This window comes from Larus michahellis, chromosome 2, assembly GCF_964199755.1.
Source record: "Larus michahellis chromosome 2, bLarMic1.1, whole genome shotgun sequence".
Taxonomy (NCBI): Eukaryota; Metazoa; Chordata; class Aves; order Charadriiformes; family Laridae; genus Larus; species Larus michahellis.
This window is the reverse complement of record NC_133897.1, coordinates 138,100,268-138,244,446: the sequence shown is the minus strand read 5'-3', so window position 1 is coordinate 138,244,446 and position 144,179 is coordinate 138,100,268. Positions and strand designations below refer to the sequence as shown.

General features: G+C 43.3%; 1 protein-coding gene across 6 annotated transcripts; it reads left to right on the top strand.

The window, feature by feature from the left end:
- Window positions 1–25,955: 25,955 nt before the first annotated feature.
- On the top strand, window positions 25,956–143,139 carry PAG1 (phosphoprotein membrane anchor with glycosphingolipid microdomains 1). 6 transcript variants are annotated; one of them, XM_074577337.1, is made up of 10 exons: window positions 25,956–26,197; window positions 54,172–54,231; window positions 68,191–68,271; window positions 96,191–96,255; window positions 119,467–119,678; window positions 122,160–122,211; window positions 122,752–122,848; window positions 126,579–127,177; window positions 131,713–131,772; window positions 133,683–143,139. In XM_074577337.1, exons 5-10 carry the CDS (start codon window positions 119,554–119,556, stop codon window positions 134,031–134,033), a joined length of 1,284 nt encoding a protein of 427 aa, XP_074433438.1. In that variant the 5' UTR covers window positions 25,956–26,197; window positions 54,172–54,231; window positions 68,191–68,271; window positions 96,191–96,255; window positions 119,467–119,553; the 3' UTR covers window positions 134,034–143,139. The 6 variants fall into 6 exon arrangements, with proteins under 6 accessions (XP_074433438.1, XP_074433436.1, XP_074433437.1 ...); XM_074577335.1 differs by lacking the exon at window positions 68,191–68,271; XM_074577339.1 differs by lacking the exons at window positions 25,956–26,197; window positions 54,172–54,231 and adding an exon at window positions 63,409–63,669.
- The last annotated feature ends 1,040 nt before the right edge of the window (window positions 143,140–144,179 follow it).

Sequence of the window (144,179 nt, the reverse complement as noted above, 5' to 3'; positions counted from 1 at the left end):
GCTTCTCTTGTCCTCTGAGGATCTTTTCCCAAGTTTCATATCCTTCATTTGCATCCATATTTGCATAACTGAGAAGAAAATTTTCAATTTACTGCCCCATATTGTTAAATTCAGTGGGGCAAAGGGACGGCAGTGAGGAGGCTGTGTAGACGCAGTGTGTTAGTTTGCCATGTCGGGGGGCTAAAAACTAACAGACAAACTGCACCGAGTGCAATGTGCACCATGGGAGCAGGGACACCAGAGTATGATCCCCAAAATCTGACATGCCTGCCCTGCGTTACTGTAGCGCCAGTTTGGACGCGAGGGCTGGTTACTGTCAGGAGTAGGGACTCTTGCAGGCTATTAGCTAATTAGCTAATAATCTGGCTGCAGGGACTGAGGTAGGACATGGTAGCTGGAAGGAGACTCTGCTGGCAGTCAGGCTCATGCTGGCGTAGTGTGGAATGACTACAAGAAAAGCAAGTGGGAAAAACACCTGTCCCGGTGGTCATCTCTCCCCATCAGAAAAGACTGACTACGTCTGAAGGCATAATTAAAAAACATCACATAACCAGCGAAGCCCTGAGGCTTGTCAGTATGAAGTGAAGTATCATTAATTGATACAAGTTGATTGTTAAGGAGTGAGTCATTTGTCGTGGCTTGCACAGTGCTTTGGATGAAGAAAATCCTTAAAGACGGAATAAAGCCATTTGCTGTAGTTGTGGAGGAGTCTCTGGAAGAAGCCGCACATATGCTTTCTAGCTCTGCTTGATGCCTGCCAGAGCAAGGCTTTAATCATTCATTTTCTGGTACTAGTAGGGATCTGAAATGAGCAACCATCACAGTTGGTAACTGATGCCAGTTCCGGCTCTGGGAAGGATGCAAAGAGCTCTAGTAGCAGAATCAGGGGTGCGTTTATTGAAGCCCTCTGAAATTGATAGTGACATAGGCCTTACTGGAGGGCAGCATCGACAGCAATCCTGCAGAGAAACAGAGGGAATGGCACTGCCCGGGTGCAGAGAGCTGGGGGCGACAGCCCAGCCAGCCGGGCAGTGTTGCACTGATGGGGTGCTGTCCCCCAGTGCCCAGAGAGGACCAGCGTGGCCAGTCATGGGGAGGGGCTCAGATGCAACCCAGGGATCACCAGACACATCTGTATTGAGCAGGCGTGGGGGAAGCAAGGAAGTCACGCCAGGTAGAGGGCTGAGCACAGGCCCACCTCAGCTCAGGTATGAGCCTTGTACTGCTCAGAGACCCAGGGGAAGGCTGCCCTGGCTGCGAGTGCACAGGTTACATTCCTCATGTCAGCGCTTGAGTCGATGGTTAGTAGAGAAGTTAAGCAGCTGCGTCATAACCCGGTCTTGGCACGTGCAGGATTACACCAACGCATTGCCTCCTGCTGGGAGCAGGAAAGGTGTAATTTTATATCTATACTTTATTGCGTGCTGTCCTACCAGCTGTAACTCTCTCTCTTTGCTTCGCAAAGAGCAGCCTTCACAACAGTCATCTTGGTTCTTCTTGCGCTGTGGTTGTTTTAAAAATTATTTTATCGAATTAAACAAACGGGAAATATTTCTTGATTGCTCGTGTAGAGCATGGCTGAAAGGCAAGAATATATCCTGGTCTTTGTCATCTGTAATAGAGAGTGAATGAATGGTCTTGAGGCTAATGCCTTGTCCTCAGCTGCTGTACCAATTCAACAAAACTTGTTCAGAAAATACTCCCCACAGGATGAGCCTGAAATGAACATCAAGAATTGGGTTTTCCCACAAATGGTTTTAAAACAGGGCAGAAGATTCTGTCACCGGGTTTTGAACCGTCTGCCTCAGCTCCTATCTTCAGGACAGCACTTGCCTGCAGCCCTGTTTTGTGGCAGGAATCAGTACGGGAGTTGGGAGTGAAGAGTGAAGTGACATGGGGTGACATGGGAACACCTTCTGCAACAAGGGATGCAATAATCCAAAATAATCCCACTCCTCACTGCAGAGAGAGGAGACTTGCTAAGTACTTGCCAAGTAAGGAGGAATGTAGGATAGAGACTACTTTGGAAAATCATTCATTGCAGTCTGGCCGAAAACATCAAGGTTTTGAAGCAGTGAACTCACTGGGCAGCCAGCCTTAGTCATAGGTGTTTGTTCACACAGGACAAAATACTGCCCCAGCACCTCATCCTGCTCTTCACCCTGAAAGGCAAGTCTGATACTGAGGGCAGTCATTTTTTTTCATGCACTTCTGCTTCAGCTTCCTCGTCTGACAACCAGACGTGCATCCTGGAGGACTCTACTAACCAGCAATCTTTTATCATTTCAGCCATACACCTGGCATTTTTTGCAGGTGAGTCTTTCAGGTCTGCAATCCAGCCGCTTCGCTGGTTTGCGTTTGCGAGGCGCAGCCTGTCTCAGGTGGTGGGGGGTCTGTCTAGTCAGTCACCGCTTTCTGCTGGAAGCAGGCAATTTTACTTTGAAGACTGCTCCAAACACACAAAAAATGTTGAACTAGTGTAAAACTGGACGTTTTAAAATTTCTATCGGTACACTGGATAGAGGCAACTGGCAATGTAAGTTTTGTTACTGACTTAAGGAAGAGCAGGAGCAGGTATTTGCATGGGAGTCTGCTCTGTTATTGCCAGGTTGTCCCCGTGACAAACTTGCATGCATTTATGATTAATCTGGAACTTGCGGTTGCCCCTCTTTAGCTGCTAAGGAAGTTTCCAGAGCCATGTTTTCCCAGAAACTATTCTTTCTGCAACAGCTGTCTCTTTTTCTGTCTGTGAGGGATTGCTTTCAGTTTCCCATCAGTGTTATCTGGTTCTGAGTAAAGAGAATGGGGAAGAGCAGAATGATTGAGGATATGGCGTCCCAAACCATTTTCTCTGTGGCGAGGCTGTTGTAAGCAGTTCCTTCTTCTCCCTCTCAGTCTTAGCCATGCCATCCCCTCAGCAGTGTCACCACAGGTCTGTCTGGGTGGACCAGGCGGACAGATGGACCGGGGAAATGATCAGAATTAAAAATAGCCTTTTCCTAGTGAGACCGTTTCTGCCGCACCAGCTCACACTGTCCTGCCTGCCAGCATGACTGAGGCTGCCTTTGCAGTCAGTGCACACCCACACGTGCCTGCCCTGCTGCCACCAGCAGTTGTGACACCCCTCTCCCTGGTCTCTGCCCTGCATCCTCACCCCTTCCCTTCCCCCGTGTCAGGGGAGTGAGGGTGGGCACTGGGCTGAGCCAGCCCTGCTTTCCCATTCTCACAAAGAGGGATGGATGGGAAGTAGTGGTAAAGGCCAGGAGTGAAATGGAGGTTATGCTGATATTTGGTTTAGACCCCTCAGGTAAGAAAAGCATTCAAAGAACCGTAGAATCACAGAACAGTTCGGGTTGGAAGTGACCTTAAAGATCATCTAGTTCCCACCCCCCTGCCATGGGCAGGGACACCTCCCACTAGACCAGGCTGCTCAAAGCCCCATCCAGCCTGGCCTTGAACACTTCCAGGGGATGGGACATCCACAATTTCTCTGTGCAACCTGTTCCAGTGCCTCACCACCCTCACTGTAAAGAATTTCTTCCTAATATCTCATCTAAATCTACCCTCTTCCAGTTTGAAGCCATTCTCCTTGTCCTGTCTCTACATGCCCGTGTAAAAAGTTCCTCTCCAGCTTTCTTGTAGGCCCCCTTTAGGTACTGGAAGGCTGCTATAAGGTCTCCCCAGAGCCTTCTCTTCTCCAGGCTGAACAACCCCAACTCTCTCAGCCTGTGTTCACAGGAGAGGTGCTCCAGCCCTCTGATCTTTTTCGTGGCCCTCCTCTGGCTTTCTGGTCTGTGAGCGCATATTGCAGTTCTTCGGCAGTTTAGGGCGGAAGGTGTGAGTGATAGGTTTCCTCTCCCCTCGCTCACAGACTCTCCCTGTCTGTACCCACAAGCCTGACACAGGAAAAAGAATTGCTTTTTGGGTGAGGCAGGCATTGCGCAGAATAACTGGGACTGTGCAATAAATGAGAGATTTCCATCACAGATCTGTTCTGCGTAACATGCATAACATACTAAAGTGTTTCTCAGATTTGTGCTTTGCTGGTTGTAGGAAATCAGAGATAACACACCAGGGTTCAGTATATTCACTTGATCTTGTGTGGGTGAGGTCAAGCTTCCATTACTGGTCAGGAACAATTACCGCTGCAAAGATAAAACTCATTTCCATCTACGGAGCTCTCTGTTGTTGTAAGTTAAGATCGTGGTTTGGACTTAAATTGAGCACACCAGCAAGAAACACGCGTTGATATAAATCGGTCCTTATAAGCCAAATACAAATTATTACAACAATCATTAAAGTGACCGAGAGTAAGAAAATATTACAGCTATGAAACTGCATGTTGTAATTACTAGTGTTATCTCAGTGTTTTCTATTCAAAGTTCTTTGTTCTGTATACTATTAATGAATATTGATTTGGAGAACAGAAAAAGAACTTCTCAGTATTAGAAGCAGTTTATCTGTATTTAAACCAAGACAGTTCCTTTTTTTCTCTGCCTTGGCTGTATCTTTGGACCCCCATCTAACAGCAGCTGTGATTTATTTTTAGCTTTTTTTCTTTGCATATTTAAAAGGGTGTTTCCGTATGGTGTGAAGCATAAGCTAGTGTGGCAATTAACTGGCAAAGAGACTGAGCTTTACAATTCCAAGTAAGTCAGAAATTAATTTCTGCTGTGAATCAAAGACATCTACACAAAGTGAATAGTACGCCTCTACCGTACGCATATACTGTAGATCTGTCCATTCTAGGGACTCAGTGGAGTATACAAACCGAATTCAAAAGAAGACATCTAGCAGTGAGTCTAAATGCATATAACACCACAGTACTAGCTGAGTGTTGTAGGGTTGTCTTTTTCATTCATGTTATATAAATTGCATATTGCAGAGATCAGCAATATCCTTTCAGAAGCACTACCCTGTACATCTAATGGAGCATGATCCAAAGGCTACATTTGCATCTAAATACAATGATCCATGCAGAAAATATCTGGCTTTTATTTATAAATTACAGTGAGCTTTTCTTTTCCTACTCAGAATGGTTCTCTTTAAAGAAAAGGAAGCTCCATCTTCCAAGAGATGATGAACAACTGGTTTCATATTGTTTGGATAAGGTACAGTGATCTTGCCAGTTCAGACATGTTACACATAAGGAGTTATAAAACTGTGACTATATAAATGATTTTGCTCTGCCGTTTTTAGCTAGGGAAGCAGCCTTCAGTAAATAAATGATGTGGGTACAGAGCAAACTCTTTTTACACCGCATCTTAATTAAGAATTAATTAACAAGTCCTCATAAAGAAATAATTAATTTCCAGATCTTCTTGGCTTTTCTGTTTTCTTATTCAAAACAAATCTCTGGGGTTTCTGCCCTAAAAGACACAAAAAGCCCTCACAACTAGATAGCATCCTGCGTTCTTCTTTGTGGACATTAGAATCTTAACAATATAAATCAGTGTATTTTTTTTCATATGTATAAAAACCCTTGGGCTTCTCTGTCCAGTACAGTTCTCTTTTGGGTAGTTAGTTTCTGACCTCAGTGCTCTCATCAGCAGGGATGGGGAGGAAGGGCTTTGCTTCCCTATTCTGTTTTGCTCATTTATGGTGGTTTACAAGGCAGGTGCTTTAAATTAGTCGAGCATCTTCTCAAGGCAGACTAAGATGACCCGAGGTCTCCTTCAAGCCTTTCCAAAGAGGGCACCCCTTTACACAGCCAATTAATAACACAGCAGTGAAGCCTGCAGACACCCAGCCAGACACGGAAACCTGCCCTCTCAACGCGTGGTGCTCTTTCCACTCGAGTTCCCTGCGCCCTCCGCTGTCACTTCTGCTTGGCCCCTCTCCAGGCGGGATTAGATGCACCCAGCGGGGACAGGCTGTACCCAGCCAGAGCCCCTCTGCTGCTGTCTAGCTCAGAAAAGAAGGGACAGAAAAGCCAGCTGCCTGCAGTGCTTAAAAATGAGGAACACGTTTGGGAAACACCTCAGAAAATACTGGGTTTTTAAGCAATTGCCTAGCGTCATAGCAAATCTCTGGCATGTGGGATAGACCCTAACTCCTCTTCGTCACCCGCAACCACTCCTTCTCCTGTTCCTTCAGAGTATGTCTGCATTGCAGTCGCTGTTGGCAGAAACACCGCCAGGCTGGGTTAACCTCGCTCAGCTCCTGCTAACTGCTGCTGTAGCAGCAAAAAGCCCTCTTACAAATTCTGTTTCAGCAGATTTTTGCATGCCTTTGAGTTTTGAACTATCCGCAATACAATTAGTCAGAACTTTTAAAAGTCAAGGTCTGACTGAGCACCCAGGAATTCAGAGGTTCAGTCATTTATTTAGGTGCAGGTATTTTGGCATCCACTTTAAAAAAAAAAAAAAAAAAAAAAAAAGGGAAAGAAAAAACCAATACAATGTTGTGAATTTCTGGTTTTGATAAGGTAATAATTATAATTGGTAATTAAAGATTTCCTTTCTGCTTATCTCTGCTCAAATACATTTTTCTATACAAAACAAAGCTCACCAATCTTTGTCCTCTCAGTACTCAACAGTTTCTAGTATCCACTTTCAAGGATAAAGCTGAATTTGTACACAGCACTCTCCAAGGACTCTTTCTGTCGTTACCGCTGTGTTTATCCCAGGCTCTCCAGAGACCCCTTCCCTATTTTACTCCCAGAACTGCATCTCTGATAGTGTCAGGAATGGGAGAAACTCAAGGTAGGGAATTGGGATTTTCTACCCCAAAGCAAGGACAAGTTTTGATCAAGCTTAGACAACTCAGGACCAAAGCCTCTGTGCTCTGGCTACAATACGAGACACTTCCCTTACCACAGCAGAGGGATCCCTACACATTTCTCCAAGTTCTGCGGAGGATCAGGTTCCTACATACATACATCTCTGGCAGATTTATTGCATGCTGAAATTCCTGCACCAACACCCCACAATGCTGGGGCTGTGTTATGGGACACACAACCCAACCTCCATTCACAGTGCATCAGTGCCCTGACTCGCGTGCCTTAGCCTTTAATGCATTTGGTGTCTTCCTGACATTCATGCAGATATAAGGCATGAGTGTGTTGATCCTAAAGGCATGAATCTTCAGGCTGCCATGAGCCGAGGCTGCTCTGCATTTAGTATTCCGTTTGTTTGAATAGCTTCTCCTCCTCCCATCTTTCTCACTACATGTGGTCTTGAGAGAAGTCCTTCGGGCAAGCAACCAACCTGTGTAACAGCTGAAAAGGGCCACTGCTTTCTTCATCTTTTTGTGAAAACACGCAGCATTCAGGGCCAGACAAGGATGTGGAGGAGGAGGTTGCTACCACATTGCAGGATTAGGAGTACAGCATGTGACATGGGACAGGGGCTGGCAGGAGGACAAGGAGGAGAGGAATTCCACCTAGTTCCCTCGGTGAAGCCAAGTCAAGAGCACATGCATCTTCGTACCAAGGTGGGTGCTGCATACCAGCTACTTCAAGCATTCACATCATCAAATAATTATGGCCTGACATTAAAAATGTGTCTTCATAACATGGGTGTCTGGTAGCAACTTGTGTTGCATGGTGTAACTCACTCCTTCTGCTCCTTGATTCAGATGGCCAGAGCAGCACAGACTGGAGTTTTTTGGAGAGCAAAGGAAGCCAAATTCCTCTGCTCTTCTACCAACCAGCGCCTCCCACACAATGTCTGTGGCACTGGTACTAATGCTGCTGTTGCTATGTACCGATGGGCTTGCTAGGGAAATGAAATCTCTGGACTTTTGGGAAAGCTTTCATTGTTCATTCATAGGTGATTAATTGTTTACATGGCCATCAAATTGCCCTCAGAGGGTTCAATGGGAAAATAAGTCCCGATGATAAAGTACACTGTCAGAATTGTCCTCATGTAGTTTTAATTACTTTGGGTGTTAGGCATAAACTCTACACCAGCAGATAATTATTCCACATATATTTTATTGCGGGTCTAGATATACATATAAAATTAATTGATTCAAAATGGAATACACTGTTTTGACAGCCAGCTTTTGTTAAGGCGTGTGCTTCTATCATTAAAGGAGGGAATATAGCTGAAGTAATTTATGAATGACAGCTGGAACGTAGTATTGAATAGCAATGTGCAGAGCAAGCTAGATATTGAAAATTAAAAATATATTTTTAATCATCTCTTTGCATATAGGTGGTGGCACTATCAGGAGCTATTCTTTCATCCTTGTAGGCACAAACTTAATATGTGAGAAATTAATTAATATGTTGCTACACAATTTCATCTGTGGGAGAACCATGCCTTTGCTAATATAGTAAGAAAAGCCTATCTTTCAGTGTTTTTATCCACAGCTTAGTCTGGGAAGGTGAAAATGACACTAGTTCTCTGTGAGCTATGCTCTCCTAAAAAAAAGAAGAGGTGCCAAAATATGTGTCCTGTGTCCTTGTCAGAGTAGACACGTCCTGCCCATTCAAAATTTTACCAGCCACTACAGCATGGCTTCTCCTTGGTGAGGTGTAGGTTGGACCCAAGCTACTTCTGTCTTTGTTGGGTTTGTTGTCTTTCAGCCTCGAAATGAAAATTTGAAGGTAGCATCTTCCAGATGTCACCCTGGACATAAGAGTGACCATGTTGGGACAGATCAAAGATTTGTCTAACCCAGCTTCTTCTCTCCATTAGGGACAAAGAGCAAATGCCAAAGGAAGGGCATGAGAGGACAAGCATGTAATGATATTTCTCTGAAAGTCTCTCCCAGCTTCCAGCGTGTTGTGGCTTGGGGACTTCCTTAGCTGGAGGTGGCATTTAATAGCCTATTAAAGGCACTCAATGGTAGGTACTTAATAGGTAGCATGTACTTAATAGCCCTCAATAGATTATTCTTCCATTAATTTATCCCAGTTGCTTTTTTAACCCATGAACATTTTTAGCATTTCACATACCCTGTGGCAAAGCATTTCATAGCTTAAACAGTACCCTGTATGAGAAATATTTCCTTTTGTTAGTTTTGAATTTGCTGCCTGCTACTTGCATTTGTTGCTGCTTCTTATACTGAAACAAAGAATGATCATTCCCTGTTCACTTTCTCTGTCACTCATGACTCTGTAGACTCCATTATGTTTCCCCTCAGTTCTTTCTTTTTTCTTTTTATCCTCTCTTTCTCCCTCTGTACATCATTTTTAGTTCTACTTTATACATATTGAGATAGGGAGACCAGAACTGCATACAGCATTCAAAATGTGGATTAATATTCTGCATAATAATAATTTCTGATTTGTTCTTTATTCCTTTCCCTAGTAATTCCTAACATTAGACTTGCTTTTTTGACCACTGCTGTGTATTCAGCTGACATTTTTTGAGAATTATTTATTTTAAAAACTTATTCCTGCGTGGTTCAACTCATTCAGGACCCATCATTGCGTATATAGAGTTGTTTTTTCCCACGTTCATCACTCTACATTTACCTGCATTGAATTTCATCTTCCGTTTCATTGCCCAGCTTATTCATTCTGTATCTATTCAGAGCTGGCCTTTTCCTTTCCTACCTGAGGATCATCACACAACGATACCCTGCATTTCATCACTCAGATCAGTTATGAATATCTTGAACAGCACAAGCTCTCACAGAGATCTCTTCTGGGCTCTGTCTCCTCAGTGACCTCTCCCTTCTGTGAAAACAAACCATTTATTCCCACCCTTTGCTTCTTATCTTTAAAATAGTCATTTATCCAGGGAAAACCAACTTTTTTCACCCCATAATAGCTTTGCTTTTTTAGGAGCTTTTGCTGAAAAGCTTTCAAATAGCTTTTGAAAGTCTAAGCAGAATATATCAACATGAGTTGTCCACATGCTTGTTGACTTATTCTCATTCTCTAGTACATTTTGGAGACACGATTTGCCTTGCCCAGAGAAGTGTTCACTCTGCTTAACGTATTAAACCTTTTGATGCAGCCACTGATTCTGTTCTTTAGAAAAGCTACCATAAATTCATTTTGTTGACCTCTTGTATAATCTCCTCCACAAGCCCAGCAGTGCCATCAGCATGAACTCCCTATCTGTGATTTTCCTTTGGGTCTCTTGCATGAGCAATGAAATATTTGTCAAAGCTGACAGTTAAGCATTGACCTGGACACCTGGATATCTCACTGAATGAATGGTCATTTCTCAGACTGATTTTTCCAGGTTTACTGCAGATTTGCGCAAGAATCTGTGCAAAGACTGCAGCCACTTCACCCTCTTCAGTTTTCTCTACGGCTCTAATAGACATACATCTTCTCCGACCTCTATCATCAGAGTGCTACTGGCATACCCTACTGCGTTCAGTCTGGGTCTGATTTATATAATTTCCTTCTTAACCTGTGTGTGGGTGTGCTAGCGGCGACGTGCTGGAGTGATTTCTGTTGTGGGCAGTGGCAGCTGAGGGCTTTGAACACACCTCACGCAAGTGACAGTGTCTCAAGGAGCCCAGGCCCAAGCTGGGTTCACAGCGTTCTTCTGCTCCCATCTCTGCGAGAAGATTTTGGGACAGCAGCTTAGTTACTCCTGGCTCACTGGATCCTATCACAATTCTACAAAAAAGCAAGAATTGCTTTTCGGCTGCAAAAAGCAAGAAGGAGGTTAGGTCCCTGGAAAGGCCCATCCTGTGAGAAAGAGTACCAGGAGCTGTGGATAACGGTATTATGTTTGCTAGGCTTACCTCCATTTTCATTAATAGATCAAATATTATACCCCCTTCATCTCCATAACTGTAGATCTTACCAGAAGGAGGTGGTTTGTTTCTTCAGTCCTTTAAAAATAACCTTCTCCACAACTCTACTAGAAAGTTTGGTATGTTATAATGGTAGTGTCTACACATCTACATTACCATTTCAGTTCAGAAGTGGATCTTCTACCGCACTCAGCCAGCTGGTTTGGTTATCATCCTGGAGCGGTCTTAGAGGGCATGAGGTGAACTCCTTTCAGTCGCAACTAAAACAGAAGACACCTACTGTGCTCCAACCACAAATGGGCATGCAAACCACAGGAGCAGACTAGACTGCCTGAAAGATGCAAACTTCTGGTTCCACTACATAATCGTATGGCAAACCCTGTAAAAATGCAGCTTCCTCGTACGGTATGGACACTGGGTCTCCAGCGCACAGGTCACTCTTACTGACTGATACAACAGTCCGTAGCATATGGAGAAGTCAGCTGCAAAACACTAAAATCTGCTGTGCTCAAATGACTGAGAGGAGAGAGGGAAGCAGATTAAAAGGAGCCCTTATCTCCAGAGCGCTGAGAGAAAAACCACAAGCACCGTGTTCCCCAGTACGAGATCATCGGCCATCACCCCCACCTGCCACCACCCCTGATGAAACCGCCTGTGCAGACTGCTTCTCTTACTTCGCTGGAGGTGTTTGTTTGTGGTTACACCCACCTGTGCCTCTGCTATGAGAATCACACCAAAAGCATTAAAAGGAAGGAAGACAGAAGCGACACTGCTACTTCTAGACTAGGGATTCTAGTAACAGAGACCAGACAGCAGTGCTGCAATTAAATTTGACTGAACGTATCTCAAGATGAGGCATCTTACAAGAATTAGTCCAGAAAACTCAACAGTAAATTTATTTAGCTGACAATCAGTTCCATTTATATGGTGAAATTATTGGTATATTCCTCTTCAGTAATCCATTTTTAGATTACTATCACTTTGAATTCTTTTGTACCTAAATTCATAAGAGCAAGTCAGAACATTAAGCCTTTCTTATACAGTTAGGCTATTGATTTGCATATAACCACAGCCATCCAGTTCCCTTGCTGCTTATTCTCAATTTTAAATGTTTGCAAAATTGTAGCCTGTTTTACTGCATTTTGAAGTAGCCGCAGCTGTGTAATTCAGCGACACAACATGTTAGCAAAGGGCACCTCTAAAATAACCAAGTAAATTTTAAAAACATGCGCATCTTTCAAGCTTTTCCCGTTCCTCTCAGAAATCCCATGTGCCAGAGCCCCAAGTGGAAGGAGGCTCACTGGCGTCAGTAAAACCACCTTGATTTGCACCAGCTGTGAAGCTGCTCCGTCGGCACCCATCCTGAACTGCTCCCGGCCGGCTACTGGTTTCACATGCAACCGTCCGCTGCCAGCACACAGTCGCGTGGCGGTTGGTGTGGCAATACAGCTTTCTCCGACCCAATGCAAGCCTGCAGCGGTTGCTCAGTACACATTCACAATGCAGATGAGGTGTGGCAAAAGTGAATTACCAGTGACGCCGTGGAGGGGCTTATGTTCGCAGGCAGCGATCTGATGAAACTGTTAAGAAAAACAGGAAGCTCTGGTGAGCAGGCAGCTGTTACGGTAAAAAAGACTTTTTAAAAACACACAGCCAAGGTAAAGATCAGCGAGATCCACTTCCTGGTGGCAAAGGCAAATCGTAGGCGTTGGCAGCCACCGGAGCGTTTGGTAACTGGGCAGAAATACGGAGAAAATCTCATATGTGAAGTAGACTTTCTTAGTGAATTGCTGCTGTGTGCAGATAGGCATTGTTTCCTGCTTGATACTTTGAATAGAGATGGGTGAAAGAGCAACAGCAATAACATTTACACAAACTCAGCCACAAGTTCAGAGCCCCATAAGAAGACTCCTACATTCTAACCTAAAGCCAGTAACGCTGTGTAACTGGTTGGATGCTTCGGCCAGCTGATGGTGTGACTGTACATGTAAAATCCCTCCCATAACACACAAAACCCCTTTGTCTGATGCTATTCATTCTGGTAACCATTCCCGGTCAACCAGACAGATGTCAATCAAACTAATGCCTCTCAACACAAAGCCAATCTATGGTTGCAGGGTTTGAGCCAATTTAATTTAATTTATTAGAGTTGAAAGGAACCTTTGCCTCTGTGACAATGGGTGAGACAGTTTGTAATGATTCTCATTTAATTGATGAATGTAGACTTGGCACTTGACAATTAACCAGATGCATTAAGACACTAGGGGTGAAATCCCGAGAGGATTTCACAAGCATCTACATGCTTCTAAGGTTTGCTTTCCTATAGCAAGCTCATCTGCAGCCTCTCTCAGCTGGGCAAAGCTGGAGCCGTTCAGCAGTGTCTCACAGAAGACGATATCCTCCACTCAGAGAAATAATCTTGCTGTGCAGGAGAAGGACCCAAGTCCCATCTCTGCTTCCACTGTGAGACTGTGCTCAAAATATACAGCCTAATGGCAATTCTGTAACCCTACGTAGCCCTACACTACATAGACCTTTTGCAATTTATGCACCTATGCACAAATGAGGAGCATTTTAAGTATGCATTAGCCACAAAAAGCCTACAGTAAATTAAACATCCTACTAATCAAAGCAGAAATGTTACTCTCTAGAAACACTTTTCTTTCCTATATATTTTCCTAGCACTGGAACTTAACTTGTTTCTATACTTTGTCCTTTATGGTTGCCTGATTCACCAACCCACTTTGATTAGCTTTTCAGTGTTAATTAATACACATTTTCAACCCTTCTAATCACATATTGCTCAAGGGTGATTATTCTAGAGTCACAGACTTTAAGTCCAGGGTGCATCATTGCAGGCTCCAGGATTTTACCCTTTTACCCCGGGAGCACAGTGCTGAATGCCTCTCGGCTGACCGAATGAGACCTTTTTTTATAGAAGGAAATCTAATCCTGATTTAAAGATTTAACGTGAGAGAGAAGCTAACCACATCCTGTCACAAGCTGTTTCACTGGTCAAGATCTACATTTTATTTTTAGCTTGAACTTACCCAGCTCCAGCTTCCATCCACTGAATCTTTGTTAAGACTTTGTTTTCTGAACCGTGTTATTTATAGGCTGTGACAGATAACTTCAGAATCCCCTTGTTTACAAGCTAATTAGATTTTTTTTTAAAAAAAAATATAGATATTTCTATCTCCTTCACCAAAAGAGAAGCCCTGTTGAACAGCTTTGGTCCTCTTGCTCACACTTCTACTTCTCAGCAGTCTCCTCATCTGCACAGAACCTGCTCGTCGCCAGCGCAGTCGCCTCCTCATCAGAAAAAAACCTTTGGGGCCGTTGAACCATTGCTGCCTTCACCACTGCCCGCTCTGCCGATGGCCCCAGCAGCACCAGCACCAGCACTGGTTGCTGCTGCCCTTCCCCGGTAACCTTTCTGATGTCTAGCCTTCGAAGCCTGGATGTTATCCGAGTGATGGCTCTGTCACTGTCATGTTTCTTCTGTCCATCTCCTGCTTCTTCAAGCCCCCTGTTGGTCCTCTGAAGCCACGTGTCCCACCAGGAGCTCGTGTTCACCCATCACCTAGGAGGCCACCTAAATTCTTTGCACAATCCCTGATCTCCCCCCATCAGTCCCCATTTTAGTCAACCTATAGTTATTTGGATGTCTCTATTTTTATTTTTAGCTATTGACACATAATTTGCCTTTTTTTTTTCCTCACATTAGTCCAAGGGTTTATAATTCAATGGGAACTGTTCTGAGAGCACCTCCATGCCATACGTGCAAGCCTAGTTAGTGTGTTTGTCCCTGCTCTGTCCCCTGGTGTCTGCTCTGTCCAGAAGGGTTTTAATATTGTTTTTAAAAAGAGTTTACAAGTTACATTATGTAATGTAATGTTTATATTCGTTCTGATGTATTTCAGGTTTGCTCTCCCTCCTTCCCTCCTTTTCCCTACCCATCTCTCTCCCTGCAGCCTACGCTTTCTGCCTGCCAGCTATAAAGAGATTTCAGAATTTTAAAAATAGCTGTTTAAAAGCAACAAACCAAGGCTGAAATGAAATACAGCAGGGAAGAATGGCTCTGGGGAAACTCAGTAAGTTAGAATTCGCCAGGGCTTTCCTGCAGGATATTAACGGTGACTTTGTATAGTTGCATAGACCTAGATCTATACATTTCATTAGCTGACCCATCACTCTGAGAGGTCTGCCCTTTATCTGAGTATAGCTAATTGCAGATTTACTTTGGGAAGAGGAATTCCAGATACAAATTAATTTAAACTAAGTTTTATTACATATTCTTCTGTTTCCACGAATTCTTGCTCTCCCGAGAGTTTACAGGCTAAATCTGGATTTAGATGCCTCTGTTCAAACAAACAAACTGAACAGGTTTTGCCCCATGGTATTTAATGAAAAAGAAAATGTCATGAGGCCTTTCCCTTTAGAAGTAATCAGTTGAGAAAAGATTAGTGAAGATACATTTATGTTCAGACTGTCCCCTGCAGTGAGGTTAGGGGGTGTAGTCGTCGTATACATCAGGATTAACTCAGTTTCTGCTGTAGCACTGCAGTTCTCTTCAAAATGTATAGCCACTGACCTACTTTTCAGGTGGCTTGGTGAAAGTCACTCTGAATCCTTCTGGCGTTTCAGCACCATAAAATTGTGATGTTTTAGTGGGGCATAGCATCTTCCTGAAACGGCAAAAAATACAAAGGTGAGTCACAAAATGAAATTTGGAACCTTAATGTTAGGAAAACAATGATGGTTTTCATAACAAGCACACCCAGGAAGCGAGCTGACATGGAAGGTCCCTCCTAAAATGCCCTACGGGAGTTGGTCTCACAGGGCAGTCTCTGCGTCCCCAGAGATGTCATAATCTTTGATGACCACCTTCTTCTGCTCTTCTCATTTTTGTAAGAAAGTTACTGGAAGACTCTGGGGTGTTTTGTCCCCCATATTTATTTTCTTTCTTCCTTCATGCAAAATAGCAGCTTTGCTAAAACCAGGCTTATATGTATGTAGAATTACACCAGCTACATGCTGCACAGCACAGCCTGTCTCAGCGGAGGATACAAATTCTTGAGGTTGGAGTTAACACCAGCTTCCTCCATAGCCCTTGCTCCCTGCTAAGGCAGTTTCTCAGGAAGGCAGTGTTGGAATATTTACCAGCCCGAGAGGGAGGTGGTGAAAGCCCAGGACAGGCGTGTTTGGCACCTTCCAATGCTGTTCGCATTCATGCTCCTCAAGCTGTGCCCATGGTAGATGGAAGCTGTCAAATGAGGTGCTACAGAGCACCAGGCCAGGAGACATGGCACCAGGTCATAGAATCATAGAATGGCTCAGGTTGGAAGGGACCTCAAAGATCACCTAGTTCCAACCCCCCTGCCATGGGCAGGGACACCTCCCACTAGACCAGGCTGCTCAAAGCCCCATCCAACCTGGCCTTGAACACTTCCAAGGATGGGCCATCCACAACTTCCCTGGGCAACCTGTTCCAGTGCCTCACCACCCTCCCCTCACAGTAAAGAATTTCTTACTGATATCCAATCTAAATCTACCCTTGTTCAGTTTGAAACTGTTACCCCTCTTCCTATCATTATAATCCCTCATAAAAAGTCCCTCCCCATCTTTCCCATAGGCCCCCTTTATGTACTGGAAGGCTGCTATAGGTCTCCCCAGAGTCTTCTCTTCTCCAGGCTGAACAACTCCAAGTCTCTCAGCCTGTCCTCATAGCATAGGTGCTCCAGCCCTCTGATCATCTTCATGGCCCTCCTCTGGACCACCTCCAACAGGTCCATGTCCTTCCTGTGCTTAGGACTCCAGAGCTGGACACAGTACTCCAGGTGGGGTCTCACGAGAGCAGAGTAGAGGGGAAGAATCACCTCCCTTGATACACATGGACTTTTCACCCTAAAACAAAGACAAAGGAATACCCGACTCTGATGCCAACAGAGACGGGTAAGCTTATATGGAGCAAATCCTTAATCGCTCTCTCAAACACAAGAGAGACTTCTCATAAATTAAACCCAACCAGATTATTATCTTAAGCTCTTTAAGGATTTGCTTCTGATTTTATAATATCAGCCTCAGTAAAAAGTGGAGCAACACTTTCTGTAGCTGCGTTAGGAACTCCAGAAGTATGTTATTTTATAGCAGAAGCTGGGACTGACATTGTAACTGCTGTACCACTAGCACTAGAATGGTAAAATGATCTGCATCGCTTTAGTCCTTTTGAGGACTTGGTGAGGTTATTAGAGAGCATGTTTCTGCTTCCCTGCGCTGGCTGTACAAGGGCTGCCCCAGAAAAGAGGGCAGGAACATAACACCCAGGAAGTTCAAAACACACATTGATTTGTCTTGCCCAGTAATTACATTAATATCTCTGTGGTATGGTTACACAGTATAGCCAGTGGGGAAGGAAAGAAGAAGGACTTGGTGAAAGAAAAAAGGACACGAGTCAGCAAATTAGCTGTTACACTGTAGCTTGAAGGACATGTAGGGTATTGCATATTGTTTCTTCATCAGCTCTTTCAGATGTGGTCACCAGTTCAAGGAACTGAGAACAATATTCAAAGTAATCTGCATTTCTATAGATAATGCTGGGTGATAATTGATATAAATGCTACGATAAGTCAAAAAGTGATGGCACCAGCAAAGCACTGAATGAGGGAGCTGGGTGTTTCGGCACTGCTGTGGTACACTGGACAGTGTAACACACAGTCGGTGCATCCCTGTTGCTGTGTCCCCGTTGCTGTGGTGAGGACCACCAACTGTGTGAAGGAGGGAAGGATTTCTGCCCCTGTGGCACCATCCCCCCCACCCCCGCCCCATCATTCCCAGGCCCTGTCCAGGCTAATGCTGCGTGGGAATTCATCTGCCGGCGTAGGAAAGCTGTTTGTTAGGCGGAGAAGATAGAGGGGGACAACCATGGCAGATGCCAATCAGATCACCTGGTTTTATGAGCAGGTGCCCTACCATATAAGTTAGAGATGGGGAGATCAGCTTTTACTGGGGTTGAAACACCCACCTGACACCCCATGGAAGTATCCCAAAGGACAACTCACCATGGAGCGTGCAAGGTCGCAAAGGCAGGAATGGGCTGTGCAGCCAACAGCTTGACCGACCTGGGAGAAAAAGGTGTCTGAAGATGGCAAAAAAGGGTTTGCATCCCAGGATTGTTCCAGTCAGCATGGGACAACTGACCTGCCTTTTACAGGTAGGTCACTTAGAAGTGAACTAGTGCTTCCAACCAAGCTATGAATTTGGCTTATTTTCTTTTATACTTGCCTTGTTACAAATAAAATAAAAAAATAAAGTAGCAGACATTCTGGAGAGTGAATGTTGCATAGTAATATAGGGTAGTATCTGCCAGTAGTTTAAAGAGACTTCAGAAAATCAAGGATTAAATGTCTTTCCTAACATTAACACTGTACTAAATCAAAAGCTTTACTCTCCCTGAATTTGAAATAGATTTAGCTATATAACTGAGAAGATAGATAGCCTTTGAAACAGAAAGGCCTTTTTATCAAAAAGGAAATAGTTCCAGAGTATGCCTGGGGCATTTTTCCTTCCACGAGATTTGAAAAGGTGGGAAAAGAAAGTGGAAAAATCTTTCATCTAACTTATTTTAAAACACATATATTACATTTTTGCATTTCAAATAATGACTTGTTTAAATTTTATTCTGTCTGTAATTTTTCTCTATGTAATGGATTTTGTTTGCTTCTTATTTTAAATACATCCCTGTCTTTGGGCACCTGAAGTATGCGTTTAGCTCCAAATTAATTTCTGCAGTTTTAATTAATTATGATGCCTGTATTAAAACTGAACTTCAAGGTTATTTTTAAAATCCTTTTTTCTATTTTGTAAGACACCAACAGAGAAGGGAGATATACATAGCCATAGAAATCATTCTTGAGGTTCAGAATGTATTTATTAATTAATTAAAAGAGAAGTCTTCCAGGCTTCTCTTCTCATTGCCTGACAACTCAAAGCCATCTGGAGAAGCCTGAAAGAAAAAAAAAAAAAAACTGTTACAGAAGAAAAAGGTAAAAGGCTGCATGGGAGCTGGACTGCTTGGTGCCACAGCCCACCTCCCCTGGGCTGCTGCTGCTGCTGCTGCTTTCAGAGGAGCTGATGCCCCTCTGGTCTCTTCCCCTACCTGTAGCCCTTGTGATGGCATTTCTTGTAAGGTGGACAAGCCTGTCCCCCACACTTGGCATTTAGCATGTGGTGCAACCCTAAACCTTTAATTTGACCTCCAGCTTCCTGGTAAGGGAGGTGGGAAAGGTCAACCGCTTTAGGCTGTAATCCTTCAAACCTCTTCCTAAATGCAGTCAGCTGTGAAAAAGTCATACATTGGTGAAGCATTTGTCATTCAAATCGAGCATTTGCCCAGACTCCTTCCACCCCCCAGGGCTGGACCCCTCCCTGTGCCGGAGCTCCTCGCCCAGACCATGAACCAGGGAGACAGACTTTACACTTTCCCATTTGAGGTGGGAATGGGCTGCAGTGCCTCCTCCACTCATTTCCGATCTCACAGCAGGACAATTTTCACCTTGAGAAATGTAATTCACCTCCTGCACCACCACAGCTCTCCCTCTGGACTCTGACTTCAGCCTTTCTCCTTCCTGCTCTCCGTATTTTTCTGGTGTCTTTGGGAGTAATAATTAATCACTCTCAGCCTAAAGGCAAAGACGTTTTTCTAGCCTTTATAAGAATCAACCTTTTACCGCAGCATGTGACAGAGTGGCAAAAGTACTGATTTTCCTTTCAATAATTTGTCTGTTGGGGGGTTTTTTTTGGCAAAAAACTGCTTTTGAGCATTAATGGCCACAATATGTTCAGGTTCGTTACACTTGGCAGGTGGGCTATTAATTGAAATGAGCATTAGTGAATTCGGAAAATGTTTTTTACCCAGTTGCTCAGGCAGGTTTTGATTCGTTTCCAAACACTTGCTCTGTGGTCTGGCTAGGCGTTGGTAATGGGTTCCTCTATGGTAATGGCTTGGATTTCTTGATGGTTTTTTTTTTTATGTGTGTGTGTTTTTAAGAATCACTTCAGCTTCTCTAGACACGATGCAGCAGCATCTCTGTTCATATTTAGCAATCGGAAATCGATCCTTTATTCACCAAAGCCAACAGTGTGCCCTGAACTTTGCTGCAGCAAACTGAAATTGCGTGGTTATCACATTTTTAATAAAAAGAGTGGGAGTTCAGTTAGACTAAGTAATTTGTAGATTCAAGCATGATGTCTGTGACTGTCATTAGAAGCCAGTCTGCATCCTAGTAATTACATTCAGATGGGTTTGGTTCAAACTCATTTACTATACTGTTTCTCCTAGAAAATGAACACTATGATCCTACATGTTCTTGAATGGCAGTTTAAAAATATTGATGGAGGATTATATATCACGGCAGCCTTAAAGATTTTATTTAAGGTAGTTATGCAAAAAAAGAAAAAGAAAGGACTTTGTAACTCTGAATGGAGATTGTCATTACTTTTAATACTGGCAACCAATTTTCTGACTGAATAATTCATACCCAGATTTCTAATACTTGTGGAAAAAAAATGATTTTGCTGTGATTTTCTGAACCAAAATATTTTCTCAATCAGTTACGGCCATTAGTTTTAATTTACTATTTTTGTTCTCTTTCCCAACCATCATCTCCAATCAGTGCTGCAGACGAATCATTAGTACCATTTCTCCAGTTTCCTATCAGTATGCTGGAAGACTGATAGATGAAAGTCAGTTTAAGGGTGCAAGTGTTTTCCTTTGTCCCCCATTCAGGCCACTCCCAAAGCTAAAAACAAGTAAAGTGGTAAAAATAACCTTATTTTTCAGTAACAAATTAGGATATAAAGAACAACCAAGTGCTCCTGAGGAGCAATACTGCAGCACTGTCAGCTAAAATGCTGCCATGGACACCTGCTCACTCCCTCTAAAAATAAATTGCTGGATTGTGTCACCAGAATTGATGAGCCTAAAAAAACCTAATGTCTCATGACAATAGGATTCCTGGGTGGAAAGCTGTGCGTGGAAAAGCGCCGGGCAGATGGGCCGCAGACCTGTAGCTGTGCTGCTGGAGAGTGATCACAGCCCAGTCAGGGCATTCCAACGCTGGCAAATGGAGTCAGAAGCCACAGACGGGCTCCCGGAGCCCACCTCGTGATGGAGAAGACTAGTCATTTGCTAAAGGTTGATCGCAGGTCCAGGTGCTGCTCAGCAGGTACAGCAGCTCCTGTAGTCTTCTCTTCCTCCTTGGTGAGAAGCATGGAAGCATGGAAGTGGGCTTCCCCAGTGGTGGCGTCACAAGGAATGACTTAGTCCTTTTAATAAATTGCACTCCTTTGGAGGAAGCCTAGGCCCAATGCTTCTGTCAGAAGATAGCTTACTTGCCCGCAAGGCCTCAGCATTAACCAGGAAGCAGAACGAACAATGACCGTCTCAGATAAACCGGCCACGCTAGAAGCCGTTTCTTTGACAGAACTATTTTACGCGCCTCAACCATAATGCGATTTGTCATTGATTTCAGAGATGCGGCATGTAGCCATCCAGGCTTTCACAGGATTTGTTTGGCCTGTAAGAAATTTCTATTAGATTATTTAATCTGTCCCCTTGCCGGTGGCAGCTTCTTACTGATGTGCTCCTTGAATGGAAGCAATGCTTTCCTACCAGCCCCCACGCCTCCTTTAAAGTCCCCTTCCTATCCCTAATGGCTTGATTTCCAGAGGTGATGGTACCCTCAGGTCCTTTTGCTCCTTAAAGAAGTAGGACTGCTCAGACCTTTTAAAAACCAGGCCAACAATGTACTTATACAGGGGTAATTGTTATCTTTGTGGGCAGCTCTGGGCAATTCCATAACACACTCTGCTAAGTGAGGCCAAAGTCCACACTAGATGGAGTGGCTGGGCGAGAGGCTAGGAGTGAGGCAGGCCTGGCATGAAGAAAGAAACACACTTCAGCCCATTCGACTTATTTTTTTTTCAGTGCGTGGAGAGAGGGAACTGAGCGAGGAGGAGCCTCTCCCCTGTGGCAGGGCGGGTAGAGCACATTAAACCAGACAAGGTGGCATGGGTGAGGGACGCTGGAAGGGCTCGTTTAAACCCACGGTACTTCTCTGCATTAATCTCCCATGGGAAATTTACACCTGTGTAGTTTAAAGTTGCATTCTATTTATATTAGGTTTGCTTATACTATACACAAATGATAATTAGGGGATATACCTCTATGTATCTTCAAAAGATACTTCAGTTTCCTCAAACCACAGAACCCTGCAGGCTGAGAACTCAGATTTTCCCCCCAATTACTTACTAAAACTTCTTTAATGAGTATTTCTACATGAATAGGAGATATGGAACTAGGACCATGCTATATATTACATAAAATAGGAATGAATTTAGGGATTGCAGCAAACTGCAGAGCTGCCTGCTCCCGCAGAGTTTGCGCATTCCTGGGTTAACACCTGTAAATTGACTTCTAAAGCTGCATCTTTGGGCACCTAAGCCTATCTAATGGCTTGCTCTTGCCATAAGGGGGAAGTCTTGTTCCTTCTCCTCTTTTTCTTTCTCCTCTAACCCAGACCTCTCACCAGCCAAACACCCTGCATCCTCCCTTGTGGTGCCTCTGCAGCTTATTTGACTTGCCTGTGAGCTGATTCAACTCACTGACCCAGCAGAAAGCCAGGCACCTGCTTCTTTCTGGGTCGCGTTTCTGCTTGGCTAGTGAAGAGCCCTGGTGAGCGAAGGGCTTCATTCATTCACAGGTAGCAGAGCTGATAAAAGACAAACAATGGGACGGCGCAGCTAGAAACAGGACCTCCTCATTTTGGTGAAGATGAACGGTTGGCTTCGTGCATCCTACGAAACTGAAACCTGAGGTGTCTAAATCTGAGCACCTAAATCCGCTTTAGGCATCTGAAAATGCAGTTTGGTAAAACCACCTGTTTTGCACAAGCGCAGCTGAGGCCAGCACAGTGCATCTGGAGCGTAACACCTCCAGCAGCTCCGACCAGCCCCACCGCTCCTCCCCACACCGGGCGGCCAGGCTGTTTGTGTGCCTTCACCGGGAGTTGGGCTGGCAACTGCCCCAGCTGGAAAATAACTCCTGTATGCAGCTCACTTACAAAGAATTGGGCTGAACAAGGGACAGAGTGAACATGTTCATGTCCAGCTGCTCACTCAAAACATTACAAGCCAAGGGCTGTGACCTCCAGCAGCTCGTACGCCTTTTGCTTCAGCTCTGGCTGTGTTAGCCTGCTGCCCTAACTACTACCAACAGCAGCCGTTTGGGCAGAAGGTTAAATCAGGTGCTTGATTTTTCCTGGTTCTTGACTGGGAAAAAAAAAAGCAACGGAAGTGCCTGAGATGGAGGGTGGGTCTCTACTATGTATGCACATTATTCGTATAGTATTTACACAAGATTATAACCATGAAGTTGCATAACATAGGCTGCTATGTAGGCTTGCAAGGTTTCAGCTGTCCTTCCCCTCCTGGTCCCTGATGCTGTTTTTCACATTCCTTTGTTGCCTTTTGGCTCGTGCTGAACTGTAGGGCCCTTGTGGCAGGGACCACGTCATTTATGTACCGGCGCAATGCCTCAGATAATGGAGCTCTAGCAGCGGCGGGGGCCTTTGGGAGCGCCTGTCACAGAAATTACAGGAGGGAATAGTTTCACTCTTGTGGAGTGCAGAATTAATCATGTCTAAGAGTGCTTGATTTTTGCTGGCCTTTTTGAAGGAGTTCATCTTCGCCTCTTGCCTACCCTGTTCGTTTCCCTCCATCTCTGCCAGCTGCCCATTGCCTTTACGGCCCTCACATACCCCTCCGTTTTGACTCCATGGCTGATCTTTCCCTTTTGCCAAGAGATCCCAGGCTGCCTCCTTCCCTGCACTCTCTGCATCTCTCCTTTCCCTCCCGATCTTTGCCTGTGTGCTGAACGAGGGCTGCAAATACAGGTTAGTTAATGAGCAAACCCCCACTTCCCTAGGTTTGAGAGACACATGTAATAATTGTTTTCTTCCTAAATACAGAGGGAGATAAATGAAACCAAATGGTATTTGGAGCTGGAGGGCAAAGGGGAAAGAGGAGATGGGAGAGAAGAAAGGAAAAGGCAAAAGAGAGCCGCCCCTCTCCTTTGGAGCTGTCTTTGGCTTTGTTTACATTTCAACAGGAATATAGGTTAAGATGAGAATATAAATTGTTACGGTAATACCCTTTTTATACCATACACAGTGACTCTTGCTCAAAAGCAAGTATACAGTCTTGATTTAGCTTATGTTTTTTGGAAGGTTTTTCAACTAATTAAATCCAATTAAACTAAGTATCTGGAGGACCAGGAATGTCTACAGTAGGTTTAAAGAGATGGGAAGTTCCTGTGGGTTTCGGTGTACTGCCATGCTTTATGCATCCCTTGTGAAGACTCGAAAACTGCATTTTGCTGATGACATCAACCTGTGCCAAAAGATACAGCTGAAGGGAAGTAGCTGCTAGAATATCGGTTCCCAGTCTTTTTGGACCTACACACTACTGTTAACCTTCAAAATTTCCTACAATCACAATGTGATTTTACATTTTAAACTGAAAACACTACGGAGGCTCTGATGGCCTACCATGGCTTTATAGGACATCTACAGTCCCTGAGCAGAGCTAGGGAACCACTGGTCTGGAATCAGGGAGGATGGAGGTAGAACAAAAGTGCTGATTAAAGACTCCACATGTACAAACCTTCATTGATTACACGAACAAGAAGCCAACACAATCAGAGGGGAAAGAGTTAAAGTCTTTCAGATAGTTGGGTTCATCGCAGAGTCACCAGGTGGGATGTGGATGCAGACGTTTGTTTGTGGTTTCACAAAGCCTGCTTGTTACTCGTGGAGGGATTTGATGTGAAGTCTCCTCAAGAAGGACGAGCAAAGGAAACCAGAGAACAAAGTCTGAGAAAAACATCATTAGGTCAGCTACAATGTGCCAGTATAGTGGCGTGTTTGGAACAGAGAAGAAAAGCAACACCAGATTGGTAAAATGACAACTATCAGCTGGATACTGTAGCTGGCAGGCTACATAGAATAACATGAATAACATGCATTTTGTTGCAAGGGCCACGTGGATAAACTCAGATGGGCTGGACTCTGCTAGACATGGACTATGTCGTCCACTGAGGACAGAAGTTGTTGGACAAAGAGCTTAAAGAAGGCTCAGAAGAAAGAAAAAAAAAAAAAAGGCAAACAAATCATCAGAGGAACCCAACAGCTGGCAATACTGAAAGATGATATGAAGAAAAGATCAGCTCTGAGGATGGATGGATGTGCATGGAGATAATAAACTGAGCTATAATCTTGCCAAAGATTAGGTGAAGATGAAAATGCTGATGGTACTGCTGTTATTTGGATTATTAAAACAAACAAACACACAAACAAACAGAACCCCAACACTTTCCTGCATAGGTAAATGCTTGTGTGGTAAACACCAAATGCAGATTCAGGCACAAACCTTGAGCCAGCCACGCGTCACATCAGTGTTACTCCAGAATGGACTATGAGGTTTGAACTTGTTCTCAGGAAGTAAGAACCTCACTGGGTGTTAGGTCAGTTCTTACATCTGGGTGGAAACTTATAGTAATTGTGCAATTTCCCTAAAAAATCCCCAGAGATCTAAGTTAGGCATTTTGCCTTTGCAGCCTTTCCTGCCTTTTACAGTGCTTTTCACTCCAAGTCCTTGCACTTCCCTGCATCATGTAAAATACGGTTCTAATTCTTCCACTTAAAGACCTTGATACAACATTAAAAAGCCACCAATAACTATGCAGATGTCCCTTTTGTCATAATACCTGTCTTTACTAGTCATGCTCGCTTAAGGGGGGGGGATATCAGGACGCCTGGATTTATCTTTTTTCCCCCCTCCTCTTCCACGTTCGCCACCGCAGCATCCTCCAGCTGAGCATCCCGCTGCTCGGGGGCGGCCCAGACTCCCCCCGCCTCCCGCTCCCGGGGCCACCGGCAGCGCGACAAGGTGGGCAGCCCGGCTCCGGCTGCCATGTCCGTGTGTCCGTCCCCCCCCTCCGCCTCCGCGGAGCGAGGGGATGCGGCGGCAGCCGTGCCCGCGCAGCCTCCGCAGAGGCGCGCTGCGGTGCGCGGGTGCGGGGGGGGTCGCACAGAGGGCGGCGTGATTGCGCTGCTTTGCACTGCCCGCCCGCCGCATCGGTCGCCTCTCGGCGCCGGGCGCGGAGACATGCGCGCTGCTGCGCGGCCGCGCTGCGTCCCTCTCCGCCGCCTCCCCCCGACCCTCCTGCCGGGCGGAGGAGGCGGAGGGAGGGAAGAAGAAGGAGGAGGAGGAGGAGGAGGAGGAGGAGGAGGAGGAGGAGGAGGAGGAGGAGGGAGGGGAGAGAGACGCGCCGCAACTTGCCGCGGCTCCTCCCTCCCCTCCCCTCGCCGCGCCGCTGCCCGGCCCCTGCGGGCTGCGCTCCGCGGGCAGCGCTCCGCGGGAAGCGGCATCCCCGGGCGCGCCTCTCCGCGGGGCACGGCGGCTCCCGGTGAGTTGGGGGCGGTACGCGAAGTTGGCGTGTCTGTGGTGGGGTTTTTTTTGGGGGGGCGGAGGGTCGGTGTGCTGTCGCTGCGCGGCTGCGGGAGGCTGGCGGCGGGGCCGCCGCAGGGCTGCGGGGCTGGGCACCGCCGGGCTGCCCCCTGTCCGGCCGCGGCGGCCATTTGGTTATTTGGGCGATAATTTGGGCAGGAGCGGTGACAGGTGTAGGGCAGGGTCCGGGCAGGATCCGTCCCCCGGTTGGGATCATTGTGCGGATCGGGGCTGATGCGGGGGGAGGGGGGCATCGTGCCGGCACTCCGCGGCCGCGGGGATCTCCGCTGCTGCCACTCGGCCCCTTAACTATATTTTCATTCAAATCCTATTACATGGTGCCGGACTCCAGTTTGTTTCGCAGTGGCATCTGCTCTTGGTCTTGGAAACTCTTTAAGAGAAAGGGGGTGGCCGGGGGAGGGCAGGGGCTGCTTTTCAAAGCCTTGCGAAGGGAGCTGCGAGCACCAGTTTCTCCTAGCACATCATTTGCCGCCTGTGCTGCTTGGGGCATTTATTTCCCTTAGTGCTTCCAAGAGGGGACAGAAAAAAAAACTGGCAAACGGTCATAGCAGAAAGTTGTGTGGCTCGAATGTTACATACGCTAATGGACCCAATTATCTAAATAAACAAAGGTAGTGATTTATAGGTGTCTGAACTATAATGCTTTGAATGATAGCGCTCTTTAACCTTTGGTTCTAATCTGTCCCTCAGAGATTTGGTTTTAAGGAGAGTAATATATCATCCGTGGTGCTGAATACTTGAGTTGATTACATTTGTAAAAGGAATGGCCTTTGAAATAATACTGTGCCATTAAGCAACAAATGCAGAAAAAGAGTGAGAGAGGGAAAGAGCAAAGATAAAATTTTGGCAGAAAATATTTTTCCCCTTCCTAGCAGACATGCTCGATTAACTTTTATCCAGAGTTCTTATTTTACTAAATTAAACTTCAAAAAAATAAGCGCGCTGTGTGAAACCAGAAGCAAATCCTCCTTAGTCCTCTTGAAGTCTGTCTGCGTTGTGGTTAAATGATGACTGGAGCAGTGTCTGTTAAGAGAATTTGCAGAAGCAAGCACTGCTAAAGATACCCGGTAGGTAAATGGAAGTACTTTGTAACCGTATTTGTTTCTTGTAGATAATACAGAAGTAGAAATTACAAGTTCTAGGGTTTCTTATTTTATGTCTTTAAAAATTTTGCCCTGATAAATGTACCTATATGTGAGGTGTGCAGCTTCAATATGGCAAAAGCGCCTTCCCTTAACTGGAAAAGTGATTATTTCAGGTCTTAGCTTATTTAGCAGCGGGCAAATTCTGCAGCCTGTGGAGCACCTCCTGTAAGGGATGAGTGTCTTCTGCCCTCGTTGAAAAAAAATCATACAGTATGCACAACATCTCGCAGGCCTGAAGTGCAAGAGCAATTTTATCTTTAACCAGTATTTCAACACAGGTTTTTATTAACATAAAATCAATATTCAGGTCAGCAATGGGGATCTGCAACTTTCGAATGAGAAGCTGATCTGAAGGCAACACATTGCTCATATGAGTAAAGGTTGTGCGATATAACACTCAGCAAGCTCACCTGTCTTTTGTTCAGTTTCTTTTATGAAATGTCATTTAATGAGGAAAAGAAACAAGTAATCCATTGCATTTTAAGGCACCGTGCTCCTCATAAGCTTCATCGCCAGGCAGTTGAACATGAATGTGGCTTTAGATCATGTATTGTATACAAATGACTGCTACTAGATAACTTAAGCTCTAAATTTATCCTACTATTGAGGTTATATTGATCAGAAAGCAGCAACTGGATTTCAAGTCCTAAATAAGAAATGCTCAATAATCTAGAGCTAATTTATGTTTTAAGAAGCACTGCTCTGAGGAATCCACAAGAAATGCAGCTTACTGGCTGTGCAGTGGCATTTAGTTAAGGAACACTCTTTCCTGGGGACTTCATTGACACACAAAGGAGTTAAATCTGTTTATCAGCTCATTGATGATGATGGTAAAGGGCTGTAGAGTTCAATGGTGGGAACAGGACACAATCTTTTTCCTTCCAGTAAAGATGGGGATGGAGAATGGAGGGGCTTTTTCAAAGTAGTTCCAACACTGTATCATTTGTAACTGCAAAATGTAATGTAAGAATAAGATTAGTAGACCAAGAAGGCTTGAAAACATTGTTTAACACTTAATTGAAACAATAAATCATTCAAATAACATTACCCAGGCTGGTATCGCGATGCCTCTGCTTCCAGGTGTTGAGAAGAGAGCAGATTTCGGGCACGAGGTGCGAGGGTAGCTCAGCCCCCGAGCGGCGGCCGGAAGGGCAGGCGCGTTGCAGCCTGGTGGCCATGCTGTGGCCAGGAGGGAGCCCAGGCGGGGTGAAGGGGCAGAGCATTCTGGGGCTCACCCTCACCCACATGCAAGTTGCCAGACTGGGGCTGTGGGAGCCCCCTCCCAAATTGGAGTGTCTGCTGGATGAATGGCAGCTGCTGGCCAGGGAAGATGTGGTGGATGAGGCCCTGATTGTAGAGCTGTAGCTTGCAGGCAGGCTGCCCTGGCTGCTCCCTGCATCCCAAGGATGCTGTCAGTTGCAGGTCTTATGTTGTGTGTAACGATGCAAAAAAACTTCTGGTGAGCGAAGAAGTTCAGGACAGCTTCTTCCTTGGGAAAGTGGTGTGTTTCTAAACGTTCGTATCATCAGATGCTGCTTACGTTGATTAAAACATGGAAACAGCAAGCAGTGCATGCTCATTTGTGTAAAACTGCTAGTAATAAACTCTAGATTTTGAAATCGCTGTGCATTCCTGCGGGCTCTTGGAGGCCCTGTAAAATCCTCCTGCGCATCTGAGGAAGCTGAAGCCTGAAGGTCCGGCTGCAAAGTTACTGAAGGGAGTTGAGATGTCTTTGGTTGCTGTTCCCACATCTCCATCCTGGTATCCCTCACGCTCTGAATTGCCGTGGCTTCTCCACAGGTGTCTCATGGGCGCATGCCATGTCTGGCCCACCTTTCCCCAGCCCCTCACCTCCTGAAAACCCCGTGTGCCACGCAGGCAGCTCTGCCCGGCTCACAATACCACCATAAATACCACCCCGCAGGTGCTCGGTGACTCACTGGAGGCCCCAAGCTGCAAACCCCTCAGCAGTTTCACTGATTTTCTTCTGTGGGGAAGTGGTTTTTTTACAATGCTGTGCCCATGGTTACCTGGGCTGGGGAGGGTGAGCTGCAAGTGGTGGGACCCCCAAAAGTTGCTCCTGCAAAGATGCACCAAGCACAGCTGTCAAGTGAAGATGATGAGTGACGGGATGGGTTCCTTCCCTTCGTGGATGCGATATAACCAAGTTTTAATTAAAGCAGCGGCGGTAGATTATTAGGGCAGATAAATACTGCCTTGTTACAGCCCTCTTGGGTCGTATGTAAGCAGTATTCGTTTTTAGAAAGGATGAATGAATAGTCAGTGTGAAGGATAAAGATCAGCATTGTTAATCACTCTGGAAGTCTTCCGTGGGAAAGGGTAAACTCATGAGCAAAGATACTGTCCATAAATGTCATTCAAATATTTACATAACTTGGGGATAAAATTTTGATATTAAAGGCATGCAAGTACCAAATCATGTTTGGGTTCCTGTCGGCGATAACTAGGACCTGCACAGCTGGGGTTGGTCAGCGGTGGGCTGTATTCCTACGTCATGCTTTGCTAGCAGTTAACAAAGAGCTCTTCTTCAACATCACCTATGAAAAAAAAGTAATTGTTCTTGTCAAAGTGCAGATAAAAAAAATAGAAACTTGGGAGACCACACTTGGCGTAAACTCTCCTGCTTCAGGTGGGGCTAATTCTTCATTTCTGGTGTCCCTGGGTAAGCAGTGCGCCAGTGGCCACTATCTGGGCTAGGGCCATGGTGGTTGACCATCCACTTACAGTTTGTGGCTGTTGATAAGTCTGCGGAGTGAGAAAGAATGACTCCAAGTGGGAAGGGGTGGGTAAACTGGAAGTGGTAGGAAATGTTCCTGTGCAGATCCTTGATTTTGTAATTCTCGCAAAAGTTTCTTTTGTCCTTTTCCAGCTCTCAGAATGTGATGCAACCCTTGAAAAACAATCTGTGTGCTTTCATGTAAATGCAATGAGGATGAGCCTTTGAAAACATATCTTAGCTGATGTTGATGAATAAACAAACTTGGCCAGAGTAAATCTTTTCATCTAACTTCAAGAGCCACACTGTAATGAAGTAAATATAGATGTACTTAATGGGCTCCTTTCATCCAAATACATAACAAACCCTCCAAAGTAATGCAAACAAATCTAAAATGGATTTCTAAGTGCCTTTTTTTTTTTTGGTACTGGAGCATTTTAGTCTAGCCGGGCTAGGAAGGGAGTGGAGCTTGCTCCCAGAGGTGTGGAGGGGCTGGAGTGTGTGCCAGACTAAATGGGAAGGGGCAGAGAATGCACCATAGACCCAGCTGTTCTCCTACAATTGTTCTGCAAAAAGGGCAGAACGTGCTTGTTCCACGTGAGGTTTAAAACACCTTATTTGATGAGCTTCTCCCTGAACTCATCCTTTGGAAGGCAGCTTGCAGATGAGGTTCTGAGAGGCAGTGGGACCTGAACTGGCTGCTGTCTGCTCCCCCTTGGCTGCAGCCCAGCTCTGTGCCCCATTGCTGCACCAAGAGAGCCCCTCCAAGTGCGAGACGGCTGCCAGCCCACCTTCGGGACAGCCTGCGTGTGACGTGCCACCACTTGGCCAGATGATAACCCGCCTGGGGGGCTTGCTCTACAGGGCACATCCTGGCTGTGCCCCAGTCTGGCTCCTGGGCTCACAGAGTGCTTGAATTCAGGGTTAGAGGTGGCCTCGAAGCCATCGTGATGGCTGCTGGAGACAGTCATCGAAGCATGACTGCGGCAGTGGCGTGGACTTTGGCAGCATCTTGTTGGTTGGAAGCTGTGGGAAAGAGGAGCTCAAAGAACAGGTCTGCGGATCTGGACGTTCACTGCGTGACAGTGAATGTGGTTTCATTTCGAAACTTGCAGGATGGCTGTTTTCAATGACAGCGTTTGTAAATAGATTAACAACTTCTTGTTGAAAGCACACTTAGCAAATACAACCGTCTGGTTTCACTGTCCTTGCTTCGTGAAGAAGGCCAACGTGTAACGTTTGTATTTTCCGTATCACAGAAAGTTTTTGGATCTTCTCTTTAAAAAGCACAGTTATAAAACAATTTAAAGACGGATGCTTTGCTTTGGAGAGGGTAAACCCTGTTTTGGAGAAAAAGACCTTAACTTGGTCTTTTCTGTTCTTAGTAGGGAAACTTCAGGTCCACTTCACTCCATTGTGGAATAAAATTCCGTTCTAAGCTGGGTGATATGCTTCTAAGAGTTTGAATATTAAACTATTTGGACAACTTGTGATTAATGGGGTGAAATCCTCTTTGCGGCTGGTCACCAGTGGTGTCCCTCAGGGCTCCGTTTTGGGGCCAGTTTTGTTTAATATCTTTATCAATGATGTGGATGAGGGGATTGAGTGCACCCTCAGTAAGTTTGCAGATGACACCAAGCTAGGTGGGAGTGTTGATCTGCTTAAGGGTAGGAAGGCTCTACAGAGGGACCTGGACAGGCTGGATCGATGGGCCAAGGCCAACTGTATGAGGTTTAATAAGGCCAAGTGCCGGGTCCTGCATTTCAGTCACAACAACCCCAAGCAGCGCTACAGGCTTGGAGAAGAATGGCTGGAAAGCTGCCCAGCAGAAAAGGACCTGGGGGTGCTGGTGGACGGCCAGCTTAACATGAGCCAGCAGTGTGCCCAGGTGGCCAAGAAGGCCAACAGCATCCTGGCTTGTATCAGGAATAGCGTGGCCAGCAGGAGCAGGGAAGTGATCGTGCCTCTGTACTCGGCACTGGTGAGGCCTTACCTCGAGTACTGCGTTCAGTTCTGGGCCCCTCTGTACCAGAGGGACATTGAAGTGCTGGAGCTGGTCCAGAGGAGAGCTACCAGGCTGCTGAGGGGTCTGGAGACCAAGTCATATGAGGAGAGGCTGAGGGAGCTGGGCATGTTTAGCTTGGAGAAGAGGAGGCTGAGGGGAGACCTCATTGCCCTCTACAACTACCTGAAAGGAGGCTGGAGAGAGGTGGGTGTTGGCCTCTTCTCCCAGGTGAATAATGACAGGACCAGAGGAAATGGTCTGAAGTTGCAGCAGGAGAGGTTTAGATTAGATATTAGGAAGAATTACTTTACTGAAAGAGTGGTCAGGCCCTGGAACAGCCTGCCCAGGGAGGTGGCTGAGTCACCATCCCTAGAGGTGTTTAAGAAACGTCTAGATGTGGCACTTCAGGGCATGCTCTAGTGGCAGAGATTGTAGGTTGTATGGTTGGACTCGATGATCTCAAAGGTCCTTTCCAACCATGAAGATTCTATGATTCTAACTATGTCAGCATAATTACAGAAATTCTTCAATGTGAGCTTTCTCTTTGCTGAGATCTTGATGAGTGGGAAATACTATAAAGAATGACTTCTGTCAGCATTGGAGGAATTTTGTGAAGGAGCTTTAAATCTCGCAGACTCTTGTACTTTAAAAAAACGCAACAATGATTTACTGAAGTCCACATTCAACTCACTATTTGACACCACGGAGAGTCAGACATCCAATTTAGGTAGTGTCTGGTTGTGTTGTGCCATGTGTACAGGAGTGAAACATATTAAAAACTGTTCAGCTTCGGATGTGTTCATCTGGGGATTTACTCATAAATAATTGATAACCCTCTGAAACAAAATCTCTTCATTACTCCACGGATTGCTCACCTCTTCCCTCCTGCGCTCATTGTTCTGGCAAGCGGGGGAAAGACGGAGGCGCTGCTTTAATGAAGGTGTACGTCAGCCTCCACTGCTCCTTTCAAAAGGTCACCCAACTAAACAGCGGCAATGAAATGCATGACAAAAGATAAACATTTTATTGTCCTACGGAGATCTGCGGCATTCCAGTGTTTTAGAGGAACCAATTAGCTGCTGTGTTTGAGATTTCTTCTCATCCTAGCATAGAAGCAGTGCTTATGATGAATTACAAAATCAATGAAATGTTCGCATCTAGTGCGCTGCAGGACAGGACGTCAAATTAAGGGCTGTTTGATGTGCGGTACCAATTACAACTGTGATATTTGGGCTTGATCTTTCAAGATTTGACTGCGGTTAAGTATCCTTGCTCAGACTGTTGACTGCAATGGGACAAGCCATCGTGAGCAGTGATTTCTCATTTGAGCATGGGTTTGCGTGATTGAGCTCCTATTTACCAGGCATTGAAGCCTCGTGATGAATTTCCTTTCCTGCAGAAAAGAAGAGCCATTCTGCTACCTACTGACTTAATAAAGTGTATTTGAGTTGATCTAACAAAATCTCATTTTAATGGAAGAAGTGTCTCAATGTAAGACCAGTTCATCTTTCTGATGACTTGATTGCTTTCGAGTTATTAGCCAAGTTCTGTAACAGTCTTTATAGGTGCTAATACTTGCTTGCAGTTTAATAGCCCTAACTATTGCTAATGTACAGAAAATGTTCAAATCACATCATTGAGAGAGATCCCTAACAAATTTTACAGCAATTTTAATGTGAGGTTTCAGATGTTACTCTTGTTTAATTGAAAGGTGAATGCTATAAAGGCTTTGTCAGTCTGCTGTTTCCAGATGACAGCACTTTCTATGGAATAACTGTAAGTCTCAGAGCACTGATCCCAGCTTTCAGCTTCAGGATTCATAGCTCAAACTCTTCCTTTTTGACCTGGGAGAAGTGTGCATCTGTGGTGTTGTCTGGATTTGTGTCTTCCAAAAAAACCAAACCTGTTTTCAATCAAATCAAATGAGAAAAATGTTCTGAAATAATAGTCACATTCTGCCCGATACTGGAGAAAAGGGGGCCTTTGCTCCTGCTTCTATAAACCAAAAGATTAAGCTTGCTTATAAAGGATTAACGGAGCTCTCTTCTGTTAATTCGTAGTGGTGTAGTCGAAATGCCCGATTCTACATCAGTGGAAAATTCATTATCAATCAATGGGAATTTTGCAGCTGAAGCCAAAAGGATTAGAGACTTGCTGTTGGAAGTGACTAAAGGAGAGAAAGACCTGGATATGCTTGTTGCCACATGGCTGTGGGCCACCAGGGGGGTGCGACCACAAAAAAATGGCAAAGGAGAATCTTCGCTTGCCTAAGGCAAGCTATTTCCAGAGATGTATGAAAAGGTTAGTGCGACTGCAAAGGGCTGTAGAGAAACCTTACCTGGCGTGCTGCTGATAGGCAGGTGTTACTTGTGTCCAAGCACGAGGATTTCAAAGTGGAAGAGGTACACAGAGAAAGACGACCTGAAGTCCTCTTCAGGGATTGTGCCATGGTGAGGGAGAGTTGATGAGGAGGTCAGATGTGCAATGGGAGCAGGAGTTAGGAAGAGCAGTGGAAGAGGGGCACAGATTTGGGGGTGAGTGGTGCGGAGGCGCACTGGTGCCAACACCATGCTCTCTTACCTGCTGCCCCTCAGGGAGGTCGGTTTGGGAGACTGGGGTATAAGGGAGGTGCAAAAATTTGCATGAAGAAATTGCTAAAAGAACTTGCTAAAGAATTTGCTACTGATGGTGTTGAGGGTGTCCTAACAAATTGCATTGCCCATAGAAGTTTCTTCCTTTAATAAGTAATAGCTATTTTTCCTTCTAGTAGAGTGTGTAGACCGGGGTTCAGACTATTAGAGCCTGCAAACTATAAGAAAACCTGCAGTTCCAGATTTACTTTAGAAAGGGATATTCACCCAGCACATTCCAAAATATAATTTCACTTCCTTTTGAAATGCTGTCATAGAGCTTAGTTTAAAAGTAGCTCTGATCCAGAGCCTAGTTGTGGAGAAAAGCAAGGCCTCCATGACCTCTGCTGCAACATTTGGTAGGTACTTTTCCAGGAATGGAAGCTAATAGATCATCACGGAAGACCTATTCAGAGTAAAAATTACACCCTTTACAGTGATTTGGTAAATGTAAATGTATTGTTTTGATCTATTATAATAGGCAAGATTGTGTCATTTAGTTTGGCAATTACAGAGATTAAATTAATTTAATTTTCCTTTACTCTTGTTAAATGCAAAATAATTGAGCCCACATCATGGAAGGTTGGGGCTCTCTTGTTTGTAGCTTCATCATTTATTAATCTCACACATTAGATGAGAGGCTTTATAGATTTGCTTGCCTAAGGAAAAAGAAGAAGAAAATACGCAGAGGCCAAACTAGATATGTGTATTCTGTCTCCCACTTTGAGGTATGTCAAATATTGCCTCATTTTTAGTGCATTTTGTGAAAGGAGACTGGTTTTCTCCCAGAACAGTAAATTGTGACCTAATGCTTAAGTAGTCTGGATAAGCTCATATTTGGATAGGCAAGGTCGCTTCTGCAGTTCCTCCCCCTCACGCTCTTCACATAGGGATATAATGTTGTAACCGGGCAGGCAGAATAAACTACAACTGAGCACGCCGTAAGAAAGCTATGTTTTGGCACTCTCTTTGACCATCTTAATTGGCTGTCCTAGTTACGGGAGGAAGCCGTTTGTGATGTGTGCCTTCCTCTAATTTAGCCTTTTCAGAAAATGGTGTTGGCCTAATACAGGCAGCGGTGCAATAACAGCTCAGTGGTGGCAGAAGTGCTCTTCTTTCTTACCTTTACGTAGCTGGAGGGGATTTGAAAATTGGATATTTCTCTCCATCTCTGCAGCTCCAAGTAGCCCCGACGCTGCCAGACGTGGATTAGTGAAATAAATCCCTCACGTTCATAGTGAAGTGGAAAGTATAAAGAGCATTTTCTGCCTTTTTTTCCCCCTTTTTAATGTGTCATTTGCTAGCTGACACAGTGACCTCCATTTCGTGTCTCTTGTGATGTGACTTGTCACAGAGCTTTTCTGGGGGGATTAATTCATCACTCAAGGGAGTAGTAGCATGTGACATTATCCATGTGGACCTGAGGTAAACAGTAACTTACAGACCACCTATAATGAATCTGTACTTCAAATATTATCTGTTAATGCAGTTGGATTTTTCTAACGTGATTTTATTTCCTTTTTATTTTACCTGTTTTCTTAACTATGTGCTTGGTAGTCAAATAAGATGCATACATATAGTCACATTTTGGTGTTGCCAGTGTAGCTGAATTTGGAAAAAACTATTCCTGGCAATTTAGTGTATGAAATTTGCCAGTGCATTGGGAAGTGGTTTTATGCTAGTTATTTAGAAGTATGGTACAACAGTTCAGTTTTCCAGGCTATCTTGGTGGACAGTCTGTCAAATCTTTTAAATCGTTGTTTCAGTCAGTTTTATTGACTGAAGTGAAAGCAAGATTTAATCTTTTTTTTTTTTCCATTCTTAACATGAAGATTTAATTTCATACTCTTCATTTACATTTCAGTATCAATTGTGTATTTTAATCTGTGTGAGTGAACCCTGAAGGCCTTACTCACTTGTGACTCCGTCTTTAATTTTGCCTAACAAGTCCGTCTTGTTTCTGGAAAGCACATACACCAGGAATTGATTAGTGTTAACAGTTCGGGAAATTGTAGGGAAAGAAGAGATGTCTGGGTCTGGTTATGGTAGTGTGTTATGGTGTCGGATATGACGAGTTACGATGAATTGATGGATGCTGGTTTCCAGGTGATTCCTGTTATCATCCTCCTCAACAGTTTTGGTTAAAAATAGCTCTAGAGAAGTATTGGAGAAATCAAACTAGACCGGAAGCAGAGGATTGATTTCCGACCAAAATGGGAGGTCATTATTGTGAGGAAATTAGCTAAATTATTTACTTGCCAAAGCAGGCAGGTAGCCAATAACTCAGCATTTATTTGTTTCCCATTTATTCAGTGCTCAGGCACAGCGTGCACAAGTAATGCCGTGCAGCTTGTTCCTGACCGGCACATCAACACCCGTAGTTGCAGTCTGTGTTGTGCAGCCTCCAGAGGCAGCTTGGGTGGCCTGGGACGAGAAGTCTGGTCTGTGAAAGAAGTGATGGGACCCCCAAACTCCCACGGGAGTGTGGGAGCCAGCCTTGCTGGAGCTGCCTGGCCGTGTCCTGGTTTCCAGAACCTGCAGAGATGTTGGCAGACCCTGCGCCATGGAGCAGCAGGAGTCCTCTCTTAGGGGTTTTCTGGAGACAGACAACCTGAGGGTTTCATCCGCAGCTGTGGACCACAGAGCCTGGAAGCGCCGGAGTCATCTGGCACCACAGGACATGGCTCCGTGCAGAAGCGAGGTGGCCCGAGGAGCTACTCTGGGATGCCAAAGCCCTGGAGGTTTGGACCTCATGGTCAGCAGTCTGGGAACCTGGAAACCCTTGGTTGGTTTTTGTCACTTCTTTGCTTCTCCCAGCTGTGGGAATTACTGAAATATTAGTTCTTGGACAGTGGTAAAATTAGCATGAGCTGTCAGTTTTAATCAGCAGTAAATAATATTTTATTCAGGAAATGCAGTAACCAAGAAAACTTGTTTTCACTTGGTTTTCTGAACTAAGCAGAAGTTACACGTTGCAGTGCTGTGATTCCCTGGGAAGGAGAATTTCCAAGACACTGCGGTTTCTGTGTTCCACCCGGCACGAGGTGTGCCCTGCTCCACACTGCAGTTGTCTTTTCTATATTAAGTATTAGCCTGTATAATTAATTACACTGATGCTTAAAAAAACCGTCAGCTTTAAACAGAAAGGCTTGCTTTCACTGGACTCCAGAGGAATAAATAAATAAAAAGAACCACCTTCAGGAATTTCTGTGCTTAATCTATCTGTCAATAGGTAGTAATAGATTTTCAGAGGTGTGACTCTGAAATGTTAGTGTTCATTATTTAACAAAAATCACCCTCCTGCAATTCATCAGCAGCTGGCACTTAGAAAGATTGAATTCAGAAAAAATAAGTGTGAAGATTGCTGTAGGAAAATGACCAGAAGCTGAGAGATTTATACCTTTTGAACACCTGGCTACCGGGTTTTATTAACACTCCCAGTACCTGTGGTGCGTGTCAGCATCAGCCTGATTTTATGCAGCTAGGAGCAAGCTCTTGCAAAAAAAAAAAAAAAAAAAAAAAAAATTAGTGCTATTGAGTCAGTTGTATGCTAAAGAGCAAGGTTTCGGGTTTCGGTGTCAGGGAGAAGGGCAGTGCTGCTCTCTCTCGCTGTTTCAGTTTAGCGGCGGAGCGGCGTTGTGGCTGAAGGCACACACTGCAAACGTGAACCTTGCCTTTTCCTCACTCTCCTGCATGATCCTCTAGCGGATTTTTGTCCCTCAGCCTTGGCAGTTCGATACAGGAAAGGGTTAACTTCCAAAAGCATGGTCTGGCAATTCGGTGTGTGTCGAGCTTTAAATTAGGGGATGCTGATACAGTGCGGGTTGTACAGTGGACCTTGCAGGAGGATGTAGCCAACATGGGATGGAGGACCACCGGCTGTTTATCTCCTGACAAGAGTCTGGCTTCTGGCGAGGCAGCTGTACCTGTGGCCAGCCCCAGCTGATCAGTGCTGTGTGCAGGGGATGTCACCTTCGGCTCTGCTACAGAGAGCAACTAGGAGTTATCCTGCATCCCAGATCTGAACTTGTGAGTGGTAGGTACCATGAGCAAGGGGAAATGCAGAGTCCTGCCCCTGGGGGGCTGACTGGCTGGAAAGCACCTTCGCAGGAAAGGACTTGGGGTCCTGGTGGACACCAAGTCGAACGTGAGCCAGCAGTACGCTCCTGTGGCAAAGGTGAATGCTACCCTGGACTGCACTAGGCAAAGCATTGCCAGAAGGTGGAGGGAGGTGATCCTGCCCCTCTGCTCACCACTGGTGAGGGCACACCTGGAGCGCTGGGTCCAGTTCTGGAATCCCCAGCACAGGAGAGAGACGGACATACTGGAGGGAGTCCCACAAAGGGCCAAGAAGGTGATTGAGGGACTGGGGCATCTTTCCTATGAGGAGAGGCTGAGAGAGCTGGGACTGTTCGGCCTGGAGAAGAAGGGGCTCAGGGAGAATCTCATCAGTGTGTAGAAATACCTAAAGGGAGGGTGGAAAGAGGATATAGCCAGACTCTTTTGAGGAGGCAAGGGGCAATGGGCACACACAGGAGGTTCCCTCTGAACATCAGGAAACACTTTTTCACTGTGAGGGTGATCGAGCGCTGGCACAGGTTTCCCAGGGAGGTTCTGGAGTCTCTCTTGTAGCAGATATTCAAAAGCCACCTGGACATGGTCCTGGGCAACCGGCTCTAGGTGGCCTTGCTTGAGCAGGAGTGTTGGACCAGATGACCTCCAGAGGTCTCTTCCAACATCAGCCCCTCTATAATTCTGTGACGGCACCAACTGCACTCTTAAGCAGCGATGCTGGACAGGTGGTAGAACCACCTCTGTGCCATCTTCTTTACAGACAGGCTTTTTTTAAGAGAGCCTGTTCTAAAATAACAGTTCTCTAGTTTGTTCTTAAAAAACTTGAGAAAGGTTATCCATTCTCACTGAAAAAAGGGTACCGACATATTCTTGGTACCTTGCATCTGCTTCTCAGTTCACTCCCACTTTTTCACCTCCAGTTTTTAAAACAGAAAAATCTCTTATATGCTCCCTGGATTGTACAGCAGGGACGCAGTATCTGTCATTGTCTCCTGTTCCTGCAGGTTGTGTGCGAAAGAACAGTTACTTCATCCCTGTTCTGGCCATGTATGTGAAAAATAAGGAAAAATCTCATTCTTTGCAGTGACTTGAGCCTGTAAATATTGGACAAATAATATTTATTGTGCAAGCCTCTCGCCTTTTCTAAGTATTTCCTTTCCTATAAAGCCCGGTTCTTACTAGCTCCGTTTCCGAGCCATTGGTAGCTAGCGTTGTGTCCCATGTGCCTCCACGGAATAGCAGACGGGTGCTGAGTTTCACTGTCGTACTAATAGGCCTTAAGCGGTATCATATCCAAGACTGAAGCGGGAGGCTTTTATCAACACAAGCCTACAGAGGGGCCTTTTGTTGTAAACCACAACAGTACGGTGTGCCACTGCGTTTCCTCCTCCTGGCGAGTTAACAGCTGCCTGGAAACAAACCCCTCCAAATATGCTGCTTTTTATGCACGTGGGAGCAGTGGAGCTGTTATCGGTGACCTTAGCCTTCTTGTTTTGGCTTGCAAGCTGATTTTATATTAATTACAGGCATAGCTTTAATCTTTGTCCAATAGGGCAGCAACAGTAGAGTTATCCTTTGACTATTGATGTTCCGTTTGTTTTTATCCCGTGACTCTCTGTTTGCAAAATAAAGACTGAAGCATTTTTCATATAAATTTATTTCCTATTCATGATTTTTAAAATAAACAAAGAGCCTGATCTTCGATATACTGATGCTGCTTTCTCAGTGTAAATACTGTTGCTGTGGTGCAGTCCTTGGAGACTGTAGGAGGTTTTCCAGGTCAGGGATAAAGTTTTTTGAGGTGAAAGAGGAGCAGTCTTAACATAAGTTGTTTGATTTCTCCCAAAGGAGAGGGAGTGTTCCCATTTTAGGAGAGGGTGAAATTCAAGACTTTACACAGGTCCTCCCCAATTAAAGGCATGCACGAGAGCTTAGGTACCGTTTAAGATTTGAGTAAACTTGCAATATCAGAGACTTCAAAAGAGAAACAGCTGCATGTGTGGTAGAGTGGCTAATACCTTAGAGAGCTGCAAAATAAACAAAAGTTTCCTCTTTTAAAATCTGACCTGGGAAGTGGTTGTAGGCTTAGGTAGGAACGAGTTTAACCAAGAGAGATATTCCTTCCTACAGAAAAGAGATTTTGTTCTTTGGTTTGGTCTGTGGTGTGGGAACAAAAAATGCTTGGGAGGATGTGAGTTCGTATGGCATTTTAATTAATTTTAAAAAATATTTAGGAAGGTTCAGAAACAAGCCTCATTGTTAATGAAAAGGTTGCAAAGGTTGACAGGTCACAGTGTACGTGAACAATAGCTATTGAGAAGATTTCCATGATAACAGAAAATGTAGATTTCTTGTCATTTTGGAATTTGCATGTTCGTACCCCGTTGTGGCTTCAGAGGGATTATACATGCAAACCCCTGGTGCAGAGAGAGACGACTGCATGGATAAAGTGACGGTGCTACATTTGCTCTTTGTTAAACAAGAGGTATGTTTATTTCTAGTTTTGCTCATGTGAAAAATGTGACACTCCTAAAACTGAGGAGAAATATTCTGGTATTTCCGTCTTTTCATTGCAGCTAATTGATATGAGACAGTGATGCTAGTATCTGTAGCTAATAAGAAACCAAATCAGGTTTTTTTTTTTTCTGTTGTACATTTTATTTGCCTTATACTGCACATGTGGCATGAGCACTGAACTCGAGAATTACACTCCGGTTGCATTTAGGCAAACTTACCATTTGTAATGCAAAGAAAATGCACATCAAGACTCTGAAGAATTTTAGAAAAGGTTTGAATTACGTGTGTATGTATCTATCTTTTAACTTTTAGGGATTTTTAGATACTGAAGTACCTTTCCCACACCTGAAGAATGGCAGACCAGTTGAAAACAGGAGAAAGTCAGGAGGGTGAAAATTAATATCCTTAGGCTCGGCATGGAAGGCTGCTTAAACACATTGTAAAAGTCACATAAGGCATCTGTATTTAAGCAAGCAGAAGCAGTGGTCTGCTGAATGCACAAATTTTAGGAGTTACTTGGACTACAAAGATATCCTTGAGCATATGGGTATCTGCCCGTAATGATTACGACAAAAATAAACCAACCAGACTACGTTGAATTGAATACAAACTGAGCGTGAAAATCTGAAAGGGGCTTTGAAGAGCAAAGAGTCTGCAACGTAAATGATGAACTGTGTATCTATCTATCAAAAGGTGGATACCTGTAAGAGCACTGGTGGGCATACGGGGTCACCAGGCAGGACGTTCAGGCAGGTTTTCAAGCCACTTAACAAAGTGGCAGAGCTCTGGCACAGGCTGCCCAGAGAGGTGGTGGAGTCTCCTTCTCTGGAGACATTCAAAACCCGCCTGGACACGTTCCTGTGCAACCTGTTCTTGGTGAACCTGCTCTGGCAGGGGGGTTGGACCAGATGATCTCCAGAGGTCCCTTCCAACCCCTGTCATTCTGTGATTCTGTGTGATTCTATGACATCACAAAAATGAGAAATGAGTTGAATTGTTGGAGAATTTGGGTTGGTGCTGTGTTGGGTAATGAAAATGAGAAGGCATCAGGCTGCTGAGGTACCACAACAGAAGTGCTGAAGGAAGCTGGAGAACTGAATACAGAGGTGTCCCCGTGTGCTGTACAGAGGCAGCGCTGCTGACAGAAAACGCACCATGCACATGGATGCCACAGCTGTGATTTGTGAATCTGAGTGCTAGATTTCACTTTTAAAAAAAAAAAAAAAAGAAATTTTTGGCGGAAAGCAAGTGATGATTTTGCACAGGCTGTCAGTGACAGTCCTGGGAGGTTTGAGATCCCAGGGGGACAGTTGCCTCTCCTCAGCCCGCTCCAGCTCCCTCCTTTTGGCTTCTGCTGCTTTGCTCCCAGGTGGGTGGGCACAGCAGTCCTCCTGCCTTCCGTTCCTGCTGTCTGTCTGCAAGCCCCTAACTCACTCCACCGTCTTAAGTCCATCCTCCCCCAAAACTAGCTCATTCTTGATAAGATATTCATCTTCCGCTTCCCTCTGATCTGTGAAAGTGGAGAAAAATAATGGGAGAAATGGGTGCTTGGCCTTTTGGATATTTCATGAGAAGGCTGTATTATTTATAAATAATTTATGACTTTGAAGCTACACACTTTCTCCCCAGGTTATATGTCTTGTATAACCGAACTGTATGATTTACCTTAAATTGCCCATCTGCCATGCATCGTGAATCTCCGTACAGCGCTGTTTCTCCTCTCCTGTACGGCCTTCACTCGTGGAGAAGAGATTTGCATAAAATGATTTCTTCATGTAAATGCGATGGGGCTGCGGCTCCAGCATCTTGTTATAACATATGTACCAATCCCCTTGAATTGGGCTATCGCCTGCCTCGGTAATTGAATCTATTTGTTTGTTGCTGTAGTTTTGGGAATTAGCGGGGAGCAGGATGCACGCACTGACGTGCTTTTATTGCAGTCTTGGTAGCCTTACTTTATCCTCAAGGCTTCCTGAGAAAAAACAACATGCAAGGGTGGGGATGGGGGTCGGTGGTGCTGAAGGGGGCTCCCCGGGGACACCCCGGCTATCTGCGCTGGCCCTGAGCCAGGCAGCCGGGTGTCCCCCCCGAGGGACAACCCGCCCAGGGCCCGCACAACCGGCGTAATTAAAAAGGTGTGTAAGCCAGAGACATAAGGAGCCCTGCCGCTTGAGTTGGTGTCATTCAGGCTCTGACGCGAGGCCTGCCGGGGGTCCATGAGATGCCGGGGGCTGTGAAGCCCCTGCCCGAGAACGGAGCAACCAAAGCACCTCACAGGCCTTTCCTGCCGCTCTCCGCTCCCAGCAGTCTTAGCCTTGCATTTATACGACATGGAGTAGGTTTTTTTTACCACCAGTCACTGGTTTTGGCTGAACCTCTTCATTCATGGTCTCTCCTCCCTGGGCTCGCTTTCAGTGCTCTGTTTGACTTCTCTTTCTATTCTTCCATCTCCTTTTGTAGCTGTCTTGTCCCGGCTTCTGTGATCTTCCTGGCACCTCCTTGTCTCCCTTTTACCTGAAGCATGAATAAATGAGGTAATGAGACACAGGCCAGCCATCCCAATTACTTTGTATACGTATGCATATGTATGCCCTAACCCGTTCCCTTGTCTCTCATTTTTCTGTCCTTTGCTACAGCAGCCTCTGGAGGATGGGATTATCTTTTGGTGTGTATATAGCACGTTGGTGCTGCCGCAGTATGAATAGCATTGACTAATGGTATACATATTTTGAAAAACTAAAGCTGTATTATAATGTGTTCATTTGGGCTAGTAACGCCCAACAGACTGCCATGTAGCCTAGCTTGTCATCACCGTCAATAAAATGTTTTCCTGAATTCAGGGTGTCGTTGCATAGTTTTATATTTTTGAAGTTGGAAGGGAAGATAAAATATAGCTGGTATGGCCTCTAATAATTATTTAATGCTTTTTATACGAATGTTAATGTGTCCTGACTAACGGTTTATAGGAAAGATCTGCTAATTTAGGTAATGGTGATAGTATTTTGATCAGGTGTGTAGTAAATGCAGAACTTGGAGGGTATTTTTTTTGAAGGCTTCTCCATCTTTCTATAATTACCAGATAGATAATATGAACTTGCCAGATCCAACATGCTAATGATTGCCTTCCAGCTTTTAGAGAGACAGAAATTATACACTAGCAGTGTCTGAACGAGATTCTGCTTTGGTAGTGTAATAAAACCTACAATACCGTGCTCTCTTGCCGTTGCGTAAACATCCATGAATTTGTCCCTGGTCTTTCAATACAGAAAATAATGAAGATGAAGCTAAATTTACCTCAGGAGTACTCAAACGGCTATTGATGGCTTGGGAATGCTGGGTTATCAATAGTAGATGAACTGCTTTGCTGTTGTCTGACACTTTGTAGGGGTGTCTCATGAATCATTTTCGTATAAAAGGTATATGCTCTTCCTGTCCAATTTTGCTCCTTTTAAATTGGTACATTTTTCAAGCTTCGTCTGCAGATTTCCTGAAGCAAGCTCTGTGTAGCTGAGATGCAGGGTATTTTCTTAGCGAGGCGCCTTTTTCTTGAACTGGCTCTGAACTGTGCTGCCTGATTAAAGGCGAGTTTGATAAGATCGTAGCGTGCGATGATCATCTGCTGTGCTCTCTGTTCCACAGGCAACTTAGCGCTGGTCTGTGCTGGCCCATTAGGAGGAAAGTGGAGAGAACTGTGTCTGGGTAATATTCTTAAATATGTCGCGTGCCCTTGGTGCCTTGCAGTTGGGCCTAGACTAATGGGGAAGAGAGCACTTCGCCTGTTGTGCCACTAGCCATTTTATTAGTTGCATCTTGCTGTATCTCACTTTTAAAGGAATAATTTGCAGCCCACGAATCCCTCTGTGGTGAAGAGAGTTCTTTCCAGTATTTATTTTCTTCTAAAATGCAGTCAGTGTGGGGGATTACTACAGAGGAACGTGGAGACCCTTGGTCTTTCATACTTGCTACCGTTACGTTGGGACAGTGTAGGCAAAGGAGCAGCCTGAGGATGAAGAAGGAAAAAAAGCAAAAAGTGGTAGAAGCTGTAGAAACAATATTCCTGAATCTGCAGGAAATCATCTAATTCCTAGTTAATATAAAGCACTCCTAAAATTAGGAGAGCTTTTGAAATCAGTTTCTTTGTTTCGGAAGTAAGCAGTGCAGCCCCAAGGCAAGGAGTGGTGTGAATTTACTGGGATACTGCTACAGAAAGGTCCCTGTAGATAGGAGACAGTAACCTCACCTCTTTGTTTGGCTCAAGAGCTGTGAACCAAATCACACGTTGTTGGAGAGTACGCTGCAGGACGTGGGGAAATTATGGGAGAAAGCTTTTATAAGCTTATTCTGTTTGATTTATTCTGAAAATTCATAAATGAGATATTGCTATTAATAGTGTGTATGTTATACTGTTCAGTGTTCTGAGTAAGAGCTGAGGCTCAAGTTCTACTGCACTTCTTTCAAGGTCCATATAGTAAACTCTTTCTGGATATCTTCTTGTATCATAAGTTTTAGAATCTGTAACAGTTGGACTTCTCTAGCTAAAAACATTGCCTGAGGCTTTAAGGGTGCTTTGGGCACAGAACCCCCAGATCATGGGTAGGTGGAATACCAGGAAATCGTGTTTTATGGTTTTGGGTGACTGCTGCTTATTCTCTTGCCTTTCCTGTCTCCCCACCATCCTAGACCTTCCCTTGAACTTGCTCTAGCCAATTATATGAAATTAGACTTTATTGGAATGCCCGCGTCAGGCAGCGGTGAAGTCTCCCACACATACTTTCTCCAGAAGCTAAGAGGCTGCTGTTGACATCTAAGTGTATTGCTGAGTTACTTTAAAAACTGCTTCCGTACTGGGTCATGGGAAAGGTTTTCAACGCAGTATTTTACCCTCATGCATCTATAACTCTAGCAGCAGCAGTACTTCTGCAGCTTTTTCAATAAAGAAATAAATCTCACAGTCATTTTTCCTGGGCTCTGCACACCAGTTCCATGAATTAAAATACACAAAGAGTGTACAGCATAAGAGGGGTGGTTGTGTACCTACCAGTTACCATGGAAATAATTAAGGGCATGCTTAGACTAGTGGACTCAGCAGAGACTTGGGGTTGTTCAGCCTGGAGAAGAGAAGGCTCTGGGGAGACCTTATAGCAGCCTTCCAGTACCTGATGGGGGCCTACGGGAAGGATGGGGAGGGACTCTTTATCAGGGAGTGTAATGATAGGACGAGGGATAATGGTTTCAAACTGAAAGAGGGTAGATTTAGATTGGATATCAGGAAGAAATCCTTTACTGTGAGGGTGGTGAGGCACTGGAACAGGCTGCCCAGGGAGGTTGTGGATGCCCCATCCCTGAAGGTGTTCAAGGCCAGGCTGGATGGGGCTTTGAGCAGCCTGGTCTAGTGGGAGGTGTCCCTGCCCATGGCAGGGGGTTGGAACTAGGTGATCTTTACGGTCCCTTCCAACCCGAACCATTCTATGATTAGTGTCCCCCCTCTTCTTGTCTCTCTCTCTGTCCCTTGCAGCATGGTTTCTGCAGGAACAGCAGCTGGCTGTGGGGTTCAAGGGGAGCCCCCCACATCCCTGCTTTGCTTGGCAGCCCCTGGAAACCTGGGTGGGCTGTAGTGACAAGAACGCCTGAGTATTTCTGGCTGTTTTCAGACCTTTGTTTACTTCAGTGGGTGTTTTTTTTTTCTCCTTCCACCACAAGCACCAAAAAGATCTGGTCACCCATCTTGCTTGCCTCTCACGCAGTTTGCCAGCCTTGTCCCAGTCTCGTGCAGCAGAACCTGAGGGTCATTTATTCTACCCCCATGGTTATACCTGTTGAGGACTAGCCGTGCTGGAGGCAGTGCAAGGATGGGAGGCATCAACACCCTGCAGAGCTGTAGCTGACTCCTCACGGCCGCCGGCAGACACTGGGTGGGAGAGATTACAGGGCAGGCTTGTCTGATTTTCCACCAGGAGTATGGACTCCCTGTGGCAGACCCTTGAGCCACTGGCATGTCTAAGAAAGACATTTTGAACAAAATCCACAGCTCGTGTGAATTGGTATAGTATCCTTAGCAGGTACAGAGCATTATCGTTTTATAGTTTGGAAGAACTATACTGTAGTATCAGTCCATTTTATCTCTCTCCTGTTTTGTGCTATTGGTGCCAGCAAAGCTGAGAAATGAGGTAAAGCAAAAGATATGTTCTGGCTCAATTGTTCACAAAGTGTATCTTTTATTGTGGCTATATACCTGCACTCCTTCATGGACTTGGCTCTGGAGGAGAGTATGCTTTAGTGATACAGACTCTTCTGCATAGTTCTGCCAAAAGATGGTTGCTTTTGGCCTTCTCCTTTTGACTAGACCCGTTTCTTCCTTCTCCTATGTTGTTTGTCTTTTCTTAAGCTTTTTCTTGCCTCTTTTCCTCACTTTTACAGCTCTCCTAGATATATTTCCCTCCACAGCCACTCTTCCTATCTAGCAATCTGTCCATTTTCTCTTTTTGCCCGAATGGACATACATTTCTTTCCTTTCACTTGACGCCCCATTGTTGCCAGCGTCCCATGCAACTCTTGGGTCTCTGTTACTGCAGTCTCAGTGCTGTGAACTCCTCTCTCTGCCAAGCCACCGCTGCTCTCCCTTTACACCAGCTGCATGTTGGATGGATCTCAGATCACCCTGTTCTCATCTAAATAGTGCCTGATCTCACTCTCCATTTTCACCCTTTTTTTTTCCTCCTTAGCTTTTGCTTGGAGTCACTGACTCTGTCACCCTCCTTCCTCACTACTCTCTCGCCCTCCTTCACCCTGCTTTTCTCTCTGACTGGCAAGGAATTTCCTTGCCTGTGCTCATCCATCATCTTCCCCACCTATCTCTCAGTCCCAGTTTTCCTCTCTTTCTTACTCTTCTGTTTCCTTACTTTTGTTCCCCTTTTCACAGGATTACGCCTTTCCCATTTCAGAAGGCAGTAAAAAGCATCTCTCAGACATGAAGTTTTTTCCTAGATCGTGGCAAGTCCCTGCTTCAAAGAGTAGAGATACTAGAGCTTCTCAGAGAAAAAGGATGCCAAGACCTTTTAACTTGGGCCGTGAAACATACTTTTCTTTGGCTTTATTTTCAGCAACATGTGCATCGTTTTAATGGAGATAGATACCCAAAATGACATTTAGCAAGAGGCTGCGTTTTTTAAACAGTTGAAAGTGGCTCTGGAAAGGGGGATGTGCCAGACAGCTGTAATAAGCAGCACTGCTGCCGGCCTCACCTCTGGTACTTACCATCAGGAAATGCCATTACAGTCCTCCAAATCCTTTTTCTCAATGTGTTGGCAAATATGTAGTCTTGGGATGATTAAATGTGATTCTGCAAATTTTACAAAGCTCCCAGCAGAGTCAGTTGCCCGAAGAGGAGGATGCGTGAGCAGTGAACTGCTGCCGGCCTTGGTGGCTTGTAAGAGTCAGTTGGGGAGTGAGCGCCCCACTTTGGAGTTGGACATTGTTTGGGAGTCCCTTGATGGTAGGACTGCATGTGTGGGTGTACATATAAATATTTATTTATTTATTTAATATATATATCTCCTAATCATCCTTGCTCCAAGACTAGTTCTATATATGTAAATAACAAAAAATAAAAGAAACCTCACAAATTACAGGAGCCTGTATCACCGTAGCCTTCCCATTTTATAGAAGGGTCAGACCGGGATGCTGATATCCAGAAGAGGGTTGGCAATACTGAAAAAAAATCACAATTCAGCATTCACAATGTTGAAATTGATTTTTGGATTTTTAATGGATAAACTCCGTCAACCTTGGATTGTACAAGGTCTGTCTATCTGTCATGTTGTACTTTTTCTGAGATCATAAAAGGAAGACATGATCCCCAGTGAGTTAATAAGAATAATTTTTTCATGCCGGGGGAAAAAAAAGTGAAAAGAAAAATGAGCTGCATAAGATTTGCATGTGACATTTAAAGTCTAAATCTGAGTTTGTCTGAGTAATTTATCTTTAGGTATTTGCAGGAGGGAGAGTAGGAGAATATGAATGAGTGCATCTCAGTTATGTTTGAGCTTTCTGATAGATGAAGAGAATTTTTGGTGACTCCATCTGGCTGGAAGGTCTATCTGTGTGATCTCTTCTCCAGCAGATGGAAGATAACACTAGGAGGAGTCCTTTGATTATCAAAGCATGGGAATTACTCCAGTGCAGTATCACCCTGAGACACCACTTTCTTTCAGAGTGACAGGTGATGTTTCTGGGATGTTAGAGAGAGATGATTTCCCCCTGCTGCACTGAACATGTGTACACCAGATTTTCTTTGGCAACATTAAACCTATCTACCTTCTGTATCTGTTGCTGGTGAGGAGAGAAATGAAAATACAGAGTATCCGTGTAGAGAACATAGCAAGTACAAAGGGATCAAAGGAAAAGGATGTGTTTATCAACTTCATTAATATTTCTTTTACAATCTGCTTGGATTCTTGGAGTTGTTATGAACTACTTTTTGAAACATGTAAAAGATGATTAGGCTGACATTACTTGAAGTCATCCCTGAATGTAGAGGTCCTTTTTCAAAGAGCATAGCAATTTTTATTTCCCCTACTGTTGGCTTTGTGCTTGCACACGTTTGCAGTATCCCATTGAGCAACCTCACATTTCTGTCAAGACTTCCCTTTGCAACATGCAGCGTTGCATGTGAATCTACCAGCAGTCCTGCATCCAGACCTTCCTTTAATTTCTAGGAATAAGATTCGGCTTATTCTTGTGAGTATGAGAAGTTAACTAGTGGAGCCAACATCAGCCTTCTGTGAATTACCTACTCCTTTGGCATGGTACCTGTTGTGTAACCATCAGAAAGCAGCTACGCGTGCCAGTCCTCGCTCGGAGGGAGAACAAGAAAGGACCGTGCGGCCATGGGCATCGTGGTTCAGCAGGGTTTCCTCTGGAGTCTGGGGAAATGTGGGCCAGGGTAGACAGTCTCTACCCTTTTCTGCACTGGAGCATGTTCTAGTCCATAGGAGGAGGATCCACCTGCCGCATGGTACTTTTGGGGGATTGCTGCGTTTCCAACAGGCGAGACTGGAGCACTGTGTTTATTCTTTAGCTCGTGCTTGTTTCTCATCTGCTTTTCCCCACAGTTGCACATCACATAGAGTCACTCGAAATACAGCTGTTTTCACCAGCTGTTTGCTGGTGAAAAGGCTGAAAGGAATGTCCTGTCCGGAGTGGCTAAGGACTTTAGGCTTGTCTGGTTTGGAGAAAAGGAGGCTGAGGGGCGACCTCATTTCTTTACATTTCTTTACAGAGGGGTTGGTCAAACACTGGAACAGGCTTCCTAGAGAGGTGATTGATGCCCCAAGCTTGTCAGTGATTAAGGCATTTGGACAATGCCCTTAATAACATGTTTTAACTTGGGGTCAACCCTGAAGTGGTCAGGCAGTTGGACTAGATGATTGTTGTAGGTCCTTTCCAACTGAACTAATATTTTACAGCCTAGACATTGGCTGTGCAGTGGAATTCACCTGTGCTAATGATACACAGAAGATCATGAGATTAACAAAAGCCGCGCATCTGAGAGCACATTTGCCTCGGTCACCACTCGCCTTGCTCTGGAGGAGGTTAGGAGAAAGTCATTTGAGCCCTTTCTTACATGCAGACTGTGCCTTTCCCAGTTTATCCATGCTTATCGTTGCAGATCAGGATAGAGGGTTAGTGGTCTAAGTCACGCCTCCGTCCAAATTCATCAAGATGGGTAGACGTCATCTTTGTTTATAGGAAATACTTATGGTAGGGTGTCTCACTGTCTATCCATATGGGTCGTTTTGTATGAACCTGCCCCTTTTACCACATAACTACTGCAGCTTCGCCTGTCACATTAACTTATGTTTGTACAAGCAGTTAGTGCTTTGTTCTTCAGAAACTAGGGTCAGATGAGGAATAGTCAGGTTTTGGGCGGGGTTTCTAAAGTGAGATGAAGAATTACTTTCTGTGGAGCTTCCCTGCATAGTTCACAGGTACATAGAACCATAGAATGCTTTGGGTTGGAAGGGACCTGAAAGATCATCTGGTTCCAACCCCTCTGGCATGGGCAGGGACACCTCCCACTAGACCAGGTTGCTCGAAGCCCCATCCAATGTGGCCTTGAACACTTCCAGGGAAGTATGTCTTTCTGTCTGTCCTATCATCGCCTGTTTCATTTCACCTCTTGCTCAATCCTGGTTTTCAACATGAAATTCTTAATCATAGCTCATATCATATCTTCAGGAAATGCCATTATAGTAATCTCACTGTTGGTGTTTTTGCTGTCTTTTGGTGCTCGCCAGCACGAAACAATACGGAGAGGACACTGTAAACATCTGAGGTTCCAAATGTCAAACCTCAAGGTCCTGTTACAAAGAAGTTAGGAGAATAGCTGGGTTACTCTACAAGCTTTGAATAAAGTGAACATGTTTACTGCTTCTGAAATATTTTCTTTGTTTTAATTTAATATTTATAAAACTTTTCCTGCCTTAAGTAACTTTTGTAAACTTTGTTTTCTATTAATACCCTATCATGGCTGTTAGTAATTGGCATGTGATTAACACATTTAATGGAGTTTCAGTCTTGAATGTGATTCCTTTGGCACTCTTTCTGATTTTTTCTCTTTGCTATTCATGTTGGCCACCTGAGACACTTTCTGATTTTTTTTTTTGGCATAGCATTAATTTTGATTTCATAGTTGATAGCATTATTATTTTATCAAATAACTGGATAAATTGTTATAGCAAGACTGCAGCAGCAGCCAAAGCACTGGTGCTTTCTAATGGCGCACTTTACCTCTGCTCTATTATCACTGCCCATTTCATTATTTGCAAGTTGATTACAGCTGCATTTCTCAAGGGCTATGAAATATTCAGCAGCCCGGACTAGCCTGGGGAGAATCGCAGTCTTTGCAGCCGAACACCTGCCCTCAAAGGCAAAGAGGAACCAAAAAGTTCTTGCGTTTTAGAACTGATGGGGAAATTCCTTCTTGGCTTTAGCTTTCCCACAACGCTGACCTAGAGGTGCACGGTAATTCAAAAATGCCACTTTACTTATGCTTTTCATTGGATGGGGGGAAGAATAAGAATAAAAATAAATATACAACTAATGCATTTCTGCTACACTTGCCTGGCTGCAGCAAAGAAGGCAAGAAATGTTGGTATAATTGGTTGCCTGTGTGTCAGTGTGAAGCAATTGGCATTCTGGGTGGAGTTGGGAAAAGAGCTCTCCGTTAAGGGTGAAAATTAACACTACCGGTTATGTTCTCACACTTTCTCTCTGGAGGACTAGCCAGCAATGATTGACTGAAATCTGCAATATTTTACCGAGTAGGAAACAGATAAGATTTTTATAAACAGGATACTTCATCATTAAAGTAAAGAAACAATTGCTTTGACCTTGACACTGAATGAGTAAGGCCAGCATTGTGATAATTGAGAATGTAGCTAAGCAACAGTTCTCCAGGAGCTTGCACTGCTTTATTTTTAGTAGACTACACCAGTAAGGGAGGAGAGGGAGGGGGGGGGTGTGTGAATGAGCAAAGCAACTGGTTAATGCTTACAAAAAAGAAATTATTTCTGTCTTTGTGCAAAAAGTTTGAGTTGTAATATGCGCTTATACCGATTTTAATTTCGGTTTATGTCAAAAGAAAGTAATTGAATCAGTATATCCTTCTGTGGTCTGAGCCGGCAGATAGCCTGACAGTATTCCTGATTTCTTAAGCTGCTTTAGAGACTTGAGTCTCTTCTGAAAATTAATGGTGTAGAAGAAATGGCATATTCCTTCAGAATTACCATATTTTATATCTATTTCTGCTTACTTTGGCAGTAATTAGGTTTCCTAATTTTACTGGTTAGCAGTGTACAGCCTAATTTATTTGACAAGTTGGACAGTAATTTTAACTAAATTAATTTGGAAAGTCCTTTAAATAAGTTCTTGCAACCATTTTCTGTAGATATGCTCTAACTTTGGTTTAAACTAGTCTTACAATAGTATAGGAGGCCTGTTCCCTACAAAGTTAATGATGTAAGACCCTCTAAATCTGAAATAAACATTCAGGTAAAGGAAAGTACTTTGTCCTAGCTAAGTCAATTTACAAACCAAGTTAGTTTAATTTTTCACTTGGGCAATCTTAAAAAAAAAAAAGTCAGTCTGAGAAATTCAACATTTTTATTATGTAGGCATTGCAGGATTGATTGCAATCACATGGCCACTTCGTTATCCCATAACCAAAAGTATATGTTGGAAGGCTGGTGCTAAGGGAAAGTTTGCAACCTCCTTACCTCTCTCTGTTCCTGGTAAATCTCTCATCGCTGACTTGGATGCTCTTTCTTTAGATACCAAACCAATACAATTACTAAGTAACAATGAGTTTCTGCTCATAAAACTTGAGCAGTTGCAGAAATCTCTCTAAAGCTACTGTCACTGCACGGGTATAAAGTACCCTAACTTAACATACAGGAGCCTTTAATTCTGATTTGATCTATGAAATCCATATTATGGCAACATTACATAGGTTGAGAATAAAAATGCCCTAATTCTCAGCCTAACTTCTTTATCAGATCTTTGAAAGTCAGAAGATAGTAAACAGACAAAAATAATAGAAAGAGGTTTAAAAACGGTATTAGTTACTCTCAAGTCTTTTAAATACAGGAAGGAACCCTTTTTCTGAAGTACTTTTCTCTGGATATGATTTTAAATTTGAAGAAACAGTAGATAATGTATATTGTCTGTTATATTCTCATAGTGTGGCATCATTGAATTCAGAATTGTTAATTCTTCTTTCTTTCTTTTTTTTTTTTTTTTCCCTAGGAGGAAACGTTTGTCAATACTGTATATCACTTGAACATCAGTCTCTCCAGAGACTCCAAGGTAATTATTTATGCAACTGCTTTTTGTTTCCTGTTGTGGTCAGCTTGGCTTTAGTTCAGTTTCGTGAAGACCCCTGTAATTTATGAAAATGCCAGTGCTAAGCAATTAAACTGGGTAGCAGTAGTGTTACAAGTAGCTTTTACAGAAGCTGTTGTTTACAGCTTCATGATCCATGATGTACTGTGTGAGGTGCCTCTGTGTGTGTGTATGTGTCTAAAATAAAGACGTGATAAATTTTGAAAATGCAGTTGTTGTTCTCATGTCCTAAAAAGCAGCAGTACCAGTGCCAGCTGAAAGGTGAAGTCAGCCGAATATGGGTTTGTGTGTGGTCATTCAGAAAGCCTTTCCTTACCCATCAGCATCCCAGTCTTCTAGCTGGTTGTCTTCCTGGAGCTGTGTGAGAGGCACCACGTGCTCTGCTCTGCAGCGCTGGCACAGGCTTCCTTGATGGGAATTTTGGTCGGTGGGTCTGTTTTGGTCAAGCAGAGCAATGACTGCCTCATTGGAAATTGCTGTCTTTGCTCACTTTGCCAAGTTCTTAAAAGCCGGTTCTGCTCTTGCAATTTCTGTAGATGCTGCAGATCCATACATCGCATTTGCTTGTTTCAAAGCCTGTTTTGAAAGCATAGCGAATGAGGTCTCCGTTGGTATGGACAGAAAATAAATAACAGAACAGACAGCCGGTGGTTCATATTTCACGTTCAAATTACAAAGCTATCCCACTGCGGAGGGTACGGGAAAGCGTACTGTGGTTAGGAAGTTAGTCCAGGCATGCAGACTGCAAGGCGTATCGGGTACCTCTGCATGGAGACCGGTGAGATCCAGTCTTCAGTATGTAGGCTGGTACTGCTTGCATTCATTTCGGTCTGAAGAGATTTGAGGAACATCAAGTTTATATTGAGTTGCCACTTAAATAATTAACATCTCCCAACACCTGGCAGATGTGAATTTTCAAACACTACAGTTCTTTTCTGTTCCAAGGATCCCAGCCCTTGCTGGGTGGCTGTTTCTAATACGTGATGATATGGTACTGGGCCGGATTTGGTTGTATGTAATGCACTCAATTTGTGGCTGAGTTGAGAAATACTGGGAAGATTCCAAGCCCCTTCCTTAGCGCAGATAAAGCTTTGAAACTTTCTATGGAATCAGTACTTCACGAATGCATACCATCTTTACATACGACGTGTTGCTAAGACAAGTGAAGAAGCTTAAAGGTCACCACATTGTACTAGCTGACCTGGTCCATGTTCCTAGTTTTTCCTAAAGGAAAGTTGGTTTGCTCAGACAAGCTTACTGGTTTAACTTTGCTTTTGCAGAAGCTGAGAGCACACCTCTGGTAACATACTCGGTTACCATAACTCGTCTGACCAGTTACCTCCTAAACTACAGTGACTGGTTGTACCAGTTTGTGTGAATATACTCCGAGTCCCTCTCTCAGTCTCTTTTTGGTATCTGTACATAGTACAAGAGATACTTCAAGCCCAAATCTTGAGCCCATGAGAAGTGCATAAATATAACTGACATATGATTGATGGAAACATTGCTTCTTGGTAGTATTTATCTTTAAAATGAATCTAGAAATCAATGCGCTTTACCAGACCCTTTAAAGATAGAATTAATGTAAAATCAATTTAATACCACACATGCTTATGAAGTCTTACCTTGTGGAAACCAGAGGATTATGATAGTTGTCTTTAAATCTGTCAAAGATGAAGCGGTTTAGTTCTGAACTCTCATTCTCTGTAAGAGATACTCAGATCTGGAAATGAAACACCTCTGAAAGGTGAGAGTTTTTTCACTCTCTTCCTTGTTGAATAGCTCATCATTTTGGAAATTTTGTTTGCAATAAGAGTGTGTTGATGACTCTGCTGCATGTTTAAAGGACCTGGATAATGTGAATTCTTGCACAGGAAATCAGAATTTATGAACTGCTTATCATGCCATGTAATCCTCCATCAGCATTAGGCAGCCACACGGTGCTGAGTACAGCTGAAGGTCCAGTGAATTTTCCTTCCAGTTCAAAAAAGTTGGGAATCTCAGAGCTGAAAAAAAAAAAGGGAAAAAAAAAAAGGAAAACAAAAAAAAAAAGATGGTTTTATGGGGGTTTTTAGGGTCTTTTAAAAATCTGGATTTACTTCTCTGATCCCATTTATGGTACAACCCAGAAACAGTTATTTGGCCTTGAGTGAGGCTGGAAGGTGAAGACAGGATGCTTTCAACCAGCCTTTGTGGAGGAGAAATAGTATTGGACTTTAGCCTGGCAGCGTGGGATTTTTAACCATGTTAAAAAATGACCAAGCTCCCCGTGGATCACCTTACAGCTCTGGTTCAGAGAGTGGCTGAAAGAAATACTTTCAGATGGAGGTGGGGAAGGCAAGCGTGGCCAGTGACAATGGAGGTGGGTGGACTGAGGACTTCTTTCAGCCAGCCAGGCTGCCGAGGGTCTCTCAGTGTGGAACCACATCTCCAGGTGCTGCATGAATACAATGGTCTGGGTATTTCACTGAGGGCTTCCTCCCCTGCGGTTGGTATGGCTCTGGCACATCAAGGGCAAAAGGTTAAGGCCAGTCTCAGTTTTAGGAAGCATAATTATTCGATTAAATAGCATAAAATGCGTAAGAAAGCGTGGGTCAAGTAGTCGTTGGTGAAGTGTCCAAGGTGAAGTGTTCCTGTCCCCCAAGGGTTAGCAGAAATACCTGTTTGTGCAGTCGCTTTGTTACATGTGGAGGAAGGCGGTTTCCTGTGGTAGGTGTTGTGGGGCCAGGGACCTGTGAGGGGTGAAGTGCAGGGCCAGGGTCTCTTGTGTGGGTCTCTGTAAGAGGATGGCTGAGGTGTTTGCAGGCTCTCCCCTGCAAACCTGCATCTTCTGCAGGACACGCAGGCCTGGTGTGACACGTATGGTGGTCGTGGCTGGGCTTCGCAGTGGTCCGCCATGTTCCCTGTGTCTCTGCTCTGGGTTGTCTGGCGTGGTGTCTGGGCGTCTCAGTGGTCTGCCATGTTCCCTGTGTCCTTGCTCTGGGTTGTCTGGCCTGGTGTTGGCATGGTGGGGGTACAAGGCGTGTGGCAGAACGAAAGGGTGCGAGCCGGTGAGCCAGGTGCTGGTAGGAGAGGGCTTGCTGGCATCTGGGTGCTCACCAAGAACGGGGCAGCGCCGTCAGCAGCCCGGCCATACTGGCTGCTGGAAAGGTATGGAGAAGAGGTGAGGAGGTGCTTCTCTCGGAGCTGTGGGGGCACATGGATCATGTGGTTTGGTGCTTAAAATTAACAGCTTGCCTATGTGGGGAGTTACTGAGGGAGAGCTGCTCTGCTTTCAATTTCCATCCTACCTGTTTCCTTAATAACGTTCGCCGGCAGACAGTCTCCTGCCTAGGAGGAGGAGTATATTCAGCATAAATACAGAACCATACAAGCCTGAGCCTTCTCCTTTTTGCTTGTGTGGGTTTGGGGGTGGGTTGGTTGGGTTTTTTTTTTTGTTGCATGGGGTTTTGTTTCTTGTTTTTCTGGAAAGCCCCCTCTCCTTGTCTTTAGCGTTTCACTTTCTTTGAGTCGATAAAAGCATTTTCTATCTGTGTTGACGCTAATGGGCTCCACCATGTTGGCTAGTGTACGCCTGAAGACATCTCTTATCTCCACTGCTGTCGGTGGTAGCTTCTGCACGTCTGTAGGTTTCCTTCCCCGAGACGTCAGGTTTTCCCTCTGCTGTCTTTCGCTTGCCCTTCCAGATGGCCGGCTCTCCTGCAGGAGTGAGCACCCTCGGGCAAGGGCACTCAGCTGCAGCTCCTCAGTCTGAAAGGGTCATAAATACATGAAGTTTGTGCTTTTCATTACACTGAACGTAACAGGAGGAGCCACCTTGTCAGCATGCTCCCAAGGGGAGGATCTGCACTAAAAGGTCTGCGTAACAGCAGCGGGGGGGGGGGGGGGGGGGGGGGGCGAAAAAAAGCCCTTTGAGAGCAGTGTCCCTGGGCTGGATGTTGGCGGCTCGGAGTCGGGGATCTCAGAGGTCATTCGTGGGCCTGACTTGCAGCTCACCGTCTTGCCTTTACCTCTTCGTTTTCTTCCTCCTTTGCTGTTTGCGTGGCCGCGCTGCTGATCCTGGACGCCTGTGGCTGTTGTGAGGGCTGCTGGCAGCGAGCACCGGCGGCTTGTCCCTTGTTCCAAAATAACCCAGCCACCTCCTCACGGGTTTCTAGCATGAGGTCGATGTTTGCGAGGAACGTGGTGGGATGGTGGTGGTTTTGAGGAGGTGAGGATCCATGAGGTTTTGGCCTTGGTGAGCGGGGAAGGGAGGTGGCGCCAACCATCAGCAGAGGCTGAATGCTGCTGCCTGGCACAATGTAGGCTTTCCTGATGCTGGAGGACACGGAGGTGGAAGGAAGGAGGTGTAGGAGTTGCACTTGTGCAGGTCCACCTTCAGTCAGGCGCAGAAAGTGAGCAAGCAGTGATTCTTGCCCATGCTGCTCGCCCTATGGCATGTTTAACAAAACCCACCCTTCTCAGATGTAATGGAAAGAAATTAAAGAAACACCTCGCAACAGGAGTTAAGTTCATTTTGTGTAGACCCGTCTCGTAGAAGTGGAGCGATTCAAACACTCCTGTGGCAGGTTTGCATCTGCAGGGCTACAGTGGCAGATGTCAGACCCACAAACCGCGCTGACAGCAAAAATACGGTGCAGGAGTGACTAAGGTGATTATGGAGCTGCATGAATGATTAATTTACTCTGCTTTTGTTTCATTTTTGATCCCAGGCCTTGTGCAAAAAAAAAAAAAAGAAAAAAAGGCAATTTTGGAAGAAGATTTTTTTTAAAATGAAAAATAAGGCAGTTGTAATAACAGCTTTACTATGCAGATGTGCACCGAAACTTCTCCAAGAGGAACAGAGTAGAAAATCAGTTGCTACTGTATCTCTGTAACATGAATATTTGAAATTTGTAGAGAAGTATTCACCAAACACTTTGCGATCAGAATATCTGTTCACGTTTTAAGAGGACAATATTATTATTCTTCAAATAGGATATGCGGTGACATAGTAGTAGTGCTTTCTTAATAACCCTCCTTTAAGCTCAGTTTAGAAAGCATTTGTTTTGTTATTAAAATTACTCCACATATTTGAGACAGACTTCAGCTGATCAACTACATAACACGTGCTAGACACGTATTGATTTTTTTGTCTTAGGCCAGCGTTTCCCCTGGGCACCATATTATTTATTCATAAAGCAGAAATGATGTCTGACAGGCAGTTAGAGGGGTGTAGAGCTGTAGCCCAGAAACAATGTGAAAAGCTTTGCCAGGACCCCAAGAAATCAATGTGCTGATGCTAAAGAGCGGCCTTTTAATTCTGAGCACACGCTCTTGCAACCGTTCAGTGTGGAAAAGGAAATTTAAATAACAAATAGTTACTATTAAAACTGCAGGCCTAAATTTTCATTCATCGTTATTCCAATTATCTGAGGCAAGGTGGAAATAGGCAGAGAAGGCAGCTAGCCAAGCCCAGACACCTCTCAGCCATAAAGCAGGCTTGCTGCTTTAGCCCTAATTTGTACATTTGTATCTAGATTTCGGTTGGAAGTAAGACATTTTTATCAATAAAGATTTTAAACCTGAGTGTTATTCAGAGAGCCAGATATTCCTAAAACGCGCATGATTCATAACCGCTTACTCTAATTGAGTGTTAGACTGATGTCTGTACAGCGGGTTAAAATAATAAATAGATGGTATTTTTAGACTGTGAGTTGAAATATTTTGATAAGGTAGTCATTGTGATAGACCTGTTTGAAAAGAACTAGGCAGAAGATGATCTGCTCTGGTTTTGTTAATTCAAAATTAGATCACAGCATACTATCAAGTAGTATTTGCTGGTAGAAGATACATTTTATTTCCAAAAATGTTTTGTCTAATGAGAAAAAAAAAAAATTGAACTCACAGGTGGTATTAGGAAAATTTTTATCTGACCTTATACTTCTCTCAACAAGATAAGTAATTTTAATTATTGAAGTATTATATTTGAAATGAGTAGACCTCTGAATATCTTGTCAAATCAGGCCACTATGGAATTCATTTCTTGTTATTTAAAACACAGATAATGCAGTCAAAAAAAAATAGCACGTCATCATGTAATTAAGTATTTCATCTTAATGTATAAACACAAGGGAGCTGAACTAAATTTGTTCTGGCATTTCTCGACTTTCTAGTATTTGACTTTGAACCTGAATGTTCTTTGATATATAGGGTTGGGAATTTCAAAATTTGCTTTGCATATTTTAAGGGGGGAGGGGAAGTCTATGGAAAGAATTCATTTCTACTCTATTGATGTGAAAGTTACTGCCTTTCTCTTGGTTAATAAGATGATCGTGTTATTTACAGTGAAACCAGGGCACATGTTAACCTTCTGAAGCTAAGAAGTTAACATGTATTCCTTAAATTGGTCTGCAGAACACCTTATAGTTGTTTTCCCCAGGGGAGGCTTTGACCTCTTCAATCACGAAACATCACAATAAATGCAATTTTAAATCACTCAACTGGGACAGCATAATCTGCGTCCATCCAGAATAAGTAAGAGTGCCTGAAGCATGCACACGTCTTTTTATTATTTTTTTTTTTTTTACCCAGGAAGTGGTCTTTAAAAAGAAGAGGAAAATATGATACCTCATTGGTATCTTCTAGGAAATCAAATGTATGAACCTTCACATTTAGTGTTCTGACATATGACGACGGCATTGGGGAAGCACTACAGTGTTTTCATATGCCTGTCTTTCATGGATTTGAAAATCTAATTTCATTTGACTCAGTCTGAAGAAAGTGTAGGAAAAAATGACATTTTCCTGGGCTATTGTACATGTTGCAATAGGCATATTTTTTGTGGTTGCTATCTGATGAGAACATGAAGTCATGAAAAGACTTCATTTCTCAAAAAAGGATGTATTTTGATTTGCTCTTGCCAATAGTTTTAGATGCTGCTGTTAACTCGCAAGAGTTACCATGTATTTACAAGGAGGTTTTAAATAACAAATTTACTGCAGAGCGTTAAGGATGTCTGTATGTTAAGTAGCCACCCTAAATGTCACTTTTACAAACTGTTAAACTAGAGCTGTAATAATAACTCTTTTAATCTATTTAGATAACCAGTAGCCGGTCAGTTAATAAGGTTTCTTTGTCCAAAGCTCAACTGCATCTCTCTGCCTCTCTGAACTCTGTTTTCTTAATGGAGTTCTGTCATTACTGTTGTCAGGAACATAACTCTGTTCTTTTGACAGCAGAAGAATACCCAGCCCCAGATAAAGCACTGAAGTGCGGATACATGCATTTTCCGCTTCAGCAGCCTGGAGTGCTCTTCAGGACACTCAGACAGAGGAGGTCTACACCAGAGCTGGTCACCTGAGGTTTCCTCTAGTCAGGGGAGGGAAGTAGCTATTTTCAGGACATGGCCCATTTAACTTATTTTGGAGGCTTATTTTATTGTACAGTAAGTTGCATCTTGTAAGAGCCTTACAGAATGCTGTGGTGTGAAGGGAGTGTAGGCACCCAGTTGTGGGGTGGAATTCAGCTTCAGGCTGACACACATGTTGAGTTACTTCTGAGCATCTGGGTCCTCGTGTGAGCGCAGCATCTCCCTTCGAGTCAGTGGAGGTGTTATCCCTGTAGCTGGGGGAGCCTGGAAAGCAATGCCACTCCCTGAGCCAGATCCTGCTCTGTGGGACCGCTCGCTACGGATGACTTAACTGGGCTGGACTGGTTGCAATGTTCTTGTTACCAGGATGCTGGGACTTGGTGTGCTCTTCCAACCCACAGTTACTTAGGACAGTGATACATTAGCAAGCTAGTGTGTTACTTACTGGCTTTCCCTTGGGCGTTGATTTTTATTAGCTTTTACAAGGCACAGTGAAGAGCACTAAGCAAAAAAAAATGAAACCCCAGCCATATTTTTTAATGGGCATTTTCATTGTTAAGGTTTATCTGAAAACAGTGCAAGGAAGCAAAAGGAGCTTCCTTAATTTTGTGATGTTGTTGTGTTCCTAAAATTGCTTTCTTCTGGTGCTTTACTGGAACTTTGGATGAAAAGTGATTGATTGGGAAACCACCATTAAAAAGGTCATGTATCGGAAGAAGATATCTGTTGCGTTTTTCTATTTTTACCTTTTTTTTCCCCTTAAACAGTAATTTACCTAATGTCAACATGTCTTTAGTGAAACAACTTGCCTTAGCGAACAAACAGATGTTTTCTGAGGATTAGTAAGAGGCTGGTAGACACTAGTCCATCTCACGGGTCAGCTGGATAAAAGGCAGTACTGCTGTTGAGACCATCATCTACTGAAAGGCAAATGTGTTTGAAGACCAGGGTTTGTTACTGAGCTCCAACGGACCCCAGGTACTTCTGTGCTCTGAACTTTGTAAAATGGCTGAGCTAAGGAGATGGCAGGAAAAGTGTTATCTGAAATATTTTCTAACAGAATTATATAGCAGGTACATGTGTAAATCAATTTATAAAAGACCAAATTATTTGTGGAACACGGAAGTTTCCAACTGTTGCATACAGATATTTTAGGAGTCATTAGAAGATAGTAACTCCTGAAAACAACCAACTTAGCTAATGATGTCCTGGGCTTAAAAAAAAAAAATCAGTTGTGAAGGATGTTGAATAAGGCATGTTTCTTCCTCCAGAGATGTCTGTGGACTGAGAGTTGTTTAGGAGCCAGCCCTAGGGATGCCTGTGGTCATGAAGCAATGCCACCTCTCAGGCCACTGCCAAGCATGGTCCACATATAGCTTGTGTAGCTTTTACCTTGTTCAAACCTGCTGTAAAAAGAAATTTGTTTTCTTGTGAGCATTTCTGTAATATTCATCTATCTCTCTCTATCATAATGGTAGTAAGAAGCAGCCTGATTTCATACCCAAAGCGTTTCTGGCACATCCATCCACACATCCCTCCAGTTCATCAGCTTCATCACTGACCTGCCATGTATCCAAACCAGCATCTGTGGGCTTTATTCATTGCTGCTGCTGAAGTTAAGGATGAGCTGTGGGCAGACAACAACACACTTAACCTCATTTTCCCCTTTTAAATCCTTTAAAATCTCCTCTGCTGTAATCCCTGAAAAAAAAAAAAAAAGTAGGTTAACAATGTGTTACAGCCATTGCCTCTTGTTTTGGCTGATGCTGTCTCTGTTTCCTCCTCCTTCCATGTCAACATCCGTATCCACTTACTGGCCTCTTCTTTTTTTTTTTTATGTTTAAATGTAACTCTCAGAGGTAAGAACCATCTTTTTTGTTCTCTCAGAGCACAGTCTCCAGCATGCCTGTGTCCTGGCCTGGGACTCCTAGATGCTTCCGTAACAGAAGGAAGAGAGAAAAAAAATTGTGATGGCTCAGTGCTTCACAACTTTCATAGGCTTTTTCACAGCACAACGTGAGGAAAATGAATGTTGTTATCATATGGCAAAGGTAAAAAATTAAGGCATATGCCTTTAATAAGGAATGATCTTAAAATATTTCTGTTAATTTTGAATGTCTGATCTGAAATACATATATCTTTTTTTCTTAAGGGCTTGTGGCATTTTTTAGTATTCAATATCAGATCTTCCAGCACTTCCATTTGCAGGTGTCAGGAGCTTGGGAAATCGGAGGTTTGAGTGTGGACAGGGTGTTTGTTCAGTGTTTTCCCAAGTATCCATAGCCTGGAGAAGAGAAGGCTCCAGGGACACCTTATAGCAGCCTTCCAGTACCTAAAGGGGGCCTACAGGAGAGATGGGGAGGGACTCTTAAAGAGGGAGTGGAGCAATAGGACATGGGATAATGGTTTCAAACTAAAAAAGGGTAGATTTAGATTGGGTATTAGGAAGAAATTCTTTACTGTGAGGGTGGTGAGGCACTGGAACAGGTTGCCCAGGGAACTTGTGGATGCCCCATCCCTGGAATTGTTCAAGGCCAGGCTGGATGGGGCTTTGAGCAACCTGGTCTAGTGGGAGGTGTCCCTGCCCATGGCAGGGGGGTGGGAACTAGATGATCTTTAAGGTCCCTTCCAACCCAAACCATTCTATGGTTCTATGATAGGAACTCTTTGCCAAAACCTATGTCACCAGGTTAATCATAACACTTCCTCAGGTCTCCTGCCACGATGACTTTATGCCTTCCAGATTATGGAACAAAGGCAACACAATCCTATGGCTGGCAGTACTCAGAAAATCAGCAATATAGGAGCCTCCCCCTGCGCCTGTGTTCATGTGCCCCTACTCAGCATTCACATGAGGGCATGATGTGTGCCTGGGCCACAAGGACGGGCTGAGGCAGGACTGCAGGCTCTGGGAGCTGTGCTTTTGGGGCAGCGTGTGTTTTGCCGCAGGCAGAGTTGCCGGCACCGCATGCTGCTGCAGCGCTCGGCTGAGCGCGGGTGTTGGGAGAGCACCAGCCTGGGCAGATCTGACTGGGTTTGGGCTGGGACCACAAAAGGTTCCTCCACACTTGTAACATGCATGCAGTATTTTTACACCAGTGCTATTAAAATATAAATATTATAATAAACACAAACATCAAAGATATTTTTACATAAAATAACCTTACTGCTGTTACTACTCAGTAGTTTTCTTAAAATTTAAGTTAAACTTCAGTATCTTTTATCATTTCAATAAGGGTTATGTTAATTGAAATAGCACATTTAGTCAACAAATATTTATTGAGGGACAATAGTGTTCCTGTAGATCGCATATCTCATAAAAACTCTCCAGTGTGCTGTTAAAAGCATTTGCTTCCTTTTATTGAAACGTAGGGCCTACACACAATACATGCCAGTATAGGGTGGGATAAAGTTTTAGCTGCCATTTGGGATAGGAATATTGTAATTGCCATTGAATCTATTATTCAATGTCTCTGTTGGCAAATCTGGGCGTTGTACTCTTATTATACAGTGTTTGATGGTGTTCCCTTCCTGAAATCATGCTAAATCTCAATTTATTGCTTTTTTTTGTTGCGTAGGAAAATCATGATTTTAACTGTCACTGTCTATGACGCTTTTGAGACAAGTTGCACATACCAAGGAGAAATTAAACTTTATTTTCAGTGGTGTAAATCCTCTTTGTGATGTCTTTAGGTGAGCCATTGCGCTCTCTCAGCAAAGCAGGTAGTGTTGGGGGTCCAGGTACTTGGCACTTTTGGCTCAGAGGATATCTCCACAGTGCATGACAGACAAGGGGAATGCATCCATGACAGGTTAAATCATTTGATGATGGTGGATTGGGGTTGCTGGCATATGCTGCCAGAAAAGGTAGTGAATAGGAGAAGTACATAAACGTTATTTACGTGCCTTCTGTGTTTGCAGGGCATTTGTCTGTATGTGTATGCGTAATTAATTTCTAATTGATGCTTGAACAAACATAGACGGGGCTACACTACAACATTTTTTACTGGTGTGAAAGAGGTTGTAAGGTGAAAAGTCGAAATATACAAAGCTCAGTCTCTAAAAATATATGAAATAATATAATACTTGCTTATTGGGAAATCATATAGTGCATCTGATAATATAAATAATTTAAAACCACAGACCATCCATTCAGTTTAAGCAGCCATCAAATGGTATCAGCTTGGCTCAGTAGTGACTTGACCCCTCAATTGTGTTCAGTATTGTGCCTGAAACCTGCTATATTATCTTCCGGTATTTTATATATGGCATAACTTAACTCCTACTTGGGAGTTTAGATTGACTATTGTTAATCAGTTTAATCAGTGAAATATCCACGTAATACTTACCTAGTTCTTCTAAAGAAAGTAAGGAGCTGGCTCTGCCTTGGCATCACCAGGAATGGATGTGGGCTTGAGCTTTCAGCCTTACCTCTGCATGTTCTTATGTTTGTGTATATCTTGTATGAAACCATCAAAACTCTTAAACATACTTTATGGCCATCCGTTGAACAAAGCAAGCTGCAAACATCCCATCAACTTCTGATGGACATTTTTCAGAGCTAGCAGAGCTGTAGTCTGCAACTTGCTTTGAGGTAGCTGAAAAAGAAAATGGGAAGAATCACTCTGATCAATACATCATCGCTACGTTTCTATTTAGGGGCCTTTTAAGCATGCCTTTGCAAATGATTGCCTTAAAGCTTTTAATGTTCTTGCACTGCAAGAAGCTGAGCAACATTTTCAGTGCTTATTCACAGCATATAATCTTGGCATATATTCCTGCAGTCCACATTAGGCAGAAATCCCCCTCGAATTAAATGGGCTTTTTGCCTGACACAGTCCCTCATTCTAACTAAATTAGCAGTAACAGACTTAACTATAAATTATTTTTTGCTCTGGGCACATTCCCTAATAATTACCCTCCACTAGTAAATACTTCTCCGTATCGGTGAGATACAAGAGCTTTTAGTTCTTTAAACTCAGCAACAGTCTTGTATTTCAGGACTGGTTCTGTTGGAAGAAGAGTTTGACTTTTTTTTTTATGGTAAGAGAGATCACTCTAAAAAACAACCCTGAGCATATAATTAGAATATTGCCTTATGAAATTATTACCTTATAATATCCGAAGTTTGAAGTTCTTCCCCACTGAGCACCTTCTGCATTACAGATTGGGGTGGCCAGGTCTAGGAGACCTGGGTTCTTTTTTCAAAGATTTTATTTTCCAGGTATGCATTAATATTGAGAAGAGATTGATTCATGCTAGACTACATTTTTAGTACGGATTTAATTCCACTAGGAGTCAGGGTAGTGAAACGTGCTGCATGGCAGCTGGCACAACAGCATTTTTAATCAAATAATAGATTCCAGCTGGTGGGGAGTCAAGTGAGTTCTGAAGCAGACGTGACTTAATGCAGATTTTCCTTATTTCTTCAATAAAACGTATTACTTTTGCATATTAAGCAAGTGTAAATGGAGGAGGGGAAGTGAAGGAAAGCAAATTTGTAGATTTGCTAGAAATAAAACTAGTCATTATAACCTCATAAAGTGAGTTAAACAAGGGAGAATATGGGGGGTTGTGTTCTGAGTGATGAATTATCTTGGACTCCTCTCACATATCATGAAATGATTTCTGGTTTGCAGGTGTGCTTGTGATTACAGGATTCATTTTCTATACTCTGTCCTTGAATATTGCATTTGGTGCTCTTTAGCTACCTACTACTGTCACTGTCACCAGGAGTTGTCCTCACGTTAGTCGTCAGTCTCTGTGCTGTACTCCCCCGGCTAGGTTACAGCACGGTGGTGGGAACAATTAACCCCAGCAGCAAAGTGGGGGGCTTTCTGGTGTCACTGAACTGACGCTTTTTTTTCAGAGGGTCCTTTTTCAGTAATGTCTGTTTCTCTGCTCTCACTAAAAGCGTAAAGATTTTGATAGGATTCAGCTAATGAGGATCGTATAGATAGGTAGAGCTGAAACTACGTAATTGTGCTGCGGAGCCAAATGTAATGGTGCTGGAAAGGTCAGTGCATGTTGGAAAATGTCAACAGGTGCTGCATTTTCTATGATTTTTCTTGTTAGCTTCTATCCCATGATCTAAGCTCAGCACTTAGCCAGGGCAAGCAACTCATTCATCACTTGATGCTTACCGGGGCTTAGTTCATGCTGTTAAAAGAAATGGCAAATGCCACAAAAATAACATATATTGGCTGAGGCTTTTTCTTACTGTTTTCTCCCCATCGGGAAGCTGAAAGCGATATGCTGGCTAGTTGCCTTTCTGTTATTTTGCTGTTGGGTGTTCCTCGCAGAACCAAGGTGCAGTTCAGCAGCCCCCACCAGAATCAGCAGGGTCTCGGTGGGAGCAGGTATCCTGCTGTCCTGTCGGCAGCCGAGAAGCGTGAACCTTTGAAGGAGCTGATAACTCCCATCCCATTAGCTGGAGCTGCAGAGATTTGATATTTCACAGAGTCTAGCCTGGAAGTAAATAGAGTATGGAAAAGCATGTCTGATGTGAGGAGACCCTTTCTGAGCTGAGTGATCCCTGTTCCCTCCCCGTGAGGGTCACTTGTTTCAATCAGGAGCCGCTGCATGATAGCGAGATCAAAGCCATTGGAAGCACTCAGACCTCTTCGTGACATTTGCTGGAAGTGTGCCACAAGGTAAGTTTTCTCTTTAAAAAAATCATTTATTTTCACTTTATCTGTGCGTTCAGAACTTCAGCCTCAGTAAAAGTCCTATGGAAGAAGAATACTAAGGAGTATTTTTATGTAGATTGCTGCAATTAACATAAATCTATTAATCCAGACTATCAAGCGAGTATTGATTGCAGCGTTTTTGTGCTACCTTCTGACAGGATGGAAAAGTGATGAGAGAAAAACAAGGCCAAATTGATCTCATAATTTCAGGAGTTGTCTTGAAAATAAAAATAAATATTCACATGGCTTCAATTTAATGCCTGTATTATTTCCATGATGTTTTGGTAGTTATTGTCAGTTTCTGACAACATCACAGTATATATTTGAGACCTTTTGTGTTAGGTTTGGTTTTGCCAGCTCAGTCGCCTTATTCCTCACGTAGCTTATTAATGCCGTAAGTAAGTTAAAAATGGTTCTGAATGTGGAAAATGCAAAGAAAAAGAAAAGAGTAATCTGAGCTGTGGCAGATACTAACAGGAGTTTGAAGGAGATACTTAGGTAAGCTTTTCTGTTGAATGTTATGAAAAGCTCTTATTAAGCTTCTGCTGTGCATTGGTAGTTCAGGAGATGCACTGGAAGCCTGGTTGCTTGTGCCTGTGACTTGTCAAAATGCCAAATTAATTTTGGTGCAAGATGCTAGATTTGAAACTTGCTTTTTTTTTCTTTTTTCCCCCCATACAGAAGCAAAACTAGGCCTTTTGGAAACATTAATGAAACGGTCTGGAGAAATATTCATCCCAGAGCAGACAAGCGTATTTTGGCCAGGCACTTTGCTGTAGCACCGAGAGCCCACCCTCAGATCTCTTAATCTGACGCATCCTGGACAAATGCTGTTCAATGCAGACAGTCGGTGGCTTTTGGTTGGGAACATGGATTGCCCACTTTCTCCTGTTCTCTCTATTCGTCTGGAAATATTAACCCACATCTGGGACATACTTCTAACATCAGCTTTCTTAAGAAGTGACATATTACTGCAAAATATTTCCGTTTCAAACCAAATTTGATAAATTTAGATCCAGCTTTGGTAGTTTAAACTACCCTGGGTGAGCAGCGGATGTGTTCTTGTTTTCAGAAGGACCCTATGAGTTAGCAGGCTGTACGTGCTCTAAGGTGTACGCTCATGCTCATCAGTTCAGGTCGTGATGACCGGGTTTGTCCACAGCCCTATAGACTGGAATGGCAGTACGCTGGTTTTCATTTGGGTGTATTGAGTTTCATGCACCACCTGCAAGATTTGACCAACGATCTGGTGGTTTTAACGCAGTTGTGTCAGATGATTGGCAGGATTCTTTTCAATGAAAGCTGATAAATGAAGGCTAACATATTACATATTGGTCATGTAGTTTAAGAAAGCAGCTATTTCAGAACTAATTAGTCTATTTATGAAATAATCTAATAAATATTTAATGACTGGTTTGATTCTTATAAACAAATACTTGTGCTTGTAGATGCTAATTACATGAGCAGAGCCCTTCACTTTGCATGGGCAGAGTTATATTTGTGTTGAAGTGTTTGTTGTATTCGTGCCAAAAAACAACCCAAAAACCTCATTAAGATCTGATCCTTCAAACGTGCATGTGCTTAACTTGACTGCTCAAATAATGTTGCTTTGGCAGTGTTGATTTCAATACTTTGATCACGAAATATCTTGTGTAAGGGGAGGGGGGGGAGGGGGGAATTAATACAGCAGTAGTGTTGATCTGTATAAACAGTCATTAATGAGTACATGTTGCACCCTTCCCTGGAGGCAGAAAACCATGTTTCTGCTGAGTTGACGAGTGACATGAAGTTGCTCACCAAAGATACTTATTGTCTTGAGATCCCTTTTGCTGCTGCTATCTTAGCCCCAACTCAGAGTGACAGTTTCTCTATTTTCCTGTGCATGGACTTCGCTGGGGGCTGCCCGCCAGCGTTTAGGCTCTTACTCCTGTTCACCATGTTATCTGCAGCACCTTCGGCTCGGTTCCCTGAGCTAGACTAGGGATAGCACAAAGACATTTATAAAGGTAAACAAGAACATTACTTGAGTGTCTTTACAAATAACAGAAGCTAATTTGTTTACCCCGTGGAAGAGGAATGTTTACTATCTAGCAAGCAAGGAAAAGTACTTTCCCTCCAGGCTTTACTAAGTAGAAAATATTACTGCAACCTAAAGCTGACTGGAGCCCCTCAACCTCTCATGTTAGATACCAGCAAATCCTCAACTGAGGTTTTTGGGATACAAAAGAAGAGCCCTGGGATCTAGCAGGTGATGGGCTAAGGCAAGATTAAGAGAGAAGTTTGGGAATAAAAATCAAAAGCAATATAAAATTCATGAAGGGTGGGGAAAGGAGATCAACAACAAGATGACGAGGGTGGATTTCTGTGATTGTTGCTCCTGAAGGATGGCTGGCGAATGCTCCCACCTGACAGCATTTCATATGCATTTCTGCCTGGCCAAGATCTCATTTATAATTATAAGAAGGTTTTTGAATTTATTCTGCGCTGCTCCTGTGTGGCGTTCTTCCTGCATTGGTTTTCATGTTTATTTTCTCAAAGGAGAAAAAAATTTGCAGACTGCCCAAATATTCTAAGAAGAAAAGCCAGCCGTTTATTTAAGCTGGCTCTCAATATGCAGAAAGTTGCCTCCAAAAGAAAATGCTAATGTTTGGCTTTAGGCTTTCCTGGGAACACAAATAAACTGTTGTTTATTTTTTTGTCTTTGGAGATTTTGTAGGTGTTTTTATTTCTTCCTTGTTCTTTTAAACCTTTTTTGTTACTTATCTAGCATCTCACATAACTTTGATATTTATCTTTGTAATGTAGTAATTTACATGAAGATATACAGCGTTTTGAGAATGTTTTCTTTACCAGTAGACAGAATAGGAAGTTAAAAATCATCTGTTTTCCATTCTGTATCTCTTTTGCAGCGCATGTTGAAAGAGACATATGCTGCTGCATGCGTGATGAGCCTAATTCTGCCTTTGCCTTAATGGAGTCATTCACACTGAGCTTCCATTCTAATGAATTAAATGAGAAACTGGGAATTTAGGTTCACAGTGGGCTCTCCTGAGGTTGCTTTGTTAGAGCGCTGACTCCTCGCGCAAAGCTCTGTGAAACTCACCCAGTCCCAGGTCCAACCCAGCCTGCGGCTGCCACTGTGCTCTGTTTCTTGAGGGTCATCCAAGGGAAGCCTGAGGTAATTGAAGGCTTCAGGAGGCTCCAGCACTGTTTTGGGTGCAGCCTTGCTGGGAAACTCAAGTGGAGTCTTGGTAAACCAACAATAAGTGACATAGGTCACACTATCCCAGTCTAGCCAAAGTTCTGTTTTCTGAGGCTCATGATGGCTGTTCCAGCACCTTTGTGCACCAGAGACTCATGGAAACACCTGTAATGGTGAATTTTTGAGTCAGTAGGTTCAGCAGATTGTCTGAGTCAGGGATATTGCTGAGGGTGGGCTGTGGCCAACCACACGGTCATTTTGTCTGTCCGCATCTGAGCCACAGTGAATGGCATTGAAGGATTTCTTTTTAATGGGCATGTTAAACATGGGACAAATTTAATTTTAGTGTTGTCATTTAAAGTCATTCCTGATATAAATGATTTGCTGGCAAATGAGACGTTAGGTCTACCATAATTTGGGGCTCATCCAAGTTTCTGTTCCTCTGAATGCTCCAAGTGGTGGTTCAGCTGTGCACAGGGCTTTTCAGTACATTAATGTAGACGAGTTGTTCTGACCGCGATGATGAGTGCAACAGCTAAAACCCCTACACATTAATAACAAAATGTGCCAGCCATAACCTCCTTAAAAAAACTTGAAACCCCGATGTGATCAGCTGTTACTTTCATCCACTGCAAGTGGAATCTGCTTTAAACAAACACCTATCTCAAAGTTCCCTGTGAGCATTTTTAGTGCAGAGTATAGTGTCACTGTTGAAGATCTGAAAATATCACAAAAAATTGTATTTAAAAGAATAATGAAAATTTAGCAAAAAAACCCTAAGTTGGCATCAAATAAAAGAAACTAAAGCTTAGAATAAAAAACTCTATAATGAGGCCTGTCATATTTTATACAGCAATCTCAGTGCATAAAATGTTCTGGCAAAATTTCCCAGTTCAGATAGTTCACCGTGCACTGGTATGTTTACAAAGATACTCGTCCCAGCTTTACTAAAATGAGGACAGTGGAATTCTTGTAGAACCTAAATGTGTTGTGCATATATAGTAGAAATGACTGTCATGAGATTACGTTACATTCAGGTTCATGATGACCTGTCTTTTCTTTTTACTTTGATTTTCCCCTGACTTGTAGTTACTGAAGTCCCCAAAGATTACAGGGGCAGAGTGCCTAAAAGTGCTCTTTAACACTTGACAGCAAGGCTCTGACAGTGTTATATACGCATTTTAAGCACGCGAACAATTGAAGGATAACGCTCTGTGCAATATAGAGGGTAAATAGGGATTTTGCGGCTTACGATGGAGAGTCTTTGATATCACAGTTTCAAAAATTAGATTAGAGTGTATATCATTTGAAACTCTTTTTCAGTTGTGCTGTAAATTTAACGGCAAGGTTTGGTTGGAATGAGCTCTTGTGGTCTGCAAGGAAGAAAATCAATCAGCGTGCACCTTATCATTTTTCTATATCCTTGGTAAGGATGCAATTAAATTCAGTCTGAAAGGTCACAGTGTGGGGTATACATTAACCTCGCGCTAACCCTGTGTATGATACTGCCACTGAGAATGAGTTAATAAAGATACCAGTTGGAGCTGTACGTTTGTTCTCCCTTTTCTTCGAATGTATCTGCATACATACCCACTTCTAATTACATCTTTGTGCATAGTATTAGTAGATATCTAGGATATTTGCAGTGCGGCTAATTAGGTTGTGGGCTGGTGTATAGTGGAATATGCAGCGGAGTTCCACAGTTGGTGGCCGAAAACATTTAAACTCATTTGTTGAAGTTAATGCAGGGATATGTCAATGAGACGAGGCTTTGGTGATTTTTAAAACAGCAGCTGCAGAAAGTGAGTTTAATTCCAAAGTGCAGTAGAGTTTCTGAATGCCGTTTGCATTATATACATTTGCTCCAGATGAAAGAAATTCAATTTCTTATTGAGAATTGGAGAAGTACTTTGGTGGTGAAGAGAATCTTGACCTTTTCTAACCTTTTAAATTAAGTTATGGGGAGGTATTTGATTTTAGGTTTGATTTGGGAGGCCTCTTTAAAGAGGAACCGTGTTTCCTGTGTTAGCTATTAAAAAACCCCACAGTACAGTGTATCATTAAGAACAGCAATGCAGTTTCAGGGACAAGTTAGAGAAACATAATATCCAGCGCTTCTTTTCCAGAGACTGGCAGTAAGAGGTCATAAAATTTTACTTCTAAAAACATTTCTGCTCGTCCCTGGAAAGACATTTATTGTTATAGGAGATTGCAGAGTTTCTAATGAATATATTGAACAATGGGGCATGAGAATGAGAAACATAAAATTTATACTTCAAATTATGAGATGGATCCAGACGAAGTGGATTTGGGCAAATAACAGCCTGTTAGGCCAACCTGTAGACTATGTAATATTTTAGAGCAAATTTTGAAAAAGATAATAAAGTCAGGGAAGCAAACAGAAAATGGGATAAAATAAAAAATATTAATAAATATTTTGTGACAAGGGTAGCTGTTTCATCTTCTTCAGTTCTGTCGTTGAAGAAAGGCAATAGATATAATCCATCTCCATTTTGATAAAGAATTTGAATATGGTACCCATGTGGAGATTTATCAGTACGGTAAGAGAAAAAGGAGATTTATAGAAGACATTTTACATAGGTGGAGAATTGAATAAAGAGGAGGTGGCAACATTAGTCTTGAAAGGGAAGTGTTGAGCCAAAGGGAGGCTGCTAATTAAGTTCCTCAAAGGAGATGAAACATATTTAATATCTTCCTATCTTTGTCACAAATAAGCAATAGTGTGGTTATGAGTTTACAGATGACTCAAAGGTAAGAGTCACTGACATTTCAGAAGAGGATCATAACATCATACAAGAAGGATTAGGGTTTTTTTCCAAGTTAGTGTAATAGATATGGCATGAAATGTAATTGTGCAAAGTGCAAGGTCGTGCTTTTCAGGGAATAATCATCTGAATTTAATCTGTGAGCTGGGAGCTCATCAGCTGGAAAACAGGAAAAAAATAAATACAGCTATACTAGGTCATCTAGGACCAGGATCTTAGATCTACGGCCTGTTGTAGATCTAGGATTCTAAGACCTATCCTATCTAGGATCAAGCTACCAGCATGATACTGCTGTTAATAAGATAAATGCATGCCAAGAGGATAGTGGGTGAGGTATTTCTAGCAGGGAAAGAAAGTATTAATAACATATTTTGAAGTGTTGACAAAGCACAGCAAGAAGTGCGCACACCATTCACCTTAGAGAAAGACAAGTCCAACCTGGAGCGGGCTCACAGAGGGGCTGTCAGGACAACTGGGGGGGACATGATGGATCGTGTGTTGTACGAGAAGGCACTGTAAAAACCTCGGCTTGTTCAGATAGTAAAGCGGAGGCTGAGATACTGCTGTCTTCAGGAGGGTAAATATACAGGGTGAGGGTAAACACCGGGGAGTGAAAAGAGCTAAATTTTAGGTGAAATGACAGAGTGGGCACAAGGGAAGTAAACGGACCATGGGTGAGGCGAGACCAGGCAATAGCAGACAGTCCCCAGTTATCTCTGAGGTTCGTGAACAGCCTTTTCCTGGTGCAGCAGAGGTAATAACAGAGATCAGTTCTAGGATGAAGTTTCTTCTGTTAATGGAATGGACTCAGGAGTTTTCTTGCATTCCTGTGCTCTTGTACTTATTTAAGGTGTTTCTCTTGAGGAATGGGACGTGCACGTGCCTCTCCGTGTGTGAATGTTTTAATTAAATTGCTAGCTGCTTCCGCGTGTTTGAAGCGTTCCCCGGTGGTGTATGTGTCTGTGCACCGCAGGCGGCGTAAAAGAAGATGTGGTGTTGTGCACGCAGCTGCAGCGCAGCAGAAAAGGGGAACACTTAAGAGATCTCAAATTCTGCATCTCCTGAAAGGACAGTCGTCAGTTGCATCAGCTCATCCTGCGTCCTTTGCTGTTGTGGGAATGTGCTGAGGTTTTGCTCCTTTCTTGATAATCGGTGATCACTGCTCATGACCACAACCCAAATATTGACCTGCCCACAGAGAAATAGAAAAGCAGGGATATAGGTACCCTTAGATACTGTGGTTGTGCCATCAGTGCTCTGAGCAAAGCATGGCTTTTCTGCTGCTTAAACACATAGATTTCCCTCTTGGAAGACTACTTGTGCTGTGAAGGAAACTTCATCAGTTTCACGGAATCACAGGAGGGTTAAGGTAGGAAGGGACCTCTGGAGGTCATTTAGTCCAACCCCCTCCCTGCTCAGGCAGAGCCACCTAGAGCAGGTTGCCCAGGACCGTGTCCAGATGGCTTTTGAATATCTCCAAGGATGAAGACTTCACCACTTGCAGAAGTTTCCCTGTGGAACTGGGTTGAAATCATGCAGGCAGGCATTAGACGGGAAGATTCCTGTCAGTTACAGGGAGTTTTGGCCTTGGATTGAGGTTTAGGTAGCTAAGATGCCGGAGATGAGAGAGAGATGAGTCCTGAGGCAGTGCAGTAAGTGCTATGTCCTGTATTTACCTGGTGGCCTTCCCAAAGGCAGGCTGGAGCTCTTAAACTGACTCTTTGGTTGTGTCGACTTCCCACTCCAGGCACGCTATGGGTAAGTTCCAGCTTCGCTGTGCCACCTTCCAGCAGCGGGTGCTGCCAAAAGCAGGGATATAGGTACCCTTGGATACTGTGGTTGTGCCATCAGCGCTCTGAGCAAAGCATGGCTTTTCTGCTGCTTAAACACTGCCATTGGGAGAGGATCTTGGACATGTGAAAGAAGGAGCTTGGGTGTGAGAGGAGGACATAGCGAGTGGTTTGCTGGGCCCCGCACTCAGATGGCAGTTGTATGGGCAGGCCCAGGGGGTGGCAGCTCTGTGCCAGGACCACACTTGTGATGCTCAGGTCACCACCGGTGCTGTTTCTTCTCCGCTCTTGTCACTGCTTTTCTTCCCTCCTTGTATGGGGTCCTCTGAGGTTTGTAGGGCTCTGTGGATTTTGGGAGAAAGCATGCATCACAATTTCTCTTCTCCCTAATGTTGAAAAAGCAGAAGTTAAGATTTAACAGGAAATCCAGCCATTTGTTTCATCCATTCATATGCTAATGAGAGTGGAGATGACAGTTTGTTCCACTTAAGGCACATGAAGCTTGCTTTTTGGATCAGCCATAACAATGGTTATCCTTAGTGGGGTTGTGTCCTACAGCATCTGTTTAATTATTTTTTTTCTTAAAATTATTCTTCCCCAGTTTCCATGTTTACATTGTTTACCCTTGCCATGAATGACTTTCTTACAAATATATTAAACACATTAATCAAGTTTTCATGGCTAAAGCAGGTTTAATGTGCATTTTTAGGCAAGTGTGGGACAGATTTCACTGTTGTTATTCCAAGAATTTTACTTGCTGATTTACTCCGCTTTGAGAGTAAGATTGTCTTTTGTGTCAGACGTGCAGCATGGCAAGCCAACAAACGTGAGAATCGAGAGTGACTTGATGCTACAAACAAGAATGTGCGATTTTCCTCTTTCTTTCCTTCATCTAGTGCTGCTCAGTCCCAGCAGAAATGGCACATCTCCCACCTTTGTGTGAGTACAGCCTCTGCATTTCTGCAGTGAATCCAGAAAAGTTTGATCCAGGCTTTACCCAAGGGCACAGAGGAAGCTGTGACACTGGCCACCAAACCCACCACTTCTCTGAGAGAAAGCTGCATCACAGACCAAATGAGTGAATGGGTGCAATTTTATTTTTTGTGGCTTAAAGACCTATGAATGTCCTCAGGAACTATACGCCTCGCTGTATAGTTTTCGTGTTGATGATGCCTTAAAATTGTGGAGCAGTAGTAATAATTTTTGTATAGCAGTATGGTTAGGGTTCAAGAATTACTACTTAACTGGTATTGAACTTGAACACTGGGGTTCATGGGTTTTTTCACTTAGTATGTCTTGAATTTAGTACAGGTGATAATCACCGACAGCCTTATCATTGCCTCTTGTTGAGGAAAACAGAAAGAAATACAAACAACTAGCTTGTTCAAACACAAGAGTTGAAGTGATGATGGTCCTCATAAACTCCTTGCACAACATAAAGAAAGCTGGCCCAAAAGTTCACATCCTAATTATTGTCCAGTTATAATGTTGTGTGGGAACTATTCTGTTCCAGGGAATAAGGGAATACTTGCTCTTTCAGTCAGAGGCCTTATAATTTTTGTGTTGTTACTATCAGCATCGTGATTCTGCCAAATGAAAGTATGTATCCAGACGTTACATGATCTTCTGCTTTTCACAGTTCATTTTTTCTGTCTGTCGATGAGTGCAAGTTCCTTCAGCATGATTTGGAACTTCTTAATGGTGGCGACAGAGAAATGTCCATTCCCACACTGTTAGAAGAAAAATTTGTGGCTGTTCTTACCCTTGGGGTGGGAGAGGGTCTAAGAAGATTACGTTACAGAAGATTGATTCCTGCTTTTCATGTATAAGGGAAATCTGTTTCTAATCTGGTTTGAGATCAGAATTCATAGTGACCATCTGCGTGAAAATCTTAGCTGTGGTAATTTATTTTAAAAAAATCAGGCTCAAAATCTCAGCTTTTTTTTTTTTTTTTTTCTCTGTGAATAAACTTTCCTAGTCTGGCATCTTAGGGAAGAGCATCTGCTTCAAAGATGTCTTTGGAGGTTCTGAGTTATTACTCTTTACCTTTTTAAACAATTTTTTTCCATCATGCTGCCTTCTACAGCCAGTAAGAAGTCTCCAGCTGTTGTGGGCAAGCTCTATAGTATAGACATTGTCTGGTTTGGTCTAACTTCATTAAAGATTAGAGATTTAACCACATATGAATGTCTTTATTCATCATTTTCCCTAAAAAAAAATAAATTTGATGTTCTGATTTTCTTTCATTATTAAATTTTTACAGATTGATTCTGCTAAAAGTGGTCATGTCTCACATTTCAGCCTATTAAAAAGAAAACTCCAGCAGAGTCAGACAGAGGGCTAATAATATTTAGAAAGTCCAGCCTGCGCTTAGGTTTTTCATTATCTTTTATGACCTCTTTAGAAATCCTGTAAGTTCCAGTCCAGATGTTCAGTAGGTCTCAATGAATATATTTATTGGGGTTTGCAAATACTTCGTACTTAGGCTGTCTTCTGTCCCCACAGGAACTTTTTTCTGCCAGACATTCAAATAATTATCCTTTATTCACGTAAATACTTACGCAAATCTTTAACATTCACATTACATTAAATAAGGTACTTAAGTTAATATATATATTGACATTAATCTCGATACAAATGTAAAATGTTAATTGCGCATGCTTGGATATTCTCACTGCAGCTCTGTATTAGATTAAGGATGCTACTGGGTGTCAGAGGGGAGCAGTGTTCCCAAAACTCTTTGACCTGGTTCACTGCAAGAAAACAGTTAAAAGCCAAACGAGGAGATGAAAATATCTTTCACAGCTGTGACAGCACAACATATGTTACTACTTTGTGTGAAAACGAGCAGAGACAATTTAAACTCTGCATTTGGACGATTAGTCTTATGGTGTCTTTTCTTTGACAATAAAGATGCCGTTGGCAAAACCTATCCAGAAAAGACGGAGTGGGTATTCCTGCAGAGACTGCCTAGTAGATTGGGATGCTTCTGGCATACAGATATTTGTAGCAGATGTTTCCAATTAACTGTAATAATGCTGGAAAATAAATGAACTTTCTTCAGGATCTCCTCTGCGAATATTGATGTGGCAGTGGTCTGCACAGCCTGGAGGGCCCACGGTGTCAGCGCTCAGGGTGGAGAGGACAAAAAACACTGAAAAGCACTGATTTGGCTCAAAAAGATCCAGGTCCTTGCGTGAAGGGGAGTTGAGAAGACAACTTTTGTCTCACTTTCACTGTATTTCCTGGCTTTTCTCCCCTGGCGAGCCCTCCGCCACGGTCAGCCCCAAGTGCCTGCCAAGGGACAGCAGCAATGCCACCGCCTGTCCACGATGCACCCCACTGGGGTGTCACGCCCAGAAGAGACATTAATTTCTGTTGTGTTAAGCCCCTAGGTGAGCTTAGTTCCAAAACTGAAGGATCTTTTCCTTTGGGTGCTGGCACTTCTGAAGAGCACTCTGTCTGTAGAGGCTTGTGAGCTCCTCAAGGGTCCAGCAGCTCTCCACCTGGAGCTTGGACACAAAAAGTTCTCGGACACATTTTCAGCGACATATGGAAAGCCCAAGCTTGATGTGGTTGTGGTATGGGAGACCAGAGTGAGCATGGATTCTGGTATGGATCATGGCCTTGGGACCCTTGTTTGTTCTCCACAAGCAGATGGGAAGCTGTACTATTTAAAAAAAAAAAAAAAAAAAAAGACACACAGTCTTTCTCAACATGTACAGTTTCATGTGGCTTTATCTTAGCATAGTAACATTTCTTGCTAGGTCCATATTGTTTTATTTTCTTCCTTGCAAGTATGTATCTTTTCATACCTGTAGCTAAGTCTAAGTAGTTTTAATTTCAACTTGATTTAAAGAATTTTTATTGTTTTTTATTTTTTTAAAGTGCAGCCGTGTTTTTGCCAGTTCTATTTACTGTTCTGTTGTAAGACGTGTCTTTGCTCTGATTTCACCTGCGCTCTTAAATTCTTATGTTATATATTTAATTTTTCAGCTCATATGGTAGATTCTGCTTTTTGGCAGTGATTGCAAGCATCATTAGTGTCAGTTCTTTGTTTTTATTTTTGCTCCTTTCAAAAGTTAGAGCCATGACTGAAATTACTTGAACTCAGCATCCTGCTGCTTTAAGATTCCCAACCCAGGCTCAGTGAGAGAACGATAAAGCTTTGGCCGTGTGCAGCTCCTGAGCATTTGCCAGACAGAAGCTGGATCTCACTGGAAAAAGGAAGCTGGTGCAAGGTTATCTTGAGGTTTCTGAACTTTTGTTCCAGTGGAAAGATTAAATCTTGTTTCAGGGAACTTTTTCCTAAACTGTGTCTGGAAGGCTGTGGACATAGAGCTCCAGCCTGGTGAATCTCAGGTGGCCATCCAGCCTAGCCACCAAGCACATTGAGCTCGCTGATTGTCGATTTAGCACAGATGATACCTGCTTATCCTGAGTTTCTTCTATCTTTTCAGAGGCTTGAAGATCCATCTTTCTCTTTCCCAGCTGCCAGACCCTCCTGCAATGCTCCGGGGAGCATGAGCCTGCAGGAAGTGTTTCCACACTAATGATGGAGAAATGATGGGCTGGCCCAGTGGCCAAAATCAGGTATCCTCAAGCAACAAGGAGAGTGCTCATCCCTATATATATTTTCCACATTCATCTCTCTGAAACCTCCTGATCTGTAGCATTTGCAAGCTGTCCTGCTTGCCATGCCACAGAGTCAAGGTCCCAGTTCAGAGCAGGGACCGACCTTGCTGTGAGGAACAAAACTTCCTGGCTGGTGTTGCTGCCCCGGTGGTATGGATGTTAGCTGTAAAAGCCACCAGGAATTAATCTTCCCATTCATTTCCCATTTATCGCTCCTGCCCTTTTATGTGACGAGGGTATTAGTGCGGTTGCAATGCAAACCCATTATGCGGGGTCCTGCCTGCTGCTGTCCTTTGACATGAGCCTGCAGTTACTCCACGCTGCTTCTTTCGGCTTCTAGAAACTCAGCTTTGCAAGCTGTAAAGGGTCCGTGTAATGGTTCTTTAGAGAAAGTCCAACTGACTGTGTATAATCTCAAATCGCTTCATTTTCCGGTACTTTATTTCACATTATCCGCTTTCAGTAGAGAATTGCATGTTTAAGGGACAAAAAGTTTAATGCTGCCAAATAGTTCCTTACGAGGCGTTTTTAAAGGGAATTGTTTGCAAAGCAAACTTCCTCGCTAGTTTTCACCATTTGGGAGTGTCTCTAATTTACTGTACAGTCAGGAAAACCTAGAAGATAAGGTCTCTGCAGCGATAGGAATCCTTCACGTTGCACGTGTGCGGCTCTGTGTTGTTTTCATGCGTTCATCCGCCCTTTGGACACTATTAGTAAGAACATAAAATTGTACGGAGGGGTAGGGCTTTGGCTTTTGTCTTTTTTACGTTAAGGCAGAATTGAGGGTAGGAAGATGATGCTGGGTCAAAATAACCATGTGTGTAACTCTCTTAGGGCTGGAGCCAAAGAATGAGACATGACAAGGGGTCTTGAGCAAATGGAAACGATAAAGCTGAAAATAAAAATGTGAAGGATAAATGGTTCCTATGAACTCCATCTCTATTGAAAAAGACTGTGTCAAGAGCGGGGTTTAAATTTTTTTGGCTGCGTGCTTGCACAGGACAGAATGTAGTTAAAACAATTCCTGTAAAAGCTTCATTCTAAGCAGGCGGATGTCTGGAGAAATAAATGACTGACGCGGCACCGCAGGCTCGTGGCAGGTGAAGCGGTGGCACTCCTGCATGCTGGGTCAGGGTCTGGGCTTTTCCACCTCCACGAAGCCAAAGTGCTTCTAATGATTTCAACAGAACAGCGTTGCGCTAAGGTTTATGTAGGTAAAAATAGGATTTAAAGTGGCAAACATGATGGGAATGCAGTCTTTCAGATTACTTGCAGTGGTTTTCACCATCCATTTTAACCACTTCTTGACCAGTGTGCAGCGAGAACAAAGCCATGGTCATCTGAAACGATTTTCTAGGCGTTTTGAGAGATGCTCTTGCAGCGTAGCTGAAGCATTAGTGTAGTGTTGCTTTGGCGTGCCTGGGGGATTTATGTTGTGTTGATTTAGTGATGAATCAAGTAGGCAATATCCAGTGCTGTGAGCGGTACTGCTAACGCTGCCGGCAGGAGAGGGCTGGAGCAGCTCGTGAAACACAAGCAAAATAAGTTGTTTGGTTTTTTTAATCATGATTTGGAATTAATGGAAATTCAGTGTTAAAAAAACCCACTCTAAAACTAGAGCAAACCCAACACCCCCTCACCCAAAAAGCAGCTTCATAAAGAGAGGCAAGGTAATTTCTCAGAGCATGTACAAGACATGTAATTTTTTCAGGAGTATCTGCCAGCTCAGTTATATCTCTGTGCTAATAGAATCTCTTGGAGAAGATTTGTGTATGGCTGGTATTTCACATTCTTGATGTCTGTGGTTTAGTTTTGAGGGGGCTACACATGTGAGATAACCTGCCCTTATTTGAGTTTATTTTCTCTATGTTCCATAAAATTAGGAAAGTAAAAAAATCAAGAGACCCGCATTAGTTGGCCTGACTGGGATTATTGGCTGTGATGTTTCCAGTGGCAGGGAATAGGCATTGGTTTCCCAGGGGATGCTTTCCAAGCTGGTGTTCCTAGAAGATTTGTCTGAGCAAAGATTCAGGCTTTGATTCCCTGTGACTTCTGGTGTCTAGTATGGAGAGGATGCTAACAGCCACCCTGAAAATCTGATTTTAAAACTGATGGAAAAAGAGATGAAATATTTTGTCTTTCCCCTCCTCAGACAGTAAAAGCAAAGGCGGGGAGGGTACAATTACCATTTGTTGAACATTATTCCTGAAACACTTCAGAAATGGTGGGGCTTTCCTAAATATATTGCAGGATTAATTTGTTTCCTCTGCCCCACTGATTTCAGAGGAAATGTTTCTCTTGCTTGCACCGTGTAAAGCACACTCATCTCCCCATGGAAGTTGAGGAGCACTTTACTGCCCGGACTCCCACAGCAGCGCCAAGTGATCCTGTCTGAAGTTAAGATGCTCTCCGTCATGGCAGGACTGTCGCTGGTGTCCCAGAGGCAGCAGTCAGGGTCCCCATGGGAAAGTTCACAGCTGGCTGCAGCTGCTCCGGCGCCTTCCTCGCAAAGGGAGGAATGCGGATTAAAAAGGAGAAAAACTGTAATGAAATCCATTAACAACTGTTAGGAGGGAAACAAGCTAAGGAAGATGAATTTTAGTAGAACAACAACTATTGATACAAAGCCACCTTCTGTGTTGCAGTGACTGACAGCTACGAAACAGGGTGACCTCTCTTCCCAGGGCTGTGCTGGGTGGCAGGGTGGTGGAGGTGGGGAGCCCCAGGCTTGCTCCTCGCTCCGGCACAGCGCGGGGCACCCCAGGAACGCTTCCCAGTTGCGGTGGAAGTGCTGGCAGGAGTACACCCCTCTGGCTGCCCAGCCGCTGCTTTCTCTGTCCTCAAGGGAAGGGAGCTCTGGGAAGGCCAGTCTCTGAGTTACAGGGGGGTGTGCGTGCTTGGAGTGTGGGGGGTGGATGTACGTGGGGGCTTCTTTACTTGTTCATCTCCCCTCAGGCTTGACAGAAAATGTTTTTCTCACATCCCTGTCTGTCCATCTGGCTGCTTTGGTGTGGGAGAAAACACATGCTGAAGCCCGTACAATTCCCATAGATTTAATGCAAATACTGAACAAGAATTTCAGGATTTGGTGAAGCGTGTTTTTTTTTCTAAAGGTAGGCTAATGGCATCCTCTGCGGTGTTCAATTACATCTCCTGGCAAAGCTTGCTCGATTAAGCAAGTCCCCCCTCTAAAACTCTGGTTTAGGGTTTTATGCTAGCATCTCTCCCGGTTCGGTAAGCTGGCATAGCTAATACTGTTTACTGTCTTGTCCAGTACGGAGTCTGGAGGTGGTGAGCAGGGTTCTGCTAACCCGTTGGTTGTCGCAGTAACTTATGTAAAAATGACAGAGGTCACATTCAAAGGTTAAAAAAAAATCTTGTCATCCACAAGCTATTGCGGGATTCCTTAAGCATTGTGTTCAGTTCCTGCTGGCAGAGTGATTTAAAAGGTTATTTTCCAAAGGAAGAGACATACAAGTGTTCTGGGAAGTCCCTCTTGTCTGGGTGCTGGTCATGGCGGTGATGCTCTGCATTCTCTGTCCATCAGTCCACTCTGTCTGCCACCTTCGATGCACGGGAGGGAGATGTCAGGTGATGGCACACAAATGACAGGTAGCTGCAAAACGCATCTACTGACATTTCTCCGGTTCTACAGCTTTTTTTATCTTTTCAGTAGTTTTTATTTCTTGTCAGTGGTGGGCTATCTCAGCAGCTTCCAATTGACATCACCGTCTGTATTGAGCCGTGGTCCCGTAGAGACTTACTTAATAATTATAGGGTAAAGTCTCTATCGCAGATACTGGCTTTCGTACACCAAAGGCTGGTGGAGTGGAGCATGCCGAAGGCTCAGCCCCTGCGTGCTGGCTGTGATTGACTCTTGATGCTTGAGATAGTTTTCATGATGTTGTCATTAGTTATAAAAAACAAAACCAAAACCAGCTTCTGTCACAACCATGCTGTATGATCAGGGCAAAACCTTTATGAACAGATACGAGAAAGGAGGAATTGGCAATTTTGTTTTATTTTCATTGTTGTACTACCCACATTAATTACTGCTGCTAGAAGCAAGTGGAAAACTGGTTGAATATTCTTCTTCGGTGGCTTTCTGCAGTGGGGATGAGCGTTTCTGGACTGAAACTTCTCTGAATAGTTCAGGTGTATTTCTAGCTGCTCAATTTAACAAAAGAAAAAGAGAGCCTTCAGAGAGCTCCCGTGGTGGTCAGGCACCTCTGGATTACTGGGCCATTTCACCCTGAGACATGTTTGCTTCAGATGTGCCATGGAGTTGAAGGTATACTGGAAAATCAGGGCAGGGTCCAGTTTCTCAGCACCGTTGCGTAAGCCTGGCTTTATCAGACACTTGTGAGATTTGCTCTTTTAAGTTTCCTTTTCAATTACTCTCTAAATTCTTTCAGTCCAACCTCAAGAACCAAGTTTGGGTGAGGCTTCCAGATAGATGGCAATCCATCCATGGCAAATTTGTCCAAGGGAGAACAAAGTATCAAAGAACAATATAATAGTAGATATAAAACCAGGTCTGATCTCTCACAGGTAGTGTGGAGTTCAGGCAAAAAGCATAAAATAGCAAGACAATAGTACCAGAAAGAAGCTGGGAACGCCTTCTCTTACTGATCTGTTGTTCATCTGCTCCATAAGGTCTACGAATTTGAGGTGCCAGCAGCTTCTTTAGGCTGTTTTTTTTTTCTTTTATACCTGTAACATAGGTCAAACTTCAGGCAATACTGCTAGATTTCAAGCTAGTGCCACATGAAGTGAGTGCATGGGCAGCCAGGTCTCTGCTCTGTCCTGCAGGTAACTAGGAGAACAGCACAAACAGCCCAGGTTGCATTAAAAAATGTTTGACATAATTAACCAAGTTTATATTTGTGTTTTGAAGGGAATTAAGCTTGTTCATCTTGTTTTTCCTGATTTTTAAACGAGTTTTCACTGTGAGGGATATAGTGATGATAATCAGAGAGACCAAGAACTGTTAACTGACAGTCTACATCCCATCCAGTTTTTCCTGAAATCATAGAATCATAGAATCTTATAATGTTTTGGGTTGGCAGGGACCTCAGGAGGTCATCTAGTCCAACCCCCCTGCAGTAAGCAGGGACATCTTTAATTAAATCAGATTGCTCAGAGCCTCATCAAGCCTGGCCTTGAATGTCTCCAGGGATGGGGCCTCCACCACCTCTCTGGGCAACCTGTTCCAGTGTTTCACCACCCTCATTGTAAAGAACGTCTTCCTAATCTCTAATCTAAACCTGCCCTGCTCTAGTTTAAAACCATTGCCCCTCACCCTATCGCTACATGTCCTTGCAAACAGCCCCTCCCCAGCTTCCCTGTACGTCCCCTTTAGGTACTGGAAGGCTGCTATAAGGTCTCCCCAGAGCCTTCTCTTCTCCAGGCTGAACAACCCCAACTCTCTCAGCTCATCTTCATAGGAGAGATGCTCCAGCCCTCGGATCATCTTCGTGGCCCTCCTCTGGACCCGCTCCAAGAGGTCCATGTCCTTCTTGTGCTGAGGTTCCAGTATTGTGCTGAATCTTCCAGTAGTAAAGGCTATCTCAATTTGCTGTGGTTAAATCAAAGCTTCTAAGAATGGTTTGCTTTTCTCTCTCTCTTTTTTTTTTTTAATATCCCTGGTTTTATGACTAAATAAATGCTACTGACATCTTTATCACTGATTCAGTACTTAAATGTGCGTCCAACAGTTCCTACAGAGCAGTAGCTCTGGTAAGAAGACTTGCATAGTTTGTGCAAGTACTTGCTTGTACAGAGAGAACGACATCTTAATAATTACTTTTCATATAAATGCAATCTGCTGAATAAAAACAGTTTTATCTTCTATGCTTTTGCTGTGTATTATATGATGCCACCAATCCTGTCAGCAAAACCGGGATAATTCAAACAGGTCTGACAAGATCAGGACTCGGAAATGCAAGTCGGCCGTGGGAGGCAGGATGCGGAGCAGTCATGGCTGGGTAGGAAGTAGTGACACAGGTGTCCTGCTTCTCAGCTGCTCTGTCGCAACTTGTCAGCAAATGACTGGCAGATGTCATTCTTTGTCTCTTGCATTTTTAGTCTCAAAGTGAAATCCTCAAATCGTAAATAGATTTATATCTTCTGGTGGCTGTTTTGCCAATTATCATGGTGTCACTTCCATTTCCAGAACCTCTGCCCACTAGCATCCAATAGTCTGGCCAATTATTTTGAGCACACTTTAATCTGATTTGACATTAAAAAAAAAAATTATTATTCCCTTGTGCATTTAGAGTTTAGCAATTTGATTTAGATAATCAGATCTTGTACATATATCCAAATAATTCAGGAGAGTTTCTCCGGGTTCACTATGACAATATAGGATAATGGATTTGCATGATTTTTTAACCAAATCTGAAAACAGTTGAATGTCGTGAGTCAGAAAGAGCTTTGACCTGAAATTTAATTAAGGAGTGGAAAATAGGAAAAGTAGGAGGATGCAGGAGAGGATTAAACAAAAAAGAAAGTCCCTGGTCATTCAAGACTTTGCTCCTGTTAAATGGTCTAAAGAACTCTTGTCATAGAATATTTGGGCCTTATAAATGGGATAAATCTGAAGATTAGGAAGAGTGAAAAATGAAAACTTAGTAATGTGATTTTTTTCTTCATTTTTAATAAAAATGAGCAAGCTGCAGGGAAGAATAAAAGGCAAGCTGAAGTCGAAGGAAGCAAATTTGTACCCATCCATCTCCTAATGAGTAGCATTAGGAAACCATATGTAAGTATTTAGTCTTGAATGTAGCAGATTTAATGCATTAAGTCTTGTCTGGACAAAGCAAGCCCAAATCTATCAAGTATTTGGGTGAAAAAACAGTTGGAAATTCTGGTTACTACAAATGGAAAGCAAAGAGCTGTGCTCAAAAGCTTGATAGAATCATAGAATTATAGATTCATTTAGGTTGGAAAAGACCCTTGGGATCATTGAGTCCAACCATCAACCCCACTCTACAACGTTCTCCCCTACGCCATATCCCTTAACACCACATCTAAACGACTCCTAAACACATTCAGGGATGGTGACTCCACCACCTCCCTGGGCAGCCTATTCCAGTCTCTGACCACTCTTTCTGTGAAGAATTTTTTCCTAATGTCCAGCCTAAACCTACCTGTTGTAGCTTGAAGCCATTCCCTCTTGTTCTATCACTAATTACCTGTGACAAGAGACCAGCACCAACCTCTCTCCAATGTCCTTGCAAGTAGTTGTAGAGAGTGATGAGGTCTCCCCTCAGCCTCCTCTTCCTCAAACTAAACAGTCCCAGCTCCTTCAGTCGCTCCTCATAAGGTTTATTCTCCAGGCCCTTCACCAGCTTCGTTGCCCTCCTCTGCACTCACTCCAGCACCTCGATATCTCTCTCATATTGAGGTGCCCAGAACTGGACACAGTACTCAAGGTGTGGCCTCACCAGTGCTGAGTACAGGGGGACAATCACCTCCCTGCTTCTGCTGGTCACACTATTTCTAATACAAGCCAGGATGGCATTGGCTTTCTTGGCCACCTGGGCACACTTCTGGCTCATGTTCAGCCGCTTGTCAATTAGAACCCCCAGGTCCTTTTCTGCCAGGCAGCTCTCCAGCCACACTGCCCCAAGCCTGGAGCGATGCATGGGGTTGTTGTGGCCCAAGTGCAGGACCCGGCACTTGGCCTTGTTGAAGCTCATTCCATTAGTGTTGGCCCATTGATCCAATCTATCCAAGTCTCTCTGTAGAGCCTCCCTATCCTCATGCAGATCAACACTCCCGCTTAACTTGGTGTCATCTGCAAACTTGCTGATGATACACTCTATGTCCTTATCAAGGTCATCAATAAAGATGTTAAACAGAAATGGTCCCAACACTGAGCCCTGAGGGACACCACTTGTGACCGGCTGTCAGCTGGATTTAACTCCACTGACCACCACTCTTTGGGACCGTCCATCCAGCCAGTGCTTGATCCAGCAGATCGTATGCTCATCCAGGCTATGAGCCGCCAGTTTTTCCATGAGAATTCTATGGTGGACAGTGTCAAATGCTTTTCGAAAGTCTAGGTAGACAATGTCCACAGCCTTTCCCTTATCCAATAATCGGGTCATCTTGTCATAGAAGGAGATCAGGTTCGTCAGGCAGGACCTGCCTTTCCTAAACCCGTGCTGACTAGGCCTGATCCCCTGGTTGTCCATTATATGACTTGTAATGGCACTCAAGATGATCTGCTCTATGACCTTCCCTGCTACCGAGGTCAGACTGACAGGTCTATAGTTTCCCGGATCCTCCTTTCTGCCTTTGTTGTAGATGGGCGCTGCATTTGCTACCCTCCAGTCCATTGGGACCTCCCCAGTTAGCCATGACTTCAGGTAGATCATGGAAAGTGGCTTGGCGAGCACGTCTGCCAACTCTTTCAGCACTCTTGGATGTAACCCAGCCAGTCCCATAGACTTGTGTGCATTATTGTGATAAATACTGGAAGCAGAAAAGATGAAAGTTTCAGTTCCGTTATCAGTGCTAATCTGACAGAGGAGAAAAAAATTTGTGAACGGCATCATAAAAATGCTTCATTGAATGTATAGTAGTTCATAATTTCTATAATGCTGCAAACCAACTTCCATTAAAAAAAAAAAGATTTAAGAAAATTATCTGTATTCTTGTATTACACAATATTAAACTTAGATTGTGTTGGTATACTTTAAATCTTTATGAGGCTTTGACTTGACTGCTCTAAGAAGGGACTTTAGACACACGCTAAATATGCCAAATGAAAGTCCATATGGCCATAAGTCTTGTGTAACTTGTATAGACGACATATTCAACCTGAGTAAGTCAAGAGCTTTTAGCAGAGAACAGGCCGTAGACCCAAATGATCTGTGTCCAAGTAAAATACTTCATTAAGATAGATAGCTCAAAATTAAATACAGCCCTCTTCAGCAGTGGAGGCAGCCTGGCATGTGCGTGTCTTCAGCATCCATAGGAGATGTGCAGGTACTTCCTAGGATTGACAAGCTCCCAGCCAGAGCAAAAGGTGGTGCTTGATGAAGTGTAATTATGTGTTTAGTCCCTGGATCTCCCGTAGATGGAGAGAACCTGGTACAGTCCAGCATTGGGCTCAGGCAGGTGGAAGGACCTGATGAGATGCACGTACCGATGCCCTGCAGTGCCTCAAATAAAACTGTCATTGGAAGTAATGCTCTAACAAAGTTAATGCGGGAAGGAATAGCAGTGACAAGTTTGACTGGAAAAACGGTAATTCAGGGAAGCCTAGAATAAGCAGTGTTATCAAATTGGTTTTCATCAACAGCTAATGCAAATTTAACTAAGATCTCTAGAGTTAAGGCTTCATTATCACCTACTGCAGCCTGAACACATCTATCTTTGTCTAGTTGAAGATTTGATGTAACACCTATTTAGAGAAGTAATTTACAAGTGCAACTCTTATCTGTATGGACAGAGATGTTCATAATTTGCTTAAAGATGTTTGCTTTGTATTTGTAAGGACTGAATTTGATATCAGGGTGTTCGAGTGGCAGTGACTAAGTCTTGGCATTCTTCATTGGAGAAAGAAACTCGCTATTGTGTCTTCTGAAACTGAATGTTGTATCCCTCTGTCTCTTAGCTGTAGATGTAAAGTGGGAGTATGAACGTGTATGTGTGTTATAAAAGCCTGTGAGCAAGCCAGATTTTTCACAGTAGCAGTATACTAAGAAATCTAATAATCCACCAAAGACACAGACTGCACCTTACTGTCCCTACCAGAGTGCGCACCATGCTTCTTCCTCTTGTGTGTTTTTATGGAAAAAAGATCTTCTCTGAAAGTTCCGTCCTGTGGTTCCTTGATCCATCCCTCCACTGAATGACAAAACTCTTTTGCCACCTAAACTGAGGATTTTTTTTTTTTTTGTGGGTTTTTCTACTCTTTGAGAGCTAAGGATGTGAGAGATAGAGGAGAGGGACATCTCAGATGAATGGTGTACATCCAAAGATACTGGAAGTTAATTGAATTACTGTGGAGTTACACCAGTGAAAATGAGGTTGTCTTCTGTACTTTTAAAATAATTGTGAGAATAGTCTGAAAGTATTCATTTTTCATGTGACACTAAAAAATAATGGCTGGATCTTTACATACCATAAAAGTGGAAATAAAAAGGGCGATAAGGACTTTAAAAAATCAGAATCAAATAGGATCACAAAGATCCAGAGAGAGAAGGTCTCCAAGGAAAAAAATGGATAAACTCTGTCATATAAACCACATACCTGTAAATGATAAATCTCTATACATCTGCTGACCAATGTAAATACTATGAATTTTGATTTTCACATTTGAGTTTGTGTACCCTAAGTACAACATGAGCCCTTAAGTAAAATCTAGAGGTGCAAATTGTTAGAGACAAAGTGAGACGGCACAGGGCAGGCTGTAGCACTCTCCTCTGCTCCAGCCCCAAGATTTCCAAGAGAAGTAACCATCATTAATGTTCTCGAATGCCTTCAAGCCATAGTATACCATGTATTAGACATTTTGCATGAGGCAAACTATTGATGCTATGTTGCGGTTCCCAAACATTGCACTATAGAGGAGGAAAATGGTATGAGCAGAGTAATGCTGAGGACCACTGATTCATGTGGACTAGAAACAGGAGTGGCTGAAAAGGGAGGAGGAATAAAGCTGGCCTGTAGGACGTTGCTCTTGATTATACTTGACCTGTTTTAGTTGAAGTAATTCTGCTTGCCTCCAGCGACAAGCCTTGCCTAATGTATTTTACCATTAGATGTTGGCATCCTTTAGTAGTTATTGAATGGCGCATGTAGGCTGCCTCCCTGCAGTTCTCATTTAGGGCATCTTTTTGACTCTAAATAATTGCCTCAGCACTTTTTTCTTAAAGAAGTATATGAATTTTTGAGATTACTTATGTAATTCTGCAGGGCAAAAAGAGATCACGTTTGAGATCCATCAGCTGTAATACAGACCCAGGAAGCTACTCTGAAATACATTTTAGATATTTACGATGTTGTGTCAAAGAGCATCTGATTTTGTTTATTGCTATGGGGCTCTGCTGGTATAAAGCAATCCTGATCCTGCTTAAGTCCATATGGCAAGATGCTTAACACAAATAACTTGATCTCATTAATAGATAAAACGAAAAAGTTTCCTTAAGAACTGATATTAAAGAATAACAGTAGAAGAGGTCATTGCTCATTTACAGCTCTCCTTTCTCAGCTTAATTTTGAGCATGAAATGCAGAGTTTTACTGGGCTGTTACTAGCTACTGGCACTGCCGCTCCGTTCTCCTGAAAAACGGTGTTGGAGTTTGGCCTTTGTGAAATGCTTTGAAACAAGTTCTTTTCCAAAAAAGAGCTTATAAATTCCCTCTAGATATCTCCCTCTTATTTTACTGTCTCACGTTACAAACTCATACGCATTAATTTGGAAGCGGCAAAGCTGTGATTGTTCGTCACTCAAGATAACCCTTGCCGGTTCCCCAAAAATTTTAACAGCAAAAACGAGCCCCGAGAACTGGGGCACCAGTGATGCCAGCCTGGCCCTGCTGATGATCCTCAAGCCTGAGCTGATAGGACCTGCTAAAAGGGTGAGATAGGGCCCCTGGGGGATTGCCAGCAAGTCACCAATTAATACTAATTGCATGGGAAATTATTGTAACGCTGTGATGGTTCATCAGGGACCTGAAATGAGTTCATAGCTGTGCTGCACCCCAGGGCTGTGTGTCCCTTGGTGTCTGCTTCTGGGAGAAAACACATTGTTGCTTGATGCTCTGTTCAGCTGCAGTGTTTGGAGATCGGAACTATAATTAATGTGGAGGAATCTGAAACAGTGACTATCTATCGTGGCGCCTGGCTTGGGAATATTTGAGTTAAACTGTAAAATTCCAATTGGTTTCAGCAGGGATCATCAACGACTTCTCTGGAGCTGGGCCAGATCACTTCTTGTTTTCTGATAGGAAAGAAAACTAACCTGAAGTTGCGTGAAATGTGTGCAACCTGCACACGATAGTCCTTTCAAAACAAGAAAAATGCAGGCGTCTGATTCTGAAAGGGCTTTCTGCTTTGCCTCTCTGATTTCCAAGGGGAGCTTTGCAGAAAACTGGGATTTGAAATGCTGCCGTCTTCCTCCCTTCCCAGTGACAGCTGTAAACATCTGCTGAGGATGTCATTCATTGTCTCATCCTACAGTGGCTCGTTAAGACTGTGAAGCATCGTGCCTTCTTGAAAATTAAACTGGCAATGCCGCGGGGAGGGGGAGAACAGCCAGCGTGCTCCGGGGCTCTCCGGAGTGTGGCTTCTGAGCGGTGCAAGAGCATCCGCCGCATCCCTGCTCCATCCCGGGGATAACACCTCAGCAGGGAGGGGACCTGTCCCGGGCAGTTTGGGAGGGCGGGCGGAGGCAGGTGGGATGTGGAAGGCACGCTGGCTGTGTCATCGCCTGGCCATTTCACCTCTCGCCGTCCTGCTCTCGAAAAGGCAGACAAGGCTCCGAGTCATAAAATTGCATTTCGTGTTAACTCCTCCCCTGTTTCGGCTGCTTGCTCACGCCGCCACCCACGGATCTGAAACAAAAATGTGCGAAGTGAGGCAGGGAGCACTCTCGCCAGCGCAGATTTCATCTCCCTTCCAGGCGCCGGGGTGCCCGTCCTGCACCAGCACCCTCTTACTCCTCCTGAAGCTTTGGCTAATCACAAATACATTAAGCGTTTTTCTCCTGTACGTTCTCATCAGCCCCGTACTCCAAGAAAGGGGTGGGGGGGGAAAGTAAGTCCGGGGCTGTACATGAGCGTGTCTTTGTGCCAGCGTTCGTTCGGCGGGCTGACAGAGGCGGCATTGTTCCCAGGCTGTGGCCGGGTTGGCAGCCGGGGAAGGTGGGGATCGGCGCCGTGCATACGGAATCGGCCAGCGGCCGAGGACGGGGCTCGAGAAACTCCTAGAGCTGCCTGAACGACCAGAGGGAGTTTTCAGAGCACCTCGCTACGGGCTTCTCCTGGTGTCTTCTGCACAATGCAAACAGGGTCTGGCCCCAGCAGTCCTTGTTAACCGAAGGTAAGGGTTTTATCTTTACAGTACCACGGTGGTGATTGATGCTGTTCGGTTATTAATTGAAATATGGGTGATATGACCAGGGGAGAAGTTGAGAAGTCCACCCTACTCCTTAGGAGAATAAAGCTTCATGGTGGCATCGTGCTCCTGCTGAGGGTTATTGAAGTTTGTCTGTTCTCCTTTATGTGGGCTCAGTTCGCGTTACCAGTAATGAGAAAATCTGCATCAGTTCCCATCAGAGGAAGAAAAGACCATTTAGTCTCATTCTCCAGCTTTCTTACTTTTTAAGCCAGAAGCTATTACGAATATGCAATATTAAGTGGATTTTACTAATAGAAATACATTAACATATAGCCATTAGGCAAGGTAAATACTTCTTACTATTACCAAGACAGTTCCTCCCCCCTGCAGGTAGTCCCTGGGGTAGAAAACATCCTGTACAGTGGTAAAAAATTAACATTTGTTCCACACACCTCAGCAGAAAGAAAAATCGTTGTTGCATGTATTTTTTCGATCTCTTTGTAGTAACTAAGATTACACAGACTGTGCTAAACAGATTTTATGTTATTGTGCAGATATTTCTCCTGTGTTCTTACTGCTTCGATGGAATTTTTAGTAGTTTTTAAATTACTATTATTTTTCTAGTTTTAAAGTGAAGGTACATTTTGTCTGAGCACTTCTCCAGGTCTTATTGCTGTCTGTCCCTTGTAATTGTCAGCTGTGTTTTTGAGAGTGTGTACTGCTGTTTGGGGATGATAAAGAACGTGATCTTAAAAGTGCCTGCCTTGATGCTGCGGCTGTTGTTCGTTTTGTGTGCCCGGGTTGGCGTGCTTTCGGGGTGAACGGGCTCAGCTGCGGTGGGGACCCCCCAGCACAACTCCAGATCTGGAGCTCTTAATGTTGCAAGTGGCGTTTGAAAGATATTTTTTCTAAGGGGGGGGCGGGTAAAAAAGGGGAGAGTGTAATCTATGTGTTGAAGGACTTCGCTCTTTCCTGCCAGTCCAGCACCGTGCGTTGCGTGTCGTTCTGGATAACACAGCTCGTCCCTCCTGTTTGCCCGATGGCACATAGCAGCCCCGGAGGACACACGCTGCTTTTGTGCTCTTGTTCGGTTTTAATCTTTAGGGAGCAACTGTTCCAAAGAATAAACACATTGCCTTGCAGGAGAAACTCCGGAAAACATCCTGCTAGTGACAGCGGCAGCCGCTGCCCATCAGGCTGGACGTCCCTCTGCCAAAACCGGTGGGGCTTTGCTAGCCGGACAGCCAAAGGCTGGGAGCTGCAAGCTGTGTATCCGCGAGGTGCTCGGCACAGGGGGCCAGCGAGCGAGGATGGCCGGAGGAAAGAACGTTTATCCATGGGAAACTGCGAGACTGCTAACTGCTCGCTCAAAACGCTGTACCTGGGTTTATCCTGACCCTCGGCCTGGGGGGTTGCGGCATCCCCTTCATGTGAGCCCTGATAATCCACACGCAGCCCCCCAGGATGCTCAGTGGTGGGGCCACACCAGGCACCGGGCAGGTGGGTAATAAGCCTCCTCCCTGCCTCCACGGGGGCTTTCCCCGGGCGCCCCCCTCGCAGAGGGAGAGGGCTCCACACCACAGGCTGGAGGTCTTGCCGTTTGGACATCAGCATCTTAACGATGCCCTTCTCGTCAGTGAGACAAGTTCCAGACAACACCTGCTACAGTAAAGAAGGACATTTTAAAGTAATAATAGGCATATTTAGACCCATTTTTTTTTTTTAATCTATCAGAGATATGTGTGGTCATTACCTCCAGGAGGGAGGGAAGTGAGACCCTAGGTTAGATTCTGTTCTTCTGAGTGATTTTCTTGCGCTTGTCAGGGACCAGCGTGTGTGGAAATCCTAAATCAGAGCTTGTCTGCACAAGCGACAAAATGGAACCAGAATAATTAAAGGGGTTGCAATTCACACCCGGTTTTCAGTGGCTGTTTTTCTATAGGCACTCTTATCAGGAAATAAAAATATATGTGGATAAATTTCAAAATTGGTCATTTATCATTGTGAATATGCTGGCTTATACTGGTGTAGAGCCTGTTACTTTACTTTTACTGCTGTGTTTTAACTGACAAACACAAAGTTTCATTTGCTGTTAGTTTAAAAAAGTGGAGCAAATGCGTTTCCCACACATAAAATCATCCTGCTTACAGTTCGTTTGCTAAATGTTGCATGGCTCATTTGTACAGTGACTTTTATAACCCATTTCCTCCAGGGTATATGACAGTAAGCAGGCAGGGCCAATTTAAAATAGATAGCTTATGCTTACACAGTCAACTTTCATCTATTGAATATGTTCCTGTAAACAAAAAGATGCAGCAGAGTTTGTGATGGGTGTAAGCACAGGCAGGGCCTCTTCGGTAACTTCTTAACCGGCACTCCATCGTTTTTTTCAGCACAGAAGCTTTTACTTCCTCACTGGGAGAGCCTGTATGAAGACCTGCGTGGACGGTGTTGTAAGGTAAGGATTACCCCCACTGACAGTTTTTTAAGTTCTTCTTCCTAATTTTGCATTGCTGTGGAGTTCCCACATGAGAAGTTGCTTCACTCTGCATCTGATTTCTTCTCAGAAGGACGTGCATATGGTGGTCCTTCATTGTTCAGTAATGACAAATATATGAGCAAAATTAAGTGTTTACTGTGTAGATGATAATATGTCTTAAATGATGTTGAATTTCACTGTTCTGTGAAGTTTTATGTGCATACTCTTTCTCTCCTGTGAGCTTCAAACCACCCCCTTGAGGACGGATCATGCTGTGTGTCCGCTGTACCTCTTGGTGCAGCAGGTCCCAGTGCAGCATCACTTGCAGTGTGTAATTCAACTTCAAAGTGTTAAATTAAAACAGGGGAGTCCTGAGTGTTTTCTGATTCCCAGAAATTCCATCGCTTTGTGGCCTTCCTCTGCCACCTTTAGTGTTCCCTTTCCTTTTCCACTCCTCCCTTCTCCTGCTGGGTGGCAGCTCCCATCGTCTCCGCACCCCTTCAGGCACGGTGTGCTCCAGGCTTTTATCTGCAGGCAGGCTGATGGCCAGCAAACAGCATCATCCTTACCTCCTCTCCCAGCACCTCCTTCTGTCGTGTTTTACTCTGCCTCACGCGCTGAGCGAACAAATGAATGGTCAATAAATGAAGAATCTATTTGAAATACAATGACTGGAAATCGTGTAGCTCTTCCAATTTGGGGACCTAAAAGACGGGCTTTCATGCAGTGCTCGGCAGATTACACAGCCCCCATGGATATTAGAAAGTCCAGCAGCGTTAGTATAGTATAGCTGTGCTGCTTGTTTCCTTAATCTGCTTGTTTAGAGACACCCGGAATATTCATCTTAATCATCTGTTTCCGCTGCATAGTAGGTACAGGAGGAAATACCACAGAGAGCCCTGTCACTGGGAAAACGCATCATTTGAATGTGCAATGTAAATATTTTAACTAACCAAACGTAAACACTGTTTTGCCTTCAGGATGGGAAAAGACTGTCACAGTCAAAAACGAGCTGACATAAGAGTGACCCTGTATAGATGAGATACAAAATTGCATTCACACATTTTGGTAATCAAAACAGAGCCCTTAATGAATTGCCTGGTGTGAAAGGAATTACAAACACAAATGTGCCTGACACACGACGATCGGAAGTCACTGCTGCATTAACGTTAGAAGGAAGGACTTACAGGATTCATGGGGATCCGAGGTCCATGGGAGGGATGAGGTGAGATGAGAGAGATGAGATGAGGAAAGACATGAGATGGTAAGAGCTAGATAGAGGCTGGAGACCCTGGAGGAGAATCTAAACTGTAAGTATACTCTGAATATCCATGCTTCTCCATGCCTTTGGCTATGACTTGTGTTCACCATGCCAGGATAGTTAATTCAGAAGTTTCCAAGGGCTAGAAGATGGTAGAAGCAACAAAGATAACTAGATACAGCAAGCAGAGCCTTACTTCATTCACAGGCATGCTGTGGGTTATTCAGTTGGTGGATTCAAGGGAAAGCAGAGTTCTTAGGGAGCTCAGAGCGGTTGCTCGTTAGCTCTGCCTACACTGGCTTCATAGGGGCTTCAAGACTCATGGTCAAGTGGTACCTGATAGAAACCAGTTGTGGGATTTAACTTTTGATGCTGAATATGGCCCTGAAAAATGGTGCTGTAGCATAGGATACAGAATCTTTCAGATACCACTTGACTTTATCAGGCAGTAGATGCTAAGAGGTAGAGACCCTACATGGTTTTTGGATGTTCATCAGATTGCTAAACAGAATGAACACCTGGAGATTATTCCATTGGCTATATGTTCTAGCCCATGGATTGTTAATATCAGAAGAGGAAGAAAAAACACAGTGGATTTGACTAGATTCCATAGATTGCGAGAAACTAGTTACATCTTATTTCTGTAGGCACAGGTCTATATAAATGGCCAAGCGAGTAAGCTTTCATTACTGGAATAACTGGGGGATTTTTTTTTAAGTTGATTTTTGCTTGTATTACCAACAATGGGTAATATATTAACATCTGCCTCACGTTTGCTATTTCTTTGTTCTAACAGCTGGAAATTTACATTTACACATAGGCCTCAGAGCTAAAAATGTCATTCCCTCGGTTAAAAAGCCATACTGATTTTTGTCATTCTCCTTGTTAGGAAAGGAGAACTGGAAACACAGGGAAAAGACAAATGGGAAGGGTAGCCCCCAGATGATAAATGCTTTCAGTTGGAGCACAGATTAATCATGTAGAGTGTAGCCTAAGAGTTTCATTGTCTGCCATTACTATGGCAATTTAGCTGTAGCCAAATGACCGAATCTATTAGGAGTACAAATTATCCAAAGAAAGTAGAAGAAACCAAATACTTAAGTCATCAGTGAAGAGAAAATTACAAAGGCATTTTTTTCAGTATAGAGGAAATTAAGAGCCTTTTTTATGTTGATGAGAAGTGTTTTGCATAGATGAGGATAACTTTGATGTTATCCTTGAAGAAAACTTCTGTTGCTAGAAAATCAAACATTTTATGCAATAACTTCTTGTAACTATTCTCTCGAATATAGATAACCTGAATCTTCTTTACCTCCCAGGCAGATGTATGAATTTTCATGGGAAAGCGTGAATACATTCAAAAGTAAGAACTTCATCTTTTCCCTTTAGGAGCAGGAAGCTCATACACTTTACCAAAACTGCTGTATTGTGCTTTTTTTTTTTTTGAAAAAAAGGGTCTAAAATGGCTTGTTTTGGCACAGGAGAAAAGGTAGGAACACATTACTTTGTAGTGCTGAATCCATAGTGTCATTTTTCTAAAAGAAAATAGCATTATTTGAAGAAGGGGTTTAGATGGCTGATGAGAGATAGGGAATTTAAGAGGAGGGAAGAGAAGTGCAGTTGAAAAATGTTTGGAATGACAGTGTAAACTTCAGGGAGAAAGGGAATTAGATAAAAGAATCTGTGAGAGTGGGAATAATAATGTGAAGGGGAACAGACTGTGCTGGTGAGGTCTTTTGGCCTAGGTTTTGAAAAGAATTCAGAATATGATCTGCAATCTCTGTCTTTGTTTGGGAGGGGGAATGGGAGTTTTTCCATTTACGGTAAAGTGGAGTAATAATGTCATTGCCCCAGCTGTTTAAATATTTTAAAATCTACTTCAAACTGATTATTTATTGCAGTGTTAAAGTATAGACCGTTGTGGTCAGAAGAGAGAAACTGGAATCGATCCCAAAAAGCGGGGTGAAAGGATAATTTATGCTTCTCCGAGAGGGGATGGGGCCACTGTTCCAGTCCCGCTCATTCTCGCTCAGTTCGGTAAGGGACTGCTTTTTAGGAAGGCTCTTTGGATATAGCTGTAAGTGAACAAAGCTCAAGGTTCAAATCTGCCTCGGGAGCTTGGAAGCCTCTATCAAAGCCAGGGATAAATAGGATGCATATTTTGAGTCCAAAAGTGCCACCTGAGAGTGGCTTTGCAAAGCACGTGAGGACCGTGGCATCCCAAGCATCTCTGGCATACGCTTGAGAGCTGGCCTGTGTGAGGCCGTGTTTCTGCAGAAGGCAGACAGGCTGCGCGGGAGCTCCCATGGCTACAGCTGCTTCAGAAGCTGCTTTTTCATCGTGGTATGGAGTAATCTGTGATCTTTGCCTACTTAGTCATTTCTCTGTAACACAGTCTTCGAATTCGTATCTATGTATCACCTATTCCAAATGAACAGCAATGACTTTCAGCGTTAGATAAATCTGTCTGCGAGATGAATTTATACTCGCGCTGTTGTAGGCTGTCAGTAGCCTCAGACAATCCGCTGTCATCAGACTAACTCGGTTTCTTGGTTCTGCTCTTACGGCACAGGCAATTCCATTTCAGTGTATGTCAATTAAGGAGAGTGTGCTCTAATAATATTTTACATTTACACAGCACCTCTCATCCCAGAGTACTTTATTAATCATGTATATTCAACAACACTGACCTTTCACAGTCCCTTGAGAGCAGGAGAGCAACTGTTTTACAAAAGCAATGCAAACCGTAGGAATTTTTGCTCTATAATACTGGGGGGAACCCATTAATTACAGAATGAATTTTATGTTCCCTAAGCTACAGCTTCAGTCTGTAAAGACCTTTATTGAAAATGTCCTCAAGATAAGATGCATGATGCTACATTTTGTGTACGCCATGAACAAAGAGCTAATCCATCTTTCCAAGACTGGGCCCCTGGAAACGTTTCACTCTTGGCTCTAAATGAACATAAAAGCATCACCACCTCTATACCTTGTCTGTCATTTTATCTGTAAATTGTCACCTTTTCAGGTGATCTGCCCAAAATTCCCCCTCAGCTGCTGAGGATCTTCCCGTCTCAGCGTGAGAGGTACAGCAAGATAGATAGATAGATAGATAGATAGATAGATAGATAGATAGATAGCAAAAATTAAATAGAAAAAAGTATTTAATTGCTTTCAAGGGATTCAAATGTAATTGATCTTCTGAGGTACCAAGCTGAAGAAACCCAGTGTGGCTACGCATTGAGCCAGCGTATGCAGAGGAGAGATGAGCAAGGCCAAAGGAACAAGGAGGAGGAGAAGGACAGCGATGAATTAATCTTCCTGGCATTCGGTGCCCCTTCCTGTAAGCATTAAGAAGACGATCCGAAGCCTACTGAGATCATTCAGTGTGTGTCCCTGCAGCACTGGAGCCGTGGGGAGTGGCAGTGGTCGGTGAGGGAGCGTGCGAGGCCCTTGGTCTGCCGGGACATCCTTCTTGTGATGTGCAGAGGCTCAGTTTATGTGCAGCACTACCTCGGTGGGGACAGATTCCTTCTATTTACTTTAGGAAAAAACTCCAGGAGAATGGCTTTCTGTGTTTTTAAAGAAGAAAATAGATACACAGCCTGTTCTAGTACAGTATTTGCCAAACTAGCCATTCTGGAGGTTAATTTGGGCCTTATTTAATCTGTTGTTTTAAACAGAAGGACAGCAACATTTCTGTTTTAGTTGTACAATTCAGCAAATGGATTACAAAACCACAGTTAACTGTGAATGCCATGGATGGTAACTCAGTTAATAGTATATTAAAAGAATCTTTAGGTTTTCAGTGTGTTGTTTTGCCATTTATCTCTCTTCGTAGCTTGTCTGGATTTAATGTAGTTGATTCCATTTAGAAGCATTACTGAGACAAACCCCATTAAAGCAGGCATTATAGTCCTTGTTTTGATTAGCACTCAAGGCCACTGGATAATGATGCCTAAAAAAAAAATCTCATGTTTCTCTCATGGTCATTAGCACTCTGATCACCACCAACCTTCCTACCACAGTGTAAGTCTTTTGTTTTTTTTTTTCTCTTTAAATCCCAGAGCCAATTTTGAATGCCTTTAATATGGTTTGTGACGTTTGAACTGTAACATTTATCTCAAAAATAACAAATCTTGCTCTTTCGGTTCTCATACTTGCAAGATATCGGATCTTTGTATGTAAGCCTTGTGGTCAACAGCTATCATTAGTAGCTAATATTTTGCAAAGCTATTTTATTGGGGCAATTTTCTTTCACTGTATTTTGTGGTGAGGCTTTCTAGAAACTCAGGTACGTACACATTCTTCTCAAACAACACCCTGACCAGAGAAAGACATTTGCACTGCTCCTACCAAAATAACGACTGATATAGGACCATTTCAGTCCCGCACTGATAAGGGCAATTAAAATAATTTCCTCACATAATGTTTAAACCAGTGACATGTAATTCTAGGAGAAAGCCTCTCAGCACCTCTTTCCAGCACTCATCTGCGCTCAGAGGATGAGCAGCTGCTATTACATGCTAATGTGTTTTGAGGGTGAATGGCCACTTCAGGACATCTGATTAACTCAGCGCGAATGGGTGCCTTTTCCATCCCAGTGTACAGAGTTGACCTCCCGTGCTGTTCCTTGTACAGGTTTTAGTTTTGTTAAGCAAAAAGAAAAATGAGAAAAATTATGAGTTCGACAAGTTGGGCTTGGCACCTTGAAGGACTGGGAATGTCCAGCTGTAATTACACGTTCCGACCATAGGGACCAAACCCTATGGACAATTAACATTTGTAATAACACAGCCAACTCATTTCACCAATATTACTGTATTTTACCTACTGTAGATGAACACTGGTGTACCTGAAAAGAGGCACTCACCCTAGTTTTCATCCTTTATTCTTACAGACGAAAGTCGCCCTGTGTTTTCACTAAGTTGCCAGCTCCAGGTGCCAGCCCAGCAGTCTCCTGAGGTCCTTTGAGCTGCTTATCAAAGCCTCAGAGCAGGCTGAACACTTGTTTTCATGAACATATTTCCATATAGAGACAAAAATTGTCACTGTTTTTTTCTCTCTTCCTCCTGAAGAGGAAAAAAAAGTGTGTGTGCACAAAAATTGTAGCATACGGAGCCTTATCATAGACTTGCTTTGGCTTATGACTCTCCCGTATTACTACCGACAGTGTGTTTCTGGCTGTGGCAGTGATCCCCCAAGCTCCCTGCGTCTGGGGGCCAAATGGCCAGGAATGCCAAATGTAGAAAATGTTAATAATCTTTGTTGGACTGTTTCTCCATTCTTTCCACCAATATAAATAATATAAATAAAACTTTCTGAGCACAGAAGCCCTTTTTGTCCTTTTATCATATTGCAGCCCAAGCCACCTAATCTGTACGGCTTTGGTTTGGGTGGTTTTTGACGAATTTTGCTCACTAGAGCATCCAGTTCTGCTCTGCTCCTACTATTTGTTTTGTCTAGCCTTGCTCAGAGTAGATAACTAATGCAGTAGTTAAAATACCGTCATCTTAATACTCTATACCAGGGATGGAAACCTGCTTATCTCAGAAGCAGTTACACATGAACCAGGCTGAAGAACGAACTTCAGAGTGGAGTAACACTGGATTGCGTATTCAGCCAGTCACCACACTAACTTGATTTGGCCTGTTATTATTTTTACCTCGATAGTTGCTGCAGTTAAATTAAAAGCCATTTCCCAATTTCTAAACAACAGAAGTGAACCAGATCTCTGGAAGACCCTATCTTCATAAAACCCATTTAAAAATATGTAAATCCTCACTTGTGAATTCCTGATAAATGGAGAATAAATTCCCGCAGTTCCTTATTTATTTAATTTATATGCCATTATAACTGTGAATGGGGCTTTACAAAACCACAGGGACACAATCTTTGCCCTAAAGAGATTGTAGCTGAAATTAGACACAACATATAACCATGGCTTCAATAGACAAAGCAGGATTACACCAAATAAAAATGATTCATATTCTGTATGTATATTGTATACATTGTAAGCTTGTGATAATACAATCATTTGGAAGAGACCTGTTTGTCACCTCTGACTGTCGTGATTAATAACAAAGCTCTGGAATAAAGCCATCATTAGCGTTTGCTGGTTTAAACCAGAAAACCTGAGACACTAATGACTAATCATTGCTTTCCTAAGGGCAATTTAATTGAAGAGCTGGATTTAATGGAGGCAGCATTCAGTGGCATATTTGACTTTCTAGATGCTGTAGCCTCCAAGGATCTTCACTCTGTTTTTAGGCCCTTCTTCTAGACTAATAACTTTGCTTGCCTTCTGTGTTTTATTCCGTGATGAAGGGAGAGCCTCTTGGAGGCTCTAACAGGGATTTCCACGCTTTCTTCACCCTTCATTGTGGGTACACAGTGGGTAGTAAGATTTCTCTGAATTTTTAGTAAAGGAGTGTCTCACTCCATACATGTAGAGCTCTTTTTCTACTATTTAGTTACAAGTACCTATGTAATATTTTTTTTCTGGGAATAAGCCATAATTGTGCAGTACATTTTTTAAATGTTCCTCAGCAGAAGAGGCTACCAGCCTCCTGTAAATACTGCATGTACTTGTATCAGATCCTCAGGCTTTATTCTGACATTTGAATATCTAGACCTTTTGTTTAACGGGAATTTGGATAACAAACTGAGGTTTGGCCACTGTTTCCAGAGCTCTGCTAAAATAGAGCTCATCTCATGCGCTCTCTGGAAGAGAGGAGCAGGTAACATTCCAGCAGTCGGAGCAACACGGGCTGGACGAGGGGCTTGGGGCTGGAAACCTCCCCAGTTCCTCAGCCCCTTCGGCGGGCAAGGGTTGGGACGTTTCTCCCCAGCAATTTTCTCTGCTGCACAAGGGGCTTAGTGTAGCTGCTCACCTACCCCACAGGATTCTGGTGTGGCTAATTAGTCAATATTTGCACAGCTCTGTGAAAACGCTTTAGAAGTGCCAATTATGAATTGTAATTATCTCGTGAAGATGATTGGGAGTCCGCGTTTGCATGTTGATTCAGGCCACAGGAGTAAGCCTTTCAAATACTGGCTCTTATTTAAATGCCTTACCTATTCCTTATCTCTTGGTGTATGGGGTTTTTTTAAGGATGATGAGAAACATTAGTTTACCCTCAGGAAAGACCAGGTCTGACTGTTTTTAATAATGAGTTATGTACTTAGTCACAGTAGGTAAATTTACAAACTAAGCAGGACACACTCGGAGATCGATTCTGTCTGTTTGGCAGATGGTTTTACACAATAGGCATCAGGACGAGCCTGCTGAGACTTTAAAACAAATACTTCTAAGTAACATTGCCATAAGCCTGTTAATACAGTGGCAATTGCTGTTTTAAACTCTGCAGAGCTCCTACTTTATTTATATCCCATCTATTTACTGAAGTATAATAGATTTACTCCGGGAAGAGACTAAATCTCAGCAGATTTACACTGAAGGCTGACATTTAAGTTTCAGCATACTTTCACAAAATAGTAACTAACGCTTAGCACCAACTGCAGGACACTTAGCTATTTTATTCATAGCAGCACACCAGTATTAAAGACAAAGCAAGGATAGCCTACAAAAGAAGTTTATGACTTGACTTAAAGTTTTTGATATTCCTGGAAACGTTCTGTAGCAGCAAGAATGCTGTTGTAGTTTTCTCTGCGTTTTGTGATAACTTTATAAATGTCGCTGGTCTCTTTAACTGGATCAGAAAAGGTTTTATTATTTATTCTACTTTTATGTAAATTAGTTGGGCAAATAGTTGCCTGTAATGCAGGTTTAATATTTTAGCGTGTAGACGTGTATGTTAACATTGTATTAAATAAAGAGAACCCTAGAGTTGCACATAATTCCACAGAGGGGACACAGTTCTGCCTGCAGTTATTATACGAGAGCGACTGGGAATAGAATTGGGCCAGAAGTTCCCTGCATACCTGTCTCTTTGCAGTAACGTAAAATTTTAATGGGGAAAAATTACAGGGAAATGAACGCTTTGTTTAAATGTGTTCATGAAGGGAGAAGAACTTTTCTGTTTTTTTTTTCCAAATATGGGTCTTTTGACCTTTTTTTCTAATCTTATGCTTACACATACATTCTGTAGCTGCATCGCGATGTTTAATGCAATGTTGATATGAGCCCACACATTGACGCTCCAGCAGAGGGGTCTTAAATATTCATATGATGACTAGATTCGTGTGGTTTTATTTGCTTCTTTTCTTCTCTACCCGGAGTCCTAAGCACCATCAGATAATTAAATGTTATAGGGTCTGTGGTGGTGAGTGTTTCTGAAAATCTGGACATGCATTTTTTTGCCCTGCCAGCTGGAAGGAGCGTGGTGCTCTGGCGTTGTTCTGCTTGGAGAAAAGCATTCTTCTGATATTAGACTAAAATGTTTCAACCCTACATAAATCCTTCCAGCTTTCTGAGAAGGATTTAGTGCTAAGAGCATTCAGCCTTTTGTAGGAGATGATTGCAGAGGAAGATGCTTGTATCTTTGTAACAATTAAGCTAAGCATGACATTACTGGTATGAGATTTAAGTGTAAATGAAAACTCGTAGATTTAGGCAAGTACCTGTAAGGCACCTTCAGGCCCTGTTGCAGTCAGTGGTGATCCCGGCCCCTTTCAGTTGCCCACCCAGAAGCAGCTGGTGCCATTTGAGATGCCCTGGGACATTGTTCATGTCTCTAATCGCTATTTGAGAAGCACGAGAGTTTTCTGTAGGTCCTGTGCCACATCTGCCAACCACATCCAGATGCAGATTTCATCTGCCTAAAGAGAGGGCATTGAATGCTGTTTTAAATGCCATGGGCTATGCCCCTTGGCCTCCAGCTGCCAGTCCAGAAGGGCACAAATTTCCCGCAGTTCCTGCATCAAGTTGTCCATCTCCGTGGACATATCTGCATAGACATCCAGACAGCTTGGATGTCCTCAGGCAACTCAAGTGGTCCTAGCTGCCTACCGTTAGGCAACTATATTGTATCCCCGGGGGCTGGTCAGCTGCATCCCTCACCAGGCTCCATTGCCTGGTAGCCCCTGGGAATGCAGGAGGCTCAGACACATCATTCACACATAGACACAGCTGGGCATCTCACACGTCTCATGATGGGTGGCTGACTCCCACCCATCACGTCACACGTGTGACACTTTGCTGAGCCTGCAACGCCACCTGGGACTTTGTTGATAGGACATGAAAAAATTCTGGAAGGGCTGAGAGGAAGAAAGGAGAGGAAACAGTAGTTGCTGCCCACGTTACTGCTCTGCTGTGGTCTGTAACTCAGCCGGTGAGACACACTGTGGATTTGACTCATGGTCTCCCAATCCTCCAGTCTCATCTGCAGAGTCACAGAACAGCAACACGGGGGATCCAGCCAAGTCAGAAAGCTGTGCCAGGAGGAAATCTGTGGCCCTGAGGCTTGATCACTGGGCAGTGGAATAAATTAGGCATCCTGAAATGGGTCAAATGACAGTCCTTCTGAGACAGCAGTAGGTGTTCTATGGCAACTGGCTTGTTTTCTCCATCCGTTTGGGCTGACCTTTGAATTTTCCATCATTGTTTTGCCTTTTCCTTGCCTTCACTTCACCTGTGTTTGCCAGCAGTGCTGTCTTTGCCTATTATAAGCAGTTGTGTGCCAGCTGCTGTGCATTTTCTTTTTTTGGCAGTTTCCGTGCAGATTTTGCTTGCTTTTTTGCCCCAAACCTTTTTGGTGCACGTCAGCATTTTATCTGTGTGCATGCACTAGGGAATGATAGGAGCCATGATCTATCTGGGTCAGTGCATGCCTGTGTGTTGCCATTCCAAAATGAGGGATTTTCTAAGAATAAATTCTCACTCACCAATCTGGTTCTCATTCTTGCCCACGTAATATCTGTTAGCTCCCTTCTGCTATTTTTAGAGTTGTGAAACTGGGGTAAAGAGCGTGATGAGTTTTTCTGTTGTTTTTGCTTTCTTCCAGCCGAACTCAAGTCTTGCATTTCTCCTGTTAGTTGAATAACTCATGGAGATACGTAGCAAAGTAAGTAGTTTAGCAGCTGCCCCAAACTAAGGTCTACGGTCACGTGTTACAAGACAGCTGAAAATTCAAAAAGGGTTCTCTAAAAGGAGATGGCACTGTTGTTTTTCTGAAAGTAGCACATCAATTTGGTATTGTGTCTAAGTAAATGCAGAGCTGGACGACCTCTGCTCTTCAGGCAGTTCGCCAGCTGTGCCTTGTTGTCGAGAAAAATCTTTCGAGAAAGGGAAAAATTAATTTACTGTTTCTGCCATCAAATTAACCTGTAAGTGTTTCAACTTCAAATAACTAATGGTCACCCTCTTGATTTATGAATGGTTTCTTTGAAAACTTTGAAATTTGTTTCTGTCCGCAGAATCTGATTGCTTTACAATAAAACTGTCTCCCTAAGCGATGGAAAAGGATTAAAAAAAGGGTTTGTTCACCATGTAGTGTTATCTTTTAAAACGAGCCACGTTCAGGAGGGTATTACAGCAGGCCTGAGCATGGCAAATTTCTCAAAGAATAAAGATAAAGCGGGTGAAATCCAGACTGCTTGGTGAAGGAAAATCAGACCTGAACAGGGTATTATAACAGTGATGCAATGGTAAATTGTAAAAGATAACTAGCTGTTGAAATTGCTGGGGGGCTGTGTGCATTGTAGCTGCACGTATTCTTGAGCTGACTTCTCATTAGCACGTATATGTTTGTGTCTCGTATGTTACTTAATGTTATTTACCACATTTTAGGTAAGCAGTCCTATTACTTAATTGCTATCATTTCATTCTCTTTTTGAGAGGGTGTTTTCATGTATTTCTTGTCACCTGCCCTTTGTATTTCTGACATGCCCTGCCTTTTCACATCACTTGGGCATCCTAATATTAATAGGCCATAACCACAGTAATCAATAGATGTTGGTATCAGTACCGGTAATTTTAGAAGGAGTTTGTGTGAGTATGTTTGACTGATATATTATTATAGCAAAATAATTCAGGGAGCAAGAAGTGCTAAAACAAAGATGTTGCCCAGGGTGAGAAATACTCCGCTAATGGCAAGGATGGCAGTGCCCTGCTAGAAGGACCAAGCCTGGAGGTGGGGGGAGAACTGATGGCAGCTCATGGAGCCGTGAGGCACAGGTGAACTGTGGCCTCTTGGGACTGTGGAGGAGGCGGCGGCTGTGGAAGGAGGAGTGAGGCTCTGTGGGTGGCAGAGGGTGGCTGAAGGTACCAGAAGGAGGCAAGACGACAGAGGTGGAGGAGGCTTCCTGGCCGTGGTGTGCGTGCATGTGGACACGGGCTCAGGACTCTGGTGCGTGTGCATGCGGTGGTCACATCTGCACAGCTGAAAGACTCTTCTAAGCTGCTGTGTGAATGAGATGTGCTTACTGCTGACCGGCCGTACAGAAGTTTTGAGCTTGCTGTCTGCTCTTCCCCTCGTACATCACCAGTCTAAAACTGTTCGTCTCCTTACCTGCTCTGTCTTGACTGTTTCTCCTGTCCCTGGAGAGCAATTATCCTGTATCCAGTATGGGTTTTCATCAAACTCCACTCTTATTCTTCTGCTTCGAAACCTTAAATGAGATCAAGTTCAGTGGGGAAAAAGTAATGATTTCGGTCAGTGCAAACCCGAAACCTGGAAGAAGAAAAGCCAAGCTGGTTATCGATTGCGTGAGGTGAAGCGATGCTCTGCTAGTCCTGCCTACCAGCAATTGCTTCTCTGCCATCGTGCTTTGGCAGCTCTTTACTCAAAGTAGTAGCAGAACTTTTTGCAGCAGGCAAATGATGATGCATTTATCCTTCTCTCTGCAGTGCTACCCATATTGTAGTGCTTCCTGCTAAAATAGCGCCAATGATAGTAACATGGGGAAGCACAGAGGCAGGGGAAGTCTCGCAGCATTAGTGATGCTTAAATTGCAGAAAAACTGATGCCAACAGGCAGCAAAAAGAACAGACTGGAGGAAGGGGAAAAAATGATATCTTTTTTTAGTCATTTGTTATTCAACAAGCTTTACAAGCTACAGGCCAACTGCTGTCTTTTGATTCTTGCTTAGGTGCAAGAGGAGTGTGTTTTTATTAGGGATCATGATTTATTCATGTTGAGGAAATGTTCTGTTTATACCAAGTTCAGATTGCAAAGCGGTAGTTAGTAGATGACATTCAGACTGGAGATTTGCCTTGAAACAACATGAGAAAGTATTTCTTTTCTGAAGTCCGTTTCCCTTCACAGATAGTTTCCTACCATTAAATATCCAGTCCTCAGAAGAAAGAGCCCAAAACTGTGACAGGCAACTGCATTTGCTGGCTATGTAAATGCAATATTCATACATAGCTTTACGGAGGATTTATTTTCCACAGTGTATGAAGCAAACATCTCAATTAAATTGAGCAGGGGAAGACCTGGTTTTCATTAGCTGTGAAGACTTTCAGAATTACATTAGTTGCAGTTCATTAGATCTTATAATTGTATTTGCTGTGTGTCATGATGAGGGAGTGAGGGGTTTGGGTGTGCGTGGGGGGAACCCAGCTCGTAGATCAATCCCGCAGGACCCATGATTAGCATCTACTGCCTCAGTCCCTCGGGATCAAGCCCAGAGCTTTGTATTTCCCCCTCCACAGCAGGAGAGCAAGTGGGTAAAATGCACCCTGTGACAGGACGTTGGTGTGGGGGACAGGAAACAATGGGGTTTATTTTGCCTCGCTACCCCAGGCTGCTCCAGCTGGAAAGTGGGGCAGCACCGGTGCCTCGATGGGGAGGTGAAGCCACAGGATATGCTGGACTGTCACAAGCAAGCGGTGGTCTTCATTTGCCCCAGCTCTGCTTCCACTCAAAAGGACAGAATGGCATGATAATGCTAGTCTTGGAGAGAAAGTGCAATGAAATGGGGCAACCAGGTGAGGCCATGAAAAGACCTGGTGTGTCAGTGCTGCTCCCACTGTGCAAAGGTTTAGCCATGTGTTCGGTTCTCATGTGTCAACCAAGAAAGTCAACTCAAAGGAGTGTGTCTGAAGTCAAGAATTCAAACCATGTCTGCTGTACATAGCCTTTTCCAGAGGGTCACCACACATTAACCTCCCCTGCTTTTGTCCGTGATTTATAGACATTCCCTCTCTGAATTCTGTGTGTCTGAAAGGAAGAGACTAGGTATGACCAGCTTTGATGGTTATACCTAGTCTCCTATCTTTGAAGGTACTCCTGTCTTCACAGGTAGAAGTCAGTCTTCACTGGCCACACAGAGCACACAGGCAGCCAGTTTAGATTATTTTTACATGACTGAAGTTAAGGCAGCACCTTCCATCAAGGATCACGTGGCTGTGTTTCCAGCTCGAAGGAAAAAAGGAAGATCGTGTAGATGCAGCACCACCTGAGGACACCCGGCATCTGGGATCAGTTCTCATCTCTGCCAAAGAGCTCTTCAAAACCCACCAAATCCTTCTTTGTCTTGGACGTTTTTTTCATGAAAATGGAGTTATTTACACAGTGTTCTCTCATGTTCTGCCTTGGTCTTACCTAGGTGAAATGTAAACTCTTCAGGACGGGGACCTCCAGCAGTGAAGAAGGCTCTGCATATATGCACCAAATATTTAAGAAAAGCTGACATTCCTAATGAAATACAAATGCTAAAAAGTTACAAATCACTTTATTGACTCAATTAGAGTGAATAACGAGAAATTTGAACTTGAAATAGCTCTTCACCTTTACAAAGCACATCGCAAGGTGAACACCATTTTCTTAAAATTGGCCTGTCGCTAAGTTAAATGACTGAGCGCTGCCTCTCTTGCTGTGGGATATTACACAGCTCATTTCTCACTAATTCCTTTTGCTTCAAGATTATTTAATCTTAACTATAACAAACCCTTCAGATGTAATTTGTGCTCTACCTCCAAGGACCATCGCTTTAGCTTCCCTGGAACACTCCTGTCTTGCAGAATTTAGTATCTATAGATATACGCTAGTGTTGGCACTCAGTAATCTGGGCTTTTTAGATTTAAAACTCTTTTTGCTTTGGATTTTCAAAATTAGAATGATTTTAGTGTGCTTCATTTTGGTGGGATCTCAAGGCACGTTAAAAGGCTGTAATGTCCTGACAGTTGGATACGAGGCATTTTTTTAAATTTCTCAGTTTAGGTAGAGCTAATCTCACTTTGACTACTAAAATTTTATCAGTCTAGAAGTTAAGTATCAGTGGAAGTCATTTAGCCTTCTCCTGTGATGAGATCTCTCAGGTGGGATCCCGTAGATAGCATCCGGGTGAGTAAAAGCCTGTTTTTAGAGGTGTAAACATACAGAAGTTGGATCCCACTCTAAGTAGTAGTCTTGTTTTTTGTAAAAAAGTCCCACTTCTTCCTCAGCAGCATTTCACTGGAGACAAGCAGAGCATTGTGTTTTGCTGCTGCATATTTTGCAATCTTCTGTATTTTTATAAATTCAGGGTCCTTTGGAAACTGGAAGTAGCCTCTAGAAACGTACTATCTATCTATCTGTTGTGTTTCATGGGCCTGATTCAAACACCAGTTTGAGAACAAGTATATTGCCATGGATTTTACAGGACTTTTAGGTCAGATGACAGAGCCAATCTCTGTGTGTGCCCACTTCCCAGGCTGGGGGGAATTTCTCCGCTTCCATTATTATTACTTGAGTTTGCAAAAGGGTTGCTCGAAATGTTGTTGCACTGCAAAGACTGAAAGGGGACTTGGCGTGGTAGAATTACATAAACAGCAAAATGCAATTATTAACAGGCTGTGTTTAATATGAAACAGCATCTAGTTCCAGGAAAAGCAAAGCTATCAGGAGTAGTTGTGTCAGAGCTAGAAAACACTTCACAAAGACAGCTTTCATTTCTATATGCTCTAAAGTATGCAGTAATCGTGGTCTAATTACTTCACTGCAGCCAGAAAGCAATATGGGACATTGTGGGGGTGTGGGAAAGAGAATAATACGCTACAATTAAGCTGTAATCTTTGGCATGGTCACTCGTCAGATAAAGCTTTTTCTGCTCTCGCGTTCGAGACAGTCATGATTTGGCTGCTGAAGCCTGGGGAAAATATGTGGTGGTGTTCCTGGGAGCTGCTTCACAGAGGCTTCATTATCGGTTTCTTCCTCAGCAGCTGGCCAAGCCCAGCCGACGCTCCGCGTTTGCAGGCTGTGTCCGCAGCCCTCCGCTTTCCCCTGCTTGTGCTGGGGGGTTTTGTCCTGCTGGTAGTGAAACGGGGGGTGATGGTATTACCCACCGTGGGATGAATTTGTGAGCTTTAAGTTACCAATTTAAAAACCCGTTTGCTCAGAACTTGATTTATAAAGGAAGATACCTTTGGCGTATGGTTTATACACAGAAAGACCTTGTGAATGTGGCAAATAAATGTGCTAGCTACGTGACAAGTTAGATGGATAATTATGCACATGCATTAACCCCAGGATGCAGACTGCGTTTCACTGGGACATAGTCACGTTCACGTGCAATTATGCTCACCTTCCTTTGAAAATCCAGTTTTACGGTCTGCTAAGAAAACCTCACTCGTGACATCTCCTATTTTCTAAAATTCTCCGCCATTTTAATAGAAACTATTCCACTGCCTTGAAGCGAGCTCTTGGATTTCTACGCTTAATTGTTCTTACTGCTGTCCGGATTCTTTCCACTTTCCCAAATGTCTTTCTGAGGAGGAGAGGCAGCCTACGATGCAGGCTTGTGTGGAATTGCTAAAATTCTAGAAGGAGTAGAGAGGAGAGCATAGAAGGAGAAGTCGGGTCAAGTTTGAATATGTTGACCTGGAGGTGACGTGGTCTGACAAGGCATGAATGAGTTGATTGGAATATGAATGCAGACTGCGGTGTAAATCAGCGTTTACTGCTGCAAAGGCCTTTTTAAATTTTTCTGCAATGCCACAGATGGATGGTTTCAGAGAGATTTGGCTTCTCTTTCAGAGATGTTAAGACTTAGAAGGGGTTAAAAGTGACCGGTGGTTTGGGACTGTTCAGTTTTGGTTTTAGATCTGTTCAGTTTTAGATCTGTTTTTGAATTATAGAGCACACACATCCTTTGATAAGCCAGCTATGATTTCTGTAAAAGTAGATACAGTGGGGAATTAGATCAGAACCTCATTATTCTGCTGCTTCATAAAGCAGAAACATGAACTATTTTGAAGGCTTATGGCACGCACGGTCTCTGCAAAGCTCGTCTGACAGCCTGCAACAGCAGCACAGTCCATGTCAGTAATTCCTTCCAGAATCAGGCTTCCAGGACCAGGCTTTAATTATGTGCACATCTGGTCTCCTGCAGCAGTTCTTCACTGCTTGGAGTAGGACGTGTCTGTCTTCAACTGTTCTTGTTAAATGGGTACTGCCAAACCAAGCAGCTCAAAACACAACTGCACCAGAAGAGCTTTAATCTGGTCTTCTGGTCCTAGGAGAACCAGAAGGTCTTCTAGGAAAGGATTTGTCCTCATATAGTGCACAGGAACCCCAAAAGTGAAATGCAGGAGGTAGTGCATGGGAAAGGTGATCTTGGTCTCAGGTTTTGTGTAGCTCAGTACTGGATCTACACATAAACAGCTGGAAGCTGAAACAAGGCAATGCAGATGCAGAAACAGTAACATAGATCAGTCTTGCAACTTTTTTGTTTTTGCAGGGCATTTGGAGAAACTTCACAAGCGATGATCTGACTGATCTGGTTTTGCCGTTCAGCAGCGGGTAACTGAAAGCACTGGGAGCAGGAGGGGTGGGAAGAAGAGGAGGGCGGTAGGAGATGGAGTGGCCCAAGAAGGAGCCCTGTAACCAAAGCCCAGCACAGAGGCGAGCACGTGAAGCTCCCGGGCAGTGTCCCTTTTAGCCGAATCCAGCCTGACAGCCCAGGACAGGGAGTCGCGATCCCGCAGCCCTCCCCGAAACTCTCCTGTCCTGTCGCGTTTGGCTTCTCACATTCAAAGTCGCTCAGTTGTCAAAACAATTTCTTCCCTTGTCTACGCTCCATCTATAATTCACTAAGAAAAGCGGAGAGGTGAAGCTGTTGGCCTTTCCCACTCTTTCCCCTCTGGAAAGTGTGGGCCGAGTGTGGTTTGCAGCAGGACATGAATGAGCGGTTGTGAAACCCAGAAGCCGGGAGGAAGGCAGTGGGAGAGGGACACGCTGCCATCTCCTGCCCGGCCTCCCTGATCACCAGGCCATGGCGTCCGCCTCTCGCCAAGTACATCCCGTACGTGTTTCTTGCGAAGCACATCCTGTGCATGTTTCACTGTAATCTTGGGCAGATCTTTGCTCAGAAAATCCAGCTCAGACCCGAAACTCACTGGATCTGTCCGCTGCCAGGCTTCAGAGGAGTTCAGGTCTCAATCCAAGCTTTTCCTCACTAGTTGAAATTGTCGCTCCATGCGCTCCCTAAAATTGCAGCCTATATCTTACACTCAAAACTGCTTCACCCCCAATACATCTTTTTTATTCTTCACTTTGGCAACAAATCTGCACTTGCACATCCTAAACTCCCCTTGTCACCAGCTCAGGCTGAACTGCCTCGGCTCTGCTTTATCCCTGCAACAGCTGCAAGGAAAAATAACACATTATTCACCATGAAAGCGCGGGTCATGCAATGAAATATCCGTCTTTCTGAAACCGCAAATGTAATTGGGCATTTAAGTGCAATTTTGAGGAAATGGCTACGGGCAGTATTTGTCATATAGGTTCCACTAATGGCAAATATTGATGTCTGAAAAGCAAGAGAAAGTTCCCACAAGGAGGAGAAATTTTATTCAATATAGTGTAAGGATTAGTTTTCTGAACTGACAGTGGCTTTGAAATGTGAATGCAAACTGTGGTTTGCATTTTGCCTTAGATGAAATAACCCGGTTTTTTACCCAGGTGTTCCAGGCCTGTCTCTGTGACTGTTTTTTAGAGTTCAGCATCACCAGCAACTTGTGTGGAGATTTCTGTGGAAAGGGGACAATAAAAGAAATCTTCATCTTAAAAGATCTTCATGTACGAAAAAAAAAACCCACTTTTCAAATGACTGTTGTTCTGTCTCAGCGATGTCTCTCTGCAAGGTTAAACTGTTCGAGTCTGGCAGTCACTCAGGCGTGGTGGGAGGACTTTTTTCAAGCCCAGCAGATGAAAGGCCCCGGGTCAGCTCCATCAGCAGCAGCAGGGATTGCATTTAGCTCTGAAGCACCCTCACAAGAGCCACACGTCTCTGTCCCCAAACAGAGAGCTTCACCAGAGGGCAGCACAATATCGCTTTTTATTGTAAAAGCAGACTTTAACCATTTCAGCTAAGAGCTTTTTGACATTAGCTGCTTGTTGTTCCATAGTTATGATTGCAAATAAGTTTCCCTCTAAAGCTATCCGCTGACGCAGCTCTAAAATCCATTCTATTAGTCATACGTTAACATTTGAGTGCCCAGGCATTCACCAAGTGGCAGCAGAGGGAGTCCAGACAGTTGTACTTTCAGTGTAGCTCTGTGCCAGGTTTCTGCCCAGGGCTGGTCCAGCTGGGTGTTTGTCCAGCTTCAAGTATTTCAGAAGATCTCCTGTGTTAAAGGCACCATCCTGAGTGAATAGGATTTCAGCCGCATCGTTTGGGAGGCATTAAGCAGTAAGAGTAAGCCCTCAGATGGCATTTTGTGAGAAGGATTCACAGAGGGTGAATGTAGGCATGCTTTTTTGGTATTATAATTATATTTATGTCTGGTTGTCCTGTATGCTGAGCAGCTTCTAGGTCCTCAAGCACTTATGCCAAGCTTTCGCTGTTCAAGGAGCTAAGAGGAGTCACTGGTCACACCTTGCCTGCTCAGCTTCCCTCATGCAGGGCTTGATCTGTCATCAATCTGTTCCAATTTGTTACTCTGTTCTGCTTGCACAGGTAACTGGTGTCTCCTGCAGTTGCCTCGCCTGGTTGAATGCCACTGTACTTTTCTGACCTTTTCTGACACTTCTCTCTCTCTCAACTTACAGTCAAAGCTTTGGTATCTGAATTCTTGCTCTTTTGCTGTAAATTAACTACATTTTCTGTCCTTGCTCATTCTCTTTGCTCCATTTGGCTTCTGCCTGGTGGGATGTCTCATGTCTAGCTTCAATCCTGCACTTCACTCCTGCCATTGAGACGTAGGTCTCCCTTGGCTCACTCCCTCTGATCTCGCTCCTTTTTAAGCCCAGGCTCAACTCCATCCACTCCTGCTCATCCCAGCACTTCCTAACTCTGTACTGAAGTCTTCAAAGACCCAGCTTTTCCATGGGACTGCTCCCCATGCACCTTTAGCTTTCCTTAGCTCAAGTATTATCTTTATTTAAAGGCCAGCAGCCTTAAGAATGTATGTGTAGAATAAAAGAACAACTTTTCCTACTGCATTAGCTTTTGGTACATTACTTAGTCTTCTGAGAGGAGAGTAGTATTGCTCTTCAGAGTAGCTATAAAATCATGAACTTAGTAGTATAAATAATTTAAATTATATCTTTCAAGACAATCTTGTGTCTGCTTTAAAAAAAACATGTGATTCTGTTCTAAGAAAAACGAAAAATATTTTTAAATCCCTATTCTTTTTCTTATATTTTTCTTTGCCCAATATTTGGGAAAAGAAAAAAAAAGAAAAGAGGTTTCTTTCTCATTTGCATTCTCTCTTTTTATTTCTTAGGAAAATTAGAGAAGACAACAAAAACACTGAAAAAAGATTTGATTCAGTTTTCATTTTTTTCACATTTCATTTTCAATTCATCCTTTTTTTCCAAGGAAGGAAGAAAATTATTATTTTTTAAAGGCAAAAGGATGGGGGAAAAAGAAGGCAAAAGATCTTTTAAGAACAATTTTAAAAGCTTTAGCAGGGCAGAAAAGGTCTTTGAAAATTCAAAGAAAATAAAAGTTGAAAAGAAAAATACTTTCTATTCAAAACAGTTAACAAAGGTTTGGAGCTAGTTAAGGCAGCCGGTGCGGTGTGCTTTGTAGTGTTTTCTGAATGAGGACAGTCCGTCCCCTTTACAGGAATCCATCCCATTGCTCGGTGCCCTTGCACCTCATCAGAGAGCTCTTTGCGGGCATTACACCAAGTTTTCTTCTGACTAAATCTGACTCCAGTTCTCTTAAGGCCTCTCCATTTCACAGTCAGTGATGTGACTATGACTCAGCGTAGAAATAACCCGAGTTTTGCTTTAAAATAGGGACGAGGAGAGCTGTATCAGATTCACACCTGGAAAATACATCATTTTTAGAGTGGTCTGCCATGGTTTTTAAAGGTTTAATTTTTCATGCTCTACCAAGATAACCACAGAAGCACATTGCTCGGCAGTGGTTGTCCCCAAAGAGCGATGGCTTTTTGGTGTCGGTGCTCAAGGCTACCAGTAAGATGTATCTGTGCTTTGGCGAGGTGTGTGACACCTACTCTTCCTATCCGCTGTATTTATGGGTTTGAGGTTTGTCTTTCCAGGATTGGCAACTTTTTCCATCTTTTGTGTGTTTCTTCCCATTTCAAGTTATTGCAATGCCATTACTATCTAAAAGGAAAAAGAAAAAAAAAAACCAACCAAAAAAACCTTTTATCCACCATGGATAAGTTAGTAAGAATTGGTTCTTCTTGGAAGGTGTCCAGAAGTCTGATCCTGCTGCATGGTAGCACGCAATGAGCCTATTTTATGTAGGAACAGAAATGTTACTTGTAAGAGCTACCCAGTCGCAGAGTTAGCTGACTCACCAGATCTCCTTTGACGTGAGTGGCCTTTTTCTGGAAATTAATCCTTTTTCTCGTAAGATTTTAATAACAAAATGCTGACATTGTGGGTTTTGATACAGATATGATATTAGTACCTCATTTAATTTGCTATTTCAAAGCGTGCTTCTGCTGCAAAGAAAAAAAATAAATGCGTACATACATATTTCATATATAAAAATATATATGTGAAAATATATGTATAAAATTAAAGTAAGTCTTAATGGCTTTAGACATTATTCAATCTTATTTTTCTGCTACGTTTTTGTTCCCAAAAGATGACTGCTCATTTCTTAGCTATTGTATTCCATTTCAGTGCTTATCAATCTTGAAGTCTGGCTGAAAGTCTGTAAATAGACTCTGCGTAACCTATCCCTAAATTATGGAGAAATTGATATCTTCAGCAGTGCAGAATGAAAGACTTCTTTTTAATTTTGCCATGTCAACAATGTATTACATCAAAAATACGTATAAAATTTTAGAATATATTGAATACCAAAACTGATCTATTGTAAATGCCGTTTCCCCGGGATGTTTCTCCAGGGGCTGCTGTGCTGTAGCCGAAGTTGTGTTTATTCAAGTTCTTAAAAACCACTCTGTCTACTTTTCTCATGAGTTGTTTTCTTAGACTCAGGTGGGGAGAAGCAAAAAAAGAAAGTTCAGTAGTATTACTCTCCAGACATGCTATTAAGAAAATAAACGTTTCACAAAGAAATGATATTAGATCTGATCTGCTGCGAGAAAGGGTTTTGTGGTATTACTTTCAAAGATTTACCTACCTTTTTTGTCACTGTACTTTAATCACCGAATCATGTGGAGGCAGGAGACGTTGAGAGGGAGGGAGGTAAACGTCTCCTGCATCTCTGGTTTTGGCTTCCTAACCTTGCAGAAGTTGGTTTGGAAAGCTCACTTTTCAATGCAGTTAACAAATATCACTGCAAACCAGACTACTCTGTGCCTCAAAGTGGATTTATAAACTTTTTCCTCAAAACACAAGTACAGAGATACTGAGCTACATTTTCTTTGTGTTGAGATTGTAGATCGGTAACAGCTTGCATTAACATTTGACAAGGTTTGTTCTATGTCACCGTCAGAAATGTAGCTGAAAATCTCCTTGGCTGGCTGGCTGGTACTGGAAACTGGTTTTTTGCCAGATCTGGATTTGAGAATCTATCCTGACAGATTTGTAGTTGTCAGATTCATTCTCTTCAAAATTTATATTCACCTCTCATGGTGGTTTTTCTTTTTGCAGAAACAGAAGGTGCATGCAGCACAGATGCCAGCCTTCTCCAAGGAATAACCTCTTCATCCCCAAGTGACGCCAGCTCCTGCCAGTACCATGGGGCCAGAGGGTGGTTTCGTAGGCAGCGGCCAGGTCCACGTCGTCCTGTGGGGAAGTTTGGCAGCCATGACAACGCTCTTGTTCCTCACCTTCCTCATCTTCCTCTGCTCCAGCTGCAACAGGTAAGGCTCAGGAGCTCAGCAGGCAGCAATGGTTCTTCAGTCAAGTGGAGTGGGGATTGAAATAGCTTTGCTAATAACTAGTTAGCAAGAAATACTGAGGACTTAGGCACACAAATAAAAAAAGTACGGTACAAATTCTGCTTTCAGAGCAAACTTGAATTTGCACAGTTCTGTTCATTCTAAAATCTAAAATTTATTTTTTTTTTCTTTTGCTGTGAAGGAAAAACACTTGTGTTTGTTTGCTAGGTGCTTGCTCCTCAGCTGAAGCCTGGAGCGCAGGGGACACTGGCTGTGAGCAGATCACACCACTAACCTCAAACTGAGAAAAGTGGGCCAAACAGGACCAAAAAAGTTTAGGTAAAAAGGAAAGGAAAACAATTTCTATATACGTCAGCTTAGCTTTGGCCATTCCTGAAAACCAGGGAATTGATCCTGCTGTTCAAGCCAAAATGAGTGAGAATCAGTGATACTAATCAATGTCTTGTACTCATACCTTATGCTTACTTTCTTCTCCATAAGAGGGTTCAATTTCACCAACACAGGCACTTCTACCGACTTGATTTATTCACATTTCAAGGCCGCTTCATGGCACATAAGCTGAGCCCCGCTGGTTCCACAGGGGAGCTGGGCAGCTTGCCCTCAGTCCAGGGCACCCTTCCACCAGCTCAGACCAGTCAGGTCCTTCACTATGAGGAGCAGCACAGTTCAATCAGCTAAGCGTAAGGCAGAAGAAACACCTATAACACATAACTCAAAAAACACCTATCCATAACTCAGTACAGCAGCAAAATCTTTGGTTTGGGCCCCTATGCCTGTAGGAGCATGTTCTTGCATCTGTTCAGCGCTGTGGGCATCGAGGAAGTTCTGCGGACATAAAATACACTACACTGGCATAAGATGTGTCTACAGTGGAAGGCCCTGGTTTTCAGCAGGATTTCTCCAATGCTCACATTGCAAAAAAAATGCTGTGGGCAAGACCAGACCCCCAAAGTTAGTTGGAACGCTAAAAAGCATAAGTTGGAACTTGTAATTTCATGTGTTTCAGGAGAAATGCCTTTTTAAGCTGTTAGGTGACATGTCAGCATCTTCCTATTCATCAGTTTCCTGTGATACCTGTGTAAAAATAGTAGAAATATGGTTTTTTTTATTTATTTAAAAGCATAAAAGCTATTTTAAAAATCCTTAAGCCCACAAACATGCCAGATGGTTTTTGTCAGAGTTAGGTTGACGGTTGGACTAGATGATGATCTGAAAGATCCCTTCCAACCTAGGCGATTCTATGGTTCTATCGTTCTATGTTTTGTCTCGTAACACTCCAGTCCTTGAAACATCTCTAGCAAGGTGTTTTTAAAACAGACTCCAACCACTGAATACGTCTTTGCCATTACAAAGCTACATTGTCAGAAAGTGTCTGGTGATGCTTTTAAATAAATTCTTGTGTTGCTAGTCTGGATGCAGTATCTTTTCATTTCAGGTCATTCTGTAGGGCAGGTTGTTTATGCATAAATGCAATTATGTAAAATTTCTTCCTAGCTTACTCTTCAAAAATGGTTGAGGACACAGAAAACTGAACAAAATCTGTTCTTTCTGAAATGTCAGAGTCAGAAAAACTTCCAGAGAGGAAATTAAGTATTTGTAAACTTTAACCCTTCTCTGCATTGGTGCAGCCTTACTTAGCTCTGTTTTCTTATTTCCTAATTAGGCAGAATTTTAACAGTTGCTAATGTAGGAAGTGCGCTGCATCGCAGACTTTAGAAGAAGCACAGATTTCATATTGTCAAAGTTTTCTCACCTTTTTACTTGCCCTTTCGTCTAGGGGAAGGACTATTATTATAGTAAGCTCGTTGTTTATTACAGTATTTCAGAGTACGAGCTGTATTTCCAAAATGGTAAAAACTGGAAACGTGATCCATACTTTGAGTCCTGTGAAGTACCCAGTGAAGCAGGATTCATTTTAAAATGAAGGCCTCTGCTGCTATGAAATTTGTAGGCCTTCTTAAACTGCTCATGCTTACTATTAATTATATTTAGCATCCTGAGTGGGAGTAGGCTGGATTTTGTGGGGCTTAATTCTTCATAGGATGAACACCTGTTACTGACGCAGTTTAAGGAACTCTCCGGGTAGTCTGTCACCAAAACATGTATTTCATCATATATCTCTGAGCATTTCAGATATGAATAAGTTGAGGACAATAGTATTTTTATTATCATCAGTTACTCCTTACTGTGATCTCACGCTGACGGAGACAAGGGTTCGTGTGTGTTTGTTGTACCTCTTCAGGTATGTTTATCACCACCCTGCCTCGGTGGTGACTGTACACAGAGGTCATACCAGTCCCTGTAATAATTTTCAGTTATTCTATTTTCAATATCATTCTGAATCACAGTTCTGTTCCCTGCAGGTGTGTAAGGCCTATTAATGACTGGCATTTGTATATTAGCATAATCTGTAGTAACAGTTCATACGTCTTTTTCATTAAGGGAAAAGAAGGCCAAACATCAGAACGGAGATCATGAAAATCTGATGAATGTGGTAAGTATTTATTTCTGGCAGCTTGTGTCTGTCTTGTGGTTGGTTTGTACCAAGCTCCTTGCAAAATACCGCAGATTGGAAAATAGCTCAGGAATTTGGAGATGGCTGCGCAAAGGAAACTTTAAAAGCAGCAGAATAGGAAGAAGAGGAGAACTTGTGTAGACCCCGATAATCTGCACTTTCTCAGTGCTCTTCCTGCCACCGTTGTACTGCAGATCTCCTGCCTTTCTTTCACTCCCTTTGCAGCGCGGTGTCCCCTTTGTCAGCTGCTGTCTTCTCACGGGTCATGGCCATGGTATATGTCTATTACCATAAAGGTTGGAAGGGAGATCACTCTGGGCATATTTGTATTTATTTGTTTTAACTTCTGTAAACACAGGCACCTAAATCTTTGAATATAGCTGTCACGGTTTGACTCTTCTGCCAATAATACCAGTGAGTCAGAGCTCCCGAGAGCAGAATGGAATTCATCGCCTATCTATTTATGCAAATGTTTATTCTGATCCAACAGTGATTAGATCTCACTAATTTGTGTTGCAGCCTTCCGACAAGGAGGTGTTCAGCCACTCCATCACAAGTTCGGCTACAGAGCCCCCTCCGAGCAGCGACCAGAACGGGGCACTCAGCAATGGCGAGGGTGAGCACTGCAGCCCCTGGGAGCAGGGGGGTGAACCAGCGGCGCCGTCCCCTTGCTCACAGCTCCCGCATTACCTGCACAGTGGTGGTCCCTCGAGTCGGAGGTTTCTAGCCGTCATTGGCTTTCCAAGCACGCAGTCACGCCATTTGTCTGAACACCCTGCGTTCCCCTCTGCTCATCTCTGGAGGTCTGACGCCAGATCAGCTGCCGCATCCCAGGGTGGCGGTCAGGCACGCAGCTCTCTGGAGGGCAGTTAGTCCTCTTCGCACAGGACATCATTCGCACCAAACTTAATGATCAAGTTAAAAAAAGCAGTAAGCACGTTTGCCTTGCTCGGCAGTCAGTAGCCCATCCCATGGAGATGTTGGCGTTTTAGGCTGCATCTCCACTTCCCTGCCGGGTGTTCTTTGGCACAGCCCTGCACCCCGGCTCCCAGTTCTCCCCACCAGCCAACACTGGGAAGGTGCTAAGGTCCTCCTCTGGGCCACCAAGCTACACCTGCAGATTGACCAGGCCACAGAATCATAGAATGGTTTGGGTTAGAAAGGACCTTAATGCTCATCTAGTTCCAACCCCCCTGCCATGGGCAGGGACACCTCCCATTAGACCAGGTTGCTCAAAGCCCCATCCAGCCTGGTCTTGGACACTTCCAGGAATGGTATCCATAGCTTCCCTCGGTAGCCTGTTCCAGGGTGTCACCACCCTCACAGTAAAGAATTTCTTTTTAATATCTAATCTAAATCTCCCCTCTTTTAGTTTAAAACCGTTACCCCTCATCCTATTGCACCACTCCCTGATAAAGAGTCCTTCCTCATCTTTCCTGTAGGCCCCATTTAGGTACAGGAAAAGACTGCGGCGTTCCCTAATCTCGGCCAGCTACCGAGTTGGGATGTGACCAGAAGATGCAGTTGTACCTTGGAGCTTCAGTCCTGGAGGCTGTGGAAATATTTCAGGTCCTCCTCCGGGGACTACAGCTTTGGATCAGTCCCATGATGTGTGAGGCTGTCGCTTGTATTTTTGTATTTTAGAAAACAGGCAACATAAATAGGCTTCCTTTATTTTCCTTAATCTTTGCTTTGCTGAATGCTCAAAATGATTCACAGTGAAGTATCACTGGAAAATATCTTACTCAGCTGCACCTAAAAATAAACTCAGTCTCAGCTCAGAGCCGCCAGGAGCCAACTGTTGTCTCCACACCAACACCATGGGCTGCTCTCCTCATCGCCTACCTCCTCATCTCACTGTGCAGCCAGAGGCTAAGCTGCTCAATATTTACCCCTCAGAGACAAGTATCCAAAGGGATTTTTAAACTTTTTTTTTGCAGGTAATCGCTGCTCCTGTCCGTGGGCTTGTTGCGCATGTAGGCATGTGGGTCACGAAGGGACTCGATGCACAAATCCCTTCATAAGGGAAGCATTTCTCTTTGCCACAAGTCACCATACGCGCAGCTGTCAAAGCTACTACTAAAAGGCGTGCTGTCAACCAGCAGATACTGTCTGATATTACTCAGCTTACACTCTGCACAACAACCCTTCTGAATAGCAGGCACCAATGTGCTTTAATTTCTTATTTATACTTCGGGCGTTCTTTTTGTTAATAGTTCTGTCTTTTGCTGTTTCTGCTAGTCTTTTGAGCTGGGGCAGGGCTATGGAAGCAGCACCATCAAATGGCGGTGGTTTTTTTCCTTTACCCAGCCTGCCAGCATTGTGTTTATCTGTGCCAACCCCTTATCTACACCAACCCCTTCTGTGTCACTACCCATAACCACAGCAGCATGGAACTGTGAGCTCTCATCACTTTTGATTATCCCTCCCCAAGGCGGAATGGGGTGGGTGCTCTCTGGGGCCTGTGGCGGTGCTCTGCACAGCACAGAAATCCCTGAGAGCAAGCACCAGAAGGTGAAAACATGTTCCAGCTTCTCCAGGCTGGTTCCTGATGTTCCTCAGGAAGTCTGCAGGCATCCTGGGTAGTGACTAGGACACCTCGAGTCCTAGGACACTTCAATAGGGCACTTCCTCCTATTCCATCTATTCCTCCCCAGTTTTATGCAGGAGCCAAGTGAATGGAGAAGGATGTTTTCCTTTTCTTCTCCTCCCGTCTCCCATTCAGGCAGGGATTACCAACTCACACCTCCAGGTCCATCCTGAGTTTTGCTGTCAGGGAAAGGCTCCCTCGGGGTGCTGACTGCAGGAGTCTGCATGCCCTGAGCACAGGAGAAAGAGACGTCCATGACAACGACCAAATCGAGGGTAGTGATTGCTTCGGCAACGCTTTATGTCATCATGTCAAACACACAGAAAAAAATGGAAGAATGGGTTGATTTTGCTGAGAGAGTACCATAGGAACTAAGAAAAGTAAAGCTATTCAGAAGTGATTTTTCAAAGAAATGGTGTCACATAAAGTTACATACGATATACTACCTGAAACATGCCTGTATGTGCCCATGTATACATCCCTGAATGCAGGCAAATGTCATATGGGTGCACTTTACAATGAGAAGTCCCATACATTTCAGTCCCCTCTAGAGACACTGATACGTGACCCGCTTCTGGGCCTGAAAACAACATGTTCTGCCTAACACTACTTTCTGAAGTCTAGTCTTCTCTTTTGTGCATATGGCTGGCTCGTTAGTAGGTTGTCAACCTACATTATGTGCTGCGAGACTAAGAGAAGTATGGCATAGCCTCCCAGCAAGGAGCTTCTGGCGTAGCCTGCAGTGAGGCTGACTGCGGCAGGGCTGAGCGAGGTGCGATTCAGACAAGAATTTGGCCGGCATGTTAAAACGAGGTGAGGGCTGGGTAGGGACGAAGCAAGAACACTCTCCTTTTTGATTCCAAAGGACAGGGAAATGGAAAGAGGAAAGAAAATGTAACAAGGCTGTTTTTAAAGGCACTTGGTTCAAGGCCTCCCACCAGCGTCGCCCATCTGAGAGTACTGAGCAGCCTGTAAGCATTCAGTATAACCGAGTACAGCTGAACATCAACACACACCTGCACCTACCCACGCATCCCTTGTTCTCACTGTGAATGCTGTTGCTATATAATGTGACTTGGGGGTGCACAGAGTATTTAAGGTGTTGTGACAAAGATATTTTAACAGTAGAGCGCAGAAATCTCTGTAACTGAAACCTTGAGGCTACAAAGACGATTAGGGGACTAGAATACCTCTCTTATGAAGAAAGGCTGAGGGATTTGGGTCTCTTCAGTTTGGAAAAAAGAAGACTGAGGGGGGATCTTATCAATGCTTATAAATACTTAAAGGGTGGGTGTCAGGAGGATGGGGCCAGGCTCTTTTCATTGGTGCCCGGGGACAGGACAAGAGGCAATGGGCACAAACTTGAGCATAGGAAGTTCCACCTAAACATGAGGAGGAACTTCTTTACTTTGAGGGTGGCAGAGCACTGGAACAGGCTGCCCAGAGAGGTGGTGGAGTCTCCGTCTCTGGAGACATTCAAAATCTGCCTGGATGTGTTCCTCCCCAACCTGCTGTAGGTGACCCTGCTCTGGCAGGGGGGTTGGACTAGATGACCTCCAGAGGTCCCTTCCAACCCCTGCCATTCTGATGATTCTGTGATAAACAAAAAGCATGATGACCACTAGACACTTATGGGCATTCGTATTGTTTATAATTTTCAATGAGACACAAAACCAAAGTGATGTAGAGAGTACCAAATCGCATTGACCTTATAGTTACGCATTTGTTTTAAATACTTATTTATAATTTTCTCTAGTACTCTCAGAGGACAGCACAACTGCCTGTATCCAGCCTTATGAAGAAGTACAGACATCCGTCTCTGATCTGCTAGATCCACAGGATAGTCTTGGAAAGTCTATAAAATGTCACCAGAGCCGGGAATTACCCAGTATTCCGCCTAACACCACCATGGAAACCATCATCTCAGCTAGAAATGCAGAAAATGATCAAGGTCTTGGAATGGAAGGGCCTTACGAAGTCTTGAAAGACAGTTCCTCTCAGGAGAACATAGTTGAAGACTGCTTGTATGAAACTGTGAAGGAAATTAAAGATGTTGGAGCAGTAGCCAGCATGGAAGGGAACTGTAACAGCAAATCAAAGGCTTCGCTGATGGTTTCTGAAGGTCAGAATCAGATTCCTGAGTGCAGAATTGAATCAGCAGAATACGCATCTGTTGACCGAAATAAAAAAAGTCGCCAAAGTGCTAATTCAGAAAGCCCTCTTGACAACACACCAGATGTAGAGGATGAGCTTCCCCCTCCAGTACCCATGAAACTTCTTGATGAAAATGAAAATGTGCAAGAAAAAGAAGTGGAAGAAGAAGAAGTGACAGAAGGAGCAAGTAAACCAGAGAAGGTAAATACTGCAAATACCTGTCCTTGTCAAACAGCCAAATAATGATAGAGAACATATGGGTGAGAGGATGGTTTTTTTAATAACAAAAAAATGCCAAAAAAACCCCATCAAACACTCAAGGTGATGCAAGACTGTGAAATATGAAAATGTACAGTATAGAATTTGCATTATAGGCATGTACTTACTCTATTGCAGCCTGTATTTTGGATTGCTGCAGCATGCACTTCATAAGGTTTCCCCCAAATATTATGCAGAAATTGCACAGGAGGCCTCTGCTTCTTCGTTTAATGGTATTACACTTGTGGAAGCTATTGAAAGAGGTATCCAGTATCTCTGTCAGCGTCTGTATCTTGTTCAGAATCCCCCCCCTTTGCTTTTTTGCTAATGAAACCTCAATTTACAAAAAGAAGGGCCCATTCTTGGTGGGTGCCCTAACCTTAGATGTGCCTCCTTTGTTGGGACACCTTGATTTAGCTGTGCAAGTGTTAGGCATCTGTTCAAAGCCCCTCATCTCGTCTCTCTCTGTAGGGGAGAAGGACAGAAAGAGAGAGAGATTGCAGCTGTAGGCTTTTATATTTGTCATATTCTGTATGTCCCACATAAACAGAGTAATGGATTTCTGCCTGCTGAAATCACGGCCAAAAGTTATGTTTTCTCAGCAGCTTGTTCTTTCTCCCAGCCTAGGGACAAGTTAGCATGGAACTCCTTGAAAAATAGCATGACATTTTCAACAAGTTATTTTCCCGTTTTTAGTTTTTCACCAGAATTAATTTTAAGGATGCTTTCGCGTCATTGCACAGAGTTTTCATAAACCGTTGAGTTTGCATTTTTCAGAACTAGTTTAGATAGCTTATTTTTAATTGCAAATGAACTGCGATTTTAGCAGGTTAATATAATTTTTGTGTCTGAGTCATCAAGTAATATTAGGTATGGATGAAAATTTCAAAAAAAAACCCCTTCAGATGCAATGTGACGTTTTAATGTAAACATTTACCTGAAAAGTCATAGCAGAGCTGAGGTGTCGTTACTTGTTTCTGCTTGTTCTTTTATTTGAAGTATTTCAGTAATCCAGGCAAAGGGCAGAAAAATACCTTGTTAAATAACTGCCTAACTGTGTAACCTATAAAGCACAATAAAGTCAAAATGAATAAACTGACGACTCCTCATAATATAAAAATTGTTTATCATCTGGACTCTTCAGTGCACATTCTCACAAATAACGAGCTCGTTAAGTAAAAAATTAAGATGTGATTGTCAGCAATAATCCACCAACACTCCCCCTTCCCAAATTCAGGCCATATGTAATTTCTAATTAAACTTTTAGCGAAACAGCTTTCTGTAACAGTGACATTTTTCCTACCAGGTGTGAAAAGACTTGCAGAAAATCATTGTATTTCCCAGGCAGCGATACAAAGGAAGAGCGTTTGCTGCTCTGTAGCTCCCCAGCACACCGTGTACATAGTGCCAGTGACTGCAAGGAGTGGGAATTGATTAAAATGGTTCAGGTTTTGAAGGATTAATCAAGAGATGACACATGCAGTCCCCTAAGTGCCAGAAAAAAAAAGGTGTTTGTCTAATTAAAATTTATTCAGAGCTAAAGCCATCCCGAGTTAAAGCTTTCCGCAGCATCAGATCATTCCCGCGTTGGCTGCTAGGTACATGCATTATGCATGGAAGCGTGCGCCTGTCCTGTCCTTGAGAGCTACAGCTGCAGCAGAGTTGGAAATGGTAATTGATGGAATATATAAATGTCATTATTGTTGGCATTGTGCGGGGAGGGGGTTGCAGGATTGTTTTTCTGTTGTGATGATGATAATTTTCCCCTCTGTTTTGCTGCTTCAAACAATGCAGAGCCTTGTTTTTTTCCAATGTAGCAAGCAAACCCAAGAAGTTTATGGAAATGTATGTTATATTGATAACTCTTTCAGTTAAACAGACTCCATAGGTGTCTCTTTTCGCTTCCTCTCTTGTGAGGCTCCTTAGCTGCCTTGCTTAACATGACATCCCTATCCCAAACTTTTCAACCTTCAGCCCTGACCCTGATGAAGAGGGAGGTTCAGCATTAAGTTGCGCCAAGTCTCTCTCGCTACAATTAGGCTTTGCTTTAGTAGGGCACAAAGAAGGGGGCTGCTTGTGTTACTGACACTTGTACCTGCCAACAGACAGAGAACAGACCATGTCCACCCTGTAGAAGAGGCTGGCCAGAATGATCGCCAGCGCCTGGCAGTTCCTGAAGCACACTCATTTGGGAGAGGGCGAGGTGGACCAAGCCAGAGATGGTTCTAGTACATAACAGTATGAAAAGGATAAAGGATCCTTTCAAGAGCCAGACATGCGATAAACGGGTGAAAATTAATTATCTAAATTGGTTGTTGGCCATGACCCAGCCAAATCCTTTGGAAGGTTTTGGTGAAGAAAGACACCGTGATTAGAGCTTGGGCATAGTTCTCCTAATAAAACTGGAGAAGCAGAATAGCTTTTCTTTAGCTCTTCCTTTTTAATTAAAAAAAAAGGAAGCATGGATCTCCTTTTTCACCCACGTCTTTCCAGAGTGAGCGCTGGTGGTAGAAATGCTCTCTCTGTGTACATTTGACTGCTGCCATCTGATTTCAGATTTGGGCAGCCTGAGGATGGGCAAAGCATCTCTTAGAAATGCACCAGAGGAGAATGGTCGTCTTGTTCTGGTACCTGAGTCAGGAGCAGCAGCTGAGCCAAAGAGCAAAAAATCAAATGCTGTCAAAGAACAAAAGGGAAGTGGAAGGCAAGTAGGGACACATGCTGTTTGTTTTGCTGCTGTCAAGGTTTCGAGAATAATTTATAATATTGCTAGGTACGAAATGTTTAGGAGCAAGTATTTTTTTTCAGTTTCCAAGATGACAATATCCTTCAAAATTGATATGGTGCAGGTTTCACATTTAGAAGAAAGAACGCTAGGTCCCAGGGAAACAAGAACCGGATTGCCAACACCCTGGGGTATTCGTCAATACTCGAGTGGGAAACTGTAGAAGGGGTCCTGCCACGCAGTGCTTACAGGCACGCTGATGACAAAATAACTTCACAGAAGAGTTCTGCAAGCACGTGTTTGTTTTAATGTGTGAGGATGAAATTAATAACTTACTCCTCAACACGAAAAATATCCTGCAAATAAGAAAGACTAAACTGAGCTGCTGTAGTGAAACAGATCTAAAGATCTAATAAAGAGCCAAAATACGTTTGAACTTTGCCTTTTCCCTTTTTTAATATTTATTTTTTTGGTGAGTAAACAAACCACAAGTTAAAGAGCATATTCTCCATCGGGTGAGAAAGAAGCAAGGGGGTTGTTAGGTGCGAGAGAAGCCCCTTGGGGAGCAGCAAGGGGACTTCAGTGCTTTTTGGGTCAGGGTCTTCATCAGATGTGCCCCAGGGGTTTGAAGCTTGGTATTTACCAGAAGTAAAAACACCAAGAAAAATGGAAGTAGGAAAAAATCTGTTGTAATGAGGCTCTGTGGAAAAAAAAGTCTTGTGTGTCTAGTATGTGCCTGGAAGCAATTTTTGATTGACTGTGACAAAAACAGGTCTACTGCTCCACCTTGGTCTGCACTGGAGGAAGTCTGAACTATTTTAGGTGGAGAATTTGCATGAAACTCCAAAATACGGCCCGTTACAAACGCTGCTGGAAGTCTCCCTCTGAATCACTGTGGAGCAGGAGTCCAGCACAACCTTCTCGCCCCATGGCAGGGAGGAGTCACACGGCCGCTGTGAGGCAGACAGGGTCTTTGTTGCCATAAAGGCCCTAAGACATTTTTCATAAGAGCAAAATGCTTTTCCCCTCGTGTTTCATGACCAAATTTCAACATGACGCTTTACATGCTTGAAGTTAAGACCTGATACCAAACCAAGCCCTCCATCCTTTAGTAACTTTGCTATGTGAACGAGATCCAGCCGGATGCTTTGGGGGTCGAGCTGCCCATCTCAGGGTGGGCTGCATCAGGTCTTTTCCGTGTTGGTGGTCTCAGCAGTTGTGTGGCACCTCTGCAGAGCTGCTGCGTTGCATGGGGGAGCAAGACACAGCACCTCCCTTGCAGCACTTCCATGACCACTGAATGAAGGATAGCAATCGTCAGGAAGGTGCCAGTTGAGTACTGTTCTTTTGTCATCTAAAAGCATATCTGAAAATCACATGGAAGGCCAACTAGTGCATCACAGCAGCTGACTTTTAATTGTTCAGAAGCCTTTGCAGACTCATTCTTGCTTCATTAGAAGTGTAAAGGCGGGGATACAGCAAAGCAGAGTTTGTTTTAACCATTACATCATTTTTACCCTTTTCAGGTCAGGACAAGAGCAGATACATTAAAAAGCTCTACTAACCTCAGGGCTGTTATCTCCAGAGATGTACTCTGGTTATTAGGGATATTAGCTACGTAAAATGGGACTAGTGAGCAAATGACCATAAAATGTAACGTATTGATTGTAATGGGAGGGTTTTATTATAGGTTTCACACTGTTGACTGGTAATGAGACTTTTTTTTCCTTCTTCCTTTCTTCCTTTTTTACAGAGGCTTAGTTCGATGTCTTACAAGTCTCGAGAGGAAGATCCATCTCTTACAGAAGATGAGGTAGGTTTCTTGCCTGAAATTCAATAAGTAACTAGAGACCTTTTTTCAGGCAGAAATTAGCATAAGCTCTGCATGACTAAGCAGGATCTAAGAAAGGTGAAATTTGTCTGAAGGGAAAATGAAAGCCAAAGGTTCTCTGCACAGAATTTGTACTGCCACATTCCTAAAATCAGAAGTATTCTAGCACATGGCTGTATCAGGCCAATAGGTTAAAAAATGGTGTCAGAAAATAATGGGAGGCTACAATTAACTGATCGTTAGGGCAGCTTCTTGATTTGGCTGACGAGCTAATCAGCAGCCTTTTGAAACATGCTCCACCTTCCCCATGCAACAAAGTGTTCGGGGCTCCGGGAAATAAATGGAAGCACAAAAAAAGTGTTAGAACATAAACTGTCCCTTAAAATGTCTGTTAGTCAAATAAATTGAGGAGACTGAAACAAAGACAGAAAAGTTAAACAGAAATAAGGTTGCTTGTGATCATCTCCAATACACCCGTGCAATTTATAAATACATTCCCCGGACATAAAAGTAAACACAAACTTGGCAATGAGCTGTGTGAGCTAATGCTTTCTGCTGGGAGAAGTGCTCCCAGTCATTAATGAATAAATCGATCCTTGAACTGGGTTCACGTAATTTAATGCTGGAAAGGGTTGAGTATGGCTGAGCAGAAAAGCCACTGTTTGGTTGGTTGGCTGAAATCAATAAAAAGTTACACGTATTGCCATCTGCGATTGGATGTCTCTCTTTATTAAAAAAAAAAACCAAAAGCCAACAACCAAACAGAATTTACAGAAGCAATTTGGTTCATCTACATCAGTCAGTGTTGCTTAATGGCAATGGACATTTTCATGCCAATCTAGTATTTTAATTGGGTTGATATAGATCCAGAGTGGCCTTGCGTGCTTGGGAAAGACTTCAAATGTAACGGAAGAGCTATGGTGCAATTGCAATATTAGGTACCAGAGAAGCAGTGCAGGGAATTTCAGCCCTGCGCAAGGGGTAGTATCCACTCGGACTGGAAAAGGGAGTCACGAGCGGCCCCCTGTGCTCGGCACCAGCCCTGGCGAGCCCTGAGCGGAGGGGACGTGTGTGGACGTGGGCTTCTCCTTCTCCTCTTCATTGAGGGCCGCCTTCATACACTTGTTTAAGCATAGCACTTCCTCAGAGGGGATTTTTAGAGGTAGGATGGAGACTCCAGTTCCCTCTTTTGTCTTTATAGTAAGCTGAGCCTTCAGTTCTGATACGCTGTGACTGAGATGCAGCTCCTCTTTTTAGGCAGAGTTCAGTCAACACAACAGACCTGGCATCGCAAGATTGGCACTGATTATTTGATATTTTCTGGTGTGGGTAATTTACCTCCTGATTTTTAATGTTCTCTTCACGTGACTTGGTGCTTCCTTGGTCCTGCCTATAAATAAAACAAATAACTACTCTCCTATTGGGATGTCTCTAAAAGCAGAAAAGTAGCCACTGCCATTAAAAATAATAATTTTAAAAACCCCAAGGATCAAATAGCATCCTTCTCCTACATTACAGCAGCTAAACCTGATCATCCCTTTGATGCCTGTCTCCCCATTGAGCCCAAGCTGGCTCCAGGACCGCAGCAAAACCTGCAAGAGCTCCTGCTCACAAAGCCATTCCCTTTTGTCACGGGTCAAATTTGCCTGCGGGGGATTTATGTTCAAAGAATTTTTACATTTATAAACTCCTTTTATAAAGCATTCTTTTTTGAAAGAAAATCAATTTATAAATGCATGTCAGAAAGACATGTTTTTTTGTAAGAAAGCATATGTGTTTAATTAGAAGATCCTGTCTTTTCTTGAGTAACTTTTCTTGAGTGGAAGGGGCACAAAGTGGCACACAAGCTTTATGCCATACTTAAATGCTTAGCAGGTATCTCCTTTTCCTAGATCTCAGCCATGTACTCGTCGGTGAGTAAGCCGGGGCAGGCCATGAAGGCACTGGATTCTCCTTACACCTGTATTCAAGAAATTGCATCCCAGAGGTCCCCGTCTATTTGCAGCGGCCTCTATGCAAGTGTGAAGGACTTTGAAAACACCCTAAATACTACCACTGTGCCTCAGTCAGCAGACAGACCAAACGGGGAGCTGGAGCCTGACTACGAAGCTATCCAGTCTGTGAGCCAAGAAGAAGACAGGACCTTGTCTGTGCCTAACACAAACCACGCTGCTCTTTCAGGAGAGAATGACTATGAGAGCATAGGGGACTTGCAGCACCACAGGGAATTCACCAGACTTTAACCACTCCGGCAGGCAGATTTCTCCGCTGGTATTTTCCAAGGAACATGTGAAACAATGGAGAGGGGAAGTGCTTCTCCTTTTGAGGAACAAAGCTAAGTAGAGAACAAAAGTTGCGAAGAAGCAGCGTACGTTTCAGCTAGGGTGTGATACCCACTAGGTTATTCTCGGTGGCGGATGGAGGCTCACGGGGAAGGGTAGGTCAAGTCAGTCAGAATGACGACCAGGACAACGTAAAGGCTTCTTAACTGTTAGCACCAAGACAACCAGAATATGGGAAGGAGTGCCATGCTTGTCGTCCCAATAGGAATACATACCAAAAAGACTGCCTTTACACAAAGCTAGCTTTTGATATTAAGAGATTATTTTATGTCATTTGCTTCAAAGTGTTCTTCAAGCATCATTTTTCATTCAAGTTTGAGCACCCACAACGTTGAGCAAATCACGGATCATCGTACCTCGACTCAGACTCACTTTGCAGGGCTGGAGAAGGCGTGCTCACCTCCGTCTTTTTGGGGAGCTCTGCCCACATCCATTGCAACTAAAGTGCAACAGTACTTCACAAGGGACCTACTCCAAATGTACTTGAATTAATTCTGTCAGCTTTTTCTTTTTTTTTAACGTCAAGGGCTGTAGAATGTGACTTGCAATATTTGAGATGTGTACTGGTATTTGTAGGTTTTTTGTTTGATTATTTGTGAAATACTGCTTTAAAATGGCAAATGACACCCTCAGCGTTCTTGCTCTGTTCCCCTCATGTGCATACATAGACCTACACATACACACACCAGACGATTGTCATGTTGCAGAAAGTTATGCAAATGAATGCACTGGCATAATGTTTAGTCTAACCTTAATAGTGTTGAGTCATTTTTTGAAGAATTTTGCCCTTTTTTTAAACTTCGAATATTTTAATATGTTTGTCTAGTTTATTATATAGGAAAATTTATGTACTGTGTTGAGTGGGTGATATTTTTTATTTTTACAACATATTTTTCCTCTTCAAAGTTTTTGTAGATTAATTTACTGGTTTACGTAACAGGAGGAATCCCATTCTTTGTTTGGGCTTTATTTGGTTCTCCTTTAAATTTTTTTCCTATTTCATAAGTATGTAAATGAACAATTGGTTTGTTGGTTTGGGGTTTTTTGGTCTTCTTGAGCAGGGCTGTGGAACATGCCTTGCTGTTTTTAAGCTCAAAATAATGGAGACTGTGTAAAAAGAACACTGCCAACGGGCAAACAAGAGGCAGAAGAGACAGTGGGCTTCAGTCTGGGATTGCTACTGGTCCTCCTTGTTCCTCTGCCAAAAGGAGCAGGAGGGCGACCAAGAACTTCTTAGGGCTCTGACAAGCAGTTTGAAAGGCACTGGCTTTTCAAAGATACCAAGTTATTCTGTTACTGTTAAAAACAAAGTACAGTGCTTGGATGAAATAAGTAGGTACTGGGTTGATACTTTTGTTTTCTTCAAGAATAGTCCAATGAATAGTGCAATAGTACAAGAACAGTCCAACGGTGGAGAACTGGCATTGTGTGATACACATTTGTACGCATGTGCATACATCCCCATGTACATATAAGCATACACATGTAATTTGGACACAAGTATAAATTATAGTCCAAACTTGGAAACAATCAAAAGCATTCACATACATGGTATCTGGCACGTGCTCGAAGAGTAGTTTATTTTTAATTCAAAATAAACAGTACATAAACTGAGGTTGGCTTATTCTACAGTAGCCAAAACAGATTTAGTTTCAGCTCAGTTGGTACTGGGTTCTGATACGCCAGAGTGAGGAGTTCTTACATCACTGGCCAGCGCTTAACATTACTTGGTACTATAAAGAGCAAACACAGATGTGGTTACACAGATCTATTAGAAATAACTTTGTAACTGAAAAAAGCGTACTGATTTATGGGCTTCGCCTGCAAGTAGTACAGCTCTGAGGAGCAGTGCAAGTGTGCAGTCAAACTCCGCCCGCAGGGGGATTCAAACTTCATGGATCCTGACCTCATGCGAAAGTGCCCCACACTTGATCTGTGACTCCCTTCCTTTGAGGAGCAGCAGTTCAGACCAGTCTACATCCGTCTTGTTCTTGACCTTGCTGCCATGCTTCCACAGCCGCAGCAAACCCTTTGCTTCCACTTCATTGCAGCGCTTTTTAAAGCTGACTTCGGTCTTCCTTTCTGGAGTTTTTCCCTCAAAAAACATTTCCATTTCTGTTCCCTTGAATGTGAATTCATGAATTTCGCCTTTGACTGTTCTCTCCTTCTACTTCACACTCTTTAAGGCCAAAGATAAGATGCACCATGTTTCAGAAGATCTGTTGTGCTAAGTCTGGAGAATTTCTGAAGTCTTTAACTATGTGTTTGCTGTTTCTTGCTTAGGGGTCGGGTTTATAAATGTGGTCCTCAGTCTGACTCCTGCAACTTAGTGGCAGGCATACCTCAACTCCTGAAATCCCCAAACACCTCTCAAGATGCAGTTATCCCTTAAGGATTGTCTTACTCGTTACATGGATGACTGCTTCTGGAGAAACAGTAGCAACATGAGGTTTTTCAGGTTGACCAGATTCAATTTCAAGACCAGTTTAAAGATAAGAGATAATGCCAGTTAACAATAGCAAAGAATAAAACTGAACTTGTGACTGTAAAATTTTACAGTGCAAAAGAAGAAAATCAGACATCACTCTAGAAGTGCCCCCGTCAAGATCAGCAAGTCAAGGGAAGGAGGAGAGCTGCCCGGTCGCTCTTTGCGGTCTTTCAGAGCAGGATCAAGAATGTTGGTTTGGAGGAAGGGACAGGAGACTCAGCTCCTTCCTTCCTTTCTTTCCCCCATTCTGACAGCTGCTCCTTGAGACCCCCAGACTTCCCTTTTCCCCAGTGAAATCCCTCCCTCTCTCTTTTTTCCTTTTGTTTCTATTTTTAACCTGCTTCATACAGCCTCGAATCAGGAGCTGATACTACATCGCAGTTCTGTAGTGCTGGCCAGTTTAAATGACTCTCAGGCTGGTCACAACCTTTTCATTGTCCACCAGACCCTCAGCCTGGTGGGGAAGGAGTTCAGCATTTGGATTGCTGCTTGCGGGACGTGTACTGGCCCTCAGCTGTTGAGACCCTGCATATTGGACTCTTGAGGGCTGCGAAAAGGAATTACCCTCCTGAACAAGGATGCCAGGGCAGTCCATAACTCCCCTCCAATCTCTGTTATATAGTTTCATGCTAAAAAAAATTGTTTCAGAATGCAGTCCAAGGTTCTTAAGTGAATAATTACATCTCTTGACAGAGAATCAAGCTTCTGTTTAGTTCCCTCTTCCCAGAACTAAGATCTGCTCCTTTACGTCTGTTGTCAATTCTTCCTTTTCACTAATATATCGGATAGAAAGATTTTTCCAACAGTAATCCCCAAATAGATTAATCTGACTGTAAAGAAAAGGGAGTCTCTTCTGCTTGTCTCTTCATTGTTATTTTTTCCTCTTTCACCATATCCCCAAATAAAATCTCGGCATCCAAAATGAAGTATTTGTTACCTGATGATCTTTCCTGGGGAAGCTTCACAGTCTATTTCTTTGCCTCCATTTTTTAGCACAACTATATAACAAGATCTCCCAGGAAATTGGCACAGTAAGGCCAAGACAAGCTGTAATGTGTGTGTAACTGCACTAGTGAAAAGGTCTTTTCTGATTTCCTTCTGGGAACCGGTAGAAATAGGAAATGCAGTTTGCATGTCTCTGCCATGTACCTGTGTCTCCTGTGGGAGTTGTTCTCACCACAAACCTAAACCAGTGCTAACCCCATACATAAACCAGTCACCCCTTTCTACCATGATGAGTGCAGAATTGCCTTCTCACTCACAGAGAGAAACTGATTCTTTACAGGTATCTGTAGCACAGGCGTGTACCTAATTACCACGATTAGATCAGTTATAGTGCCTTTTTTACTAAGTAGCTAGTACTTCCATACTCCTCTCCATACTGCGTTTAACTCAAAAGTACAAAGGGACAACCCCAACATTTACTTGTCTAAGTTGGAAACAGCTTTATAGAGACACGTTAAATGTACTGGACCTCAATTAGCCCTACAATAGCAATAGTCTCTCACAAACATCCTCTAAAAAGCCCAGTAATGTAGCTATGATGACTAAGCTTTGCAATAAGAATTATCAGGCTTCTTTTGAAGAACCTAAGTTTTTCAACAGTGAGCATTCAGGGAGGTGGTGGTCTTTGTCCATGTCAACTGTGAACAATTAGTTGCTTCACTCTTTCTATTATTATCAATTGCAGGCTTGCTTACACGTAGCAGGATTCATGAGGTGAGGGATGAGTAGGTGTGGGGATTCATATTCGTGAGTCACCCAGAGCTGGACCATCCCCACAGCACCAACTGGCTGAGGACCAGCTGCCTCGTTCTCTAAGCCCTCGTCTCTCTCGTGCCTTCAGGGAATCCATCCTGCAGGGATTCTTCTGGGCTGTGTGCTTCTCCTTGGCTCCCTGAACAGCTCCTGTCCGCTGTCTTGATCACAATTCTGTATATGTGGTGCTTTCAACCTGTCAATGGTGCTTTTATAAGATGCTGGATAAATGGTTTCAATGTGCTTTCTGAAAGCTGATGTGTAAAGCTGTGACGCAGAGTGCTCTCTCTAGTATTGTCTGCTTCCCAGAACTTAGCGTTAACTGTGTTACTCTGACTACAAAAGGCTGACAGTGCTGCCCTGTCTCTTGTTCATCCCACACCAGACTGGAGTCGTCACGCCTAACAAGCCTAGGTTGGGCCACAGGTTTAAAGGCAGCCATTCAGACCTTGCCTTGAAAGCAGTTAAGAGACATGACTCTCGTGTGCACCGTGGGATTGGAAACATCATAGAGCCCAGCTCGAGGACGTTTTTCTCTGTCCTATTGTGCATATACATTTGTTTGCAATATGACTGTAAGAAATCTGTTTCTTCCACAAACATTTTAATTTGGGCCACACTCCAATGAGGGACTTCTGCTGTTAGGCAAATTACCAGTTATTTCAGACGAGCGGTAACTATTTAGGTTGGAACATGCCTGAGTAAGGCTGTTATGTGCCTCACAAGTAACTCGGTGTGTGTAGTCTACTGCAAAACAGGAGAACGCAGAAAGATGCTCAGACTGACAGATGCTCCTGTGGTGGTGTGCTGAAGACTTTCGAGGGCAGGTCTCTTCCTGCAGGGATGCAAAATTGCTGTTAATACCATTTCATACCCTGGTGCTGAAGTTGATTTCTAGCATCTCTTTTTAGGATGGTCGTGGCTAAAGACATTGATAGTGCATATCTTAGCCTAAAAGAAAACCAACCAAACCTCAAAAAAAGTATTTTTATATCCCTTGCTGGCTAGCAACTTATGTTGAGGATTATGCTAAAGATAAATGCTACGGATGGAACATCACAGAGATAAAACACGGGGTTCCCTTTCTTCAAAGAGAGAGAACCCCCTTTGGCTGGGTCAGTATGAAAGATCCCAGGCTTACAAAAAGTATTAAACAACAAAAGTATTAAATTAATGTCTATGTGGTAATTTCCCAGGAGTGCATTAGGGTACCACATACACTAGACACTGCTCTTTCCCTGTGGGCAGCAGAAAGATGAAAGCTTATTTGTAATACAAGGTTCCCATTGATTAATTGACAACACTTACTTGTAAGTTACTTACAAGTGACTTACATGTAAGTAACTGACGTGTAATCCAAAGGTCAGCAAGTGTCTACACAATGTAGATATATTTAAGCTAACTCTAAATGATCCAGCTCAGGTGTTGTAAACAGAATCACTAGAACAATTTAATGCTCTACTTGGTCTGACCTGCTCACAGAGCTAACTCCAGCACCCCAATTTCCATAGCAAATGCAGGGATTATCTTTGCATTATATACCCATTGGCCTGCGCCCAGTCTATAGACAACATAAAATTTACAGTTTTGTTTCTGGAGGTCTTCGATTTCAAAGTGGCCAGAAGGACAGTCACTGCAAACATGATAGCAAAGTGCCTAAACATAAAGATGTTTCTAAAAAGGTAAAAGATGCTCACTGTTACTGCGCAGCAACTTGTCTACTGTATGTGGTACTCTCTTGCCATACACATTCATCTGCGATGTTCATTTATTGTTATAATAGCACAGTCTGACAAGGTTTCTGTCTCTGCAAATTCATTGTCTAATTTTAACTAGCATATGTTTGTTATGGAAAATATAAAATGAGATTCTTTGTTCAGTTTAGAGGGCAGCTGTGTTATTTCTTACAGTTTATAATGATGCAACAATCTGCTTAGATGATTTACAAAGTATGTGAGTATCACTTGACTTCAAAATGCTTCACTTGAGACTTCAAAATGCCTCCCGTTGACTACAAGACAATGTTACCAACTCTTGTCATCTTCATCTTGTAATATTGGGGAAGAAGTTTTAAGCTTTACAAATCTTACTACTTAAAAAAAAGACAGTGCTGATGTTTTGACTTCCTAATGTCTACAAAGAGACTCTCATATTTTAACTTTCAGCATAGGTTGGATTTGGACTACCCTCTTATTTATGGAAGTGCTCCTCCCCGCCACGTTCAGCCGTCACCATCTGAGTATCTCTTTTGTCCTTGATGAAATATGACAACTGTCCAGAGGGCACAGAAACTGCATCACATAACACTTCCGAATGAGACCTTTTTAGTGTGCCTGTGAGATTTAGGAGCCTGGACTCAAGTCAGATGTCTTGGGGAAATCACATCCTATCTTGCAGACTTCTGTGGATGTCTTCACTTTCTTTCTAGGCAAGAAGTTCTGTAGCTTGCAAGCACTCAACTGACAGGGAAAGAGGTATGTAAGAGGTGAACTGGTACAATGTTTAAATGTATTAGTAAAAAAAACACCCAAGAGCACATGAACCTTCTCTATCTCTCTGAAGATACTGGAATTTGGTCTTTATCTTTGAGGCTATTCGAGAACAGTTTCCTCAGAACGTCCTACCAGCAGACAAGTGTTTGAATGAGTATGTGGATCATTCTGGTGGCTCCTGAGGTTCCACACATACCACCTTCATGATTTCCAGCTGGGCCTGTCTCATCTCTGTGGCGATGACTATGTACGAATGGCCCTTTGCTTCACAGTCCTGACACCTTTAACTTCAGGAAGGGGGACGAGAGCTGCCTCTCCTCAGTCTGACTAGTTTTTCTAGATGAAAGTGTGCTAAGAGCCCACCTGCAAACCCAGAAAAGAGCATTTACTGTTTGGGGCAAGGCAGGTATAGCCCCCTGCAGCAGCTAGGAAGAGAAAGGTAAAAGGAACAATAGTTAAATTTCATGTGCACTTCACCCATGTCACAGACTACCTGTTTAGAAAGATTTTTACAGTAGAAAAGGTTACAGTTAAGGGATGAGTTGCCAAGAATCTCACAGGAGATGGGTGGATTTGTTTATTCTTCTCAGTATTTCCTATACCCAAAGAGGCAGGGGCAAGTCCTCTCTGCCCCACCATGATGCAGTTTGCTGATCTTTTATCAAGCCTCCACATCAACAGAAATGAAATGAGTAAATAAATTCTAAATACATGATTTTGTTCCGTCATAAACCCAAAACGGACAAATGTAGATGCACTAATGTAAGTACCATGTGCACATCCGTACTTGCCTGGGTGGTTTTTAGCAAAAAAAAAAAACCCAACACAAACACCTGTATTACTTTATTTAAATAGAATTATTTGCATGAGACAAGGGTGCAGGATTGGACCCTATGAGTTTAGAAGAAGTTTGGTTTGGTGCTAGGTATTTTTGTTTGTATTTTCAGTGAAATATATTTTCTTTCTTTTATGTTAGTGAATTGATATGACTTCCATAGGAACAACAAAAAATAGTCTGGTATATGGATAATTATCTCTAATAGCTATTATTAAAGTCATGCCTCAGTAAATTGGGTGCTATAGGAGCTTCTGCATAAAATTGCTTTGTATATGGAACGCTGCATTCTTAGAACATAGTGGATAAATACTTGTAATTACAGACACTTTCATTTATTTTATCCATTGTTTTATAATGGAAAAAATATTTATTACTGGAATGGTTTTCCAGCAATGTCTTCTTGCAGAATATTCTAGCAACAAACTATGTTTTCTGGACAACCATTTGATCCTCTCGTCACTGACGCAGAACTGCAAAACATCCTTAAAGCAGTATGAGCTTCGGAAAAGAGAGGATTAGAACTGGGTTTGGCCACCTTAGCCTGGATACAGTTAAATATACAGCGTAGTTCCGATCTGTAGGCAGTGAGAGCAGTTCGAAGAAATGAGTATACTACATAAACCTGGAGTCGGTGCATGCAGACTTCCGAGATGGCACTAGCTGAGGCTTGTTTGCTACGTGATGGGTTATTTGGCTTGCTACCTGTTTGAAATCAATATAGTTTTATTAACACCACTGCAGACACTGAAATACTGTAGTTTTGCAGAATGTATGTTCCATAAATTGTAGCTTGACTGTAATTGCAGTCTGCTCTGTTAGAGCAGTTCAGATCCAACACTAAGTTGCATTTTGTAAATTGATAAATGCCGCAAAATTCCTCTCAACATTTTGTAGTAGTATACATGAGTTGACGTAATTTAGTCAAACCATTGTTCCAAGAATCTTCATCTGATGTTTCTAGCCAATTCAGCTTTTGGCTGCTGAAAGCACAGTAGGTAATTATGGTTATTTACTGTAAATGTAGACAAGTTTTATGTAAATATTTCAGGGGAAAAAATGCTACATAAACATATGAGGCAGTTATCTAAAAGTAAGAACATAGGTCAATAATATAAAATACAGGTTTTATTTATGTACAGTAGTATCCTAATATTTACTTGTTTATATGCAGAAAAAAACCTTAAGATTCTGTACTATATTCTCTGAAAGCTTTTAAAAGAGGCTCTGCCATTTTCTCTGGTTAATATATTTGCAAATAACTTTTGAATTTATTGGAAATCCATGTAAATCATGTCAAATGGGAAACATATTATGTTGCAATGAAATGAGTTTAATTCAAAACTCCTGGCAAAATTCATTGGATTGAAATCTATATATAAACTCAATAGCCAGACAGAATAAAACACAATAAATAAGGATTGTCTTTTGGGGTTTTTTAATCTGTGCCTCTTTTTGTTGTTTTCTTAGCAAATATTTTACTCAGTCCTTGTAGTCACTTCCTCCTGTGCAGATCCTAAAATCTGCAGTATTTGATAGAATTTTGTTTGCTCCAGGCATTTTGTGCTGATTTCATTATCTGACAAGAACTATTACGTCTTCTTTGTGTTATAAAGCACGTTACTCCTCCCAAAGCCACAATCCTGTCAAGACTCAAGCGTGCACGCAACAGCACCAATTTTAAGTTGTCTCCAGACTAAAGCAGAAATTCCCATGAATATAGGGGCACTATGCCCTTTAATGCAGGTAACAATATTGGATTTGAGCCTTTGAAAGTTGCGCAGCTTTCAGCATTTTTAAAGAGCTGCAATTACCAGCCTTATGGATTATCTTCTGAAATTCCCACGGCATTCAGTTCCTTTTTCTTTGCAAAAGATGCTGTCCAGGTAACGCTCCACAGCCATTTGCTCCACTGCTCTGTCAATGGCCAGACTCTAATTTGTGTAGAAATTCTTTGAGAACATCCTGAAACGTTACAGAGGCAGCTGAATTAGGACCGCAGCTGAGTATGTAACACAGATTCTGCACAGAAATCTAACAGAAGGACCTGTTTTAAGCATGCCACTGGAGCAAGGCTTCTTTGTACACGAGAGCATGAGGCTGAAATGGTACCTCGCCTGCTGGGACTTGCATTCTTCATGAGTTGCACCTTCCCCCTCATTATCTTTAATTACAGATAAGAGAAGAGCAGCTTTATCCATTTAATTTCAAGTAGTTACTGATAAACAGGTTCCTAGAAAATTCACAGTGCAGCCATGGATCAGTTATGCTGAGCTGGGAGGCTGAAAAATTAGACTGGTGCAGAAAAGTAGTATTTGTTCACTGTCGGGGCTCTTAATGTTTAATTTGGGTAAGTATATTTTAATACTGAAAGATACAGGGTTATAGGTCAAATAGAGGACTGTAAAAATAAGGAATATTGCATGTGAAAAATAATTCAGGATCTGATAGTTTAAAAGAAGATTGCTTTTTAC

What these genes read in the sequence shown, in the direction of transcription:
- PAG1 (XM_074577335.1), top strand. Translation starts at nt 119,554, where the DNA reads ATGGGGCCAGAGGGTGGTTTCGTAGGCAGCGGCCAGGTCCACGTCGTC. An exon ending in CTCTGCTCCAGCTGCAACAG is followed by an intron (nt 119,679 to 122,159) that starts GTAAGGCTCAGG and finishes TTTTTCATTAAG; the next exon opens with GGAAAAGAAGGCCAAACATC. An exon ending in ATGAAAATCTGATGAATGTG is followed by an intron (nt 122,212 to 122,751) that starts GTAAGTATTTAT and finishes TTTGTGTTGCAG; the next exon opens with CCTTCCGACAAGGAGGTGTT.